This window comes from Mytilus californianus, unplaced genomic scaffold (assembly GCF_021869535.1).
Source record: "Mytilus californianus isolate M0D057914Y unplaced genomic scaffold, xbMytCali1.0.p SCAF_5, whole genome shotgun sequence".
NCBI classification, from domain to species: Eukaryota; Metazoa; Mollusca; class Bivalvia; order Mytilida; family Mytilidae; genus Mytilus; species Mytilus californianus.
Window position 1 is genome coordinate 85,339,674 of NW_026262701.1, and position 144,179 is coordinate 85,483,852.

Sequence of the window (144,179 nt, forward strand, 5' to 3'; positions counted from 1 at the left end):
TTTTATTACCATTGTCTGGCATACTTTTTTGATTTTATTAGGACCAAATCATTCAAAAAATCTATAAATTTATTTTTTAATCATTTCTCTAAGTAAAAAAAATCTGCCAGGACAGTACTATATTACATTGGAACTAGTGAAGAAATTTGTTTCAAATTTAAAATAATTTTCAAAGAATGATTTTTTTATTTTATTCAAAGTTTGCAGTTTAAGCTTTATCATTGTTAGAATCATTAAAGTGAATATATTTAGAAAACATAATTATTGGTGTGTTCATTAAAACATTATTTACTTATTTTGTTATGTTGATTAATATGATCTCTTTTCAGTTTATTAAAGGCAGCAGACAAGGGCATGGGCTTATATTTTATTAATCAAAAACATTTCTTACACATACACATATATAAATCATCATACAATACATAAAAAAAAACAAGTGTTAAAAACTGCAAAATGTTTTTTTTTTATATCGGAATACAAGTAAAATCTTTACAAATTAAGTCAGGTAAATTATGTTTTGACAGTAATAAAAACTTCAAAGTCAATGATTGGTGTCAAATCCTTCAAAAGGTGTTTATTTTCACTAATTAGTAATGTGACTGTCACTAGAGCACAGGAATGTGTCGCCTTCTTTCATCCCCGTACACGAAACGTGTTTCCAAATGTTGCATTTCTTAACTCCTTTCTGCCATTCACACCCTAACATGTCTTCTACTGAATCACATTTGCCACACTCACAATTACATTCCAACAGACTAGTTTTATATTTCGGTTTACCTTTCATGCTAATTTTTTTCTTTGGAAATGGAATGAATTCCCCTTTTTCCAAACAAATCACAAGATGTTCTCTAAAAAGTTCAGTGTCAAATTCTACATGTATCCCACCTGAAAAACTTGTAAAACAAAATTCTACAGCATTTGCAATTGTGAACAACCCACAATCTATGGAATTAGTTTGGTTCTGAACTTCTGGTAACTTGACCAACAGATGTTTTTTATCATGTGAAAGTTGTATTTCTGAAGATGTTGTTAGTGTGCTCTGAGACTACTATAACACAGTCTCAGATTCCAAGTACTCTTTGATACTTGCGGTAAAATTGAGATCTAATCACATTTAAATTTTAAATATACAATCAAATAGTGTTTCGAATTGTTTTTTTTTCAACTATATTCTTAATAAATAATTACAGATACATATAATACATATTATATGTCTCTGATAATTATAACTTAAAACAATAAATATCTTCTCATAGGTATTCATTACCACACTTAATATATTAATAAACTTATAACTTGTAAACACACGCTCATTTACGGTTGACATAACAGAATACACAAATACACAGATTCACAGATTCAATGACTGGTCGTTAAGTTTGGCACGTGCCAACCAAATATTTAGCTATAGCACGACTGTTGGTCAGATTTTTGAGATATTAATCTATTATCAAATGAATATTTTTATCTTTTCCTAAAATTTATTGTTTAAACTTTACAACGAATAACAAAAAAATAATAATCTATTCAACTTTCTATTTCGATTTGAAACAAATTTCTCCACAAGTTAATTAAGACATAATAAGTTACTGTCCTGGCAGATTTTTGTTGACTTTAAAAAATGAAAATTGTTCAATTTCTTTATTTTCATTTGATATATTGGGTCTGTTACTTTATAACAGTAACAAAATAGTATGCCAGACAATCGCAATACAGAAACTATTTCATTTATAGTTAGAAATTGCGTTGTTAATTTCCGCCATTTAAACAGAAATTTAACGGAGTAGGCTACTGTCCTGGCAGATTGTTTTTGTGTTAATAAAATAAAAGTTCATATAATTTTATATTTTCATAAAGCTTATATTCCAAACTTTCCAATGAACCAAAATTTGATTACCAGACATACATTTTGAAGAAGATATTTAACTTTATATTTTGATTTTGAGCTGATTTCAACAAAATTTCTAACGTAATAGGCTACTGTCCTGGCAGATTTTTTTACCTTTAAAAATCGAAAAAAATATTAAATTCTAGATTTTTAGAATGAGTATTCCCAAAACTTTATAATCGAACCAAAACATTATGCCAGACAGTTGTTTTGGAGAAATTATTTCAATTATAAGTAAATTTTTCACGGCAATTTCAGCCATTTTTTTTCTTAAAATTTAACTGTCCTGGCAGATTTTTTTTAACTTACTAATTTTTTATTTTAAATATTTTTACAAATAATGTAAGTATATACCCTGTTCTTTATTCTACAATTTAAATTTTAACAATATGTTGGTTAAAACAAAAGTTACAGATGAAAACGTATCGAAAATAACTGTCCTGGTTTTATCTGTCCTGTTTTTAGACCTTCCCATCAGAACTTGAGCTTTCGAGTTATTTCAGATTTCAGATTTATGAATGAAACGAACTATTAGAGGGTTTTCCACCAAATTCACTTTCTAAGATTTACTATAAATTATCTTAATTTGGCACCAGTTGGTCACATGGATGTTTTTAAAACAGTCTCTTTCAGTCTGTTAAGTTCCTAAAACTGTTTTATCATTCTTGAGGTTTTTTTATTCAAGGCAGTGTCTGCATGCGCGTACCCGCATATGCGGGTATGCGTAGCCAAATTGGCCGTCGTAGGCTGCGCGTACCCGCAACCGATTTTATAATAAACTGTCACATGATCGGGAATGAAACGTCAAAGACACACGAAAATTATAAATGCACGTTAAAAGAATAAAATCATACTGAATTTGAATATATATGTGTTAAAAAAAACTTGAGCGTATCTTTCACGTTTCATTCCCGATCGTATGACAATTTATTATAAAATCGGTTGCGGGTACGCGTAGCCAGATTGGCCTTTGAAGGCTACGCGTACCCGCAACCGATTTTATAATGAAAGATACACGAAACTTATCGGTTATTTCCTGATTTTGTGAATTCAGTGAAGAGAATGGCAAATAGTATTTTTTAATTTGTATTTTGTTTTAATGTATTAGTTAGAAAAATATATATTTTAAAAATGTAAATGCACGTTAGTTTGTGTATACATTCAACCTTTATTTTTAGATATTTTAATGTTTCTGTTTCGAATTTGATTAGAAAATAACTTTCACACTCAAGTTTTTTAACATATATTTATTAAAATTCAGTCATGATAATTTTATTCTTTTAACGTGCATTTATAATTTTCGAGTGTCTTTGACGTTTCATTCCCGATCATGTGACAGTTTATTATAAAATCGGTTGCGGGTACGCGCAGCCTACGACGGCCTATTTGGCTACGCATACCCGCATATGCGGGTACGCGCATGCAGACACTGCCTTGAATAAAAAAACCTCAAGAATGATAAAACAGTTTCAAATGGTGAACGGCAATTACATTATAATCTAGATGACTGAATAGAACAAGACTGATATTAAAACCTATAAGATCATAGGCATCGCAGAGGTTAAACCAAAGATTATCAACGAACTGTCGTTACTCAACTAGAAACGCAGATAAAAGAATAAGATTTCCAGCTGTCTGTAAAACTAGACAGAAGACTAAACAGTGGAAAGTATACACACAAAATTGTCTAAAGGAAACAACCAAGAAATCAAGTAGAACGGATACAACAGGATTATCAGGAACCAAGTAAGTTAAACAGCAGTTAACAAATTAATAAGACTCTTTAAAAAGGGATAGCACAAACTAATAAAAAACGTAAAGCATATATGCAGTTATATTAAATTGAAACTAGGGAAGGTATTGTAGATTTACATATAGATCCAAAAGAATACCAATTCGGAAGACGGAAAAACACAACCTACAAATTCCTATCAGAATGTCCACTAATGTCTTACTTTTTGGCTCCGATAGACTAATAGTAGATCAAAATACACTTATATTCAAAGCTGTGCAAAACTTTATAATGAGTAGCAATCGATTTACATTCACAATCTAATAATTCTATTTATTCCGTGACTCCTCCCCTATATAAAGAAATATTATCCCTTTCTTTGATAACACCTTCGTTTTTCTAAACACCTTTCACCTCCTTCCTTTGCTAATTTTTTTTTATGTATATAACAACTTATATATGAACTTTCTTTATATTATTGTATTCGTTGACTGTATTTTGTTACGTACATATTCGTTTGCTATTCAGCATGTAAACATAGTTTCGTAATTTTATTTTTGAATTTAGGGAGACGGATTTATATAAGAACACTGCTCTTGTTTCCTAATCCCAATTATTGAATCACTTGTATATTTCGTATTTATGTCTTTACTCTTGTAGCTATACATAACGATTTCTTTAATAAAATATGTTTACACTAATAACGGGAAAATAAAGGTTAGTTGTTTGGCAAACTACTTTTAAAAATTTTTTTTTTTAAATTCAGAATTTGAAAGACCAATACCAAAACTATAAAAATAATGAATTACTTGTGAAATTAAAGGATTTTCATTATTAAAGAAGAGATATTGTTTAACTCAATCTCAAAAATGACAAATCACCTTGTGTTTTGGGGGACTATTTGTGCTAAGGTTGCTGTCTTATTGATGCGTAATCCTCATCTTTTTTTTTTATTCAAACAATAATGAATAATTAAACAATGTTTCACCATTTGAAGATTTAATTTACTATTGCTAGTTTACGTCTAGCAGCCGTTGCAATATTACACACACCAAAAACAAACCAAATATCATTAGTAAATGGACCCCCGACCCTAAATAAAAAACCAAAAAAAAACCGGCCAACACAATTAAGAATCGATTACAACATATTTTAATTTATCTTCTGGTATAATTGTTTCAATTGATATCAGTATTAAATTTAGGAGATGTGGTTATTGCCAATGATACAACTATTCACTAAAGACCAAATGGTGTAGTACTGTAAGCACTTATATGTCACCGTACGGCTTTCAACAATTAGCAAACATCATACCGTATAGTAAGCTACAAACGTGAAACAATTCAAACGAGAAAAACAAAGCTAAAGTGCGATGGTATGACACGCTAAAGTGTGATGGTATAGCACGCTAAAGTGCGATGGTGTAACAGGAATGGGGTTCAGGCAATGGTTTTCGTTTGTTTCTGTGTTCCTATTATTGTTGTTTTTCATTTATTATTATGTTTATTAATCAAGCCGTTGTCTTTCTCTTCTTATTTGTTTTACACTGGACATTGTGTGGCCCTATGTATATATAATATAATCAGATTGCTTTGCGCCGTAGGCTAAGGCTCCACGTTAAAGGCCGTAGTTATTAGTTGCATATATCAACGACATTTGGTCTTGGGTATATATGTGTCTCATTTTTTTATTCAAAGTACGATAGTTGTCAAAAAAGTGTAATGGGTACATTGCAGTTGCTAGTATATATGTAGGACTCTAAAGTGCGATGGTACTCTAAAGTGCGATGGTCACGCTAAAGTGCGATGGTCTACGCTAAAGTACGATGGTGAATCACGCTAAAGTGCGATGGTTGTTTGTTTGCTAAAGTACGATGGTATGTCACGCTAAAGTGCGATGGATCAATAGGATAAGGTTCGAGGACTTAAAACGTTAAACACATGGATGTTAAAAAATAGTCTTTTTTCAAAAGCTAGTAGGCTCAGGTATAACATATGTGATAGATTGTATTATAATTTACCGGTAGGCTTAAGTGGTTGTTTCTAACTCTAGAAGACCGACCACGTAATAATTGCTAAAACGGTAATATATAGGTGTCACAAAATACTTTATTTCCTGTAAATGTAACAATTGGGGCGTATTTAATATTTGGATAATTGGCGTAGGTTGCCGTTAGTGTAAACATATTTTATTAATTAAATTCAGGTTAAGTAATGTACACAAATTGGCATTTACATATTAATACAAGTGAATAATTAATAGGATCCAGAAACAAGCTGTTAGCTTATATTAATCCGTTTCCTAATTCAAATAAGAACATTTCATATTGTAATACTCAAGGAGTAGAGTGTAAAAAAATTAACAATGTTACACTAGATGGAACACAAACAAAACATATGCATGTAATAAGGTTGTGAACACAAAAGAGAAATTTTTTTTTTTTTTTTTTACATCAGATATACAATAATAAAGTGTATGTTTCTGAACGGACACAATTATTTAAGATATAAGTATTACTTGTTGAACAAGATGATTGTAATCATATGACAAATCTTTTGCTACTGAGTATGAATGTTTGAACTGCCAAGAATATTTCAATGTTTTGTTCGTAGCTGAAATCCGTTGAACCGTGTAGCAAAATTTCTTCCGACAAGAAATGTATGATATTGATGTTATAAAAATGCTGTTCACGCATGATGTGAAATCGGGGGCAGTGCAACAAGTAATGCGCTGTTGTTTCTATAGCACCACATAAACAAAGTGGTGAGGCCACTATATTTTTTACAAAAAGATGTTGATTTAGAGAACTGCATTGCATTCGAAGTCTTGAGTGATAAATTTGACCTAATCGCTTACCAATGTAATAATAATTTGGAGGCTTAGTCATCCGAGACTGGACACAATTCCTGAATGCCCCCACCGAAGTACTGGTCTTATCATTCTCAGGGAGTAGATTCCATGAACGTACAGGTTGCCGTTCACACAGTCTATCAGTAATGTGAACATCTCCCCTTACAGTCGTCATTGTAAATTACAAATACAAAATTCGTTCACTGTCGGAATAAGTAACATTTATTAGTGCAAGCTTTATTATCAATGCGAGAGAAAGGCGATGTTCGCCGAGCTTTTTGTTCTCCTTTTCCGTAGCGAGTACAAATACATATTATATTTTCCTACAATGTACAAACTAATGTTTTAGCCGAAAATTTATAATTTACTTTTGAAAACATGTACACAATTTTATTTGGGGGCCAGCTGAGGACCACCTCCGGGTGCGGGATTTTCTCGCTGCATTGAAGACCCATTGGTGGCCTTCGGCTGTTGTCTGCTCTTTGGTCGGGTTGTTGTCTCTTTGACATATTCCTCATTTCCATTCTTAATTTAACCTTTATTTTACCGACGTTACTTTTCAATAAAATCGAAAATATTTTAACGGGGACCGCAAAGTAAGCTTCAACGTAAACAATGATTTAAATGTATCCGTTCGCTTCCAATGGAAGCAGGGTACTTTTGCGTATACTAGAGGGGCGAAAGATACCAGAGGGACAGTCAAACTCATAGATCGAAAATAAACTGACAACGCCATGGCTAAAAAATAAAAAGACAAACAGACAAAATATAGTACACAAGACACAACATAGAAAACTAAAGACTAAGCAACACGAACCCCACAAAAAACTGGGGTGATCTCAGGTGCTCCGGAAGGGTAAACAGATCCTGTTTCACATGTGGCAGCCTATTTTGTATCTATATAGTAAAATGGTTGACTGTAGGAGACAATTCCTTCTTTCAGCACCCGAAAAAAACACATTTGCTTAAGCCGAAAAACATACAAGTGAGCCATCTCCAGAATCTCCTTTCCTCTTAAGTTAAATTATATTTTGTAACCTTAACATGAATAGTAGAAATACTCAAATTATTTCAGAATAAATGATCGAATGATCATGCGTATGATCGTCCTGTATATGCATGTGATATTTGCCACTGTACGTTCAACAAGCAACGATAAGTTTATATTACTTTATCAATTTATTTTACCGAACAACTGAAAAATATGGTTTTCAAAGTGTTTCATACACATCGTCACTATTAAGGTAATCTGTTTTTACATTTTTGTTGATTTCCATTGTTGTCGGGAAAACGCACTTTAGCGTATTGAGCAATCGGACTTTAGCGTGTTCCATTTAATAACACAGACCATCGTACTTTAGCGTATCAAACCATCGCACTGTAGCGTAGACCATCGCACTTTAGCGTGACCATAGCGTTTTAGCGTCCCCATCGCACTTTAGATTCCTACGTATATAAATAATGTTCCTAGATTAAAATGTCAGTGACTACTCATCCAACGGATTTAGAAGTAGACTGTGACAGCATGACATTGTGCAATGCCGAAATATAAGTACATTTTACGGACATGGTGTATGACTACAATTTTTTATAATTGTATAGCAATACATGTATTTTGGGGCCCTTTATAGCTTACTGTTCGGTGTGAGCCAAGGCTCCGTGTTGAAGACCGTACTGTGACCTATAATGGTTTACTTTTATAAATTTTGACTTGGATGGAGAGTTGTCTCATTGGCACTCATACCACATCTTCTTATATCTATGTAGTTATGTTTTAATACATTAAAAACAAAATCAATGTTGATACCGATAAAGGCAATATTTAAATTAATTAAGTTTAAGATTGAACCTTAAGCGATATTTTTTTTTTCGGAAGAATACTAAGTTTACATAAATCGTATCTAAATTGGTAGGCTGTATACACAACATCACCGTAAAATTAGGATGGGATATGCCGTTTTAATAAGGTTTCTAAAGGTACATCGAAACTTCCAAACCAGACATCTTTTTATCTATAAAATAATTCTGTAAAAGTTTCAAGTAATTTGTGGTAACGATACCCCGACTTAATCATATCGTTTAGCAGTTAAACATATATTACGTTCATTGAAATATAAAACGACACTACAGACACAGGCCATAGCGGACGAGTTGGAAAATATACACATCATTCTACTTTTCTTTGTGAAATTAGAATATCTATATCTAGAAAAGGGCAATTATTGTTGTCTTATAAGAATTATTTAAAGTCAGTTACCTTATATGTAGATAAATTTCCGCAGTTTGGATAATTCTTGATTATTTAAACCGTATTTATCATCAAGGTACCGGTATGTGTTATCAGATTTTTTTATCAAGTAGGATCATTGCTAAATATATCCTCAGATAGAATTTTCTTATACTTTGCCAAAATGTAGCTTTTACCATGCCTTTTTTCAAAAATATAATGAAAAGGTATAGGTCACTGTGCTATTTTTCAAGCTATAAGTTATTAAAAATTGCCAAATGTTGCAAATTTTGAAATAAAATATGAGAAGATAAGTTTTATAATATGCTTTTAGAAAAAAAAAGAAAAATGCTGTCACCGAACTTAAGAAATGAAAATTTCATTAATATTCCTTTATAAAGAAAATTCCTATAACAGTTATCTCCACTTATATGGCTAAGTTAAAAAATTGAATCGCACAAAAAACAAATATATTTCGTATTTGTAAAAAAAGTCTTAATAATACAATAAATCACGCATGTTTCTAGCCGCGTTTTCACTAAGTTGGTAAAGAAAAAAAAAACACAAACAAACAAACTAAGTTTGGCTATTTAATGATAAAAAACTAACTTTTATCATAAATGCATAAATAGTGATACAGGAACAATTCTGCTATTAAAAAAGTGAATTTGGTGCACTTAGGAATACTAACAACCTGGCAAGGTTGTCTAGAAACTTTATAGCAGTAATATCACCTCGTCATGGTGAACCACAGATTCAGAAAGCAGATTTCTCTTTTTTCAGAAGAAGACTTGATATGAGTCACAGCAATTGAAACATATTAGACGGTTTTGTCAGTTTAGTTTAGGTAGCCAATACATAGTAAGGTCCTTCAATTGTTCAGTTGAGGTCTAAAGCTGAGATGCAATAATACTATGACTTGTTAACTGTGTACTGTTTGAATTTCAGTGTAGCACACAACACATCGAATGTAGAAGTGTAGAAGTATTTATAATTTCATTCATCCATGTCCAGTACATAATGTAAAAACAATAGTGTCGACATCGCGATATTTACAATGTTAACACGATAGCGTGTAACATCATTAATATTGTAAGAACTCTTATATACTGTTTACATTGTTGACATTGTTAACGATACCGTGTCAACACACATTGATATCATTATAGGAACTCTTATATACTGTTTACATCGTTGACATCGTTAACTTCGAAATGTATACAATGTAGTAACGATATCGTGTTAACATCGTTTACATCGCGATATTAACTATATCTACACGATATCGTGTTAACTTTGTTTACATTGTAAGAACTCCTATATACTGCTTACATTGTTGACATTGTTAACATCACGATGTTTACAATGTTAATTTGTAACGATATCTTGTTTACATCGCGATTTTAACAATGTTTTCACGATATCGTGTCAATATCATTTACATTGTAACAACTCTTATATACTGTTCACATCGTTGAAGAACATAACTATTTTTTATTTTTTTAGTTTCTTATGCAAAAAACTTTTATACATAAATAGCAAATGAACACAGCCAAATTCATAAGTATTACATAATAAAAGAAATTATTAATAATTTAAATCATTGAATTAATCATTATTGAAGGTATTTTCATTAACATAAACTAAGCTAGGGGACTCACACTTGGATTTTGTGCTATTTTTTACAAGTCGATACCTATTAAACATGTCTGAATTCTTCAGCATAAACAAATTGTATTTTTCTGTGTGACATATGTTTTATGGCATATTTATATTTCGCAATAAATTGGAATGTCTGTTCACTTGCTTCGTTTAAAATATACACTATAAACACGATGTTGACACGATATTGTGTTTTCGATGTTAACGATGTAAACAGAAAGGTATAGACTCTGTATACAATATAAACACGATGCTAATTAGCTATTGTCAACATCGCGATGTTAACGATGTGAACGATGTAAACACAAAGATATAGGTTGGGATCCCGCTAACATGTTTAATCCCGCCACATTCTGTATGTATGTGCCTGTCCCAAGTCAGGAGCCTGTAATTTAGTGGTTGTCGTTTGTTGCTGTGTTACATATTTGGTTTTCGTTCATTTTTTTTGTACATTAATTAGGCCGTTAGTTTTCTCATTTGAATTGTTTTACATTTGTGATTTCGGGGCCTTTTGTAGCTGACTATGCGGTATGGGCTTTTCTCATAGTTGAAGGCCGTGCGGTGACCTATAAATGTTAATTTCTGTGTCATTTGGTCTCTTGTGGAGAGTTGTCTCATTGGCAATCATACCACATCTTCTTTTTTATAAGCATACAATATGAACACAATGTTGACTCGCTATTGTCAACATTGCGATGTCTACGATGTGAACGATGTGAACACAAAGGTATGGAGTTGTTATACAATTTAAACACGATGTTGACTCGATATGGTCAACATTTGTAAACAGTGTAAACACAAGGTTATAAATACGATACAATGTAATGACACGATACAGTAGACAGCGCGATGTTGACAATATCGATAAAAAATCGTGCACTGAACATACTTCATTTCATTCCCAGAGATCTTTCTCCAATTAACGGTTAAATTAAATTTAAATTTTAAGTTTTGATTAAAGATGTAGTATTAAATTTTGTATTTGTGTATTCTAGGCATTGAAAACAAATAACATTAATTTCAAGAACGCACTTTCAGAAAAAAATAAATTTTCAGTTGTAATGCTTTATTCATTCAAGATCTTGAAGAAATTTCAGAGAAATAATTTGCAAATTATGATTTATTTTACATGATTCATAATTAGTAGTCATATATTTGTGTAGATATATTTATCAGTGTTCATCTTTTGTTTATGTTTTACTAATTTCTGCACATTTTATTTGTACAATGCTATTGTCTTATAGTTGACAATACACTGTTATTACTGCTATTGTAATGATTTTTACAAATATATATATCAATAACAAATTAAGAATACCGAAAATGTGTGTTAATGCATGCGGAAGAATATCTCAAGAACGTTTTGCGGAAAAATATGAATGCCTACTCAAATCCAATCTATAAGAAAAATCGAATGATTACAGAAGAGTGTCCACCATGCACTTGCACTGCACTATTATTATAATAGTAGAATAGAATGATATACAAATGGATGAAAATCTTATATACATGTAACTGTTATATACAAATATTAATATAATATATAACAACAAACCAGAGTATACTGACTTGTATCACTACAATATAATAGTTATTACGGTAAGGTTGAATTCCCTATCATTTATTTATCATCCACGCACGAACTTGTCTCAGAAAAAAATATATCTAACGTCACAGTACCCAAATTGCACCGAGTACCCAAATTGTACCTATTTAGCAAAAATAGCAGCGGAAATCTTACAAGTTTTCCTAGAGACTAAACAATTTTATTTCTATGATTTGACACTAAGCACGTCTTTCAACATAGGTAAATATATTTAGAAATACACAAAACGTTCACAGTATATATCAACATATGAAGTGTTTCCTGGAAGAAGTAAAAATGTATGGAAACGTCGCCATGCAACGTCCACAAAAAGTCATCTTTTAAAAATTGGCAAATAAAATATGTTACAAGCATTCATTTCTTAAAAAATGAACAATAAGCATGGACTAATGTCAAATTGTTCAAAATATTTGAAGAAATAAAACAAATGATCTGTTATTCGACTTTTAAGGAAGTGAATTTAAGCATGAATGCAATTTGGGTACTCCTCATTACAGAACCATGGATCGTTTGCAGATTAGACGGATTCGAAAAATGGCTCTAGAAACTTTTAAGATTATAAATAATATAGCTCCTGTGTGCTTACAAAATTTGGTGAGTGTCAAAAAATCTAAGTATTCTTTCAGGTATGTAAATATTCTGGATGTTCCACAGGTAAAGTCAACCCGTTACGGTAAAAAATCTTTCAAATTTGCTGCCGCTACTTTATAGAACAGCCTTCCAAACCATTTCAGGACTGAAAATAGTTTTTCACATTTTAAAAGTCTTGTTCAGTCCTGGAACGGTTTGGAATGTCGCTGTTCTGCTTGCAGATAATTCTTGAGATGTTTATTATTTATGTTGCTTTTGGTTGCTCTGGTCTAGCATGTTTTATTTCATTTTAAATGTGTTGCTAAATTTTTATTGCATGCTATGTAAGTGAGATTTAACTTCGTATAACAGGTTGTTTTATATGTCAAATTAGACTGTTTTTATGTTATGTATATCTTTTTATATTCGGTCAAAAGCTCCTTAGAGCTTGTGTTGTGTCTTTTAACTTATGCCGAATCAAAATAAAGTTTTCTTATCTTATCTTATCTTATCGTTTGGAGGTCTGTTCAAACCCATTTTTCTATGATTCAATATGGATTCAAAATTAAATTGGTGGAACCATATAGTAAATAACAATACATCTACAAAATAAAAACATAATGGAAACTTTTGTCTAGATCATAAAAAAACGTAGGTGAAAAAATGTCAAAATAGGTGCAATTTGGGTACCCTCACGTTATGTACCTCAAGTTAGCCTCACTTTCAGGTATAGAGATGTGATTTTTTTTCTGAGACAAGTGTTTGTGACCATCCACAAGAACTTGCGGTCAGCCGATGTTCATTACTTCAGTACTTTGATATCATTAAAAAAGGGGGGATTTAATTAACGTTAACAATGAAGTTTTACTTTAACTAATTGACGTTTGTGCAACCCAGTCTAGGTAATAACTGGCAAATCGTACTTAAAGTACTGTGCGGGCTTTTATTTTCTAAGTGTTTTTAAATATTTTAGAGTTATCTCCCATGAAGTAAATAGTAAATATCGATATTAACCAAGATGAGTGCGATCAAAGCGTGACATGTTTTCGAAACGACCGGATAGATAAAATGGGATTATGGCGAATACGAGCCAAAATGAGAACAGTGAAATATCAATAGATTCTTTATCATTAGAGGATATATTAGTAGCTTTTAACAATGCTGTCAATGAGGAACAGGCTTGGTCAGTGTGTTACCAATGTGCACAATTTTTTCAAAACTTCGAAAGTCAATCTCTGGATGATTGTCGTTTCAAGTATCACGAATTGTATAAATATGGAAAACGTGCGTTAAAATTTAATAAGGATGGTGCTGTGTTCATAGAATATTCAGAGATTAGTCGAGGTACTGGAAAGGGTCCTCCTGGAAAGTGTAAGTTTCTTTTAATGTGTTTCTAACATGTACATGTATGTCATGTATAATTATGAAACTATAAACACCAAGCAACCTCCAGGCGGCAGCAGATGCTGACCAACAAGCCTGAGAGATCTTTTGTGGTTTTTAAACATCCGATATTATGAGGTTGGTACATGCGAAATAAACCGAAAAATTCAATTGTCAATTTTAACTTCATAATTTTAGATATCACAATAAAATAATCCTATGTACATCGCTTCTTGACCTGACATGGTAACGATTCAGTACCATTATTCTAAATGAAGCATCACTGAGTAACTACTGGCAAACTTATAATATTCATGTTATTGCATTAAATCGTTTATATGTTGATATATTTAACATGTTTAAGTTAACAAGAACTAAATCAAAGCTACTAATCTACTTTTGTATGAAATATCGTGAAATAAAACATCAGAACTGAAGAAAATACAAGATTCTAGTGTAAATCTACTATTCATGTATTATAATTGTTAATAGCTCAAGGTTCATTTCCTACAAGAGGAGTGTATAATTGAAATTAAAATTTCAAATACAATTCTCTTAACATGAAGGTGGGCGATATTCATTCCTTATTGCATTTAGTTTGTTACCTGTATGAGAACAGATAACTTTATTCTTAAATGTACATATATTGAAAATGACAAATTAATATTTGCAACATTGTGAGTATTATTAAATGAACTTAATCGTAACCCTGTCAGGGAGAATACTGGACACAGGGTTACGTTATAGTATCTAAATGATTTTGAGCTAACATTAGCATCAAAGGGAGAAAGGAAAAAATTGTTTATCGTTGACAAATACTGTTAATCATGTAAATGATGATCTTCATTTTGGGTACTTCATTCCCACCGTCATGTACATGTATTGTACATATATCTAGAACAAATTTGATGAGAATTATGTTGTGGCAGTACCAAAATCAAATTGTATGAAACTCTGACACTTAAATATTTAAAAGTTGACACACAAAATACAAACTAGGTATCACTCTTGCTGGTGTTGTGTTAATCACTCGGAATTGAGGTGATTGCTGTTAATTGATGTTGATAGCACTTGAACATGATATTATTTACCACTGAGCTATATATTATACATTTTATAGTACTGTAGTATATTAAGTATTGTCTGATATTCTATAATGATACGTTCTGAGTAGTGCTGTAGGATTCTGATTGTAAACGATGCTGAATAAACATGTCTTCTCTAATGTATTTCGTTAAATCGGCCTGATACATATAAAGCATGAGCCATCAACACTACAATTGGCGACGAGGATAAAGAAGAAACATTGAACTTTAATGTGGTAAGCTGATTTTTGTGAAATGGCAGCTAAAATCGATTTAAATCCAGTTGGAAATTTCGATGTCAGTGGAGATAGACTCGGACAATCATGGACTCGGTGGCTGAGAAGTTTTGAACTTTATGCAACAGGAAAAGGTGTATCCGACAAGAAACAAAAGAAAGCATTATTATTACACTGTGCAGGACTCGATGTACAAGATATATACTTCACATTAACGGAGGAAGATGGTGACGACGATTTTGATAAAACGATCAAAACATTGAAGAAACATTTTGATGCCAAGGTAAATTTTTCAGTAGAACGTTATAATTTTAGAAGTATCAAACAAAATGAAACAGAAACAATAGATCAATACATCACAAGGTTGAAACAACAAGTAGTATTGTGTGATCATGCAGACCCCGACGCACAAGTAAGGGACCAGGTCATAGAAAAATGTCGTTCTAATAAATTACGTACTCGACTTCTTGAAAAGGGACCAGGTTTGACTTTAGATGATGTAAGAACAATTGCAAGAACTTTAGAAATGGCTGAAAAGCATTCTCGCGAAATGGAGGGTGCAAATGGTTATGGCAACAACCCATCAAGTAGTCACGGAAGTGTCAATAGAGTCAATCAAAGAAAACCAACACAATATGGACAGAACAAAACGAAAACAAAATCAGGATTAAAATGTTATCGGTGTGGGAGAGAGGGACACTTCGGTAAAGATCTATCTTGCCCAGCACAAGGTAAAACATGCAATAAATGTGGGAAAAGTGGTCATTTTGGAATCGTGTGTAAAACGAAACAAGGAGGGCAACAAAATCAAAGAAGATATGGTAAATATGGTCATAAAAGTGCAAAAGGTATTGTCAACTATGTGGAATCAGATGATGATGAATATGCATTTATTGTGAAAAATCAAAGTGATAAAAATGATGAAATTGAAATTAATGCTGGTGGCATAAATATGAAATGTGTAATTGATAGCGGTGCATCAGTAAATATAATTTCAAGTGCATTGTGGGAAAAATTGAAAATTCAGAAAATTGTGTGTAAATCTGAAAAATCAGAAAAGAAATTATATGCTTAGGGTAGTGAAACACCACTAGAGGTGTTAGGAAAATTCACATGTAAATTAAATGTCAAAGGTCAATCTGAAAGTGTAGAAGCTGAATTTTATGTTGTTAAAGGAAAAAGTGTATCATTGCTAGGTAAAGCAACAGCTATACAATTAGGTGTTTTGAAATTAGGAATATATTCAATAAACGAAGATATTAGAGGAAAATATAGTGATTGCTTTAAAGGAGTAGGCAAATTGGAAAATTTCAAATTAAAGTTGCACATAAATTCAAAAGTTGAGCCAGTTGCGCAAAGAATGTACAGGATACCGTTCACATTGAGGGAAAAAGTGGATAAAAAACTTGATGAATTAGAATCACAAGACATCATTGAGAGAGTAAATGACCAGACACCGTGGGTCAGTCCAGTTATTGTAGTTCCTAAACCTAATGGCGATATAAGGTTATGTGTTGACATGAGGGCAGCAAACAAGGCGATAGTACGCGAACGGCACCCGATACCAACTGTGGACGAAATATTGTACAAAATGAATGGCGGAGAATGGTTTAGTAAAATGGATTTGCGATATGGATTTCATCAATTGGAGCTTGAAGAAGGTTCACGTGAGATAACGACTTTTGTCACACACAGGGGACTTTACCGTTATAAACGTTTAATGTTCGGGATAAATGCCGCACCTGAGAAATACCAACAAGTTATATCTCAAGTATTTCATGATATTGAAGGTGTCCAGAACATATCAGATGACATTGTTGTATTTGGTCGCACAAAAGAAGAACATGACGAAAGACTTAATCTAGTTTTAGACAGAATCCGTCAGAAAAAGTTGACTCTAAATGGTGACAAATGTGAATTTGCTATGGACAAAATAACATTTATGGGTCATATCTTATCTAAAAATGGAATAGGACCGACACAAGAAAGGGTAAAGGATATGCTAAACGCAACAGAGCCGACAAATGGATCGGAAGTTAAGAGCTTTTTAGGTTTAGTTAACTATAGTGCAAGGTACATACCTAATCTTGCAACCATATCCGAACCACTTAGAAAATTGACAAAGAAGAATGAGGCCTTCCGATGGGGCAAAGAGCAACAAGAAAGTTTTGAAAAACTAAAATATTCACTCAGTGAAGGAGAAACTCTAGGATACTATAGACTAGATGCAGATAAAACTCAACTAATAACAGACGCAAGTAATGTAGGACTTGGTGCTGTGTTAGTGCAAGAGAATAAAGGAATGTCTCGAGTTATAAGTTATGCTAGTAGGGCGCTGTCTGAAACAGAAAAGAGATATTCAACAACAGAAAAAGAAGGATTAGCCGTTGTTTGGGCTTTTGAAAAGTATCACTTGTATTTGTACGGAATAGATTTAGAAATTATTACAGACCACAAAGCGTTAGAAAGTTTATATAACACAAAATGTATGAAAACTACTCAAAATGCAAGAATCCAACGATGGATGCTGAAACTTATGTCGTATAATTATCAAATAAAATATTTACCCGGAAAACAAAATATTGCAGATGCGCTGTCACGGCTGGTGGCAATTAACAAAACTGAATTCAAAGAAAGGAATGTCGCTGAAGAATTTGTAAGATTTTGCGCACAGGAAGGGACACCTAAAGCGTTAACAACCCAAGAGATCGAAAAGGAAGCAAAAGTGGACACAGAATTATCAGAAGTTAGAAATTGTCTTCAACAAGCTAAATGGAACCAGTCTGTTATGAGTGCTTATTACCCCGTAAAGAACGAACTGAGTGTAATAGGATATTTAGTAATGCGTGGAAGAAGAATTGTAATTCCAAAAACACTACAAGCTAAATGCTTGCAATTAGCTCATGAAGGACACTTAGGAATTGTAGGAACTAAACAGATGCTAAGAAGTAAGGTCTGGTGGCCGAACATGGATAAGGATGTAGAGAAATATGTTAAATCATGTCATGGATGTCAGATAACATCTCAATTTTCACATCCAGAACCGCTGGAACCGACAAAATTGCCTACAGGACCGTGGCAATACTTGGCTATTGATTTGCTAGGGCCGCTACCATCTGGACATTTTGTGTTTGTTGTAATAGACTATTACAGTCGCTATTATGAGAAGACATAATTAAAATTAAAATTATGAGATTGACATTACAAAAGACACTTCAAGCGAGAAAATGATAGATTCGCTTGAAAACATGTTTTTGCGTCATGGTTTACCACTGTCTATCCGTTCTGACAATGGACCGCAATTTACGTCAAAACTATTTAAGCAATACTTGGAGGATATTGATGTGAAACATGTTAGAAACACACCATTATACCCAGCCGCGAATGGTGAAGTGGAACGTCAGAATAGATCTTTAATGAAAAGGATCAGGATCGCTCAGGCAGATGCAATGGACTGGAAACGAGAACTAAGAAAGTATATAATGGCGTACAGGACAAAACCGCATAGTGTGACTGGAGTTTCACCGTCTGAACTCTTATTCAAACGTAAGATAAGGACAAAGTTACCCGAAATATATTGCGAAGAAGATGTCACGACACTTGACGAAGAAATGAGAGACAGAGACATGTACGCGAAACACAAGAACAAAATGTACATTGACGAGAAAAGAAACGCACATGAAAGTGACTTGAAAACTGGAGACAGTGTTTTAGTTAAACAACAATATACGAACAAAATGACAACTCCGTTTATTTCAACACCTTACAAACTTGTTGAGAAAATTGGTAATCAATGTGTTGTACAATCACCCGAAGGTGTACAATACCGTCGAAACACGACTCATGTAAAGAAATACAATGATCGAACTGTGTCAAATGAAAAGGACAATGACTGTGTTATGTTAGATGATCCGATCGAAACACCCAAACCGATTTCAGACGAAGCTGGTGATGTAACAAGACGTCCAGTGAGAGAGAGAAAAATGCCATCAAAATTTAATGACTATATTGTTTCATAATTTAGTTACATGTAGGATAGTATGATTTGATATAGACAGTTAAAGTTTTAGATTAGTAGGATTTGATATAGACAGTAAAAGTTTTAGATTAGTGATTGTAAGTTTTGAAAAGATAATAATTCTAATAAGAATTTTCATTTTTGTTTTTTGATATTTTTGAAAGTAGTTATTCTAGTCAAAGATAAAGAATATTCAGTCAGTTTTATTTTCTAGTCAGTTAATAGTTATTTTCATTCTAAAGAAAGAGAAGAGTGTAGTATATTAAGTATTGTCTGATATTCTATAATGATACGTTCTGAGTAGTGCTGTGGCTGTTCTGTACGATCTGTGACTGTATGAAAAGTACCCGTTGGGTACCAGGGATTCTGATTGTAAACGATGCTGAATAAACATGTCTTCTCTAATGTATTTCGTTAAATCGGCCTGATACATATAAAGCATGAGCCATCAACACTACAAGTACCAATGTCATGAATGGAATAATTAATGTTATTATATAGATATCAATAGAGATAGAGATCACCTGAAATCTCCAGCATTCTTTGTCAAAAATCACCACCAAGCTTAATTAAGAGTGATTTTATCTGAATTATTCTATTTGTACAATGTACCATGTACATGCATGTACTACAGTAATCTAAATGGAATTCTTAAACAAGTTGGGCACAATGTGCCAAATCGCCAATTGGGCTATACATGTACATATGTTCATTCCAAAAATATGTAACAATCCCTTAACTGAGTAACAAATGTCATGAATGTGTAAGTTGTTAGTGCTAAAATGAAAAATATTGAGTTGAATCTTTTTACTTAAACTGGTGGAAATTTATATAAATTTTAACAATCCCACAAAACTGGATTTAGTACATGTAGTTGCTTATTATAACATCATGTACATGTACAGAGTAAATACAACAATGTGTATTGTGCAGTGTTTCTTAAAGAAAAGTAAAAAGACTTTGATTAATCAAAATCAATATATTATATAGCTTAACTTTGTTATCCTGTATTATGTATATCAGGATATATCCAGGTTTATTAGTAAACACAAGGTACAATATTTAATTATAATGTACAAGAAAGTATTCACCAAATTTAAACATCTTGCAATAAGTTCCTTTTCAGTAAAAAAAAAGACATTGGAGAAAATGAAGGCAAAGAAAAGATAAAGAAGTACAGAACAGTATTTTGAGTTTAACATGTTTAATAATGAAACTGTCAGACAATGAAGATTTTTATGCAGAAAAAAATCTTCTGTTAAAACACAATATACATTTTTATGTATGGCCTACGATAGTAAGGGGCATTATGTTTTCTGGTCTGTGTGTCCATCCATTGGTTCCGCCATACATTTAGTAATACACAAGTAAGGTAAAAGTTAAGTTTAAAGGAGATATATATAGTTTACCATAATAAAAAGGTTGTGGTTTCATCAACTTGAAACTTAGTACACTTGTTCATTTTTATATGATATTTAAAAATATATGCTAAATTTAAGGGTTTCAATCCAGATTTTGCAGTTCACTGAATATGGAAATGTAATAGTGTAAGCTGGGTATGGTGTCCTATGGACAAATATTCTTGTTTGTACAGATCTGTCTATTACCTTCACTTACAGATCCTGCATTAATAGATGTGCATGTTCAGTGTGATTTTACAAACTCTCTCTACGCGAATGGCAAAAAATCTGTCTTGCATTTGATCAGTGTTTTTTTGCTATTTGTGCAAAAGGTTTAGGTTTGAAAATCAGTCATATAAAAAGTTTTAACTTTCTCTGTATTGTTGATTTTCAGTGATTTCCATTCATGTAAGAAATCTCATATGTCATTAAAGAAATAGAAAGTCACCATTAGACAACAGCTCTATTGAAGTATGAAATGTAAATCATTTTCTCAATGAAATCTGACAATACCTGTTAACCTGACAATACTATGCCTGACCTCACAATTATACTATACACCTATCATGTTGATTTGATTAATATTGTATTGTCTATAGTACATGGATCATGATTATACATGTAGCACACAGGGTTTTCACTAAGGCATGTCCACGAGTCCTGTCTAGACTCATCATTTTCAAAACTGGTGAGTCCAAATGTTGTATCAACTTAGTCTGAGCCCAAATGTTGTATCAACTTAGTCTGAGCCCAAATACCATCATTTTATGAAAAAAAAAATTAAAATTAATCAAAACTTGATGTCATTTCCTTGCTCTATTTTGTCATGGTACTGAAATAATAAATGATATAACAATATAATTTCATCTTTTCACTGTTGGAATTACCTGGACTCATCTTCAAAAATCCTTCGTTAGAACCCTGTAATACATATGCATGTATCATGATTTAATATAGCACATGATACAGTACAACTTACAATTCTAAATAAAACAGGGTATTCTATGTACACTTTGGGTACCTTGATGACATTTTTTCAGATTGTATTAATATCTGACAGTATTGTTATAGTAAATTATTGTTGGTAGCGTTAGGATTGATTAAAGGCATTCTTTTTCAACATGACTGGTGTCACATGTGGAGCAGGATATGCTGTATCCTTAATACTGAGCACCTGAGATCAACCCTGGTCATTGGTGGGGATTGTGTTTCTCAATCTTTGTAGTGTCAATGTCTTGTAGACTTCTGTTTGTCTTCTTCTTGTTTTTTTTCCATGGTGTTTGTGCTCAGCGTTTGGATACATGTTGACTGTAAATTATAATCTATTGTCATCAATCAACCTTTTTCAAAATCCTGGATCCGCACATGGATATAACTTACAATGAATTTACAAAAGCATAGCCTCTTCAAATATATTGTTCACTCATTGATCAGGTTCTTCAGAAAAATTATGGATCTTTAGACTGACCTAACTTACAACCACTAAGATTGTTTTAAAAGTGTCTAGTCAATACAAGGTGCAAAAATGTGTAGGTGGCAAGTCTGGATTTTTCTCTTGGTAATTGGTGCCTGGATAATAGACAGTCACCAGTATTTTGAACATTAGTTTATAATATAACTGTTTATGTCTAAATCTTAAAGATAATTTAACTTCAATTTCCAAATCTTTCAAGTATAGGTCTATTAAGTTTTTTACAGTCAATTTGAATTTGTTTATTTAAATAATCGTGTAAAAAGTTAGCATTTGAAGATTTTATGACTTTTTTTTTTATTGGCAATGAATAAAAAACTATTAAAAATATTTTCGACTGATCAAAGATTCTGAAATGTGTATATTTTAACTTAATGGGGGGAAATTATAAGTTTTACAGTGAATGATTTGTGCAATGGGCTGACTAAACTTTAATTTAATTTTGAACGCTAAGGTCAATGTTTATTTTACGTATTATAATTTAAGTTAGAGAATAAAGGAGTCATAGATAAAAATAGTTTGGAATTTTAAGACCTGCCATTCCTTCATTGGTGTTATTTATTATTTAAATATATATGTTTGAACATTATTATATTTCCTGTTCAGTATATGAATATGAACTATAAATACATTTGTTTTACATATTGGGCAGTTTTTGGTTATTTATTTTAACATGGTTTACATGTAAAATTATTCAGGAATAGTTTGGTGATGTAAATTTGTATATATGCATACATTTTATTTTACTACATTGTAATTATATGCACATACCGTGCTTACAAATTTTTACATATCCACTTTTACTTATACATGTATCTCCTTTTAATTTAACCATATCAAGTCAATTAATACATGTAATATTGTTTAACTTTTTGAATTGCACACTATCAATAATTAATAAATATTTGTTGTGCCAAACAACACCTTTATTTTATCCTTTTCTATAATTTGTGAACTATTGAAGGTTTCAATTCTGAAGTTTAGAACTTTAAATGAAAAATACAAATACATGTAATATTAATTCTGGTTATTTCTTTAAAGGAGACGGTTTTATGAAATCTTTCTAGGATTTGGTTAGGTTTTAACTATGTGGTGATAATTGAACTATGGGGTTCAAAGAGTTCCCTATTGTTTGAAAGTGAAATAAACTGTAAATATTTGTGTTTATTTTTATCCTATAAATACACTTGACACATTCTTTATATAGTAATTTGTAAACTCTTGTCTTTGATTGATTTAAGACCATGATACTAATCCTGGGGCAATTGTTTCCCCATAAGGTTTTAGACTTTTATGTTTATATTTGATTGGGAATTATGTTATTTGAGACCCCTTTCTATTGTATTTGGTGATATACTTGTGAAAACATTATGCTATGTTATCTTATAATTTGTCTGATTGTGATATTTTAAATCTTTTTGTGTTTTCACCTTTTTTTTTTACTTTTCATGTAAATATCTAAAGGTATATAAAAATTAACCAAGATTCATTATGCTTTGTTTAGGGATAGGCATAATTACTGTGCATTTATCATATTTTAAAAAATGGTCAATGATAAATATTCTGTTGTTTTAAAACATGATGTCACAATATCTATTTATGGAATGTTCATTGATACTTTGAAAGACATATATCTTGTTAGAAATTCCAGATTGAACAATTATATTAAATTTCCTCATAGTTTGTACATTTTTAGCCTTTTTGTTTGTGTTATTCAATTTGTATGATTATTCTAAAAAAAAGGAGTGACATTTGTATTATTTTGTAACAATGCAATGTACTTTAATGTTTGAGAAATTTTATATTTATTTTAAAGAAATGCTTGTACATTTTCCATATATCATATATATACACGATGAACACGATTTAAGGAAAACCAAAAGTTTTAGTCGAACTTTTTAAAAGCAATAATGATCTATGTATTTAAATTGTACCATTTATGAAATTAATCAATTAGTGTTACTGGTATATAAAATAGATATTAACCTCCATGCCAAGGTCACCAATCTTTAGAGCATATTCAGGATGACGGATGAGTGTAAGCAGCCAATTCAAATAGATATGAAATGAATATGAACCCTGATTAAAAATGGACTAATACCGTTTATGTAAGCCTCATTTTTTGTCGAGCCTGCGACTTTTGTCTTAAAAGCTTTATATTTTCCTAGGTAGAAGACCTGGATGCTTCATACTTTGTATATAGATGCCTTATATTATGAAGTTTCGTCTGTCATATGTTCATTGTCCTTGACCTCATTTATCATGGTTCAGTGACTACTTGAAAAAAAAGTTAAGGTTTTTTGTTATGTTAATTTCTCTCTTATTATGAGTAATGGGATAACTATATTTAATATGTGCGTACCTTGCAAGGTCCTCATGCCCGTCAGACAGTTTTCATCTGACCTCGACCTCATTTCATGGATCAGTGAACAAGGTTAAGTTTTCGTGGTCAAGTCCATATATCAGATACTATAAGCAATAGGTCTTCTATATTTGGTGTATGGAATGATTGTAAGGTGTACATGTCCAACTGTCAGGTGTCATCTGACCTTGACCTCATTTTCATGGTTCAATGGTTAAAGTTAAGTTTTTATACGACCGCAAAAAATTTTTGCGGTCGTATATTGGTATGACGTTGGCGTCGTCGTTGTCGTCCGGCGTCGTCCGACGTCGTCCGAAGACACATTGGTTTTCGCACTCTAACTTTAGTTTAAGTGAATGGATGTCTATGAAATTTTACCATAAGGTTCAATACCACAAAAGGAAGGTTGGGATTGATTTTGGGGGTTATGGTACCAACAGTTAAGGAATTAGGGGCCAAAAAGGGGCCAAAAATAAGCATTTTTGTAACTTCCAGACATAACTTGTGTGTTAGTGTATGGATCTCTCTGACATTGTACCACAAGGTTCCATATCACAAAGGAAAAGCTGGAATTGAGTTTGGGGGTAATTGCCTCAAAACGTTTAGGAATAAGGGGCCAAAAAGGGGCCAAAAAACACATTTTTCTAGTTTCCAGACAATAACTTGTGTTCAAGTGTATGGATCTCTCTGAAATTGTACTGCAAGGTACCATACCACTAAGGGAAGGCTGGGATTGAGTTTGGGGGTGATGAATCATAAGGGGGTTCAAAAAATTTGGGGGGGGGGGATTTTTTTTTTTTTTCCTTTTTTTTTTTCTTTTAAAATTTTCCATTTTAAGTTGGTTATTTCTGTTTTATATTTAAAAGCAAATAATAATGATATGGTAGGAGATACACACCAAACAGGATGTGTAAATTATTATATAATAAGTATTGTGCAATAGCAAGAAATTTTCAATTGCACAGTATTGCACAATAGCAAGAAATCTTCAATTAAACAGTATTGCGCAATAGCAAGAAATCTTCAATTGCACAGTATTGTGCAATAGCAAGAAATATCCAATAGCACAATATTGCGCAATAGCAAGAAATTGTCAATTGTACAGTATTGCGCAATAGCAAGAAATATTCAATTGCACAGTATTGTGCAAAAGAAGATACTTCGTATAAATTGCTTATTTCTTGACCAATTTCAAGGGGGTTTTATTCTTGAATTCTTGGGGTTCTTTAATATGCTGATTCTAACCGTGTATTAAGTTTTTGGATTTTGGGCCCCGTTTTTAAATTGGTCCACATTGAGGTCCAAAGGGTCCAAAATTAAACTTTGTTTGATTTCATCAAAAATTGAATTATTGGGGTTCTTTGATATGCAGAATCTAACCGTGTATTTAGATTCTTAATTTTTGGTTCCGTTTTCAAATTGGTCTACATTAAGGTCCAAAGGGTCCAAAATTAAACTAAGTTTGATTTTAACAAAAATTGAATTCTTATAATTAGGGTTCTTTGATATGCTGAATCTAAACATGTATTTAGATTTTTATACGACCGCAAAAAAATTTTGAGGTCGTATATTGGTATAACGTTGGCGTCGTCGTCGTCGTCGTCGTCCGGCGTCGTCGTCCGAATACACAATGGTTTTCGCACTCTAACTTTAGTTTAAGTGAATGGATCTCTATGAAATTTTACCATAAGGTTCAATACCACAATAGGAAGGTGGGGATTGATTTTGGGGGTTATGGTACCAACAGTTAAGGAATTAGGGGCCAAAAAGGGGCCGAAAATAAGCATTTTTGTAACTTCCAGACATAACTTGTGTGTTAGCATATGGATCTCTTTGACATTGTACCACAAGATTCCATATCACAAAGGGTCAATGCTGGGATTGATTTTGGGGTTAATTGCCTCAAAATTTTAGGAATAAGGGGCCAAAAGGGGGCAAAAAACAAGCATTTTTCTAGTTTCATGACAATAACTTGTGTGTAAGTGTATGGATCTTTCTGAAATTTTACTACAAGGTTCCATTTCACAAAGGGAAAGCTGGAATTGAGTGTTGTGGTAATTGCCCAAAACGTTTAGTAATAAGGGGCCTAAAAAGGGGTTTAAAATAAGCATTTTTTAGTTTCTAGACAATAACTTGTGTTCAAGTGTATGGATCTCTCTAAAATTGTATTACAAGGTACCATACCACAAAGGCAAGGCTGTTATTGAGCTTGGTTTGGGGGGAAAGGGGGGTGGGGGTGATGAATCATAAGGGGGGCGGGGGTCAAAAAAGGGGTAATTTTTTTTTTTCCTTTTTTTTTTGTTTAAAATTTACATTTTAAGTTAGTTATTTTTTATCACGAAGAGAAAGTAGGAATTGAGTTTTGGGGTTAATTGCTCAAACATTTATGAATAAGGGGCCAAATATTGGTCGAAAATAAGGGGTGGTTATGACTCTAATGTTTAAGGAATAAGGGGAAAAAAGGTTAAAAAACAAGGGTTTCCATTTTAATAGACAAATAATTGAGTAAAGAACATTATTTAAAAGCAGTGTAAGGTTGGTAATTCAAACTCATTTAAATATCTCATCTACACTGCTTTTAAATTATGTAAATTGGAAATTTGCCAATAACTTTATTGTTAATAAATGCATTGGAAATTTGCCAACAATTTTAGTGTAATAAACTTCATTGGAAATGTGCCAATATAAAATTTTGCTGATGAAGGTTTTTTGTTTACCTTTAGCCTTGACTATGAAGTCATTTTCTATTTTTATAGCCTTATGATGTAGTTGAATTATTTAATACTTTTATGATGTGTTTAAATGGGGTTTTATCATGTTTATGGTTGCAAATTTATTGTTTTAGTATAATAAACTCCATTTAAAATTTGCCAATAAAAAAAATTTTTGTTTATTTTTAGCTATGATTATGATGTCATTTTCTATTTTACTTTTATGGTTGCAAAGAAATTTTTATTTTTAGATATTACTGTTAAATGATGCTGATTAAGGTTTTTGCTATGTTTAGCCATGACTATGATGTCATTTTCTATTTTAATATCTGTTATGATGTATTTAAATGGGCTTTTATGGTTACAAAGGAATTTTATTTTTAGATATTACTATAAAATGTTGCTGATGCTGATTAAGGATTTTGTTTATTTTTAGCCATGACTATGATGTCATTTTCTATTTTAATACCTTTATGATGTAATTTCCATTTTTAGATATTACTGTTAAATGATGCTGATTAAGGGTTTTTTGCTATGTTTAGCCATGACTATGATGTCATTTTCTATTTTAATATCTTTATGATGTATTTAAATGGGCTTTTATGGTTACAAAGGAATTTTATTTTTAGATATTACTTTAAATGTTGCTGATTAAGGATTTTTGTTTATTTTTAGCCATGACTATGATGTCACTTTCTATTTTAATACCTTTATGATGTATTTAAATGGGCTCCCATGTATTTAGATTTTTGATTATTTATCCATGTTACCAAATTGGTCCACATTGAACAAAAACGGTCCAAATTTCAACTTTATTACATTACATCAAACATTGAATTCTACATATTCTTTGATATATTGAAATTAACAAACAATTTAGTTTATGGATATTCCACCATAATAGGTAAATTAAATTTTTTCCAGTTCTTACACCACATTCATCCTGTGTCAGAAACCTATGCTGTGTCAAATATTTAATGACAATCCAAAGTCATAGCTGTATCAAGCTTGAATTTTGTGTCCATACTTGCCCCAACTGTTCAGGGTTCGACCTCTGCGGTCGTATCAAGCTGCGCCCCAGCGAAGCATTTTATTGATTATGGGCCCAGTTTTCAAGTTGGTCCAAATCGGGGTCCAAAATTAAACTTTGTTTGATTTCAACAAAAATTGAATATATGGGGTTCTTTGATATGCTGAATCTAACCATGTATTTAGATTTTTGATTTTTGGGCCCCATTATCAACTTTGTCCACATTGAGGTCAAAAGGGTCCAAAATTAAACTTTGTTTGATTTCATCAAAAATTGAATTCTTGGGGTTCTTTGATATGCTGAATCTAACCATGTATTTAGATTTTGGATATTGGACCATAATAGGTGAATGTCCAATTTAAAATTTTTAAGTTCTAAGACCACATTCATTCTGTGTCAGAAACCTATGCTGTGTCAAATATTTAATCACAATCCAAATTCAGAGCTGTATCAAGCTTGAATGTTGTGTCCATACTTGCCCCAACTGTTCAGGGTTGACCTCTGCGGTCGTATCAAGCTGCGCCCTGCGGAGCATTTTATTGTGTTTTGTCTTTGCCGTAGCGGAGGGGGCATTAAGTTTTACCCTTGTCTGTCTGTATGTACGTCCGTACATGTACATCCCAAAATTGGTGTCCATTCTCTAACTTTAGTTTGCCTCAACCAAATGTTTTGAAACTTATACACAATGCTTATTACCACAAAACACAGATCAAGTTTGAATTTTGGTGGCGTCACTGTAACCGTTTTAGAGTTATGCCCCTTTACAAATGGAAAAATTGCTGATTTTTTCGTTTCCGTTCTCTTACTTTAGTTTGCCTCAACCAAATGTTATGAAACTTACACACAATGCTTATTACCACAAAACACAGATCAAGTTTGAATTTTGGTGGCGTCATTTTTACCGTTCTAGAGTTATGTCCCTTTACAAATGGAAAAATTGCTAAATTTTTCGTTTCTGTTCTCTCACTTAAGTTTGCCTCAACTAAATGTTATGAAACTTATACACAATGCTTATTACCACAAAACATAGATCAAGTACAAATTTGGGTAGCATCACTTTTACATTTCTTGAGTTATGTCTCTTTATAACGTAAAATGCAAGCGGGGGCATCATCTGTGTCCCATGGACATATTCCCCATTTATTTCCAATAGAGGACCCATTATGGGCATAATCAGTACAGTGATTTTTTTTTTATATTAAACAATATGTAAATGCAGTGTTGCCAGAATTTATTTTGTCTCTGTTTTGCATTATTGTGAAAGGATGATGATCATTGTAAAAAAATAAAATTTGAACAAATTATGTTAGATGTGTATAAAGGTACAGTTTTCACCCTGTTCACTTTCATATTTTATATTTGTGCAACTATTTAAGGTATGGATGTGTCTGTATAATATTTAAACTTCATGAAGACTACTACAACATGCTTGAAATAAAACATTTGTACCATTTTGTCATTAATGTGTTTTAAACTTGTAATGGAGGCTTTGAAGTATATTTTTATGTTAAGAAGATCGGAGTAATACATAATTTTGGTTATAAGTGGACGATAATAGACAGAATTGTCAACACGATCTGTGTGACATTTGTAAAACATGCATTGATACATCTTTTTGTTTCAATAATACAATGTATGCACTTAAAGGACAGCGATTGAAGCTTCTTCACCTTTTGTATTTAGAACATTTCATTGACCATGTATGAAAAGTTTTGTTAATGTTGATATATTTTGATTATTCATTTTTGTTTAAGTAGTTTAGAAGATATAAGCAAGGATTTATATAGTATACTACTGTAAATTCAGAAATTATTGCGATGTTTATATTATTGCAAAAATGCGACAGGGTTATAATTGCAATAATTTAAACTCGCATTTTGAAATTTTTTATATGAATTAAACAGGATTTTCTCAATATCGCTAAAATTAAAATCGTATTTTAGTCTAAAATGACAAAATCGCAATAATAAATGCACGCAATAATTTCTGAATTTACAGTATACAAATCCTTACAACAAACAAGTCTAAATTGAAAACAACGTTCAAACCTATGATTGCGTTGGATAAAAACCGCAATTTTTATACATGTGCATGCAAAACAAATTTCTTGGCAGAGGGGTCTCAATACAGCACAAACAACATTTTCCAAAAGACCAAAAAAGTGAAAAAGTATATTTTAACATAACGCATTTGTCTAGCAGGTCGAACAACGGATGTTCTTAAACCCTGCTGACTGCCAAGGCGATTGCCAATTAAAGGGATCACCAGATGTAACAAAATGGATCTTAATTATTAATTTAATACCAAACAGAAAACAAAAAACATGCGGAAAAGATGGTATACCGCAAACATGAGGTGCAAAAATTGGTACACCATATCCGGATTTCGACAATTAATGTCTCTTCAGTGATGTTAGAAATCGAAACGTATATCCTTGATATAAGACAATTAAGCATATTTTGTACTGGTCTTGCCTCAGTCTCCCTATTTAAGAGGTCACAATAGATATTATCTACACAGTTAGTAGTCCATATTTCAGACCATTTAATAATGACATGGATGAAATTGACAGTTATTGACCAGCACCTTATTGTCCTTAGGATGTTAACATAAGTGACCATTACATGATTACACATATACTACCTCAATTATCTGATTGTAATCAAATTCTTTGATGTGATAATTGTGTATTCATACATGTCACATCTGAATTCACATGAGACCTTGAATTTTCAGGTAGCATGAATATATTACAACTCCTGCTGTGATGAATATGTAATTCATAAGGACAAGACTATAATAATATTCAGATTTATTGAACCTGTTGAACATGTTTATTTTGTGTAATTGTATGTAAGCATTCTCACAATCAGCTCACAGGTGACCTAAGCTGTCAAATCTGTAATTTTTATGTTTAATTGAATTTTAACTTTTTCCTTATGCTTTTATAAGATATTTATTGATTCTGTAATTCTGTAGACTTAAGGATGGTTTTAACTTCAGGTTAATACACATTTTTAAACTTAAAAAGAGCTAAATGTATGAAAGTGAATTGTTCGATTATTGCTTTTAAATTACATGAAATGAAACTGTCTATCTATCTAAACTGGAGATAAATTATGATCATTTATTTTTACACAGGCTTCATTATTTTCATACCACTTTCTTTTTAGACCTGGAAAGGTCACTGATGACATCTGACACTAATTAGGCTTACTTTGTAAAAGGACCTGAACTGTTAGACCTTTGTGACATACAGAAATACAGTTTGACAATTTGTCACTGAAAATCTATCATCTTTGTTTATTATTTTGTTTGTAAATGTAAAAATCTAAACAATGTCCACTCCGAGTCCAGTATGAAGTACAAAACATTTCTCAGATACTTTTTTTATTCACTTTGGTTTTATTTATTTCATATCCATGAAATTTTCAATCAGTTGATCACTTTGAAGAAAATAATTTAACTGCATCTTGAAGTTTTATTTTGGTCCATTGGTGTTTTGCTAATGATGCTGTATTGCCTTGAAGTTTTATTTTGGTCCATTAGTATTTTGATAATGATGCTGTATAGCTGTTTAACATCTACTTGCAAATTTTAAATGCATATTCAGGAAGGTAACATATGAACCCTGCTTTGTATAAGAATTTTGAAAAGGATAATTTTCATATGCAATTGTGATCAAGATATGATTTTTCATTTGCATGTTTAATTTTTATCAAGCGGCACATATTTCAAACCTATACCATGTGTACATGATGATCAAATATTTAAGTTTATTTATTTCATCAAACTTTGATTTCAAGAAAAAAATATCCAATTTCAAGAACCATTGTGGTTTGTTTTCTTTTTCCTCTAAATTTGTGGTTTGTTTTATTTTTGCTTGTCCTGTGACCTTAGGTCAGGTGAAATCAGAGTTTTACATTGACAAGTTGACAAACAGTGGTTGTTTGACTTTTAATTGTAACATAAAGTAATTACTGGCCTCACTGCCCAGGTATTCATGCCTCAGGATTAAAAGGTTTTAATGTTTTTATCCTTATTTTATTGTCCAAGGCAAGCCGACTGTAAAAAGCCTAATCTTTGCCGAACCATTGTACATTGTGTAGGATCATGCTCAGTCTGTCAATATTGTGTATTGGTGTATGATGATGTTGATACAGGTGTCTGTCCCAATGTCCCCCTTCGAGGATGTCTTAAGTACTTGAAGCTTTATATTTAAAACACAGTAGTGGTATCTGTCTCTGTGTATATTTTGATGTCCCTTAAATGGCCCAAAATAAGTTGCCGACTCATTGCTCATGGTAAAATTGTCTTCATTGTTTTACATCTGTCATGTCAGGGCCTTTTATAGCTGACTATATACCTTATGGGTTTTGCTCATTGTTGAAGGACTTACGTTGACATATAGTTGCTAACTTCTACTTCATTTGGTAGTTGGAAATAGTTGTTGCATTTGCATTCATACCACATCTTCTTATTTTTATATTGAAGTTGCTACCTTTCAATGAGATCAAATTTAGCTCTTTGGTCAGGTTGTTGTCTCTTTGACACATTCCCCATTTCCATTCTCAATTTTATTTTAAAGGTTTTTCTGCGTTCAACCATTTTATGTAATTGGATTCCTTAAATTTAGTTCTGGTTCATACTGGATGATGGTTTTTCCAGAAACCATTGTTGCTCTTATTGAGATTGTCTTATTTAGTTGACTGACAGTGTCAAGATGCAGTTACACACAGGCATTATTTCTGTCATCTAACATGTGTGTTGTGTTGTAGTAGTTTATTTCATTATTTTATTTGATTAATCTGTGAGCTCCTTTAATAAACATCACAGAATAGGACATGAAGTTGTGCACTTCCTATTCAAAATTTTGATTTGAGTGATTTTGTGGATTCTTAGACCAAAACATGGACTTTTGTCATCATTGTTTTTATTATTTGGATACTGCAGGTGACACATTTCTTCCTTGGAAGACTGACACATTTAATAAATTAGCTTGTCTTTAATATCTTTAGTTTCTACTGTACTTCAAAACTTCCATGGGTAAAATACTTTAATTTATACCCATTTTTAAGCAAAAATTCAACTCTTCATCTAAAATTAATCTTATGGAATGTTTGCAAGGTGTCAAAAACATTTTGTTTTAGATTTTGCTTGCAAATATAAATTCAGTAGGAATTTTAAGTAGTTTTATAATATGTTTTTGTACATGTACCTTGAAAAAGTATGTTTTAAATAGTTTATTTGGCCTGGTTCCTTAAACTGTTTAAACAAAAAAAGTAAATTGAAACAACACTAAAATCTTTTGGCTTAAATATCTGTGCAAATATCTGAATTTAAAGAAATGTATAATATCAAAAGAATAGAAGAGCTGGGTCTTCCGTAATAAGTTCTTCACTAGCAACTAAGTAATGTAAATACAAGTTTGACAACACACACACTATAGAAAATGTCAACGTTTCATGTCGGATGGGGTTGACAGTTTTATGTAAAGAGATTGTTGTTTAATCTACTTAAATGTAATTAGTTAGGTAATCGAAGATTCAATGTATTGTAGAAATCTTCAAATCTTGGGGCATTTTCTGTATGATGATGTGAAAAATAATAACCCAGTTTAACGATTTGGAAGATTTTCAATTTTCTTATATCTTGTAAGAAGATTTTAAATCCGAACTTTTACATATTTTTTTGTTATTTAAAATAGTGACTTGTGTATATGTCAGCATTTATGTTGTGAGGCATTATAACTTAAAGTATCTGTAATGTTAAACTCAGAAATAAAAATATTCATGTCAGCTGTGGACTATAAATGTACATGAAGATGTTAGTGACTGTGACTGGTGTATTTTTATGCAAGGCAGATGATCAAAGATGAAACATATCCCACTGATATTGAATTATTTCTTACTCTTCAACCAAAAACTATGAGATAAGCAACTTTTCTATGGAGACACATTTCTTCTGTAGTAACAACATGTAGTCAAAGGCTAAAACTGCCTTGGTAGTTTTGTAGTGGATTGCCTCAAGTGCAGGAGAATATTCGTTCAATCACCAGCCTGGTCAATTATAAGACTTTAAAATTGGTATTTGCTACTTCACAGTTTGCACCCAGCATTTAGGAGAAAGGCAAAGACTTGTCGACTGGAAGTTAGTCCTGTAAGTGTGACATGTCTTCCTGCAGACTATCACCTTCTAAAGACTGAACTAGCAATATTGAAAATCCAGCTTGGCATGTAGGCCTAGTACAAAGCAGAGTTCATATTGATATACATCACATTAACATGTATTGTCCTAATATGCATGTGATATTTTCCATTGGACTTTAAATCACAAATCCATCAATCAGTTGGAGGCTGAGAAAGCCAGTGTTCCTATATCAAAAAATTGCTAGACTCTTGTATAGCCTCAAGTAATGAAATTCAATGTTATTATTGCTACAGGATGTTTGGAGAGGGCTTATTTTTAACTTCCTATTTGTATTTAAATGACATCCCTTACCCTAACGTTCTTTAAGGAGAAGGAGCTATCTTATCTTTACACCCAAAACATACCTGTAAAACTTATCCAATGCAAAAAAAAATAATAATTTTTTGAGAACAGAAACTTCCTGGATGATTATCAAATGTAAATACATGTAGACACTAAGAAGATTTGTACTTCACATCAGACATGCAAAAGATAAATTATTTAAATAACGGTATTGTCATAACATCTCTGGTATTTCGTGATTTCAGTCCAATATAACCTTGTTATACCACGACAGACTGATTAAATAGAATGGTTAAACATGTCTAAAATTTTTATGTGGGTTGCATGAATAATGTTGGAATGTTTGACTAAAATATAACTTATATAAATTAATGACAATTAAAGAATTTTTTAAAACACCAATTTGGCAGTATATCAACTTATCCTAACTAAAGATTAAAAGTTCGGAAACTTTGCCTGTAAAATAAATATGAGATGTATTATATTTGTAAACGTAATTGAAATTCTTTGTGAATAGAAATTAAAATGTTTGTATATTTTACCTATTGCTTATTAGAAGTTACAAGTTTTATTTGATATATTTTCAATTCACTTTTTTAATATTTTCTGTATACATTTATGTAGATACTACAAAAGGTTTGAACTTGAAAATGTCATATTCATAATTTATTATACTTTGTTATTTACATAGAAATAACATTATTATCTGTATACAGTCATGACTATTAGTATACAACATATTTTTGTTTTTGTTGATTATTATTAATCATATGATTTTTACCATTTTTTTTGTTCATTTAGAATAGACTTGTACAACCCTATGATGATGTAAATGGAGCTCAGCTACTTTTGGGTGATTGCTTGCTTAATTAGATAATAGAAGATGTGGTATGAGTGCCAATGAGACAACTCTCCATCCAAGTCAAAATTTATAAAAGTAAACCATTATCATGATTATAGGTCAAAGTACGGTCTTCAACACGGAGCCTTGGCTCACACCTAACAGCAAGCTATAAAGGGCCCCAAAAATTACTAGTGGAGAACCAACAGTCTAATCTATATAAAAAACGAGAAACAAGAAACACTTATGAACCACATCAACAAACGACACATACTGAACTTCAGAATCCTGACTTAGGACAGGTGCAAACAATTGCAGGGGGTTTAAAAGTTTTGATGGTACCAAACCTTCACCCTTATCTGAAACAATAGTGTAACATCACAACATAGAAAGACACACTATAAAATATCAATTGAAATGGCTTAACTCAATCAAAAGACATATTAACACCAGTGAACATACACTGAACAAATAAATTTGTTAATACAAAATGAATAAACTAAGGGAAGAATATTTAAAGTAACATGTTACCTGTATCCAGTAGCAAATATTTCTTGAATCACATAATCGCATAGAACAATAAACAAACCCGAAGGTTATGTATACTGTATAAATCAAACTGATTTGAGAGATTTATTTTTTCATGACTTTTGAAAGTAGAAAATAACACAAATCTAAAAATCTCTCGAAACAATTACCATTGGATAATATAGATATTCCTGAATAAGTCCAGGCACTTTTCAAATGAAGGTGTGGGTTCAACCAGGTTTTATGGTGCTCCAAAGTTTTAAACCTATTTAGACACATATCTTTCATGAATATTTCTTTAAGTAATAAAGCTTTATTGCAATTAACTGAAGAAAAAAATCCTGAATTGATTTGCACTTTGCATACACATGCAGTGGTTTAATCCATCATTGTTTTGTGATATCAAGTCTTTCAATTCTTCAATGTTTTGGGGTATGAAGTGGTAAACAGATTTGCACATAAAAATACATTATTGTAGTAAATAAACAATTTTTTAAGACTGTTTCAGCCACTGGCCTTCTTCAGTTTCTTTATTATCCTTCTTCACTACATTGTGTACATTTTACTAAGAAGGATAATAAAGAAACTTAAGAAGGCCAGTGGCTGAAACGTCTTAAAAAATTGTTTATTTACTACAATAATGTAATATATATTCCCTAATAGAATTTTGAAACAAGAACATATAACTTTGACCTATAATGGTTTACTTTTATAAATTTTGACTTGGATGGAGAGTTGTCTCATTGGCACTCATACCACGTCTTCTTATATCTTTATAAATATAACCAAGAACCATGAAAGTTCAGCAGTTACATGGTAACATACTGAATGTACAAAAATGGTACAACCATGGATTAGTATTATACATGTTAAATTGACAATATAATACTTCCATGGTATAACATAGTTGCAAGTACCCATTGTCATTCATCAAGTATATAATATGAAATAATACACCAAATAAGCTATCTGTATGTATGTATTAAAAGTTAATTTGATATGCATTTTCGACTCCTTATAGACAAAATGCAATAAATGTAGCAATTTGTCAATCATTTTGTTACGTTGGTGTGTAATTTCATTCATTCATAAGAATATGATTGTAATAGAGCAGATGTGTCATCTTCGTGTGATTGTTGTAAAACTTGGTATTGTTCCAATTTCTGATTGGTCTCTAAGGTTTAGCTTCATCACCTCATGCATAAAATATGTTGTTGCAACTACTTAGTGCAGTTGTCTAATCTGGAGAGGAAATTTCAGCATACTTCTTTGCATTAATTTCTTCTTTCACTCATACCCACATCTGAACATTTTTAGGGAGACCCTCTTTTCTAAAATTTTGTGCATTTGTTTGTAGACACATTTTGTAGTTATTTCTATTTCAAAATTTGGAACATTAAATATTCATAATACTTCTGGATACCACTAGGAGGCCTTGTTGATTTTAGGTCAAAAGGTCAAGGCTTAAAATACAGCACCTAGATTTAAAAATGTTTGTGAACACTTCCTTGAGATAATTTTTGACACACAATCTCAAAACTTACAAGATACATGGTGAAAAACTGTTTTATAAGATACTCAAAGATACCTATATATTCAAAATGTGGATTTAGACCAGCCTTTTAAGTATAGACTACAAATCTTCCAATCAGGCATTTGAACTAAGCAAGTTGACTACAAATAAACCTTTATGTTTTATTATCTTAATTTTCACATGAGGGATATAAGTTGATGGGCCATAAAATGTTACTGTATAGTCCTATAGAAATAATTTTGGCAAACTGAAGAGTAGTCTCAGCTGTACTATTTAGACAGCTAGCAGCCGTTATGGGAAACAGTTGCTCCCGCACTTTTTAGTGTTACACCCCTACGCCTGTGAGTCTACATACTTTTGATAGACATTGAATTTTAAGTGTAACATGCAATATAGTTGATCTCCATTACTAATTCTTGATTTCATAAATAGTCTTTTTTACACCCCCAGGACTTGTGTTTAGGTTTAATATGATAGTTTGTATATTTATATTTACATTTCAGTTCAGTAGTTCATTGCCACCATCTTACATCATGTAAAGAATTTTAAATATTAAAACTAATAAGTTATTATATTGAATTTTGTCAGCATGTCAATATTGAAAAATAAATATATTAATAATATCAGCAGGAATACAGTTTATGTGAAGATTTTGATGGGGATTATATCAAAAGAAGTGTCAGAAACGATGTAGTTAATTTGTCTGTAGTCTTCATTAAAGTAGTCTACCAATGTTCTAGATTGAACACAGCTGATTTCACTGACAAATTTGATAATCAAAAAGGAGTGATGGGAATTATTTTTCCCTTAAACTCAGTCTTACACAGAATCACTAAAATTCTGGGCTTTCTAAGTTTGGTTGGGAAATTAGATATGTTGAAGTATCTTGAAAAAGCTTACCTAGAGTTCAAGCAAAAAAAATGAAATGCAAGCAATGATAAAATTAAAAGGACAGAAAAAAAAATGAAAATTAAGTAGAAATAGGATCATAAATATCATAAATTTTATATATATAAAAAAAGAAAGCCAAAAATTAGTAAGGCAACAAAATATTAAAGAGGTGCCACATGTGGAGCAGGATCTGCTTACCTCTCAGGAGCACCTGAGATCACCCCTGGTTTTTGGTGGTGTTCGTCCATGTGTTCCTCAGTCTTTAATTTTCTATGTTGTGTTATGTATACTGTTGTTTGTCTTTTGGTCATCTTTTGGATTTTTTGCCATGGTGTCATTGACTAATGAGTTTGAATGTCCCTGTGGTATTTTCCACCCTTCTTTTTAAACTTTACTGACTGTTTATATTTATGGATTAATTTTAATTAGCATCTACATAAAAAAAAGAAGGTACCAAGAGGGCAATAAAAAATCATGATTAAGTAAAACAGATAACACCATGGCCAAAAGATATTAGACACACAGCCAAACAACAGTCTACAAAATACTACACAGAAAACTAAAGATTGAGTCACACTCACTTAAAATTATGATATATGCTGTCTTTAGACAATCTGATGTAGGACAATGTAATAACATTATTTCTAATTTTATTTTCAGTAAAAAGGAAGAATTCAGTAACAGGAAAAGATATACAAATAGTCACAGAAAATGATGTAAGTAACTGATGAGTACAGTGATCAGTTTAGGCATAAATATAAAAATCAATTTCAACTGAAAAATGGAGATGATAGGCTATTGTAATTTGTTTTCCAAGTCTTGCATTGTTGCCAATAGAACAGTGAATGGAAACGGGGAATGTTTCAAAGAGACAACAACCCAACCAAAGAGCAGAAAACAGCCCAAGGCCACCAATGTGTCTTCAAAGCAGCGAGAAAACTTGCACCAGGAAGCCCTAAACAATAATGTATACCTGATCAGCGAAAATGGACGCCACGCTAAACTTCGAAACATACAAATGAACCAAAATAAAAAAAACACACCAGACTAACAAAGGCTAGAGGTTCCTGACTTGGGACAGGCACAAAAATGCAGCAGGGTTAAACATGTTTTGTAAGCCCTATGCCTCTAGCCAATGTGGAATAAACAAACACACAGCAATAATCACAGTAAAATTGTTTGATTACTATTCATAACCATTAATGTTCAAATTAAAGCTGTTAAATCTCCCAATGAGTTAAGAAAGCAGTGGTGAATAAATTTTAGCTGATTCTTAAATTAAGATCTTAATATATTTTAAATGTTTGTTCAATCTAAAATTAATGAGAAAATATAAGTTTTAAAAATCTCACCCTGCAAGACACAGTGAAAACCAGTTAAGTATGCTGACTACAATACTGAATTGTTGGCAGTAAGTAAACATGTAGAAGATAACCCTTCCAGAATACTTGACTTCACACTTGATTTTTCAGGATTCAAGTACTCATTCTTTAGTATTTAAACATGTAATGTTTTGTGGACTCTCTGTCTTTTCATCTTTTTATGCCTTTGCGACAAAATGTCAAGGGGCATAATAATTTACCCCTGTCCGTCCGTCTGTCCATTCGTCTGTTCGTCCATCCGTCCGGATTAGGATACATTGTTTGTCCAGTTATCTATCTCCTACAGTTTTGGAGGTACAACTTTAATATTTTGTAGGATGTTCATACACATAATGAAGGTGTGCATGGCCACAGGATTTTGATTTTTTTCAAATATTCTGAAAATGACAGGTAGTTGGACTTAGTCATTTTTATGCCCCACCTACGATAGTAGAGGGGCCTTATGTTTTTCAGTCTGTGTGTCCGTCCATTTGTCCGTCTGTCCCGCTTCAGGTTAAAAATTTTGGTCAAGGTAGCTTAAAGTTTTTGGTCAAGGTAGTTTTTGATGAAGTTGAAGTCCAATCAACTTGAAACTTAATACACATGTTCCCTATGATGTGATCTTTCTATTTTTAATGCCAAATTAGAGTTTTGACCCCAATTTTACGGTCCACTGAACATAGAAAATGATAGTGCGAGCGGGGCATCCGTGTACTATAGACACATTCTTGTTTTGGTACAAGCTGCATGAAGAGATCATGGTTTGTCAAGCTATCTCCTCCTACAGTTTTGGAGATACAGCTTTAATATTTTGTAGGATGTTCATACATATAATGGAGGTGTGCATGGCCATAGGATTTTGATTTCTTTTAAATATTCTGAAAATGACAGGTAGCTGGACTTAGTCATTTTTTTGGTACTAGCTGCATAAAGAGATCATGGTTTGTCCGGCAATCTCCTCCTACAGTTACATCATCATACATAGTGTTAAATTTATAATTTCCTATGGTCAGGCGGGGGCATCATTTATTTCTTACAGACAGCGTAACAATTTCAAGTTGTATGACAACATCACTGTTTGTCAAATCTAAAATATGTGGAACTATACTCATGCATATGGCAGAGCAGAAAAGGGGGTGGGGGGGGGGGGGGCATTCTCCATATCTAGTTTACTTTTGACTTGGGTGTTGCCTCCTTCAACTTAAGATTTTGATAGCACACTCTGTATTTTCTTTAATTTTCGTTTTTTTTTTATGATAATAAACAAATAATATTGTATATGGGAATGGTTCAATATGTATGAAAAAATAAACGTAGGGCTTATTGTCGATTTTAGTTATTCATAGTTTAGACTGTGTAGCGAGGATTAGGATTATCTCTTTGCTATATGACTAAGTAACGTTCTTGGACCTTAATAAGATTATCCTGATCCAGTTATAACTAATTATAACTTATTGTGCTCTGTTGACGAATTCTAAAGACTCGTTACAGCTGCTACAAGCGGATTATTTCTTGTTGATCTCTACATGTCTATCGTTTTTCCTGTGTGACTTTCAAATGCATTGTGTATTATTGAGGGTTTTAGTTGGCAGTTAGTGAAGTACATTGTATTTCAGATGAACTCTCTGATAAAATTTTGGCATGTGTGTGACGGGAGAGATTTCGATTAGATTTAAAGGAGTATTGAGCTATAACACTCATGTATTAAAAGTTTAGATGAATATTTCATCAAAAATGAAAAACGAATCAGATATATATACTAAAGGATATTTTTGGTTCTACAATTTTGAATGCATATTCCGCAAGAATGTTAAAGTTGTTTTCAAAAAGAAAAAAAATTAACTGAGACTATTCCCATGATTATACAAGATTCTTATAACTTTTCATTATAGTCAGAATACTGTATTACATGTACAAATTACAGGTACAGCAAAATTGTAAAAAGCAATCCAGATTCAATAATCAGCGTAGAAAGGCAATAGGTCAAATTGTTAACACTTGTGTAGTTGTTTGAAGCTTCATAGTTATGAGGTCTTGTCTGAGTCTTTTTAAGCATGGTGAGAAGACTACTATTTTCCTTTTAGGATCCAACCTGCCACAATATGAAAGAATTATATAATCTTTGGACATTTTCAGCTAAAATTTAGGGGCCCAGTCCCAAAATTTAGTATCATTGACTACTGGCCCTCTGCTAAGCCCTGATGTAATGGTCATCAATTTGTAGGTAGATACTGTCCCCTTGCATCTCGATGACTGACCATTTGAAGTGGTAATCTAGTTAGATACTGTTTCCTGTGTGCTTTTAGTATAATTTGTTTTGATGCTGAACTTTAGGTCAATATATGCTCTCAATTCTGGATACATGTACCAGTACTAACTTTTCTGTGGATCAGCATATTGTTTTTTACTCAACAACGGAAGAAAAAATTTTTTTTTTTTGGTATTTGATATGCTCAGGGTCAAGGAAAGAAAAGAAATGTTGCTAGACAAATTTTGTTTATTTGTAATCCATATTTATACAATTAATCAGAAACTGCAATGTTTCGTGACTGTGTAAGACCCACGCCAAAAAGATGGAAGGATTTGATAGTATTCTACCATAACAGCCTTGATAGATTGAAATTTCATATAGGGAAATTAATGATGAACCATTCAAAATGAATTTGACCTGAACCTTCAAATTCCTTCAGTTCACTGATGTAATGAAAATTAGATTGAAATGCTGATTTAAAAGTTAAAATGTTTGTATTCACTTACAGTTAAAAAAATTACCTCTTTATACACAGAATGAAATTCAAAGATTTAATAAAGAGATTTGGACTATTGATGGTAGACCATTTCCTGTTTAAAGATAATGTAGAATATCATTAGTAAAGTCCATTTTTGTGGGTTACAAAGATTTCTTTGAAGCTTTTGTCATCATATGTTCTGTATGTGCATCCTAAATGTGGTATTCAAAGTGTAGAATAATCATATAAATGTACCGGAAGACAGATATTTGATATGAAGCTGCATTAAACAATATGTAGTTGAAGTATAAAAAAATAATATTATGTAGAATATAAATTAAAAAAAATATTTATGCGGCTTTAGACAGTGTAAGGATTAAAAATAAATGTAAAAATTGTTACATGGAGTCTTTGACCCATTGTTTGGTAAAGTCAAACTGAAACATTTTTACAATAGGCCAACAGGCTTGTGGTTAATCTTGAAAGACTATTTCTATGTGCTTTATGAAATGTGGCCTATTGCACTGTTTATATTAAAAAAATTGTAGTTGTAGAATCTGTAATGCTATAGTAAGCCCATAGCTAGAGTTGTTCATTGTATAACACTATTAACAAACTTATTTTTGAGGATACTCTGTTTACCCCTCTCTAGCCGACTTCATGGCCATTTAGTTTAAAGTCACATAATAAATTGCTCCTGAAAATTAGTTGGTTTACAGTATGATGGAAGCTTTCTGATGCAGATGGCCTAATGTTTATTGTTGTATTATTGCCTTAAGGGACATCAGAAAAATGATAACTCTGTAATCAACGGTACCCAAAGCTACCCTTGACTTTTTTATTTTCTTCACCTTGGAAAACCAACACCTTTATTACTTCTCAGAAGCATTGAATAAGAATTAAAAACATTTAATGACTGAAATATAAAGAGCTTTTAAACCCACTTTCAACATGATTTACAGCTAAAACATAGCTTTATTTAGAAAATTCATGTTTGTTTTTCAGATTGAGCTTGAATGATTTAGCTTGAAAATTGCTCAACAAGACATTTTGACTTATTTGAAGTATTACTTTTGTATTTTTCTTTGTTTATAAGTAGGTATAAAGGTGTTGACAAAAGTACCGTGGCACAGTAAAGCACACATAAATGGGCCATAAACTATTATCGCAATTCATAAAGTCAAATATGGTTGTGTTTGTAATATGTGTTTAAGTATTAATGACAAAAGTCCATTATTTTATTGTGACCTACTTTGTATATGAATATTCATGTTACGTAATACATGTTATATAGATTTTAGATATATCTATATTTTCCTGTGCTCTGGAACTAAAAGTTTGGATATAATGCAACATGTATTTAATGCCAAACAAGTAATGTTTACTCTGAATTGTTTCCAGCAGTTTAGTTCAACCCTGGCGCTCGTCCTAAAGGCAAGGATCAAACCTCAGTATATTGAACAGATGTTCAACAGTTATTACTTTGATAGATGGTTGCTTTTCCTCATCATTAGACTGTCAGGTTTAAATATATTCATGCCCCTGCCATAGAGGAGGGGTCATTAAGTTTTACCTTTGTCTGTCTGTATGTCCGTCCGAACATCTGTACATCACGAAATTTGTTTCTGTTCTCTAACTTTAGTTTGCCTCAACCAAATGTTATGAAACTTATACACAATGCTTATTACCACAAAACACAGACCAAGTATGAATTTGGGTGGCGTCACTTTTACCTGTCTAGAGTTATGCCCCTTTACAAATGGAAAAATTGCTGGATATTTTCGTTTCCATTCTCTAACTAAAGTTTTCCTCAACCAAATGTTATGAAACTTATACACAATGCTTATTACCACAAAACTCAGATCAAGAATGAATTTGGGTAGCGTCACTATTACTGTTCTTGAGTTATGTCTCTTTATATCTTTCATTTGTGCCGTAAACTTCACTTGAATACCTATGGAAATTTCTTGTATGAGCCTTAATTTATTGTATTTAGATACAACTTACAATGAAAAAAATATTCAATCGTCATTAATGTAACCTGTTAAATGTAAAAATTAATTATTTATTTTTTTGTCACAAAAGAAATAAACCTTGTGGCATAAATGAAATAATGCATTTTTCCAAAATTGGCACAAATGCAGCGTGCCCTTTTTTGCATATGGGAAATGTATCTTTAAAGCTTTTCATTGGACTGACATATACATCTCTCAACTGACTTATCAGTATGATTTCCCTAGTCCATTACAGTATGGACTGTAAAATTTACCATTATTGAAGTAGTGACAAATTTCCTGCTATTAGATGACTATGCTTAAAAGGGTTGGCCTCAGGGATGTTTTAGTGTTAAACACAGCCAGATATATTTAATAGAAAACATTTATATCTCTCAAGTTTCAAAGAAACTTTCAAATTGAAATAGAGATTTTTTTGTAAGATACATTTTTATTCTGAGTTTCAGTAACTAACATTTTATTATAATTACATGAAAGACGATCAATCATAATTTAAAGTATGAGATTATACTCTGACCTTTGAAATTTATTTCTATTTGATGAATGTTAATTATTTGTTTGGGTTTTTTTTTCTTTAAATACCAGTTGGTAATATACATATATTATGTATAATTTTAATTCCTTTTGGAATTTTTTGTAAGAGATAATTTATTTTCATAAAATAAAATAAGTGTCTAATTCTGTAAAAGAATATATGTAATCATATTAAAACTTGGTTATGAATGGATAATAATTTAACTGAATTACTGAATTGAGGATATAATTACTTAAATGAATGAGATAAACTTTGCCTTACATATTTTTATCAAAATTTAATCAGACATCTGTATTTTTAAATAAGTCATCTTGTGCAAAAAATTGAATGACATGTGTCAAAAATCAGCAAAAAACAAATAATCAATACCTTAAGCAGAGTTCCTTAATGTCCATGATGTTCCTTTTGACATTCAGTAAAGAAAATTATCATTCCAAAATTCCAATGGACATTTAGTAATAATAGAAGCAATTTTCCTTGTTTTTTCGAACTTTTGGTCAAAAAAATACTTCTGCAATTTATTTTTACATGACTGAAAGAGTTTAACTGGTTTTGACTGTGTGTTGGAAAACAAGTGTTTTTTTGCAAACGACTTGTGTCAAACATACCTGAGTATCTATTTATTTTTCGTGAAAGGGGATTCCTAGATACTGTAAATTCAGATTATTACGTGCATTTATTATTGGGATTTTTGAAGAAAGGACAAAATATGTTATTATAATAATAATAATAATAATAAATTCTTTATTTAAAGAGGGTAAACACAGTTAGTTACAATAAAATAATCTTCCCTGAGGCCCTCAAAAATTCACCCAGTGGCATTATTTGCATTAAAAAGAACCTTGCTATAGTTCTGAATTTTCAGTATTTTAGTATACTAGGAAATACTCATTATATCAAAGGAACAGCTCTTTAAATGCTGTTCTGCATATTGATAGTTTCTAAATGCTTTGATTTCAATTTTCCAGCCAATTTCTAAAACTACTCATTACACTAGTACAATGTACTCAGATATTTTTTAATCTATATGCATACACCATGTAATTTGTAAGGATGGGCAAATTTATTTTCGAGAAAAATTATTTACCATCTTCATTAGTGAGCTAAATATCTTGTCCTTTACAGCAAGATCATCATATCATCAAGTGTCAACTTTAGTGCTACTAGCGGAGCAGGATCTGCTAACCTTTCTGGAGCACCTGAGATCCCCCATAGTTTGTATTGGGGTTAATGCTGCTCAGTCTGTTTTTGGACTTGTTTATCTTTTTGTTGTCTTTTGTTTTTTTGCCATGGCTTTGTCAGTTTCTCTTCAACTTATGAGTTTTAAATCTCCCCTTGGTATCTCCATCTCCTCTTTAGGGATACTCTGTGATTAACCTCAAGTACTACTGCGAATATTCTTGGATGTTCGCTTAAAATATCTAATTTATTTATAAAGTTTGGTGATAATTGCAAGATATATAAAACAATACCAAGTGCTTTGATACATGTATCACAAAACCCAAAGGGTTATTAAGAAATACAAAGGAAATTATACAAAAATGATAAACTCTCAAAAAATGTCAGTAGATTATAGCTATTTGAATTATAAAAATTTCAGTAGACAACTATTTGATTTATTTTTCAGGCAATACAAGCCCTTGGTCTAGTTATATACCAAGCATTAGATTATGGACTTGGGGACAATGAGGAGCGCCATCTGGGAAGAGATTTGGAACATCTTTTGGAGTTAATGATAAATCCTGATGAAGAAGATGAAACATTTAATGCAGATGACGAAGGAATAGAGAAAGATGCTAAAGAAGGGTGTACGTTTCAGGAAATCACAGTGGTAAGTTAATTGTATAGAGTTGAGGATTGATGCTCTGAAAAGTTCAACATTGTGTTGAATGAATGGTGAATAACTTTTGATAAAAAGAAAAAGTGAATGCATCTGTCAGATGTATAAAATTCTTTCATTACAACATGAAGGGGACATCAGGTAGAATAGATTTTTAGAAAACAGCGTTTGTATATCGAAAAGGTACATATCAGGAATTTTAGGGACAATCTATCTTAGGAGTTAGCTAATAGACTGTAAGTTTTTTCAGGCCCCTTTCCTATTTAATTTGAAGAAATATGACCATAATTTGGAACTCATTTCATAGTAACACTTATTTAGTTTTGTAGTCAACATAGAAATATTCAATATAGAATAATATGCAAATTTGTTTAAAAGAATCTTTTAAACAGTTTTCAGAAACTGAATATCATATAACAATACAGAATTAATACACTTTAAATTGAGATTGGACAAGTTTCAACTTCAAAGTTTTTCCCCTGGTTAAATTTCCTGACCCAAAACTGAAATTCTATCTTAATTTCATTCAATTTTGAATGAGGCTAAATTGAAAACTAGCCACACTGTTTGTTTATTTGAGAATTTACTATTCAAAAGCATATTGCATTACACCCTGGTTTTTAAAGGCAGTGCTTTAATGCCTTTCTAGTTGCCGGGTTAATCCTTCCTTCCGCGATATCCAACTTATCTACGTGGGGGGTCATTAGACTCCAAGTAGATCCGGAAATGTTGAATTCTCTCCTCTTCTTATTGCGATATAAAATGTTTTTTGTTTCATTTCATTTACATTGGGAAATAGAGAAACGATCATTGTGTTTTGTTAGTTTTAAAAACTTTTGATATATTAGTATTTTGCATTATAAGCAGTCAACCGATTGACAAACAAGAATTATTTGAATTCTGTGAAGAAAGAGCTCGGGTTAATTTCGAGTGTTATCTGCAATCTAGATGTTTATAAATCATTTCAGTCGTTGATATAATAATTAAAGGTCGACTGAACATGAATTATATTATACAATTTAAAGCGCATTTCTGTTTATGCACGTGAACCCGTCTAACGTTATTTTCGCAGTTATATAAAGTAGCAAATTATCGTTCCTGAATAGGTGGCGCCGTGGTAGCGGATCCTGTTCCTCTACTTCCGGTTTCTGCACTGTGCAACTATTTCAGTTATATTTTTAATTAACGATGCCAAGTACTTGTTGTTGTGTACCTGGATGTCATTTAAGAGGAGGACATGCATTTCCAAATGACTTAAAAAGAAGGAAAAGTTGGATCAACGCCATGGCCCATACGCAGATTGGACGAGAACACGATGATATCGTGGAGTCCATCTCAATCAGCTGTTGTTTGCAAGGCACGTTTTACTGAAAAAGACTACGTGCAGGAAACTATTCATGGTAAAACTCTATTTTCCTTGTGAAATATATAGTTATATATGTAATCGCCATGCGAATAAACCAAAGTCTGTTTACAACCGCAATTATCGTTTTAGAATAAAAGGGGGTGGGTAATTCAAGACGTCATAATTTTTTGGATTACGATTCAATGTGATCTGTTTGAGATTTTTTGGTGATTGCTACAATTATAATGATTTCTTACAAGAGGTATATCATACTGAGAATTATTTTAGCAGTAATTATGCTAATGTAGTAATGACAGGAATGCATAAGCTATGCCTCATAGACTTTCTTGAAAAATATCAATGACAATGTTAACAGGAACAAAATAATGACATGCTCTCATCTATATTATAGTTATTTAGGTACAAACAATGTACGTTTGTTGCATAAGTCTCTCATTGTTTGTCCTTTGGATTGACATAACATACATTGAATCAGGCAAACATAGTTTTATCCAGATTGTAATGAATAAATCTAGTTAATATTTCGCCAGGTAGTACAAAGTATACATTGCTAATGGAATTTCATTTAATTATAAAAAAACTAATGTTTTATAACCTTTTTCAGGGCGCAAACCCACCATACAGAGACTTAAGTCTACTGCAATTCCCAGCCTATTTTCCTGGACCAAGCAAGAGACTGAATCGTCCACAAAAAGAAAAATCAGGGCAGTTTCCTGTGAAAACAAAAGAACTAAACTTGATGAATATTGTAGTAGAAATCTAGAGGAAAGTTTTGATTGTAAAGTTGGTTTTCCTGAAGAAGTCATTCATACTGCAGAAAGGATTTATGACTGTCCACCACCAACTGCCGAGCTAATGTTGAGCTTCACAGATGGAATTACGCAAACACCATCAATGCCTATGTTTTCAGCAGAGAATTTTGAAATGAAGACACGTGACACAGCCATGCATTTTTATACCGGTTTAGAGTTGTATACTAAATTTTTATTTGTTTTGACCACACTTGGTCCAGCAGCACATTGTTTGAGATACATATATTTTCAAATTGATAGGGTGTCAGTTGAAAATCAGTTTTTTTATGACTTTGATGAAATTGAGGCATCATACAACCAACTTTGAACTGTCTAGATTCTAGATTGAATCTAGTGTTAAGAATATTGTGTATACATGGATTGTTTTTATGTCTAAACAGTGGTGTGAGGCTAACACTTGGCCATCTAGTGGTTTAGTCAGGTATTTTTCACCATCCAACTTCAAATTAAAGTTTCCTACGACTTGGATTATTATTGACAGCACAGAATATCCCGTGATAAAACCTAAAGCTCCTAGAGCTCAGGCAACCTTTTCATCAAATAAAAACAGAAACACTGAAAATTCTTGAATGTTCGACACCTGGTGGTTTAGTCAACTATGTCTCTATGTCACATAGAGCGAATTATTGGACTTGGCAAAACATACAAAATTCTAATAAATCCTATGAATGGAACTGAAACAAAACTTTCATCTGAAATAACATTTAGTTGTTTTATGTTGTGTAATTTTAGAACTTGTATTGTGCCAAAGGATGCATAAATAAAAGTGACGCAATGAATTTTGTTCTGATATATATATATTTACAATTACATGCACATGTAAATTGTAATGCATATAAAAATAAGGAGATGTGGTATGATATTCAGTGAGTTTATCAAACTAAAGTGCATAAGAAATGGGTTTAAGCAGTTACAGGTGTTACTGTCACCGTACAATCTCCAACAATGAGAAAAACTCGTACCCTGTAAAAAATTTCAGAGATCTTACAACTAAGTTTTGTTGTCTCACCTTGACTTTGGTGAATTTTTTATATCTGTTGATGTAAATATAAAAAAGAAGATGTGGTATGATTGCCAATGAGACAACTCTCCACACATGCACAAGAGACCAAATGACACAGAAATTAACAGCTATAGGTCACAGTACGGCCTTCAACAATGAGCAAAGCCCATACCGCACAGTCAGCTATAAAAGGCCCAGAAATGACAATGTAAAACAATTCAAACAAGAAAACTAACGGCCTATTTTATGTAAAAAAATGAACAAATATAACAAATATGCAACACATAAACAAACGACAACCTCTGAATTACACTTTTATAGGCTCCTGACTTGGGACAGGCACATACATGTACAAACAGAATGTGGCGGGCTTAAACATGTTAGCGGGATCCCAACCCTCCCCTAACCTGGGACAGTGATGTAACAGTACAATATAAGAAAGAACTATAAAAATCAGTTGAAAGAGGCTAAACTCATCAGATGGATAAATACAAATACAAGTGGACGTGGTCGGGTAGTTGTACATCCAAACAACAAAAAGACACTAAGTACAAATCTGAGAGTACTCGCAGTTACTGACAGCTAGTTCAAAGCCACTAACAACTGATAAAAAAATCTTGCATCTAAGACTAAATAATCAATCCGTAAGCTCCCTTTAGAATTTTATAAATTTTAGATTTTACATTTCTGAGTTATGGGGTTTTATTCATTAAAAAAGGGGGATTTTCCAGTCTTTGGACAACAACTCAAAAATGCTTTAAGCAGTTCACATGAAACCGTGGTGAATTATTTATAGCTATTGATGTAATCTCCCTATTGATTTTCATCAATTTCAAATATGACATTGAGAAGAAATTGAACTTTATTTGTTTATAGTCTGGCAACAGATTTATTAAGTATTGCACAACAGCACAGTGTATTGCACAACAGCAAGAAATCTTTAATTGAATATAAATTCAATTCATATAACCGATTTCAAGTTCATTGACTACATTTATTCAGAAACTATAATATGTCAAATATTTAATTACAATCCAAATTCAGACCTGTATCAAGCTTGAATATTGTGTCCATTTTTGCCCCAGCTGTTCAGGGTAGTACCTCTGCGGGTGTATCCAGCTCTGCTCAGCGAATCAGTTTATTTCTTAATTAAGAACTCCTTTTTATACGACCGCAAAAACATTTTTGTGGTCGTATATTGGTATGACGTTGTCGTCCGAAGACACATTAGTTTTCGCACTCTAACTTTAGTCATTTGTTAGTCGATTTTCAATGTAGTTGGAATTTCGCATCAAACTCTAACTTTAGTTTAAGTGAATGGATCTCAATGAAATTTTAAAATAAGGTTCAATACCACAAAAGGAAAGTGGGGATTGATTTTGGGGGTTATGGTACCAACAGTTAAGGAATTAGGGGCCAAAAATAAGCATTTTTGTAACTTCCAGACATAACTTGTGTGTAAGTGTATGGATCTCTCTGACATTGTACCACAAGGTTCCATATCACAAAGGGAATGCTGGGATTGATTTTTGGGGGTAATTGCCTCCAAATTTTAGGAATTAGGGGCCAAAAAGGGGCAAAAAACAAGCATTTTTCTAGTTTCATGACAATAACTTGTGTGCAAGTCTATGGATCTCTCTGACATTGTATCACAAGGTTCCATATCACAAAGGGAATGCTGGGATTGAATTTGGGGGTAATTGCCTCCAAATTTTAGGAATTAGGGGCCAAAAAGGGGCACAAAACAAGGATTTTTCTAGTTTCATGGCAATAACTTGTGTGTAAGTGTATGGATCTTTATGAAATTGTACTACAAGGTTCCATATCACAAAGGGAAAGCTGGAATTGAGTTTGTGGGTAAATGCCCAAAAAGTTTAGGAATAAGGGGCCAAAAATAAGCATTTTTCTAGTTTCCAGACAATAACTTGTGTTCAAGTGTATGGATCTCTCTGAAATTGTACTGCAAGGTACCATACCACAAAGGGAATGCTGAGATTGATTTTGGGGGTAATTGCCTCCAAATTTTAGGAATTAGGGGCCAAAAAGGGGCAAAAAACAAGCATTTTTCTAGTTTCATGACAATAACTTGTGTGTAAGTCTATGGATCTCTCTGACATTGTATCACATGGTTCCATATCACAAAGGGAATGCTGGGATTGATTTTGGGGGTAATTGCCTCCAAATTTTAGGAATTAGGGGCCAAAAAGGGGCAAAAAACAAGCATTTTTCTAGTTTCATGGCAATAACTTGTGTGTAAGTGTATGGATCTTTATCAAATTGTACTACAAGGTTCCATATCACAAAGGGAAAGCTGGGTTTGAGTTTGGGGGTAATTGCCCTAAACGTTTAGGAATTTGGGACCAAAAAGGGGCCAAAAAACAAGCATTTTTCTAGTTTCCAGACAATAACTTGTGTTCAAGTGTATGGATCTCTCTGAAATTGTACTGCAAGGTACCATACCACAAAGGGAAGGCTGGGATTGAGTTTTGGGGTGATGAATCATAAGGGGGTTCAAAAAATTTGGGGGGGGGGATTCTTTTTCCTTTTTTTTCTTTAAAATTTTCCATTTTAAATTGGTTATTTCTGATTTATATATAAAAGCAAATAATAATGATATGGTTTGAATAGGTAAATTAAATTTTTTTAAGTATCTTAGACCACTTTCATTCTGTGTCAGAAACCTATGCTGTGTCAAATATTTAATTACAATCCAAATTCAGTGCTGAATCAAGCTTGAATGTTGTGTTCATACTTGCCCCAACTGTTCAGGGTTCGACCTCTGCGGTCGTATCAAGCTGCGCCCCAGCGGAGCATTTTATTTCATTCATAAATTACTTTATGCTTGGAAATATAATTTTGCTTGGAGTTGAAAGAGTTGACACGTTGCAATGTACATTTACTCTACATAGTTCTATGGTACCAAATCAAAAGATTATATAAAGAAAGAAGTCAAAGGTTTCCCATCATAGTTTAGTTACATACATTTTTTTTGTACCTGAGGTCGTTGAATATAGATCATTATATAAATAAGGAGATGTGTTATGATTGCCAATGAAAAAACTAAGGATTTTCTTATCCAAGGAATAGATTACCTTAGCCGTATTTGGCACAACTTTTTGTAATTTTGGGTCCTCAATGCTCTTCAACTTTGTACTTTTTTGGCTTTGTTACTATTTTGATCTGAACGTCACTGATGAGTCTTATGTAGACGAAACACACGTCTGGCGTATTAAATTATAATCCTGGTACCTTTGATAACTAATTTGACTATAAACATAGATAAAAAAGGTACAAACTGGACATAATGCACTAGTTCATAAACAAGTGAGAACAATCGCCTTCATATAGTGCTCAGAATATGACATTCATAAAACTTATTCAATATCATTAGAGAACTCTAAATCTTAAATACTGAAAGCTACCTGTACTATGCAAGATAATGATATAACTGGACTTAAAATACACACAACCTGTAATTAACTGCCTTTACAGCGCTTTCGTGCTTTGATTAAGTGGGTGCAGCTCTGGGAAAACCCATTTTTGTCACAAATGTAATTTATATGGAAGGACAGGATATGGAAATTTTATACTTTATGCATTTTGAATTAGCCTGAAATATAAAATTTGTATAAAGCCCATAAAAATGATTTATACTTTGATAGTCGTTTTGCAAGCTAGCATACCTGTAGACCTAAACGATGATTCAAAGATTTGTCATACTATAAACATATGAGTAATCTGTGTATTGTAGTAAACTACCCCCATGACTTTAAAAACTGTCTGATTACATTAAATCTACCCTGCAATTGTTACACCTACCCTTCATAGTAAAGATTTTATCAAGATAGTTTGGTCAATCATCAAACATTAGGATTCTTATATCTATATAAAGACAGACAATGCCTGTCCGTCTGTTTGTTTTTAGATTCCATATGCAGATAGGAGTTTATTAAGTTGTTAAATTTCTCAATGTAGGGGGGTTTATTATGTGCTATTCAGCTTTATATCTGCATGGTATATGATGTTTTGAAAAATAATATTATATAATTTGAAAATTGGCATGCAGCACCAAAATTGGGTTGTTATTGTTATGAATCTAAATATCATTTTTACAAATATAAGTTTTTCAATGGGTCTCCAGCATATGAAGCATTTGTTTGTCAATATTTTTTGGCAACAGAAGAGCTTAGTTTTAAAATATTGTATAGTGCATTTTATTAACCATTTATGCATAATTACAAGTAAATCCAAGACCTACAATATCTGAAAAGATTAGAAAAAACAAATCTATCTTTTATCTCTTCTACTCAAAAGATTTATTCAAGTTATTTCAAAAACTTCAAAATCTTTTCATCAGAATGTTTAAATTTGGACGAAAATATTTTGAAGATATTTTCTACCAAATATAAGTGCCTCCTGAAGAGGGAGTGCATTTTTGATCTTTACCTTAGATCTCTTAACCTGAAAGGTGATCCACCTGTAAGTCAAAATAAGACAAATAATTTAGGTCACTTACACTTTCTTTACATGGTGTAAGGTGTACCTCTTTTAAAAGTACATAAAACAGTAAATAAAATTCATATTGTGGGAAAAATATTTCACTATGAAAAATTTATATTAATTTACAACATTGCATGCTTTCACTTCAATCAAAACACATTTATTTCTGTGTTATGTGATAAAATAAGTAATTTTTTTTCTCAATTTATTTACTTTTACATTTAGGTGATAATTGTGATATTGGTAAAATGATTTATTTTTTATGCCTGGATGGGTGATTTTCTCACATCAAATTATTTTTAGAGACTTAATTAAAAAATACAATATGTGCAGTATCATACCTGTTTACTAAAGTCTCAAGTTGACAGGTATGCAAAATATTTCTAATAAAAACTGTCAAAGAAACTTGAGAAGGAATAATGCAATCGCTTTATTAAGTTATGTTTCCAACTTTAATCATGCATTATAATCATCTGAAAAAGGATATTTTAAGTTAGATGTATAATGATGATTTAACTTTCCTTTCATTTCATTTATATATAAACAAAATATGTTAGATTTTCTAACAAAACAGTTAGTTCTTGCTAGTAGTGGGAGTAGATATAATGGGTTTTGTTTTTATAAGCATGATAAGATGACTGTCATTATAAGCACATTTTTACCTGTCTGTGTCTACTCTGTGATGGAGTTTGGTAAGATGTGTACCTGTTATAAAAACCATTACAGCTACCAGTTATGCTTCATTTCATTTCGTCCTGAACATGCATGAAATATTTGCCACTGGATGTTAAGCAACCAACAATCATCAATCATTTCAAATAAGGCTCAATAATGTTGAGGCTAAGTTGCAGAAGAACTTAAATACATACATGTATTCTAATTAGTTGGTGTTTCTAGAAATGTTCCAGAACCATAAAGTACTGGTCAGCACACCTGTCAATTTTAATGTTTGTCCTTCATCATTTGTTGATAGCAGTGGACAATGGACATATATTCAGTATGATTTATACAGTAGTTGAGAACTATCAAATTTATCATCATGGCTACAAATTTATTAAATGGGTTGTTAGGAAGGTTGACATTTGTTAAGTTCTTCAATTTTAATTCTTTGAACATTTTGAAAGAGAAAGTTCATGACCACTTTTATGTATAGGGAAGGCAATTTATGTTTGCAAGTGTCAGAATTAAATTAACTGTGCTTATGTTGATTGACATACATAAAATTTGATGTTCTTGATGCATTGAAGTCACCACATAACTTCAATTTACAATAAAGTGTCATCTATAGTACATCTATATTCACCAAAACCAGGTGTGATACTTTAAACTTTGTTATAAATCACCATTTTATATTGAGATGTCATTATTATTTTGTTTATGGCCAAAAAAATAGCATATATATCATCACATTGATTTCTTTATAATCCTGAATTTGGAGATGTTTACAGCTTTACAAACAAAATAAAAAAAAAGGAAATAGAAATAAAATATTAGTATTGCTATACATGTAACTATCAGATGAATAGTGGATATAATTTAGTTCATTTTATGAACCCTTGAATACTTACCTGAAACTGCTTGAACATAATAATTTCTCAAATATCTGTTTCCTTTGTGAAAAAAAGGTATATTTCCTTGTGGAAATTCCCTTTGTCCTACTTACAATGTACCAAGACTAACCAGAATTTAAAAGGCTTGTTGATATAGATGTATAAGGACAATAGTTAGGTGCCTAATGTATCATAATAAATTAAAGATGAATTTTCATTTCATTTGATGCTAAATGTATTAATATGTTTGACAGTTCACAAGAAGAAATTTCAGGTTCACGTGATATTATCAGTAGCAAAAATGGTTGTTAGATGGTTCCCAGTAAAGAAAAGGCCTCCCTCCTATTAATCATTCATAATTTGCTAAGATTTGGTAACTGCAAATCCAAAACATAGACCATTTACTTTTTAAAGTCAGAGCTTGGACCATTTAGAGCCAAAACATAGACCATATACTGTTATAAACCATTAGCATAGACAATTGACATTTAGAAGCCAGAGTAAAACAATTTACTTATAATTATTATATAAACCAGAGCATATAAACTTTTTTAAGCCACTCTGAGCATAATGTTTGTCATAAAATGTTAAATATCATTTTTATCTCTCTATGTCATCTTGTTAAGTGAGAGAATTAATAAAGTCATATGATTCATCCTGCAGTTTTAACTCAATTTGATGCCACTTTTAGTTACAAAACAAGGTCATGAGGGGTAAACATTTCCATAGAGAGAATGGTCTATTTAAGTGAAATTTAAGATGAAGGGGTGTGTTATTTCAATCCATTTATTATAGTATACATATTTATACAGAAGTATGAATCTGTGTCTAGACTATAGTTTAGACAGTTTTATGGGTACTTATTTGTATATTATATTATATTTTATATTTATTTTTTTATGTTAATTTGTGTCATTATTCAAGACTGTAAAATAAAGTAGTCGGTTGACATGGTTTAGTATTGTTTGAAGTCTAAAATATGGACTGACATTGTCCAAGGGGTAACATAAGAAATATAGCCATGTTGGGTTTCGATGTTTCAATGCCTTAGTGTAGACTGTGAAGAAAAGAATATTTGAAGAGCAATTTAATGCTGTAATATGAATATTACCTTTGCCCCTAAGTAACAGTGTGAAGTAATAACCATACTTAAGATCCATCGGAGAGTCTTACATGTCTGATTAAAATTGGGTCTGACTCTGACGGATAAAAACTTTGTTTTTTATACATTAATATTTACAGTTTTTCCGACCAATATGACAAATGTTCTATAAAAGTCATCAGTCCTTCTTAATCACTGGCAATATAATGAGGCAACTTTCGAAAAGTCTGTTTTCTTTTTAGAACAGTCTTATGTCATTGAGTTGACACAAGGTACAAATCATTTCCAATATCTTGCAATCAATGTTTCCAATCATCAACATTTCCCTTAAATGGTCTAGAACAAATTACATTCTCTTAGCTGATTGAAAGGATTGACAGTTTGATAAAATATATTCCATAATATAGATTGGTCGATTTATCAGTAAACAATTTAAATTTTCCAAAATAAAATTGAAGGATTGATACAATTTAATTTGATGTGATTGCCAGGGTTTCTATAAAGAATCAAAAGGAATGTATTGATTTGGTCTGATATCGGTGATTGAGTTAGGTATTGGAATGCTATTAAAGGAACGTAGGTATAGAGATCACAAAGTGGAAACCCTTTCAATATCTCCAATGATATAGAAGGTGTATTGATCAATAGAATATATATTGGAATGTCATGACACTGCATAATCAAAGTCAATGTATATTGATTCAATGTTTTTAATGACTTTCATTTATTTAATTTTTGATTTTTACATCGCGATGACCTTGGGGTCATTCAGATGTATTGCTATCGCCTAGATTTCCATTATGTAAATTAGTTTTGGGTTTGTAACCGATCTATAAACATGATAAATATGCACACATAAACGAATGCAAAATAACATTCCTTATCGTTTGATATAAATACATCTCTTCAATGAATACTGATAAAAATATTTTTGTTTACAACATAAATTAATAATATGAAAATGTTTTGTAGTTAGATATATATATATAAGTAAAAAATCATTGATGATATCAATGCAGACGTACCGAAAAATTGTGTTAAAGCATGCGGAAGAATATCTCAGAGAACTTTTTGCGAGGACCGGTAACTCTGTAATTGTTTTTGCGGGAAAATATGAATGCCTACTCGTATCCAATCTTAGAAAAATCGAATTTTTACAGAAAAGTGTCCACCATGTATACTGATTTGTATAACTACAATATAATAGTTATTACGGTGAAGTTGAATTTCCTGTCATTTATTCATCATCCACGCACGAACTTGTCTCAGAAAAAAATATATCTCTGTACATTAACCTCAGTTTCAGGTAAAGAGATATGTTGTTTTTTTCTGAGACAAGTGTTTTTGACCATCCTCAAGAACTTGTGGTCATCCGATGTTCAGTACTTCAGTACTTTGATTTTTTCAAGTGTTTAATATGTTTTTTATGGAATTCATAATATGGGAGACCTGTATTCCTATCTTTTTTTATAAGCTAACAAAACAGTAAAAAACAAACGAAAAGCTGTTCAGACCATTAAAAAATTATATTTTAGTGGACACAATCAGATAAAAATGTATTTTTACTTATTTAGATATTGATATGGTTTTGTTAGGACCATTGAATAATAACTGACCATTGTGCATCTTTGTAAAACCTAAAGAGATTTATTTGTATACCTAAATTCATTGTCTTTGGCCTGTTTGAATTTAATAGATATATTCCCTAAACATATATAATTGAACTGTGCCTTGTAATTTATTAATTTAAATCAAAGGTAATCAATTATGTTAGCTATAGGTAGATCAAATTATCCATAATATTCAGGTTTTATTTATGAGCCGGCTGTCTTTTGATGTTATGACCTGTCAAAGACCACACACCTGAAAAGGTTAATTATATTTCTACATCTATCCTGTACAGGTAGGATACATGATATACTCAAATTAGAGACCTAAGTTTTGGAACTAATTAAAACAAGGGAAATGTCAAAGATATAAGGAATATTTGTAATGGCCCACACATGAAAAAAGTTAATTACTTTTCATTATCTGTCTACAGTAGAAGGGAAGTTGACCAAAAGTCAATAGAATCAATAATGTGCTGCTTATCAGAGACAGACATGGACAGGTTAATTACAGGTTGTGATTTGATTATATTGCATCTAACTTATTGTATTTTCTAAAACAAAAAGAAAGGCTGCTATTTGGCACAACTTTGTGTTTCAAACTATTCATTATTATTTGTAAAATACCATTTTAAAATAGATTTTGTAGGTAAAGAAGTACAGTACAAATTTTTCTATATATAAATAAGAAGATGTGGTATGAGTGCCCATGAGACAACTCATTCATCCAAGTCACAATGTATAAAAAGTTAAAAATTATAGGTCAAAGTTAGGCCTTCAACACGGAGCCTTGGCTCACACCGAACAGCAAGCTATAAAGGGCCCCAAAATGACTAGTGTAAAACAATTCATACAGGAAAACCAACGATGTAATCTATATAAAAATACGAGAAATGAGAAACGCCTATGAACCACACCAACAAACGACAACCACTGAACAATACTATTATATGCTTGTAAGCAGACTATGATATTGACTCAAAACCCAGAATATCAAATATTCACGAAAATATGATTTATCTTCCATGGCATACGTAAAAATTGGTATCCAAGAAAATGAATGTATTCACAGTTACATGGTTATATCAATACTTGTTTTATTTTTCAGTCAGCACTCTGGTGAGACTGAGTGCTACTGGTTGTCAACATTTTGGGCAGTTGAAGTTGATTATAAGCTTAAAGAAACTTCTAGGGTGAAGATTTCAATCTGCCTTATATGTAAACTTTATTATTTTCAAGTTTTATGAAAATATGTTAACACTAACATATTATATTTCACATATAACATATATGTGCAATTTAATTTTGATAAATGAAACTTATTTATATTATATCATCATTTATCATTCAAGGCAGGAAATATGTGGTCTTTTTTGTTAAAACATCTCAAATTTGTTAAAGTCACCTTCAGGCAAATTAAATTATTGGAACATATATTATAATTTATAATTTGTTTAGAATTCTTCAAAAGGAAATAAGGAAAAAGAAAACTATTTCATAAGGATGTTATATTTTTATTTGTAGAACATTTATTAAAATTAAATGTTTACTTATGAAATTGAATGATTTATATATAGGTTTTATAGTTTAACAAGCCAATTACTTTATAGCCATGATATAGCTCAACTGAAAAGAAGAAAAAAAAACCCTTAAAGTTTTGGGTTAAACATTGCTAAGGCAGTCTATTTTTTTTATGATCAGTAGACAGTATTCTCTATCAGGGGGGGGGGGGGGGGGGGGGGGGTTTAAGTAAAAAGCTTTTGTACATTATAAACAGTATAAAGTTAAGTACATGTAGCATCTATATGGTAACAGATTTTTACATTGATTTGAGGATACCAGTTAGTTGTTATTTATGGTGTTTTAATTCAAAAATTTTTACATTTTAACCAATTTGAAAAAAAAATTTAATGTACAAATATGTAAAAGAAATGACTAAATCTAACTGGTTTTGACATAAAGAGATGTATATTAATGTGAAATAAAACACCTAGAAGCCATTAACCCGCAATTAACCCTCTATTGGTTATACATATATGCAACAGGTAACATAGGTAAAAAAAATGCTGTAAGTAATTGCAAAATCTGTTGTATTGCAATGGCAATCTGAACAGCAAATTATCTGTTGTACAAGACAGCAGAAAACAATATTTTGAAAGTAATTTGAAACACAGATGACTATTGTATGTGCAGGAAAGAATAGCCAGTAAGAGGGTGTGAATGTCCCCTCTTACAGCATTATGCCTTTACAACATATATAGGATGTTTAATAAAAAAAAACATATGCAGGGCCATCATAAAATGGGTGTCTTGTTAAAAAAAACCAATAACAGGTAGATCATTTACATCTAAACCAAATCTTCAGGGGCCAGCTGAAGTCCGCCTCCGGTTGCGAGATTTTCTCGCTGTATTGAAGACCCATTGGTGGCCTTGGGCTGTTTTCTGCTCTTTGGAGGGGTTGTTGTCTTTTTGACACATTCCCTGTTTCCATTCTCAATTTTACTAAATGAGAATGCTTATCTTGTTTATTCCGTTGTTCAATTTTTGTGGGTGACACTGGTGCCTTTAATTCATAAACGGAATTATTTTTGTTTAGCGATGTACGTTTTTGTGATAAACAAGTGAAACCTGGTTTTAATATTCTGCGCATTTATTTACTGATGACAAGAGGAAATGAAATATTTGATATAAGTTTAAGGTCATGGTCCTTACAGTATATTGTGCAGATAGTTTTTGTTCTTCTCACTCCTTACATAGTAAAATTTATATGAACTTTAGGTAGGAATTAGATGTTTGTTAAAGCTGAGTTTTAATAGGAGGTTAAAGGTCATGTTTTAATAGGATTAAGAATCATGCACAAAGGAAGATTTAATTTTGGGCTGATTGTATAGTGCAATGTTATATATGCCAAAATAATGCCTCAATTTGTTCAATGCCTAGTCACCACTTGGTGGCAGGGGTATTTAGTGTCACCCTTGTTCTTATTCCATTCAAAATCAAACATTGTTCAGACTTTTTCTGTCATGCCTCGGTAGACATTTAGCTTATTTTTGGTTTATAGGTGTATACTGATGAATTTGTACAAGTAAAGTTTGCGTTTTTGTTTTGGATGACCTGAATTATGTCCCTTGGAACTTGTCAGCAGGCAGAAGCAATCTGATTGTCTAGTTTTCCCTCTAAGTTAAACATCGCCTTTTCAGTATACATGTATGACCTGTATCTGTTATATGATAAAAGAGAGATGAAAGATACCAAAGGGACATTTAAACTCATAAGTTGAAAATAAACTAACTTGATTGTAATTTATATTTGTAAATGTATTGATAAAAACTTATGGAACAAAAATTGACAATCTTTAACATATATGCTTCTATGAGAAAGGCAGTTACTAATATGTTTGATTAAATAGCAAATTGTATCATGCGTTAAGTAAATTGATCTACATATTTACTTTAAAATTCCATTTAGGATAAAGTATCAAAATTTTATTGACTTTTTTTAGGAAATTTTGTAACTAATCAATAAATATTTAAATACAGTAATAAAGATCAATAAAAATGTTAGTAATAAAACAGCGTTAATCAATATTCATAAAATTATTAGGAATATGGATGCAGCAAGTTAATGTTCGTAATTATTAGTATCAGTGTAAAAAATCTTAAATTTCAGGTCTTAAATCAAAACGAATTGAATTCAAGGCTTGATATCCAATCTATTTATGAAGATGCAGTGTCAGTTGCTTAGTAAATTCAGAAAAAAAAAATTTACAATTAGCTGGGATATGGAATTTTGGTGAAGGCATTCATTTCATGATTTAAAAACTGGAGTTAGTTGACAATTCATAATGTAGTACGAAAGCAGTGTTTAGATTGGACCAAATTGATGTGAGCTTTTTAAATGGCCTGAAGTGCAAGAAGTTTGTAAAAACAAAAAGAAGATATGAAGAAAAAACTTAAGCCATAAGAAAATATGAATTAAGAAAAATTACTAAACATTTCAATAATACAAAATCATCTACATATTATAAATTTTAACTTTTAACTTTGCATTTGCAAAATGCACCTTCCAAAGCTTTGACCATCGAAGTTTACAAATAATATCTAAGTCAAGAGCTAATTTACTGTCTATAAATGTATGTGTTCTTATACAAAAATTCATTAATACCTTGCAATAAGTACAATCATAGTTTTAACTTAAAGGTTAAATGCGTGGGAGGTTTGTCCAGACTAGTGTATTGTTTTAAGTTTGTAATGACAAGAAGGACACTGAGGTTAATGTAGAGATGCACATTAAAGTTGACATTTACATGAAATAAATTGTGTTCAAAGTTGATGAATTAACAAAACTTCTAGTAAAGGGAATCAAATTATATAGTTTGGTATTTTGATAGGAGACTAATCATTATAATTTCTCAAAGTATCACTTCCCTGAAAAATGACTTTGTTCATACAACTGAAACTGGACTTCAGATTCTTAGAAGATTAAATTCCTGATAATTATCTTGTCAATAACAGAAGTTATTGCCTAACGGTCTGCTAGTCCTATCAAATTCCAGTAATTGCTGTGTTTATAATCCTGTCAGTTTCCTGTTGTCTATAACAAGGCTTAAACAGACATAAATAAAGAATAGAACATTGATCTGGGTATAGAAATCCTGAGTTATTACAAATACATGGACAGGAAAAAATATATCTATATCGAGCTTTAAAATTGATCCTGTACTTCATCAGCCAGTTAATTTCGGAACAAATTACGACAGACAATATTAATTGGCAAGCTCTGTAGAATAATCATGATGTAACAAGTGCAGCAGACAGATAATATAATCAGGACGGATGGACTGCCAGGTGATAATGAAAGTATTGACTTGAATACTGTCAATGACTTTCAATGACACTATCTGATTGGAATACAGTCATTATACTGTTACATATAGATATTTGATAATGTCAAAAATCTTGAATAAAATAGTCATAGTACTATAACATATACACAGGCATTTTATAATGACACATTTTGACTGAAAGACAGTTATTATTCTGTAACAGTAAGACAGGCAATTATGACTCAAACTGACTGAAATATTGTCATAGTACTGTATTACATAGATACAGGCAATAATGACCAAATCTGACTGAAATACAGTCATTATACTTAACTCATAGGCAGAGAATAATGAAACAGTCTGACTGAAATATTGTCATAGTATTGTATCACATAGACTGAAGGTGGGCAGTAATAGCCAAATCTGACTGAATATAGCAATCCAATAGCTACTAGTCACCATACTGTCATCTGTATAAAAAGGAGATATATTGTACAAGACAATATTGCAAGGTCTAAATTGCCTGGAGTCTAGGAAACCTACTACTTGACTAAGTGTATTGGTTTACCTTGGATTGTAGAGTTTTCCTTTTCTGTATCTGTATCAAAAACTAACAAACAAAAAAAATCATTTTTATCAGTTTTTGATTTGCCTTTGTGAATATTCACTAGTTAAAAAAAACATGCATATTGATAGTATTAAAAATGAACTTCCATGCACGTACATGATGTAATTTGCAGTATTTTATGTCCTAAAAATTGAATGTTTATTTTCCCACCATTTATCATAAAGGGATACAGTTTATTTTAGAATGTGAAAGAATTTCATCAAAATAAGCATCTTTGTAATAAATTGAATATGATCTCAACAGATGATATCTACCTTTTTACTCATTCATCACATTTATTTCTATACTTTTACATAATGGAAGATGCATTAAAATTAAGTTGTCTTTTTAATGGGGTATTTTCAGACACTAAAGCTAAATTATATGCCATATTGAATATATTAGTATAAAAAGGTTCAAGTTACATGTGGTATTCTTAAGTGAAAGACTTTGTTTCGTAGCTTGTTATTTTAGGTATAATATAGCTTACGGTAAAATGGAAAAGATATAGAAGAACTAATCGTAGAATTCAAATATAGAAAAATATTCAATGAGTGACCGAATAACGCATTAATTAACGAATGCGTGTATCGCATGAGTTAATTATCAGTGCTGTTTGGTCACAAGTTGAATATTTTTCGACATTTGAATTCTTTGATTAGTTATTCTTTTTATTTCATTGACAATAGGCTTTTAAATGGAAATAAAGTAGAAACTATATTTTTTCTACGCAGTCACAATTTGCTTTGATGCAACATTATGATGTCAGATGAGTGAAATTATCGAGTTTATTTCACATGTGAAATTATTGGTTTTTATTTCACTGAGAAATCATGGTAATTCATTGCAACCAATGTCATAAATAAACTTATACTTTGTGTGCTGTCTCATTGAAGTTTTTCCGACCTGTGATCTCTTTGATATGATATATTTGTATTTTTTTGAATTGAAAATACATTTTTTGCCACTCTTTACCATTCACATTTAACATTTAGTTGTATAAAGTTTGAAAAAAACGGTGGATTAAACTTAGGCAAAAAGTGCAAAAATATATATTCCCTTTACAAGCAAAATCAAAATAGTTTTAAGAGAGTTTGGTTAACTTTCAAGTTAAATTTAAGATTGATATTTTAGTAATAGTGATTGTTCTGAGGTGTATCCTGGCAACTTTTCATTGATGACCAAACAAGACAAAAATTCAACATCATTATCAAAATTCTTGATATTGAAGTGGGCGTCTGACCCAAACATGACACATATGGGATGGGTTTACAATTCACCCTAATGGGTTTAAAATAACCGAGAACTTATCATCACCCCTAAAAAGACGTGTGTTGAAGCAGATATGTCCACAGATAGGACCCATACTTTTATCTGTTGATGGTCACTTGACAATTCTTTGATCCCTTGTTTATTTACCTACAATGTCCGTTAATAAGCAATTGTTAACTTTACCAATAGAGATAAAACAAGGTCAATTTTCATAAATATGTCAAACAATAAGCGTGAGTTTAGATAGATTTTAGTAAGTTTATAACAATTTTTGTCAACAACACTTGAAAGTGCTGGGTAATTGTGAATTGTTTTTCTTTAATTGTGTTTGCTATAGGAAGATTGATATAAATCCCAAACATACACCAGGACAATTGTTTATTGTGGGGTAGGACCAAGGTATTATCTTTATCCTGGTGTTATGCTGGTCTGATTGATAAGGCAAACTTGTGTTGTTGTCCACTTATTTTCTGCAACCAAGGCTTAAAACGTCTTTCCTCTGAACTTAGCTGGTTATTGATTTACAATAATGTACTGTCAAATGCATCAGCCTTTCATTTTAACATCCCTTCATTTTGTCAACAGAGGGTGGGGTTCAGGTGATATGTTAAGCGTAAGTCTTTCATTCTGATCTTCCTAAAGGATCAAATTTACACAAAGGCATGTTTTTGTTATTTTATCTTAATTACAAAAATTATCGAAATTAATCCCTTCCAAAAATGATTCACTTTACAGAACCGATGTATCTCCTTCATCATACAAATTACAAGATTTCTGCCCAGATTTTGTTTGACTTGCCTGCATTTGCTCAGATAGATGATTTAATGCTTTAAAAACAATGTGTGTAAGGTATTTTTACTCTTATTTGTCAGTTAGTAAATAAATTACAAAATGCAAGTTAAAAATAAATTTTAACCCTGCCTGATGGTCATTGGTGTTAGTTCATAACCTCAACAGTTATAAAAAGACCTCTCCAGTTAGGTTGACTGTCATCACCATTTTATACCTAGGATGTTAAAATGTCAGGATGTCTACATTTATTTAATCTCTCTCATTATTTATTTGTCAAGTCAATGTTGAATTTTAAATCTTGAATAATAAGAATATCGTCTTCACTCGGTCAGCCTTTTGTTATCAAATATATGATATATGGTTTGGTTATGTGAATCATAGAAACTGTATTCAGATCATAAAAGATATTTTCTTTACTTGGACCAAGTGATTGTTTGTATAATCCATTAGATTTATCCCAGCAGTATAAAATAAATATTGAATTTTACTTTCAAGAGTTTAACTTGTTTTTCTTGTAACAAATAGTACACAGGTATTAATAAAACCTGAAGGCATTGTGCTTATATATTGTATGAAAACAATAAAAAACTGGGCAGGCATTGAAGATAAAGAAGTTAAGATACGATGGCCAAAGTTTTCTGGACTCAACTGTTGTATTGTTTCTTACATAAATAAGTTTTTACCCTTCTGTTTAAACATTGACCACATGGTGAGGCATGCATTGTATCTTGACCACATGGCAAGGCATGTATTGTTATGACTGGGACTTTATTTTTATACTACAGAACAAGATTAGTCAAATATAGTTTTATTACATACCTCCATTCAGTTATACTTCAAACTCTGTAATGATAGGATCAGACATAGACTTCACTCTTATTGAATAGAGGATTAGACAGACCTTAAGTTGCAAGCTCACTGACCATTTCATAACAAAAATCGAATTATTCTAATAGAAAAAAAAAAAATCAGGACAAAGAAAATCAAATGTTGCCAGCAGTTAACATTTATTTTTGTTTGAATTCAGTCTTGATATAGTATTATTTTGTGTATGCCAGCATCCATCAGCAATCAGCCCATAACTGCCACTTCAGAATTTTAGCTTAGTCCTGTTACTGGAGTTTACAGTACTGCTTATGTTTTATTTGTATCATACTTTATATTTATAGTAGTATTATTTCTATTTCCAGTTGTGTGTAAGACATCTAACAAGTCAACAAGATGCAGGTTATCATTATAAAGCTGTGTGTAGAGCCCTGGCAGCTGAGGCGGCTGAACTTCTACTGTTTCTAGATAAAGTTACCAGGGAAAATAAAGTAAGTTCTGAATGCAAAGGTTTCCGTCAGTATTTGTTTCTACCTGACAAAAACATCTCCCTTATTGTTTCAAACAATAATTAAAGGAGCTCACCAGTGTATAGACCACATTTCATTGACTTGACCATGAGTAAAATTTTAATAATTGTCCCATCAACTATAAAGGTTATTCCAGAAAACAGTATTTAACCTGAAATATATGATTTCCACGAATGCGCCTTTTCGGAATTATTTAGGATCTTTGGTGCTTAACATCAAATGCATATTTTACTACTCATGTGGAGTCATTGGTGTGTATGCAAACAAATCCCATACCTGCTAACAGTGAAAACTTGTGGAGATAATGACAAATTTCTTTGTACTACACTCCCATCTAAAGCTGAAATTCTGGATCCCCCTTCTGGAGTTTTTTAACTTGAGAGATATCAGAAGGTAAACTGGAATTTCCGTTTGTCAACTAGTTATGAAAAAGATAAAGTTTATGTTACATAAAAATTTTGAAAATTGTACTCATAATCGTAATTTTCTGTCAATTTGTAATCAAATTGACAGGCAGATGGATTTCAAACTTTGCTTTATTGATCCTAATACAAATTCATAAAACACTTGTCCAAATATAAACATCTTAAAAGTTTAAGGACTTTCCTTAACCTTAAATTATTACACAATCTGCATTTCATCCACGACCCCTTATCTGACACATAACCACTATCTATAATTGATTTTGCATTTTTTATGGACAAATTATTACGTGATTGACAGGCAAAGATATAAATTATCTACATCCTTTAAAAAAATTTGTGCTATTTCATACCTTTCCTGTTTGGGTAATTGATTATCCTTCAGGGTGGTTTTATTTTACAATATAATCAATTAGGTATTTTATCCTCAATGTAAATACAGGTTTTATTGCTCACTGAATATTTAGGTAGAGGTCGTTAAATTTTATTCTGTATTACAGTTAACGAATAATCAATGAAAAATGCCAAGGTTTTTTTTAAATTTATTCATTATTGCCGCAAAACTGTATGTTTTAAAAACAGTACTATGTTGCAGAACGAACTTATACCGAAACGAAACTGACCAGCCTTACGTTTTATCTTCCAAAAATCAACAATTTTATATTTTATTGTCGGAAAGCATTTTATATGGAAATTATAGCATAATTTGTCATCAGAAGATTTACTACATAGATATGAATATATGAAGTTCTCTATATAGCGATTTGATGAATTTTAGATGAGTACATAAAAGTATGCTATTAGTAAAGGAGGTAACAAGAGGGGAAAAAATGTTGACCTTAAAAGAGAAAATGATATGTAATATATGTAATAGTACTGTATATTATGGTGGATTGACAAATGTATAAGAACTTTATATTTAATTCTTGACTGTACTTTTCAATCATTTATGGTAGCTCTTGTGATTTCTTATCTATAAAAGGGTCAAAGTCTGAAAATTTGCTGTCTGGAATTTTTTTTTAAGTTAGTTTCCAATTCTATGATAGGTTTTAAAAGATTTTGCAGTACAGTTTACATAAGCTTAATTGGATAGAAATGGCAATTTCACATTGTATATCTTATCAAATTACTGTCTCTAAAGTACATAACAAAGTCATTCACTGTCTGTCAGAATGAAGTTCAAATTCATTAGTTGGGCAGGTATTATTATATATCTTATAGAATAAATCTATTAATTTATTTAGAATACCAATAGTAAAATCCATAGCCAAATTCAGACAGACAAATTGCTGTTTTAAAATAGCTGACCAAACAAAGGTTTTATATCTGACAAATATAGCTGTAAAGTAGCCAAATTATGGTAATGATGATGGTGATATACATAAAAAATGTATGGTTCCTTGCCCGTAAAATTTGCCAAGCTTAAAACTTATCTATTCTATCAGCATGATCAGATTGAATATGTAGACTTTGTATGAAATTATAAAAATAGTCAGCATCAGTGTATTTATCCATTTATATTTTCATCAGTACTTTAAATATTGATTTTTTTTCAGAGGTTTATAGAGACACAGCTTGATCAGGATCTCCAGAAGCTTGACAATTTACAGAGAGCAGATTGGGTAAGTTATCCAAGAAAGATAACTCTGATTCATAAAAGATGCCACCAGTTTAATTGGCATTTACTCAAGGGATTGAGCATATTCTACTGTAAGGACCAACTTGATAAACTCCTATTTCTTCATTACATGAAACTAAATTTGTTTATTGGTATGTGAACATCTTCAACCTCAAGTCTGAACCTAAAACATATTTTCACAATAATGTTTCATCCTGAATATGAATCAAATATTTGCCACTGGACATTAAGCAAATGATCAATCATCAAAGCATTGACATTCTAAGCCAACTTGACATAGCAACTGTAAGGAATGATTCTCTTGAAGCCTTGTACATTTGATGGAAAATTTCACATTTTTTGTTTAGCTCAATGGGGTCTTGCTAAAAGTTGTCCAGATGAAAAAATAGCAAGAATTTTGTCTAACAGACTTGACAAATTTAGTATTTTATTATATTTACAGGGTACAGTTTGATTCAGGAATATATCATACCAAAGTTGTTGAATTTATTTGATCTCCCTATATTTCAGGCCAGATTATGGGTACAGATGATGAGGGAGTTAAGACAGGGTGTCAGGTTAAAGAAAGTAGAACATATCCACCTGCCACCAGTTGAGTTTGAACTGACTCCATTTGAGATACTATTGGAGGACATCAGAACAAGGAGATATACACTCAATAAAGTTCAGGTAACAATTTTATTTCAATTTTATGATGTAATTTTTTTTCTTATTTGAAGATATTCTTTGACCGGTCAGATTTTTTTTTCATACTGAAGTTTGATTTTAAAGCCAGCTAATGGTGAATGATGAGTTTTTAGAAATTCCTGTTATGTGCCCATTTAAACGTTGACTTGTAGTGTGTTTTGAGACATTTTAAGACATTGGAAATTTGTTTATGATGAAGAATTTTTAAAGTTTTTTTTGTCCATATATATGTCAGATCTGACCCTTATAATATGTACTGTTCCATTGTAAAAAGAGGACAGTTTTTCACTGAAATAACAATTTTAATGTTGTCATTAAAGATAATCTTATAAAAATTTGTTTAAATTGTTTGTGATTATCATATGCGAAGGGATTACAAATCCTGTCCTACAAATTTGATCTTTAAAAATTGATGTAACACTTGAAAGGAAACATGTTGGTTATAATGCATATGTATATCAAAACATGACAAATAGGGGAACATCTTTATATGAGAGTTTACTGTTAATATAAAATTTTTGCATTTATCTAAAAAAAAAAATCAGTTGAAAAATCTGACTTATTTTTGTGCATGTAAGAAAAATCTCCTAATTATTATAGGAAGTTTTGTTTTCATAGGTAAAGTATTATTATGTGTTTATAAATAGTCACTCTATACAGTTCTAGTCAAACAAAAAGTTACAAATATAACGGATAGTTTATAATGAAAGTAAATGCATGAACTGCCTTGAAATGAGTCCAGCACCATTTTAATTTCCAAGAAGAGAAAAAGCTTGAGTGTTGTGTTTGTATACTTACATATTGTTTGGAAGTAAAATACTGTTAATTTTTGTACATTTAAGTATCGCTTTTTTTGCTTACACATCAGTCTGTCTGAAAACCTAAGTTTGCTTAGTTGCATGGTCTGCAGGTATACCTTCCTTCGTATGGATTGTTTTGTATGCTACTAATACTGTTACCTGTGCATGTTGTATTTCAATAGGTAAATGGTGACATACCAAATACAGTCAAGAGTGATGCCCATGCTGTCATGTTAGATTTCATCAGATCACGGCCACCATTACAACCAGTGAGTATATTCATGCTTGGTAGGATTATATAGTTTGGTAACCGTTAATTGGGCTAATGCTTCCATTTATTTATAGTTTATCAGTGGTTCTTCAAATGAGGTGGAGTTTCTCAGCTATAATCTCATTAAAGGGAAATAGGCCTGAGATGAAATGTATCCTAAAATTCATCCGCAAGTTTGAAAGATTATTAATATTTTGTTTATCCCTATTTTCTTAACCATAGTCAGTGATGTAGTCCTTCAACTTTGTGAATTCTCTTTCTACTCAACATAGAAAAACTCATATCACTTGATTAGCCTGAGATGAAAATTGATCATTGAGAAATTTCAAAGGAAAATTTGAGAAAATGTTGGTAACGGGTGATTATTCAGGATAGATTATTTGGATAAGACTCAATAAAACTTTGCACATCAGAAAAAAAATTCCGAATCTAAAGGAAAAACTTGTTCACCTTTATAAGTTATCCTCCTCTGACATAATCTTCAATTTATTTGGTCACTATAAGCTAGAAATAGAAGTAGAAGATCTATTGAAAAAGAAAGGGTATGAAGTGGGTGTTAAAGAAATAAACCAAGAAATAGCCAATATATCATAGAAAAAGTGTCTTTACTGCTGTTATTCATCTTCACTGTTGCTGAATTGTATATTTTAAATCGCACACCTTACAGCACTTACAGCAAGGTCAAAATGTTGATATCATAAAATAGGATAGTTTATAGTCATGTCTACAGACCAAAATTACAAAAAAGAATGTATTCTGTTTATATTATAAGTTTATGAGCAAGTACTTATTCTGAAGTGTTATTTTTCTCAACTCATACATAATTCTTTGTATCATTTAAACCCAAGGTTAAATATGAATGATTTTGTAATTAAAGTTATCAATCTTGTTAAGAGTTTTAATTTTGTGGGTCATCATACCAAATTTAACATTCATGGAGAGAATTATACTAACAAATATCCCTAATACTAATATTGTAATAACTTCTAAATCTACTTGATCTACTGAATATACCAGATAAAAGTTCTATAATTTATCTATAATTTTCCAATAAAGAGAATTGAACACTCATCCTGCTAATTATGCAGCCTCTGAAAATCATCTGTGCATTTTTTTAGCATGTGCTTGTGTTGTATGTAGATAATTGTCTATATCCATCAATTAACTTTGCCATAAATCTTAGTAATCACCAAGCTTGTGTATTTACTGACTGTTTGGAGCTGTATGTTCATAACAATGGATGTAATAGACACATGTAAAAATTCTGAAAACTGTGAATTTAATCAAATTCAAAATGAATTTGCTATGGAAATAATTGAAAAATTACAAAATTGGAAAATGTCTGAAAATTTGGAAATAGAGGATTTGGAAAACAATGATATTGAGGTCAGTAGTTTTAATTCTGTGACATTATTCACCTAGTTTCATAGATTAACCGATTTTTTTATTGAGGAAAGTAAATGTCAGATTGAAATTATAAATTTAATTAAAAATTTAGAGACTTTAATTTCACGTTTTTGACATGTGCTATCACCTTACAATTAAATTCCTGACATATTGGCAAATAGACCTTAAATTGTGTGACATATTCTAAATTAAACAGTATAATTTACATAAGACAGAAATTGATAGTAAGGGTCTATGATACCTTGATATTCAGGGTTGTAACTAGTACGGAAATCTTGCATGTACATTCTGATCTGTATTTAGTCCTAATTGTTTTCAAATGTCAGGAACATTTGTAGGGACGTTGATTATGGAAGTTAGTTTGTAGCAGTATTAATATATGTGAATTTTCAATTTAAGTGGAAAAAGTCTTCCATTAATGAGAAGGTCCTCCTTATTGTCTTTCTTTGTTAGACTGGATTAATATCACTTGAAAATATAAATTGATATAAGAGCTGTCTTGACCAGATTTGCAACTTTTGATTCCATTTTACAAGCCTTTTGTATATAACATTATGATTAAACATATTGAAAGCATGCGCACATTTTGTTATTGTTCTGACCCTTTCCTACTTTTGATATGTTAGCCCCCCCCCCCCCCCTCTAAAAGTTGGGCTTTATTGCAAGCTCCTTGTCCGTATGTCCGCTTGTCCTTGTCCAATAAATAATTTTGTAACACTTTTCTTAGAAATAACTAAGAAAATGACTACCGGTACATATTTGGTTGGAACCCCCAAAAAAGCTTGTATACTTTTTGGAAGCATGCAATAAGGTACATGTATAAGTAAAATTTAGTTTACATGAACCCGTCATACAGAAATAGATTTTGGCAATTTACCCATGTAGTAGCCTTAAAATTAAATAAAGATGATTAGAAGCAGTCAAAAGTTGGTTTACACAGAAAACATTAGATGAAAGTAGAATTGTCTATGTAATGAATAGGGGCATTTACTGTTTATCTGATAGCATCTGTTCTCCTGTCTGAAACCTTTCAATCTTAAAGTGTTCTGATTAGCTGGTGATTTTAGTAGGAACTGAAAGTAGAAAGCATATTCTGTTTGATAATACATGTACTTGTTTGATGCAGAAGATAACTGGAAATTGAAATTAGAATCTAGTTTTTGTAAAACTACAAATAGATTTCTATAAAAGACTTCAATGTCTTGTATAAGATATTAACTGCATGTTTTGAAATATTTCATTCCTTTGAAATGGTCTGATGCAGAAACAGTGTTTTATTATGAAAACATCACTGTTTTATACCTTCTGATTGGACTAGACATCATTTATGTAGATGGTGACTGGGCAATGTAATTCACAAGGACAAAATCTGAATAAATACAATGACTTTTCCTGAATTTCTGAATTAATCCAAGGACTTTTCCTGAATTTCTGAATACATCCAATGACTTTTCCTGGCATCTGAATCTCAATAACTTATTGTATGCTGTGTAGGAGGCTACATTCTTTTCTGTGTGCTGATTCAGAAAGAGTTACTTATAAAATTATTCTAGTAATTAGACAGATTTTCAAAGTCTTATGTCATTCTGTAATTGAACAATACACCATAAATCTTATTGAGAGATAAATTTATACAGTATATAGTTCTCAAAAAGGAAATTACTACATTTGTTATTTTGGTTGTCAACATTGCATGTGTGTGTTTATTAATTAAAGAAAGCTTTTGGTTCTGTTACATGAAAACTAAGTTTTTTGGTTATTTTAGGCAAAAGATAGAGTACTGAAATCACCGCCAAAGAGAGAGCTTTCAGTTAGGGAACAATTGTTACTACATATAAGATCTCAACCACCTAAATTGAAATCCATTAGTGAGGGCCAGCATGTTGGTAAGTCTAGAATTATCTGTCATGAACAGTGTTAGATTCAGAGAGGCCTTTAAGAATTAAGGTCAATGACCTTGGTCAATATGAAGCATGGCTGCCAATAGGAATTCCTTTAATGAATTATCCTCAGCTGTTACCAGAAATAGCACTTATTTTCAACTAGAAATAGAAAAGATAGGTCAAAGACTCAAATGGCAATGTTGTGATACTTATGGTTTATATAATATCACATGATGAATGGTAATATTTTGATATTATTATGGATTGAAGGATTGTAATATTTTAAGTAATAAGAAAACAAGTGATGCAATTCCTTTTTAGGCACGCAAATGTGGTCTGTCACTACCATTAATATTGCTGTGAACATAAGAAGATGGATGTACATTAATAAGACAGCAAACCAACAACACTTATATTTAAGGAATTTACTCAAAAGATTTAAATGTGTTATTATCTAAATAATGTTACAAGATTTAGATAAGTTGTCTATGTATAGTATTTTTATGTTTTAGCATTTGCGTTTAGATTTAGGTTTTGTCTTACACAACTGTTTTAGCTTATGGACTTCAGTTTACTGATTTGGTAAAAAATCTGATTAATCATTAGTAAGGGGCTCTTGTCCATATAGCCTTTTGGCGCTTACACAACATTCAGCAATTATCAATCACTCAATCAACCAATAAGTGAAAGACATTTGTGCTTTATTATACCCCACGCAACGAGTTGCGGAGGGTATAATGTTTTTGACCCGTCCTTCCGTCTGTCCGTCCGTCCGTCAGTCCGTCCGTCAGTCCGTCAGTACTGTTTCTTGTCATCGCAACTCCTCTCAAACCTCACAACGGAATTTCACGAAACCTTTTTAGATAATAAGGACATACTATGTAGTTGTGCATATCATCAGGAAATTACGATTCAATTTTTTTTCCAGGAGTTACGCCCCTTTGAACTTATTTGCCCAATATACTACTGCAACTTTTTGTCATCGCAACTCCTCTCAAACCACACAACAGAATTTCATGAAACCTTTTCAAATAATAAGGACATACTACGTAGATGTGCATATCGACAGGAAATTAAGATTCAATTTTTTTTTCCAGGAGTTACGCCCCTTTGAACTTATTTGCCCAATATACTACTGCAACCTTTTGTCATCGCAACTCCTCTCAAACCACACAACAGAATTTCATGAAACCTTTTCAGAAAATAAGGACATACTACGTAGATGTGCATATCGACAGGAAATTACGATTCAATTTTTTTTCCAGGAGTTACACCCCTTTGAACTTTTTTGCCCAATATACTACTGCAACCTTTTGTTATCGCAACTCCTCTCAAACCACACAGCAGAATTTCATGAAACCTTTTCAGATAATAAGGACATACTACGTAGATGTGCATATCAACAGGAAATTACGATTCAATTTTTTTTCCAGGAGTTACTCCCCTTTGAACTTATTTGCCCAATATACTACTGCAACCTTTTGTCATCGCAACTCCTCTCAAACCACACAACAGAGTTTCATGAAACCTTTTCAGATAATAAGGACATACTATGTAGATATGCATATTGACAGGAAATTATGATTCAATTTTTTTTTCTGATACAATTTTTTTTCTTACATTTATTTTATTTCTCCAATGACAATGTGGGGACGTGGGGTATGTGAGCGCGCTCACTAATGTTCTTTCATTCTTAAAGAAACCCTTCCAAAAGATTTTGAAAAAATATTAATAATTAAAATAAAGAGTCTGAAAGACATACCAAAGAGGTGTAAAAAATAAGTAATAATAAAAAAAATATAGCTACTTAGCAAAAATTGATTGTGAGATTATTGACTTAATTGCATCAATAGTTTCTGCTCTTTTAATCTGCTGATACTTCACATCAGTACATAAAGACTTTTGCACTACCCTTACGTACTGCAGTAGAAAATAAATTACTTTTGACTTTTACAATTCCTGTTTTATTGTAGTTGAGACATCCAGAACCAAGTTAGATAATAACAATGAGAATGAGAATCCTCAACCAGTTCGAAAAGTCATCAAACCTGATTTCAATCTGCTGCTCGATAGCTTTGAGGTTTGTGTTAGTTCTACTCTAATTGTATTTTTACTTTGCAATAAGTTGTGTAATTACTGAATAAAGGTTGCAATAGAAAGTTATAGTTTATATTCGGTTATGACTCTCTAAATCCTTGTACAGTTTCTCAGACAACAGTGCAATGATTTGGATTTGAATGATCAAGGGTCAGCCAGTTTGATTATTTTTATACGACCGCAAAAAAATTTTGTGGTCGTATATTGGTATGAGGTTGGCATCGTCGTCGTCGTCCGGCGTCCATAGACACATTGGTTTTCGCACTCTAACTTTAGTTTAAGTGAATGGATCTCTATGAAATTTTACCATAAGGTTCAATACCACAAAAGGAAGATTGGGATTGATTTTGGGGGTTATGGTACCAACAGTTAAGGAATGAGGGGCCAAAAAAGGGCCAAAAATAAGCATTTTTGTAACTTCCGGACATAACTTGTGTGTTAGTGTATGGATCTCTCTGACATTGTACCACAAGGTTCCATATCACAAAGGAAATGCTGGGATTGATTTTGGGGGTAATTGCCTCAAAATTTTAGGAATTAGGGGCCAAAAAAGGGGCAAAAACAAGCATTTTTCTAGTTTCATGACGATAACTTGTGTGTAAGTGTATGGATCTTTATGAAATTGTACTACAAGGTTCCATATCACAAAGGGAAAGCTGGAATTGAGTTTGGGGGTAATTGCCCAAAACGTTTAGGAATAAGGGGCCAAAAATAAGCATTTTTCTAGTTTCCAGACCATAACTTGTGTTCAAGTTGATATGGTTTGAATAGGTAAATTCAAATTTTTTAAGTTCTTAGACCACATTCATTCTGTGTCAGAAACCTATGCTGTGTCAAATATTTAATCACAATCCAAATTTAGTGCTGTATCAAGCTTGAATGTTGTGTCCATACTTGCCCCAACTGTTCAGGGTTCGACCTTTGCGGTCGTATCAAGCTGCGCCCAGCGGAGCATTTTATTGTATATTATAAAAGTTTGAGTACAAAGTCAACATAAAATAAATCCAAATGTTCTGACAACTTTTTCTTTTTTCAGATCTAATGAAATTTTTGAATTGCATGATCTAAAATCATCTAAAATATCATAAAGTGTGCAGAAATGTCAGTTATGATGAAACGTTTAAATCATATCTTAATTGACACATCTCATTGAGGGGAATGACAATCTTTTGGGATGTGGAATATAGGGGTAAAAAAAAAGGATGTGTGATATAGGGGGTTAAAAAGTGAGGATGTGGGATAAAGGGGGTAAAATAAGCAGGATTTGGAAAAAAGAGCACCCTGTGTTACCCCTCTTCATTTGAATGGTAATTTGTATTCAAAATGTTCTTTTGGGTAAGGCTTTGTTCATATCTACATATTCTAGAGAAATTCTGAAAACAAGGAAATTTTAGGACAAATTGCTGTTTTTTGTAATGCATTGAGTAAAAATAGATAGCCAAAAGCCAAAATTAAAGAGGAAAGATTAATAAGATTTTAAATATTTGTTGACCTGGAAGGCTGAAGTATCGGGGTAATCAAAGGGTCATAAGTGACAGGTTTAAAATACTTTAGAATTTTTTATTTCTAAAAGTCAGGAAAACAAATTTCGGTGTTCTTATTATATTTTCTATTTTGTTCATATATGTTCTTTTCAGACCAAACTTAAAATCAAAAGTGATTGCAATTATTAGGGAAGGAATGCCATTTATTGTCAAACGTCTATTTTTCACTACTGTTACCATCAAATGAGCCTTAATTTTTAATCGCCATTTGTCAAATCTCATTTTGTAGCTATCATTAGCATCAAATGGAGTAAAATGTTTATCGGTAAAGTTATTTTAACAAATTTATTACCATTATGCGTCATGTTGGGTACCCCATTATTACCCTCAATTATAGTAACATTTGAGATTTTCAGATGTACAATGACTCAATATAAATTTACAATGTTTCTCCAACAGGATGATGAGGATGATGATAGTGGCACATTGAGTCCTAGATCTAGAAGATCAAGTGTTGCCACACCTTCTCCTGAACAAGAAGTTCCTCAGTGGAGGAGAACTGGTAATCTATTTCTGTAAAATTGCATCATAGATTAATGTGAAAATGTCAATTACACATAATATGTTGTGTTATTTTAAGGCCTGGTTTTAACTTCTGATATTTTTTTTATATTTTGGGTAAAGTTTACTGAAACACCAACCTTTTAAAATTCAAAATTTGATATTAAGCTATTAAATCAAAAATGCTTCAAAAGCAGGAATATTAAAGGGGCAATTAAAAATGATAAGTTAAAGAAAAAAAGACTGACAGCAATAGAAAAAATCAAAAAGACAAAACAACAGTCCACAACACACTGCACAGAAAACTTAAGATTCATTTACACAAACCCACCAACGTGTTGCTCCGGAAAGTTAATCAGTTTCAGCTCCTCTTGTGGCTTGGTTGCCATGGTGCTGCTCATGCCAAGTACAAATTTTGTGATAATTTGCAATTGGCAATGTCACAATCAAGGAAATATAGAACTGTGGTTATTATAAGTGGAACTCAACTGGGGTCGTCTTTGACTAAAAAATTTCATAACTTTGAATTATAGGTCAAGATGGAGTCAGAAATACTATCAAAAGGATTCAAATTTATCACGAGGAACCCTTGGTTCATTAGCATCCTTATAATGCTTGTTTTAGATATTCTTCCAAATGTACAATTATGGCTTTCATATCACTGTAGCATGATGTCATTGTACTGTTTTATTTAGCATTATGTGTAAGATATACTGAATTTTTAATTCACATTAGAGCTTACGTAAATACAGTGATTTTGATAGAGCTTACGTAAATACAGTGATTTTGATAGCGCTTACGTAAATACAGTGATTTTGATTGTTATTTACTTTCAGTTGTAAGAGATGTAGTAACACAGGAAAGACACAACATACTGAAAAGACGAAATACAATAACAGTATGTGAATCTCCCCAGGTATCTCCTACTTCTCCTGTCGAGAATGAGGCTTCTTTAAAGCATCGTGAGCATGAATCAAAAATTAAACGGAGTGGCCCTGTGTCTAAATCTAATGCATGTCCAAGTGATTTACGCAAACGTTTGAATGACAAATTGCATGGGTGTTCTAGTGTTTCTCGGTTACATACTCGTCGCATGCATGGTTCAATATCTGAAGTTCCGTCCGAATCTGATAACAGTGAATCTATTATTGATGAACAAAAGACAGTGAAAAGTGAATCTCAAACAATGGTTAGAAGAGCATCATCATCTCTTAGTAGGATGTCCTCTTCTACACTGAACAAAGTTAATTCTGTTGACAATTCTAGAGTCAGACGATCAAGTAATAGAACAATGAACACAAATGATTCTGATGCTGCAACACAAAATGGTAGAAGCTTAATCAGAGTTCAAAGAAAACTTTCAAACAGTGATGAAAATTCATCCGTACAAACTAATGAGAGTAAAGTAAGAGTGCGGAGAAAAATATCAGACTCTGGTCAAGATTCAGTTCAGGTCGTGAAAAACGTGAGCGTTCATAGAAAACTGTCAAGCAGTTCTGAAATTTCTCCTTTGCAAGCTGCTGAACAAAATAAAAGAGCACAAAAACTTTTGGACAGTGATGAAAATTCAAAGCAAAGGACTGAAAATATTGTTGCAAAGAAAACCCAATTACCAGACAGTAGTGAGAAAAACAAAATTATACAAAGAGCAACTTCTTACAGAATCAGACAACCAGTTTCTCATGAGCTGTCTGAAGATCACGATAACAATAAATCGTTGGAAAATAAGTCTCAACGACCTCATTCACCAAAAATAATTATTCCGAAACGATCTTCATCACCCATATCTCACTCATCACCATTATCACCAACTTCACCGACAAAAACGCATGTTTCAACGTGTTTTGCTGGGCTAACTGAAATATCGTCTTCCCCTATTAAAATGCATGTTTCTCCAAGTTCTAAAAAGGAGCATGAAAACGCATGTATGAATGACTCTGAAGAAACTGAAATTTCATTAGGAAGATCACTTCCCAGTCGTAGAATTCTAGTATCAAGAAGGAGTTCTATGCCTGTCAGTAAATCTTGTAATGATCTTGATGCAGAATCTCCGCAGCCTGAAAATTTACACAGAACACAAAGTGTGCTGGAAATTGAACCTGAAAAACCAAGACCAAAACCTAGACCAAGACTTTCTATTAAGAGGAATAGTCTTTCTCCAGGAGATACACAAACTGACATTTCTCCTTCAGTGCCAAAAACTGAATCTCCAGCAGAAATAACACCAAAGGAGGAATCTGCTGTTAATCCACCAAAACCAGTGCCAAGACCCAGAACAAAACTAGTGCAAAGATCACAGAGTCAGAGAACTTCTGTCAGACATTCTTTAGACTTGACACAATTACGTGCAATAAATTCGCCTGACAACTCCATTTTAGAAAATGGAACAGACCAGGAAGAAATTGTAAATAAACCATCTTCTCCACGGAGAAGTTACAGGTCAGAAACACCAGATCCATCAATGTTGGGAGGTGAATCCTCTCCAAGGTTATCTGAATTAAATGTAAATGAACTGTTAAATGTAAGTGCTCCGAGTGTTCAGGAGAGAGATACTAACAACAGTAGTTGTGCACCTCCTTGCCAAGACTCTAGCTCTGAATCTGTGAGTACCTAACCTATCTGTAACCTTCTAACAAAGACATAACCAGTATCCTTCCACTTTGTCTACTTTACACAGACTTTCTCTGTCTGCAGGTCACATTTTTATTTTTTTTAAAACAGAAATTCTTCTTTAACAAATAAAATCTCAGCTGGATTATTCATCATTCATTCTTTACACTTCAGATTTAACAATATTCATCTGCTTCACATTTTAATATCTGTATTTTTAGAAAAATATATTTTGCTTGAGTAGTATTTCAGGATAATCAAATAGTATTTGCTGTTTTATTTTAATTCAAAATATTTATTTGAAAAATTAATTGAAATAATAATAACAAAAATTCTAATAGCCTAATTAAGATATTGGTTATGTCTTTGAAACTGGTTGTCTCAAATCAAGTTTAAATAATTGGCGGCAATGTGTATTTATAAAGCTGTATGAGACAATTGGTTAGAGTAAGATGAACTTTAGCAGCTAAGGTTACTAAGTTGTTGTTTTCTTTTGTAAAATGATTTTCGGAAATTAATACATCTTGGTTATTGACAATATACCAAAGGGTTCTGATAAATATTTGGTAATTTTAGCTGCAGGCTTATTTAGTTTAGATTTTTTCTGTGTGAAATAATTTCAATGCATAGATGGAATTGTTTTATGAAATTGATGATATTAACACTTTTGTTTTTTTCTGAAAATTTGATGATCAATTCCATCAGCATGCTATTAGTTTTGATTTACAGACTCTGAAACAACAGCCATGTACACAATACTACACAAAACAAATGTTTATTGTGTTTGTTTATATAATAGTCAAAAACTGTTGTGAATATATAAACACATTTTTTTCATTTCTTTTTCCTTTTTTTCACATTAGTAGTATAGTTTCACAAATTTTTTAGTCCTACGATTTAAGAATGCATAAACATAAGTACAGAATTTTTTTGTGATTCCAATAACATTTTGTATGTTACTTCCCTTTATTAGAGAGATCATATGGGTTATTGTTACATTTTGGTGTGAGAAATCTGTTTTAAACATTGAAATAAGATAATTTATTTAAAATCATTTGAAAGTATTTTAAAAGATGAAATGATAAGCTGAAATAATCAGCTGATTGGAAAAATTGTTTGAACAAAGGGAAGTAATCTAACAAATGTGACTAGGATCAGCAGATCCTTCTTTAAATTCTGGAATATCTTATCCAAAACCACATATACCTTAGAATCTTTAATATTAGCTAGTTCATAACGAAATACAGTTTACAGCTGTCATAGAATTTACCTGCATATATTTCAGTATTACTGTTTGAATGCTACAGGATACCAAATATTTTGCATGGTTTATTTGCTTGTTGAATGTCAGTAAATTATATATTTACTTTTTTTTCATATTTCTTTTTGTTTTTCTGGAGCAAATTGAAATCAGTTTGTATAACTGCATGATAAATACCGGTAGTCAAATATTGATAGCCCTGCTAGTGATATACGAGATACATAATGTTCAATATGTCAGTCATTTATGAAAAGAGATCTATTGGGCAGAAAGGTTTCAGGGCACCTTTTTCCGCCTACAATGCTTAGTTTCATTTTATAGTATTGGTACTATACAGTCATATTGATTTTCAGATAATCAGATGAGGTTTTAATTGAAGTTACAAGAGAAAATTGGTGTGGTTTTATGGTATCATGGTTTCAACATCATTTCTTTAAAACATTAAGAAAACGGTTAAGGAAAAAAATTTGAATATTAACATATTTTAAATAAAATTGTAATTTTCCTTTTGAAGAAGTGGCAGCATCCTATAGAATGCCTGTCATTAACTTTGGAAGAAGTGATGCATATCAGAACAGTGCTAACAAAGGCAGAGCTGGAATCATTGATTAACCAACCAGAGTTCTATAGTATGGTGTCTAAAGGAAAGGTACGTTAACTGTAATTAGTCCTTATGTTTTATTATACTTCATGTCAAAATGCCAGCTTTGATTGGTTTATACGAGGGATACAATATTTACTTTATCCTATGGCAAATACTCTATTACCCTTCAGGGAGACGCTTGCTCAAGTGTGCGCTTTAATAAATACGGATGATTATTTATAAGACGACATAGTTTATAACTTTGCATTTGAAAGTTAAAGACAGAACATTCAGTATAATAAATGTTGTCAAAAGGTATTTAATATATATATATACAGTACTTTATAACAATAACACTAGAACTAATGTGGGACAACAAGGTCTTATAACAATAAAACTGTAGCATTATGGGACAAAATGTTCTGAACAGTTTGTCTACATAATCTCAAGTATGGTAGGAAATTTGAAACATATTCCCATCATTGCAAAATGTGTTCTAATAGTAAAAAATCTACTCGGACTGTTACTTGCCAAGTTAGTGCTATGGTTTGCACAAGCAGTAAAATTTAATGCCTTGAAGTTGTGTGAATGTAAAGAAAGGGACCAAACATGCCAACCACACAAAAATAATAACTTGAATGTAAACATCCAATATTTATAACTATGGAATTCACTAAGGACTAGCATGAAAGTAAAAATAGAAACACAAAAACTCTTTAATAAAACAATAAAAATTCTTAAATCATGGGGACACTATTTACACTAATGTTGCAGTTATTACAACAATGGAAATCTGTTCACACTATATTGATCTACTTAGCGGGTTGCTGATGTCAGAAAAAGTTTCCAAAAAGAAGAAAAATAATGAATGAAAAAAAGATACAGTACATAAAAAAGCATATGATTTTGTTTATAAGAAAATTAGTATTTTTACTTTCAGAAGACATCAAATGTTACTTCTCGCATTTTTGAAGAAAAAAAAAATGTTGCAAAATATGTAAATTTTAATATTTTCACTGCCTAAACAAATGAGATGTATTCAGCTTTCACTAGTTCACTTTGGCGGAAATGATAAAATATGTTTTGTTCCAAATTCATGAAAATATGGCATGCATATCTGAAAATGTATCAGCAATTTTGTAAACAACATTGAGGACATTCTGATCTTACTCTATAAATATTGTGTATTTTTCAGGTGTGTTTTACCTGTAAGGAAGTGAAGTTCTCCATTTTAGGTCAGTGGGGAAACAGGTGTAAAATCTGCAAAAGAAACGTTTGTAACACCTGTCTCCGCAAGGTAAGGGAACATCAATCAGTTGGATTTCTTTTATTAGTTATTATGTAAGGATTAAAATGCTTTTTGGTATTTATATATATGTTAGTGCAAAGTTTTCATGAAAAAAACGTCATAACATAAAACCTGAGATGCAATCTAACATATGAATGCACCTCAGGAAACTGTCATTTTTGCCATTTGATAAGGGACTTTCCGATTTGAATTTTCCTTGGAGTTTGGTATTTTTGTTATTTTATTTTTTGACACAGCTATTTTGAATATTCAGTTTTTAATGCTCTCCAACTTTGTATTTGATTTTGGTCTTCAACATTTTTGATTCAAGCGTCACTGATGAGTCTTATGTAGACGAAACGCGCTTCTGGCGTAGGCAATTAATGCCTGGTATTTTTGATGAGATTTAATGCACAAGTTTTACCAAATATTTAACCTTTTTATGGTCTTTTTATTTGATATACTAAATTCATTAATTGAATAATTGTAAACTACCACAATATTGTTCATTAGTAATTATTATATTCATACATTTAAAAAAGTGAAAATAAAAATAGACAGAAAACTAGTAATATAAAAAAAGGTGCAAGTGGAAAGGCATAGTCTTGATGCCATATCAGATAGTATGGCATGCAATACGTTCTGAATTCTGAACATAAACTTATTTAAAAAAAAAATTGCTATAAATCATGTTCTGAAAGTGATCTTGTTATAGATGTTCCATTCACTATTTGTTTTTTTTTTCTTTTTCAGATGAACATTCCCACAGAACATTTCCAAAATATACCTGTACATACACTTAGTCCTATACCCCTTGGTCAAGAAGCTTTAGATATACTCAAAGTCTATGAGAGGTAAGACTATTTTCAAATGAGGCTCTTCTTTCTCTTTGTAAACAAAGCCATGTTCTAAAATGGAAAGTTTTGTAGGAGTTGCTTGCTATGAAATTCAATGAAATCTTTTAAAAAGTAGGTATTTAAGTCTTTATGTATCTGAACACTTGGACTTTTAACAATTTTGCTTAATCAAATAGAAATGGCTGCCTTTTGAACACGTCTTATAGATCAGCTACACAGAGAAAAATAATCAGAATTTTCCTAAATATTCTACAATACTACATACATATATTGTTCATGACACAGACTAGATAAACAAACTGAAAGTAACTTATTGTTCAAATATAATAATACAGGCAATACCATGTTTAACAAACAGATCAATTTGGATAAAGCAAAACTTATTACATCTAATCCACCATCCATGTTTGCACTTTTTTTATTAGGTGAATAAACAATCATTTTCTGTGTAAAGTTTGATTTCACCTTAGAAACTTGTTCAATCTTACGATTTGAATGATTGGCTAAAAATCAGGAAACAAACTATCAACAGGCCATAATCTTGCTGGTGAAATGACGTTTTAAGTGGCCAAAGAATTTTGGAAATCACTAGAACTCGCCAGCTGACTGACTTCTTAGCGAAGTCAAGTCGATATCAAAATCAGTATAAGGGAGACAACTTATGATTTACAAGTCGCACAGGTAAACAAAAATGGTGCCCAAGGAAAATTGAGATTTTCAAAACGACAAAAGACTAATACTGCTGACGATTAAATGAAATGAATACAACGGTGACTTAAAACATCCTCAGAATTAACATTCAAAACTATTAAAACAGGAAACTGGGCGACTGTTGGAGTTATCATTTACTATGATTTTCGTTATGAGGATGTTGCGTAATCACTCAGTTGATTTGTTTTCAATATTTCTATTTTAATACCAGTTGAACTACTCGGTAGGTTAATGGGTGGGAATTAACAGGTGATTTTTTGCTATTCATTGATACAAATTGAAATGTATAAATAAAAAAAAAAAAACAGCTGATGGATAATTTGATTGGAAACCTACGACGTGTGGTCAGCTTGTGATAAGTGGGGTGTTTTTTTTTTTCACGACCAACTCGTTAATACATGATGTCCTGGACATTCAATAATGATATACTGGCAACACAGTTTATTGAAATTTAATTCAAGTTGACATTACAAATGATATGACTAAATAAATAACAACTATATTGTCTAATCTTTTCTACTGGTATTAAGAATTTTCAATATATAAACAATATCAAATTAAAAACGTTGCAAGTATATATTTGAATGCATATATAAAACAATTTCCTTAATGATAAGCAAGAAAACACTACGCAACCATAAAGGTGATGGAATTTCACTTCTCAAAGAAGTTAACAACTTCTCCCTACTCTGTCATGTCTTTCTCTCCAAAATCCTAGATTAGGGCCTAGGTATTTTTAAGAATGGTGTAGAATATTGTATTATTTAACTACTTTTTTATCTTTGCAGTACTGGATCAGTTCCTCATTCTCCACTAACACAGAAAAAACTTTTACGTGAGATAGAAAACAAATCCCCAAAGAAATCTTTACAGAGGTCTCAGACGTTTAATTCTTCTCCTAACTTAGCAAGTCCATTACCGAACAAAAATTTACTTAAAGGACCTCAAATGAATGTGTGTTGTGAATGTAAAAAGATGATTATGGATATTATACGAACAAGTCGGACTTCTATAGCTCTGATAAATAAAAGAAAAACACTTCAATCAACTACAACTAGCAACGAAGAAAAGAGACCATCTTCTTTATCAGCATCCTCACTGTCTCTTAGTGTCAAAAATTTCTTCACACAGAAATAAAATTTATACAAAGTACATGTGTACAAGTGTGTTATATATTTGTTATATAAATTTCAAAATTACTACTTAAAAGGTTTCAATCAAATGCTTCTGTTCAAGATCAAAGCATTCATATTATATGCTTAAAATATTTTCGTTTTAATTTAAAAATAAGTTACATTTATGAATCTTGTTAAAAGTTATTTACTTAGAATCTCAGTATTTGAAGTTATCTGTTTTGTGGCAGAATTATAAATCTCGGATTATCTATAAAACCTTTTTTTTAAAGAATTCCTTTCACTAAAGATCTTGCATTCAAACTTTATATTAATTTCTTTACAAATAATTTAGAACTTGTACCTGTCTTTCATTGGCCATTTGATGAGTATCTATTTTGTTACATCTAGCAAACAAATAATGTACAACAAATTAATATTTATAGCATTTGACCATGCTGTCAAATCCTACAATGTGAAAAAATCAAAGTAATGTGTCTCATAGATATCAACCAAATTAGTTTAATCAGTATTATACACTTGTTGTATCTTTATACTATAATTTATATCTTACTATTAAATATTCAGGATTAATGCCACCAGTTTGTGTCCAGTATTGATCTGTTATGATGAATATTGAACCATTTCAATACCTCATTCTGAAATCTTTTTTTTTTCTTTGTTCGACATTTATTGCAAATGTTATCAACTAACCAGATCTAACTCAAAATTGTTTGTACGAGCAATAGTTTTTACATTTATATTGTCATGGGATATTAATTTTGTAAGAAAATCACGTCATTGTCCTGAAACCACATACTTCATATAAAAGTCCATGTACTTATATGGTGACACATTAAAGTACTTTTTTAAAACTTCTCCTTTATTGCAATTGTTATTCATTATCCCTTTAAAAAATCATAAATCCACGGAGGAGTAACATACTTCTTATGCTATTTGAGTATTGGAGCTGACCGTGAGTTTCAAAATGCAATTTCATAGGCACTACTGACAAATTGTTCAGTATATTTAGTACAGTGTTGTATATATATATATATATGTATGTTAAAAAGGCCATAATGTATATTAGTTCATTGCACTGTAAAATTATCATTCAAATCATGGTCATAAATTTTATTTGCAAAGACTATTTATTTATATATGGTTGATCATTGCATATAGTTGTGTTTTAACAATGTAAAAAGTGATGCTCCATTACAATATTTTTAGAAGTAAATATTTAGGATCTTTTAATTTATTATTTGAATATAAAATAGAATAATTTTGTGACAATATTGAAAGAATTTGAACTAAAAGATCATATATATTCTAAATCTGAATTTAAACATTTTTGTAAAGAGATTGACATTTTTTTATTCTAATAATGTCAAAATGTCTGACATTGAATCCTTATTTTATTTTGCCATTATATGGATCCCCTGTTTCATTTAATATCAATTACTAAATCCTACTATGAGGGAATGTTTTTGATTGGTTCATTTTACAATCACATGACATTGACAATTGAAAGATTTCCTTTGACATCCTCACAAAATACCTGCAGAGGGTTACAATAGTATTATTACCCTAATGACAACCCAAATTTCCTCCACAGGGTGATAATCAGAAGTAATAGTTTAGTTTAAACCTTACCAGTAAACTCATTTTACAGTTAGACACATACATGTACTCCTCACCAATTAGGATGCTGAAATAAGTTAAACCTTAAAGACGCTCATGCATAGTGGTAGTCTAGGAACCATGTCTTCATCAATGTCCTGCTTGGTTACTATCTCATTCAAGTCAATTTAATACAGAGATATAATTATTATGGAGGCAGGCAATTCAATACAAAGAGGGTGGTAAAGGGTTATTTTCGTGCAACGGGATCGCCGTTTTTTACTTCACGTTCAACGTGTTTTTACTTTTTTATTTGACGTTCAGTCATGCAAGACAGGTGCCTCGTTCAACGTGTTCTGCTTATTTAATTTTACGTGCATCGTGATTTTCAAATGCTTATTTTGCGTGCTCGGTATTTTTCAAATAAAATTTAAACACTTGGCAGGGATCGTCAAGAAAAAAATGGATTCAATTTTGTTTTTTGATAAAGCGGAATGGCCTTTGATGTTGTTCCTTATCGATTTTGGAGCTTCCAAGATATATGTACTGGTTTGGCCTAACACATTGCTCATTAAGTATTAAGTAACTACATCACACTGACATTTTATTGTCTCAACAAATTTGTAATGGGCCATACATATTTATTTTTGTCGTATTCTTTCGATTTGATTCAGTTTGCGATAAGTTCAAAATCGTTGTACCATATGCTACTATAGTAATCTGGTATGAATATGTTGATTGATTGCTGTATTGCCATATATGTCTCTAGTTCATGATTGTAATGTTAGAAAACATTAAAAAAAATAAAAGGACTAATGAGACCTGCATGGTATGAATTACTAGGGAAAGCTGTAGGATTAGGGATATATTACAATCAACTTGTGCTTCTGTTCGTCAATCCAACAAATATTTCCGTTACATTTTTCTAAGAAACAACTTTACATAATGACTTCATATTAAGTTCAAATCTCAGTGATATGATTTTAACTTGTGAACACTTTTCGGATCTCCTAGATACATGCTTCCTCATTGCCGATTCTTTGAATTTTTTTATTAAAATGAAAAGAATGACTTAAAATAGGATCGACATCTGAACAGTGATGAGCTTCAACGTGTTTCCATTTTCCATCATCTGTCAGTTCAAACTTCCTATTTCTGATACTTTTAACCACGAGTCGTGGTAGCTGGTGGCATGGGTAACATGACAACGTGTTTATTCTTGTTAATAAAGACAATGAAATAGATCAAGAATACACTTTCATGTCTGTGGGAAATTTGCATTTTAAAAGTTAAGAAGATCGTTATATACTTTTTTAAAAGCCGTAAACCATTTATATTATAAATGTGTATACTCAATCGGGAATATCAAGTAAAACAGAGAGTTTATATATACAAGAAGACAGTGACTCAGTCACAAAAGGATCACATCAAAGTCTTTATTTTTCGTGCAACGTTCATGACAGAAATTATTTCACGTTCAACGTGAAATTATGTCTTATTTCACGTTTTTTCCGTGCAAGCACTCCCCCTTTACCACCCTCTACAAACTAATAGGCAATTTTGCAGATTTTACCAACTTGAATGTATTATTTCTTTCCAATTGAAAATATTTCAAATTTTAATACAAACAGAAATTTATTCCTCTCCAAATAAAGTTATCCAATAGACTATATCCTTATTTGGAAATCTGTGACACTACAACTGTGATTTTGTGACACTTGAAATATTGATGTCATAAAACAATCACTTTACTTTTGTGGCATCAGACATTTTCTATTGTGTGGTCAAAATTTTACAAACCTTTGTAATCTCCAGTAATGGCAGACAAATAGGGATAAGGTGTATTTATAGAAATAACCAGGATCATATTCAATGACTTTAAATATTGTCACAAGATAACTTTTAACATTACATTTTGTCCAGCAATAAACTTAGTTTTAACATTAGAAGCATAATGTGATATTGTAACCATCCATCTGGTTGTGAACTTTGTTCTTTTATAAACACAGTAAACGTAGAATTAGTTATAAAAAACTTTAAGGTGGAAAAACCAAAATAAGCGGTGCAAGTCAATTTAATTTTCAGAAATTTAAAGATATTTTGGATTTTTTATATTATATTAAAAATTACTATTCTTATTGGTGCTTTTAATTTGAAAATTGCATGCAGTGCTAAGTCTGCAATGACATACTTGAAAAAAAAGCCCTGTGTAATTGTTCGGGAAAATTATTGATTTGTATCATGTGATGTTAATATACTATCTGTTAGATACTGCTGTCATTGTATGGTGCATTGTTACACACTTCAGGATACATTTACCAGAGGTTTGTGTATTGTTACACACTTTATGGTACATTTACCTGGAGTAGGCGTAAAAAAAATTAATGCTAAGTGCATTGTTAGTTCTTAATATTAGTTCCAGAACAAGAGGGATAAAAAAAATGGCTTTATAACCAGTTTTCAACAATTTCGTTTATCAATTTCAATTATTTTTCTTATTTTCTTTTGTTTTAAATATCCATATAAATGAGTTACTGCTTAATACTGAAAATCTGTATTCTTTTTTTTTAATGCTGCTTTATTTACATAAAAAAATTCAAAAATAGTTTGTAAAATAAAATTCTTTTTTTTATAAAAATAAAATTTTTGTTTACCATATAAATTTCAAACAAATCATTTATATTTACTAAATGAATCAAGTAGACTTAAAAAGTAATGACAGCTTTTAAATTTGAATTACACTTCTGGATAGATACTGCCTAAAATCAGACAGATATATTGAGATATGTGTTATAAAGTTTATGCTGAATTTCAGTAAAATTGATAAATTTATTCCATTTTTTAAATGGAAAAATTGTGTTATTACTGTGATAATCAGAATTGTTATATAAGGCAAGCTTTGATATATTATGTGGTTTACTTCATCAAGTTGACCTTTATCCAATTTAACTGGAATGAAATAATAAAATAATAAGTATGAACCTGTATTGTTGTTGATTTACCATATCATGCCCCTAATCTTTGGTAAATCATTGAACTTAGGTTTATTTTGATCAACATCGTCTTGTAGATGAAGACTTTACATAAATGTGCTAAAAACGTCCTCTGTCTTAAGGTTAATTTAAAGTCATGATCAAGGTCGCATAATTTTAGGTCTTCTGTCTTGAAAAAGATTTGCTACTAGATTTTAAGCAAACTGTCATTGAATTGCAGTTTTGGGCCATCTATTGTCTTTTTGCTTTTTTTAGCGAGTAATCAATTTCGACATCTGCCGTGCAGCAACTTCCTGCTTGCCTATTGTTTGAAATTTTACAGCACTCATTGTCCGAATAAAATTTTCGTCAACCTTTTCTTGGCTTGTACTGAAGAGAATAACTTTATTTTTTGTCTGCAGCTGGATTATGTTCAGTTGTAATGAGTAAGCAATATTTACATCCTTCATGCAGCTCCTGTTTCCTGATATTTTGAAATTTTACACACTCATTGTGCATAGAGAATTTTCGTCATATTTTTTGTCTATAATGAAAGGGAATGATCAGTTATGTTTCAGTAAACATGTTACCTCAATCAATTGCATGCAGCAATGTAGGTCCTGACTATGTATTGGTCTTTTTATTTCACTATTTTTTATGATCTTCTATTTGTATTCAAAACGGTTTTACTGCATTTTAAGGGCTACAGTGTTGCAGTTGACATTTAAATTTCATAAAGCATGTATGATTTTCAGCAGTATTAAGGTTAATGCCCCCAGACCAGGTTCAGAAAACCAGTATGTATGATTTTCAAATTAATATAAAAATAAGAAGATGCAGTATAATTGCCAATGACAACTCTCCACCAGAGACCAAATAACATAGAGGTTAGCAACTATAGGTCACCGTACAGCCGTCATCAATGAAAGTCTGATTATCCAGCCAAAAACCCAAGATGACCACTGTAACTATAAATAGAACATAGTTGTAGTGTGTTTGATGACTAAATAGCAACAAGGCTGCCATCATTACTATGATATGGAAGTTAACAAAAATTTCAGTTGAAAATTCTGAAACTTTTTGTTTGTCAACAAGCAAATGCCACAAAAGATTGAATAAATGAATTATTTATGATTCCCCTGAAGAATGATAGTTAGTGACTTTAATTTTAATAAAACTTGCTACCAATTAAACTAAAATGAATTTTTGTCAAAGAACATCCATAACTAGATTATTTAGTTGAAAAATGGATACTTTTTACCAGGTGAAGGATGTAGACTTGTTTGTGTCTTAAGTTCAAAATATTCTGAGACGAAACCACTAGGTAAGTGAGAACCAACATAAGGTTATCTGTTTTGTTGTGTTTATCTCCAAATTATGTCTCAGATTGACACCATAGCTAAAATGATTGAATTCCTCAAATAACTGGAGAATCCGGTAAAAATAACTGCTGAACATTTGGAGAGACAACACTAATTATACCCTGAAGAATTATGGTTAATACTTACTTTCATTAAACATACCAGAAACGTTTTAAAAATTAACAAGAAAATTCAGATGTATGTAAAAGACCATCAGCTATAAAGATTTGGTTAAATGATACATTACTCTCCAAGAACTATGACTCACGACCCTATCAGTAATCAATCGTGGAACTCGGACATATTTCCTTGTACACATTATTTGAATGATTTTAACCCATACTGCATTTCAAGAGTTACTAGCTCTGAACACAAGGTTGGTGTGACGAGCATCCCATTTGAAGCAGGATATTCCATCACGTTCTCAACATCCCATGCCAAGAGAGGAAGTTGCATTGCCAAAATTTAAGTTGGCTGTTTGCATACATTTGTTTTTATACGACCGCAAAAATTAAAAATTTTTTGGTCGTATATTGGTATCACGTTGTCGTCGTCGTCAGCGTTATACTAAGACAGATGGTTTCTAGATTATAACTTTAGTATAAGTAAACAGAAATCAATAAAATTTTAACACAAGGTTTATAACCACTAAAGGAAGGTTATGATTGATTTTGGGGGTTATGGTCCCAACTGTTTAGGAATTAGGGGCCAAAAAGGGGCCCAAATAAGCAGTTTTGTAGTTTCCAGACAATAACTTGTGTTAAAGTGTATGAATCTCTCTGAAATTATACCACAAGTTTCCATACTACAATGATTAGGATTGACTTTGGGGGTTATGGCTCAAACCAATTAGTAATTAGGGGCAAAAAAAGGGGAAAAACAAGGGTTTTTCTGGTTAAAGGACAATTGAGACAATTTAAAAGCAGTGTAAGGGAGGTAATCCAAATCAATTAAAAGAACACTGTTTGATTACCTCCCTAACACTGCTTGTAAATTATGTATTAAGAAATGATGATTGTCTTGGGGTGATTAGCTGTCAATTTATTTTTAGCAGTTACTATTAATCAATATTAATTTTGGCCATGACTATGTATGTCATTTTATATTTTAAAACTTTTATGATGTATTTAAATTGGGTAATTATGGTTGCAAACTCCATTAGAAATTTGAATTGAGATACTGACCATATCTTGAGGGAAAGATTTTTTTTTGGGAACAAGGGAAAGGGGGAGGTGAAAAAAATTGGAAGGGGGGGACAATTTTTCTCATTTCAGATTTCAGAAATTAAAAGAAAATTTCTTCAAATATTTTTTTTTGGTGGTTGATATTCAACAGCATAGTGTATTGCACAAAAGCAAAAAACCAGGGTAAAAAATTTTTTTTTGGGGGGGGGGGGGGGGGGGGGTCAATTCGCAACATCATAGTGTATTGCACAAAAGCAAAAAATTGAATATAAATTCAAATCATATAACCAATTCTAAGTTCTTTGACTACAGTTATTCTGTGTCAAATATTTAATAACAATCCAAATTCAGACCTGTATCAAGCGCGAACATTGCGTCCATTTTTGCCCCAACTGTTCAGGGTTGGACCTCTGCGGTCGTATCCAGCTGCGCTCGGCGAAGCAATTTATTATAGTTTGTTCTTGTGTTGTAACACCACTGTCCCATGTTATCGGAGATCATTCAATTTGATTTTGACATTTTATCTTTTGCCCCTCGGAAGTTATGGTCCTTGATTGATCGAAAAATGACACCCTATATCACATCAGTATGATAACTTGAGAATTTTTCAAGAACTTCATTTTTATACGACCGCAAAAAATTTTTGCGGTCATATATTGGTATGACGTTGGTGTCATCGTCGTCAGAAGACACATTGGTTTTCGCACTCTAACTTTAGTTTAAGTGAATGGATTTCTTATTTTACCATAAGGTTAAATACCACAAAAGGAAGGTTGGGATTGATTTTGGGGGTTATGGTACCATCAGTTAAGGAATTAGGGGCCTAAAAGGGGCCAAAAATAAGCATTTTCTAGTTTCCAGACAATAACTGTGGAACTGTGTATGGATCTCTCTGAAATTATACTACAAGTTTCCATACCACAAAGGGATGGTTAGGATTTGCTTTGGGGGGTTATGGCTCAAACCGTTTAGGAATTAGGGGCAAAAAAGGGGGAAAAACAAGGTTGTCCTGGTTAATGGACAAATACTTTAGTACAAAACATAATTTAAAGCAGTGTAAGGGAGATAAATCAAATACATCATTGAAATTACCTCCCTTACACTGCTTTTAAAATATGTATAAAGTAATGGTTAATGAACAATTAAGATAATTTAAAACAGTGTAAGGGAGGTAATCCACATACAACGTTTTGGTTACTTCCCTTACACTGCTTTTAAATTATGTATAAAGAAATGCATATTTATAAAGGAAGACCAGTAAAAATATCTGCAAATGTTGCATCTTTTTTTTTTACAAAAAAATCCATATAAAAGATTTGACACTATATTTTAAATTCTATTATAAAATAGATTTAGTTAGCACTATGGTAAATTTAAATGGGTAGTTATGGTTGCAAACTCCATTGGAAATTTGAATTGAGATTATGACCATATCTTGAGGGAAAGAATTTTTTTGGGGAAAAAAAAGGGGGGGGGGGGGGTAAAAAGAAATTGTGGGGGTCAATTTTTTCTCATTTCAGATTTCAGAAATTAAAAAGAATTATTCTTCAAATATTATTTTTTTCAAATTTCAAATATTGAAAAATTTCAAGAAGTAATCTTTAATTGCACAGTATGGCACATTAGATTTGTAAAATCTTTGACCACATTTATTTATTTGTTATGCCGAATCTAACAGTGTAATTAGATTTTTAATTTTGGGTCCAGTTTTCAAATTGGTCTACATTAAGGTCCAAAGGGTCCAAAATTAAACTTTATTTGATTTTAACAAAAATTGAATATTTGGGTTCTTTGATATGCTGAATCTAAACATGTATTTAGATTTTTGATTTTTGGCACAGTTTTCAAGTTGGTCCAAAGTGGGGTCCAAAATTAAACTTTGTTTGATTTCAACAAAAATTGAATATATGGGGTTCTTTGATATGCTGAATCTAAACATGTTTTTAGATTTTAGATTTTTGGCCCAGTTTTCAAGTTGGTCCAAATTGGGGTCCAAAATTAAACTTTGTTTGATTTCAACAAAAATTTAATATATGGGGTTCTTTGATATGCTGAATCTAACCATGTATTTAGATTTTTTATTTGTGGGCCCCGCTATCAAAATGGTTCATATTGAGGTCAAAAGGGTCCAAAATTAAACTTTGTTTGATTTCATCAAAAATTGAATTATTGGGGTTCTTTGATATGCCAAATCTAACCGTGTTTTTTAGATTTTTAATTTTGGGTCCCGTTTTTTAAATTGGTCAACATTAAGGTCCAAGGGTCCAAAATTAAACTTAGTTTGATTTTAACAAAAATTGAATTCTTGTGGTTCTTTGATATGCTGAATCTAAACATGTGTTTAGATTTTTGATTATGGGCCCAGTTTTCAAGTTGGTCCAAGTTGGGGTCCAAAATTAAATTTTTTTTGATTTCAACAAAAATTGAATATGTGGGGTTCTTTGATATGCTGAATCTAACCATGTATTTAGATTTTTTATTTGTGGGCCCCGCTATCAAATTGGTTCATATTGAGGTCAAAAGGGTCCAAAATTAAACTTTGTTTGATTTCATCAAAAATTGAATTATTGGGGTTCTTTGATATTCCAAATCTAACCGTGTATTTAGATTTTTAATTTTGGGTCCCGTTTTTTAAATTGGCCTACATTAAGGTCCAAAGGGTCCAAAATTAAACTTAGTTTGATTTTAACAAAAATTGAATTCTTGTGGTTCTTTGATATGCTGAATCTAAACATGTGTTTAGATTTTTGATTATGGGCCCAGTTTTCAAGTTTGTCCAAGTTGGGGTCCAAAATTAAACTTTGTTTGATTTCAACAAAAAAATTGAATATATGGGGTTCTTTGATATGCTGAATCTAACCATGTATTTTGATTTTGGACATTGGACCATAATAGGTAAATTAAAAAAGTTCTTAGACCACATTCTTTCTGTGTCAGAAACCTATGCTGTGTTAAATATTTAATCACAATCCAAATTCAGAGCTGTATCAAGCTTGAATGTTGTGTCCATACTTGCCCCAACTGTTCAGGGTTCGACCTCTGCGGTCGTATCAAGCTGCGCCCAGCGAAGCATTTTATTTAATATGATGTTTTGAAGTTGAAACATTTTGCATGACAAAGGATAGACAAAACTGTTACCGATAAAAGCAACACAGACATTGAAAAATTAAAAAGCACAAAGAACAGCACTTAAAATTAAACAAGAGCAACATAGACTCCTTTAAAACCAAACTAGGGGTGATCTCAGAGGCTACGGAAGGGTAAGCAGAATTTGTTCAAAATATAGCATATATATATAAAAGAAGATGTGGTATGATTGCCAATGAGAAAACTGTCCACAAGAGACCAAATGACACAGAAATTAACAACTATAGGTTACCGTACGGCCTTCAACAATGAGCAAAGCCCATACTGCACAGTCAGCTATAAAAGGCCCCGAAATGACAATGTAAAACAATTCAAACGAGAAAACTAACGGCCTAATTTATGTACAAAAAATGAAAGAAAAACAAATATGTAACACATAAACAAACGACACCCACTGAATTACAGGCTCCTGACTTGGGACAGGCACATGCATACAGAATGTGGCGGGGTTAAACATGTTAGCGGGATCCCAACCCTCCCCCTAACCTGGGACAGTGGTTTAACAGTACAACATAAGAACGAACTATAAAAATCAGTTGAAAGAGGCTTAACTCATCAGATGGATAAAAATACAAATACTACAAATTTAAGTGGACGTGGCCGGGTACTTGTACATCCAAACAACAAAAAGACACTAAGTACAGATCTGAGAGTACTCGCAGTTACTGACAGCTAGTTCAAAGCAACTAATAAAAAAAATCATGCATCTATGACTAAATATCTGTTCCAGACATATGAGTATTTGGACAGTACGCGTACGGTCTGGACCGTATGCGTACTTTTTCAAAATACGCATACGGTCGGACTGTACGCGTAAGGTCTGTCTAATTTTATGAAGTTGGTCAAGTTTATTTGATACAAATGTATATTACAGATCAACATTTATATTTACTATGCTGTTAAAAGTAACCGGTTTCCGTTTTAATAATACAAGTTTTATTTTTTGCCAAAATGCATCAGTGGAATCCTTTATAAAAATGATAATGGTCCTAAACTTCTCTGATAAGTGAAATCTTCACTTTTATGTTTGTCCTTCGTTGCCCCAAAATTTTTAAAATTTATTTTTAATGGCTATTATATAATTGTTAAAAAAAATCGTTCAATAATATTGAATAGACTATTCTGATTCTTTGAGTGATACAAATTCAGAGGAAATACTTTTTTCGCGGTTTCAACTATCTACAGAAGCTTGTTACCTTTTATACAACTGTTAGTCCCCGAGGGTATCATCAACTCAGTAGTCAGTGCTTCGGTATTGAAATGGTTTTTATTACCATTTTATTAAATTTCTCCGTTGATAAATAAAGAAATTATTTCAGACAAAGTTGACCATAGATGAATTTGGCTATTTTCTTTTGGTCACATAGCTCTCCGCGTGTTTACTGGGTCGTCTACATCATGACTTTCAAAATTTTTGGGTTTTAGCGTTTCTGATTAAGCTCAATCCAGCAAAGCGATTTGGACTCACGAATCTAATAGAGTGTTATTTCAATCATTATACAAGAAAAGGTATAAATCAGTCACACATCTTTCTCACAGTCCCTTTGCGTAGCAATATATGAAAGATATTTTGTTTGTAAGAAATTGATTTCATGTTTATCAATATCAGTGGACATATATATCTTGCACAAGGCATTATTCAACTCATTCATTTTTATTAGCAAACCTGTTTTAAAGAGCCATGGACAACTGCGTATGTATGAACAACACATCTATCACCAACACTCTTCAGAATGCATTAAGGATAATAAAGATATATTTCCGTAAAACTTGTTTGATATGTAAACGGTATTACCATAATGTAAAGTTGTGTAGAGAATATCGACTCAAGTCAGTCTCTTCGAGTGTTAATATCAAGCAAGGTCAATGTAAAGAAAATGTACTAAAAAAGGCAAAACCTGCCTCAAATATTCATTTTAACAAAAGTATTATACCCAGCAACTGCATCAATATCTCTAACATTAAAAGACTGATATAAACAACAGTACTGTTTATAGAATGAAAATGATGTGCACTTTAAATTTCTGAAACACAACACAGCACAATCTACCACATTTGTAGCACTTCCCGTATGGAGCGGGGATACACGAGACTTTAGTTTGGTGTTAGGCCAAGCCAAGATATACATCGATCCCTTTGAGTTCTGAACTATTGTTGGCGATGTTAGAGTGTTTGAAACGGTTGTATCCAATGCAAGGATGTTGGACGTAGCTGCACTTTCTGTAACTGCCTTAGATACGTCTTGTGTTTCTGCCTTGACCGTTTGTGCTAGAGTTGGGTCTTGAGCTGGAAGTGAGTCTGGATCACTTGGTAAACCAGAATCCGGCAAGCCAGAATTAATGCCTGGTGCCATGCAGACTACAAGATTCAGCTTTGAAGCCACTAAAATTTTAATCAGACATTATTTGATTAGCTGATGAACTTTTTATTTTTGCAAATAAACTACAAATGTATAAAAATGCATTGATTTGAATAGCGTGTATAATTTATTCTGCAGGTATATGAATATTTTGATTTTTGCATTAAATAACATAAAAGTTATATTATGAGTGAATTCGCTATGATAGTTATTCATTAAAAAAAATAAGGGTTTGGTTACGCTACAATTAAATTGAATTTGTCTATTTTTAGGTTCCTTTGTCACATAGCTCTGCACTGGCTCTTTAGGTCTTATATACCTTAGGTTTTCAAATGTTTTGGTTTGAGCGCTCCGAACGCACAAAATTAATAAAGTGTTATTTTCATTTAAAAAAAAATCATTGCACGAGCTGACGTTGATACAATCATATGGACCTGGTCTGTTCGTGTTTACTACCATCGAAATTTATCATTGGGAAAGAAAAGGTACTTTTATTTCAATATATACTTGAATTTTAAGAACTGAGGACGCGGGTTCAATGAAAATGGGACAGCAACCCAACAACTTATGTAAAAAGACATATAGTGGTAACCATCATAAGACTGTGTACCCAGCTGTAGAAAATATGGGCCCAATAAGTGTATGCAGAGAATGAAGATAAACTAGTCAAACTTTAAATAAAAGTTCATCCAAATATAGACTTACCGTATAGAATAACAGCCGTTGTCATTAAAACATTCATGTTAACTCCTGGGCTGCCGAAAAATTAAAGTACTTTGAGATTTTGTCCTGTAAATCTGTATTTATATTTAGTATGTCGTGATTTTTTAAAAACTAAACTTTAGATTTAAAATATTCTTGGTTAAATCTGGTTGTAACAGACCTCTTAGGTGTTTTTAAGTGCGTCCAATCATCGATAAAAAAGGTCTTCCCTAAACACAACTATAACATTAGCTTTTGCTTTCAACAAATATAAAAAAACTACTTAATTACTTATAGCAGCTGAACTATAGAAGTAAATGCAAATGATGACACTTATCATAGGCTTCCTGTAAAGTGCGAAACGGAATAGAAACGGAACGGAACAAACAAAACAAAACGAAACGAAACAGAACAGAACAAGATTTGACAAAACGAAACGAAACGAAATGGACATATACAAAAAGTTGATATAAACAATAAAACAAGAGGCAGATGGATCTAAGCGGGGAAAAGATAAAAAAAAATATATAGTCCTCAAAAGCAGAGAATTACTCAATAAGAAACACTTTGATTATTTACATACAATAGTAGAAATAGAAAAGAACGAAATGAATTATAACTACTCTGATTACAAAAAATTAAAAATTAAATTAGAAAGAGTCTGATGATTTGGAGACATGCTGTAGTAATTTCTGATTCTATATCAACTATGGTGTCCCAAAATTTTACTGCGATGTAACTTTTTCTACTGTAATAACACAGATCTTCCTGAAATATATTCAATTGACCAAAGGGAAATCTATATGCCTCATGGTAAACTCCCTTTGCATTATTGATTTTGTCCTAGATGAAGCACCCGGCATTATTGAGTAACAGTTAAAATTGACCGATTCGCATTACTAGTAAGCCAAATAATGTGATAGGATGGAGTGACATGTGTTTCCAAACACTCTAACCTTGTGAGCTTCCATGTGAAAACTTTGACTCAAAATGTCATTCTAGTACAAAGCAGTACATTCATAAAAACTTTATTGTGTTTTCTATATCAGTATGCACATATTTGCTACTGGATGTTAAGCAATAATTAATCATTCAACCAAATGGCTCAACACACGTGTATTCCCTCAAATTTGGTTTCATGTCGGCAGATATAACCATTGAACGTATATTTTAAACAAGCATTGTTAGTTTTTTTTATAGATTGGTTTTTATTATTGATTTCAAATTTAAGTATAGATACAGTAGGTGAAATACCGAATCAGAGGTGTCGCAAGGTTGTACTCGGCTCGAAAGTGGGAGGTTGTGGATTCAATCCTAGTCGGATAATATTAATTCTTTCAAATTGGTATCTGCTATACACTGCTTCACCGTAGCATTTTTAACAGAGTAAAATAAAGATTAGTTTCTTGTAGTCAGAATAACGCCGATCGAGTGCGTCATGTGCCCTTTCTATAGAATACAGTGGCAAGCCGACCCGTCAAAACTACGTTTAAACCATTTTTTTCGAAAAAATTACACACTGAGAATAAAAAAATCACACTGAGATTTAAGAACCTAAAATAACACACTGAGAAATCGAAATTACACAACGAGATTTTAAAATTACACACCGAGATTTAAAAAAATGAAAAACACACACTGAGAATTTAAAATTCCACACTGAGATTTTAAAAAGACACACTGGGATGAAATAAATTGAAAAAACACACACTGATAATTGTTAATTACACAATGAGATTTCAAAAATACACACTGAGATTAATATGCAGATTACTAATGAATATTCATGAGATGAATAATTCAACAGATTAATTTCATGGTCTCCCGGACTCTGTCATTATAATGAAATGCGGTTCCTACAACCAACATTCGTAATAAATTTCAAGACTTAACAACTTTTTTTGCTAACTCATATTCATAAGTTTGTTGTCTATAATTCAGATTATTACTAATAGTATATCGGGATTTTTTGCCTAAAACTGTTTAAGCATGGTCCCTTTTCAAAAGTCTTTCAACCGTTGCCCTGATTTCGCAACTGGTAATCTTTTATATTTTTGTTACGTTTATATGCTATAATAGGCACTTGGGAAAAAAATCACTGTAGGGGTTGTTTGTATTTTTGCTGATTGTTCCAATATTTTCTTATAATTTTAATAAAGTTTTTCACCATTTGGTTATATTTTGTAATGAGAGTAAGTGGTTATTTTTCTTGTTCTATTGGTCTTTAATAACGTAGTTTTTCTATACGTTGTATTTCTAATGTTTTTCATAAAACATTTAGCGCCAAATTGAAGGACTAACGAATTCTGTCCCCTAGTTGTTTTAAGCTTGTAATAGATTCAGATTAAAAAGATAAAAAGTGCGCACAAATCTCAGTGTGTAATTTTAAATTCTCAGTGTGTAACTTCAAATTCTCAGTGTGTGTTTTTCAGTTTATTTCATCTCAGTGTGTCTTTTTGAAATCTCATTGTGTAATTTTCAATTCTCAGTGTATGTTTTTCATTTTTTTTTGTAATCTCAGTGCGTTTTTATGAAATCTCAGTGTGTAATTTTTAATTCTCAGTGTGTGTTTTTATGTTTTTTAATCTCAAGTGTGTTTTTTTTTATTCTCAGTGTGTAAATTTTTCGAAAAATGGTTTAAACATAGTTTTGACGAGAACGACATGCCATAGAATACTATATACCTTATGAGGTAGTACGTCAACATCCGACTCCACGTGTTGGTCTTGTAAAAAGCTGAATACATTCATGTCACATAAACATAAACATGTGTTCGCCCTGAATATGCATGTAATAGTTGCCACTGGACGTAAATCGCCCATCTATCTATATGTAGCTGTGGGCATTTTAATTAATGAGTGCCCCTCACCATGTATCCCTTTATTCGCTATTATACTTGCTATTATATTTTTGAAGCACCTCAATGAGGTATCCAATACATATACTATTAATAATTAGTTTTATTTATATGAATAACATTGATTTATGCTCATTATTCTAACGATACTTCCAGTCAGCTGTGAGGAAGTTATGATAATGATAATTAATATCTTTGTGTATGCGTTGTCTTGTCTCTCTGGGAGAGGGCTGGCATATCGGTTAGACTGTTGACCATTCCAATTTAATCTATTTTGAAAAAAAATATGGTTTAAACTAAACTAAATCTTGGTAAACCGTAATTTGATATATAAGTTCACATCATCAATTAACATGTGTACCAAGTTAATGCTACCAAACTTTGGTTGATTTTTGTCATATCTGCTTTCGTTTATTGTTTTAGCATGAATTAGGCCTGAATAATAGAAGGCCGTTGTGTTAATCATTTTATCATGTCGTGCTAGTCTTTTATAATATGGGTTTTGCTCAGAGTTGATTGTCATACGATGAGTCAAATAAGTGCAAATGACAAATACTGAACAACCCTTAATACAAAAAGCGAATATCCTGTATCCTTTTATTCGTTATTATACCTGCTATCATATTTTTGAAGCCCCTCAATGAGGTATCTATATGTCAAATCGACATATATATATACAATTAATAACAACATTTAGAGCAGTAATCACAAAGTCGGTTGCATATATAGTACATTTATACAGTTAATCAAAGTGTGTCAAAATCTGGTCTTAGTAATTCATTTTCTGATTTAAAGAAACATATTCCTCATTTTTCTACTAGTAGATTTTATAAGTTAGCCTCTTGTGTTATATCTAAATGTTTTTAAAATGTTCAGTTCGTTTCATTTCATCATATTTCATTATGTTTGTTTAGTTCCATTCCATTTTTATTCTGTTTCGCACTTTACAGGTACTCCTTATCATACCAAATATTCATATATGCATACATACATACTTTCTAAAAAATTATCCATGGGAAATTAAAACACTTCCTTACTTGGAACCTATATAAGGAAGTTGAAAATAAAAATATTGCAGAATTTATGCATGTTTCTGTTCTTTTCACTCTGAAAGATACTTGCATAACATTCTGTGAGATAAGTTAAAAAAAATAGCAGCATGTTAGTGATTATAGAAGATGTACTTTACACAAGAAAAAGATAAATATCAATAGGATCATAACCAGTTATTGATCAGTAATATAAAAATAAGGAGATGAGATATGATTTCCAATGAGACAACTATCCCCCAAACTTCAAATAAAGTGGATGTAAGCAATTATAGGCAACCGTACGGCCTTCAACAATGAGAAAAACCCATACCGTATATAGTCGGCTATAAAAGGCCCCGACATGAAAAAATATGAAACAATTCAATTGAGAAATCTAACGGCCTTCAACAATGAGAATAACCCATACCGTATAGTCGGCTATAAAAGGCCCCGACATGAATGATATGGAACAATTCAATTGAGAAAACTAACGGCCTTATTTATAACAAAACAATTTACGAAAAACAAATATGACACTGGAGCCTGGTTTTCGAAAGTATCATAAGATATGCCATAAGATATATCTTAGAATAAATATTATGACCATCTCATGACTATCATATGATATGTCATAGAATGTAAATCAAAGCTGTACTAAGATAGTCATACCTATAATGCCCTTATGACTGTCATAAGTGAAATATTTTCTTTCATTTTAAATAATGATTAAGAAATGATAGAAATAACTATAGAAATATTAAATATGAAAACAATTATTATAATCATTCTTATCATTTACGCACATTCATTTTTTATCTCATTATAATGAACATGAAATATATATAAAAGGAATTAAATCTGAGTTGATAAAATTGAGAATGGAAACGGGAAATGTGTCAAAGAGACAACAACCCGACTAAAGAGCAGATAATTTGTTTAAATTTAGTTTATATATATGCAGTACAATTCTAGAACTTCGTGTTCATGTATTATCTTACGTGAAGTGTTATTTAAGTGCGAATACTTTTAAGATTTGGTACATCGAGTACCCGCTAAACGAAATACCCGTGCAAATACGTTAATAAACAACTATATATATATGGACAGAAATAATATATATATGTTTTTATTATACATAATCATGAGTAAGAAAAGGAGTCCAAACGTTGGAGGAGATTCAGATTTTAATTGACGAAGCGGAGAAGAATGAATCTGAACTTTTTGGCAGACTGAGCAACACAGCAACGAACAGTGCCAAAAAGAAAGCACGAGAGGCTGCAAAAGATGTCCTACTTTTTATGATAATCATAAGACCATCATCAAGGTGTGTTTATACTTCGGTAGCGGCAGCGATGCGACAAGCAACGCGATGCTATCGAAGGCGTACACAGCGATGCGACAAAATGATGCAGCGATGCGATACTGAAATATCGTGTCGCCACGATCATTTTTAGTTCGCGTTGCTTAGCGATTTTTGTAAACAAAAAAGCTATTCAAAATGGAGAATCAATTGAAGACGATTCAAAAGGATACCAACTCTTTAGTTCATGTGTATTTGATGCACATGACTGGTATATGGTTGCTGTACAACAGACTTAGAAGTAGAAGAAAGAGAACCAAATACACAAGATCAATATTGGCCCAAAGAAGACGACAAGGAGACTATGCAAATCTTGTACAGGAAATGAGACATGATCCAGAATATCACATTCTATACTTTCGTATGTCTCGGGAGCATTTTGAAAAGTTGGCAAGAAAAGTATTTCCCCTGCTTGAAAGACCCAGGACACATTTGTATCCAATTAGTGCTACTAAAATATTGGCAATGACGTTACGGTAATCAAATTACTTCTTTCAAACAAATGTTTTCCTAGAAATAAAAAAAGACTGTCCTCATGAAAGGCTCTTGAAAAACGATGATAAAAGATTTAATGAAAGACTTGCATGCAGGGCGTCAAACACAAAAAAAAACAATATGTGTGTTATAAGCCTATAACCATCGTATCAACTACCGTCTTGTTTTCAATAACATTTTAGTAATTGTTATATAGCGCTTACAGTGCTTTGATTTCCCAAGTGAAACCGAATTACTTACTTTGAACATGTGTTTCATTCCTATTTATTTGACTATTCGATTGAATAGAACTCAATAACAACTTTTGACTTCTTTTGTAAAGATACTAAAGATACTTTTGTCCAACATGTTTACCACCTAAAGTAATTGAAGTTAGTACACGTTTGCGATCACAGACAAACTATCATATACACGTATGTCCTTCATCAAAAGTAATTATCCAAACATATTATGTTATTCTGCCTACGCGCAGTTACCCGCGGGAGAGAGGGGTTATTTGTGATGGTTATTTTATTAGTTTTATTTTCAATTTAATACTTAACAGGTTGTTTTATCTCTTTTTTTAAGTAAAGTATCACTCTTATCCATAGTTGTTTATAAAAGGTGTGCAAATGTATAAATCTTTTATATTACTACTTGTATCTTCCATGTTACATGTATATACATGTAGGCACCTGCGTTTTCATCTTATAACTATATTATTTCATTATTGGTGTAATTCATGGTTGTTTTTTATTTCTCGTTTTGTATAAAGATTTGACCGTTAGTTTTCCCATTTCAGTTGTTTACACTGGTAATTTTTGGTCATTTTAATGCTTGTCATTCGGTATGAACCAAGACTCCGTGTTGAAGTCCGTACTGTAACCTACAATTGCTTTAACTCCTTTGTGTCTTGGAACGAGAGTTGTCTCATTGGCACTCATACAACATCTTATTTATATTAGTCACGTGGCACGGTGCTGTTTCAGAAGTCCGATAAACAAACATTTTAAAATGGTCTCGCAAATAAACTAGAGTCTCATGACAGCCTGAAATCGCTCATCTGTATTTTTTTGTATAATTATATATTTCATTAATAATTATATAATTATGATGTTAAAAGTACATTAATACATGTTAACAAATGCCATTTTACGTTCCTACGGAATCCATAAAGGGACTCATAAAAAATATAATTAATCCGAGATATCGGATTGTTAATGATTTATAATCCGTTATCTCGGATGTATAATCCGTGATCTCTGTTTAATATATAATTCGGTATCTCGGTTAAATAATCCGCGATCTCGGTTTAATAATTCGTTATCTCGGTTTAATAATCCATGATCTAGGTTAAATAATCCATGATCTCGGTTTAATGATCCGTGATCTTGATTTGATTATACGTGATCTTAGTTTAATAATCCGAGACAGCGGATTATTAAACCAAGATCACCGATAACCAATCCGAGATCACGGATTATCAAACTGAGATAACGAATTATTAAAACAAGATCACGGATTACTAAACCGAGATCACGGATTAATTTTTTTTAAGTGTCCCTTTATGGCTTCCGTACGTTCCCATTCATCACAATTTTTGCAAAAAAAAATAACTTAGGGAGTAATTGGACCAGTAATTCCGGAGGCGAAGATGGTTGAAATAGTTTACGATGACAGACGACGACGGACTCCGAGTAATGACAAGCTCGCAAGGCCCTGTGGGCTCTTTGGGCCATATGTGCTAACAAGTAGAAAGTCGCGCAAATGTTTTTCTTCCATTTAAAGTATTAAGTATAATTTTGCCTGGGGTAATGTCGTTTTTAAATAACGTGGATTTTTTTTACATGATTTTGCGTTTTCAATTCTTGTAAAAGTAGTAAAGAAAATAAACTTTTCTTAGATTTTGAAATATAACATCTTTTTATGATTTTCTTTCCTGCTCAGTTGCAGATATCTAGCTTCTGGAGATTCTCAAACTTCGATATCTCTTGCTTACCGGGTATCCAAATCAACTGTTTGTAACGCTATTTCTGAAGTATGCGATGCGATATGGCGAAGACTCAACACAGAATATCTGAAAGCACCAACTACAAAACAAGAAAATCTGAATGGTTAAAGATCGAGGAAGGATTTAGTGTTACTTGGAATTTCCCACATTGCATTGGGGCAATAGATGGTAAACATGTAACGATTCAATCACCTGCTAACTCTGGATCTAATTTCTTTAATTAAAAGAAATCGTTTAGTATTGTTCTTCTGGCAGTTTGCAATGCAAATTACAACTTTACAATGATAGATGTCGGATTTCCCGATCGATTTAGTGATGGCGGTGTATTCTCGAACTCCAAGATAGGTCAACGGTCAGAAAATGAAGAACTTAATATTCCAGCCCCGTGTTGTCTTCCTGGTACAGATATCACTTGCCCGTACGTTTTTGTAGGTGACGAAGCTTTTCCTCTTAAACAATACATGATGCGTCCTTATCCGAGGACACAGCTAGATTATTCGAAAAGGATCTTTAACTATAGATTGTCAAGGGCAAGACGTGTTATTGAAAATGCTTTTGGAATACTTGCAAGCCGCTGGAGGATATTTCGGTGTCCTGCATATTGAAAAGTAAGATCTACCACTTGCAGAAGAAAAATAAGAAACAGGACCGTAGATTTCTGAAAATAACGTTCAAAGCTCTATAAGGGAGCTACTATTTGATTTTTATGGGGGGGGGGGGGGGGGGGGGGGTGGGGGGGGTTTGGGGGGCTAGGATGAAGTTTTTAAAAAAGGCAGGACAGGAATTTCGAGCAAAAAGGCAGGATGAGCAATTGGGCCAAAAAAACAGGATAAACTTGTAAAAATAAAGGCAGGAACAAATATAGTGAAAAATAAAAAGGCAAGACCGAGATTACAGCTAAAAAAAATTCAGGATTAAAGTTTTCATTCTAGCCACCCCCCTCCCCCCCCCCCCACCCCCCCCCCCCCCCCCCCCCCCCATGAAAATCAAAAGGTAGCTCCCTGAAATGACCAACAACTAAATATTGCTAGATTATTAAATGACCAAACCGGAACGAAAAAAAGCTAGACAATCGAGATAATTAAACGGTGACCATAATTTGAAGAAAATTTACACTTAAGGGGTCGACCATTTGATTTTCGGGGCGTGGGGGGGGGGGGGGGGGGGGGGGGGGGGGCGGTGTGGTGTGAGGAGGATATTGAAAATAAATAACTCGTCATGGCAAAAACTAAAAATAAATAGCTGACACCATGTAATAATGAAATTCTTTCATAGCACAGTCGCCTGAAGATTTCTTAATTATAGCGAAAAATGGGGGGAATAATATATTTTTAGTAGTATTTATATATAATATTTTATTTCCCCCATTTTTCGCTATAATTCTTCAGGCGACTGTGGAATCACTTTGGTCATAGCAAATAGAGAAAATAAATAACTCATCCGAACCCCCAACCCCACCCACAGAATATCAAATGGTCGTCCCCTAACAAGTTTCCATTTTATTTATTTATTTATGATAAACAAACCTCACTTATCGCACATTGCATATATTTTAAGAGATGATTTGTTGTGACACGTTGTTTTTTTAACTATTATAGTATTATTAGCAGGTCGAACAACTTATGTCCTCAAACCCTGCTGACTGCCATTGGAGATTGTCAAATAAACGGATCACAAGATGTAACAAAATAGATACCGCAAACAAAAGGTGCAAAAATTTGTACACCATATCCGGATTTCGACAATTAATGTCTCTTCAGTGATGTTAGGAATCGAAACGGTATTTGGAAGGCCATATAATTTACCTCAATTTAGGATACACTCTTGAATTTTGAAAGAGTCAAAATAAGATAAACGGATCATATAAACCCGAAGGCAAATATAATACAAGCCCAAACGAAAAAATATAAACAAGTCTAAATTGAAAACAACGTTCAAACCTATGATTGCGTTGGATAAAAACCGCAATTTTAATACGTGTGCATGCAAAACAAATTTCTTGTTAGAGGGGTCTAAATACAGCACAAACAACATTTTCCAAAAGACCAAAAAAGTGAAAAAGTATATTTTAACAAAACGCATTTGACTAGCAGGTCGAACAACGGATGTTCTTAAACCCTGTTGACTGCCATTGGCGATTGCCAAATAAACGGATCACAAGATGTAACAAAATAGATCTTATCGTTAATTTATTACCAAACAGAAAACAATGAACTCGCGGAAAAGATGGTAAACCGCAAACAAAAGGAGCAAAACTTAGTACACCATATCCGGATTTCGACAATTAATGTCTCTTCAGTGATGTTAGGAATCGAAACGGTATTTGGAAGGCCATATAATTTACCTCAATTTAGGATAGACTCTTGAATTTTGAAAGAGTCAAAATAGGATGAACGGATCATATAAACCCGAAGGCAAATATAATACAAGCCCAAACGAAAAAATATAAACAAGTCTAAATTGAAAACAACGTTCAAACCTATGATTGCGTTGGACAAAAACCGCAATTTTAATACGTGTGCATGCAAATCAAATTTCTTGTTAGAGGGGTCTAAATACAGCACAAACAACATTTTCTAAAAGACCAAAAAAGTGAAAAAGTATATTTTAACAAAACGCATTTGACTAGCAGGTTGAACAACTGATGTTCTTAAACCCTGCTGACTGCCATTGGCGATTGCCAAATAAACGGATCACCAGATGTAATAAAATGGATCTTATTTATTAATTTAATACCAAACAGAAAACAATAAACTTGCGGAAAAGATGGTATACCGCAAACAAAAGGTGCAAAATTAGTATAACATATCCGGATTTCGACAATTAATGTCTATTCAGTGATGCTAGGAATCGAAACGGTATTTGGAAGGCCATATTATTTACCTCAATTTAGGATAGACTCTTGAATTTTGAAGGGTCGAAATAGGATGAACGGATCATATAAACCCGAAGGCAAATATAATGAATGCCCAAACAAAGTGAAAAAGTATATTTTAACAAAACGCATTTGACTAGCAGGTCGAACAACTGATGTTCTTAAACCCTGCTGACTGCCATTGGCGATTGACAAATAAACGGATCACCAGATGTAAAAAATGGATCTTATTATTAATTTATTACCAAACAGAAAACAATAAACTTGCGGAAAAGATGGTATATCGCAAACATGAGGTGCAAAAATTTGTACACCATATCCGGATATCGACAATTAATGTCTCTTCAGTGATGTTAGGAATCGAAACGGTATTTGGAAGGCCATATAATTTACCTCAATTTAGACTCTTGAATTTTGAAAGAGTCGAAATAGGATGAACGGATCATATAAACCCGAAGGCAAATATAATACATATATATATATATATATATATATATATAAATAGGATGAACGGATCATATAAACCCGAAGGCAAATATAATACATACATATATATATATATATATATATATATATATAGAAGTCTATAAAAAGGACCAACCAGCAAATTTACTATGTACCGGATCGTCTAGAATAGACGATACTGTGCAGATAAGGAAAAAATTATATAAGTCTAGAGATTTGCACAACGATACTAATATAAGATGGTATTATACGAAGATGTTGTTAAAATAATTGACACCGAAGAAGGCTATTTGTTAAGCCGAAATATTTGTCAACACGATTTATTAACAACATCTTCGTATAATACCATCTTATATTAGTATCGTTGTGCAAATCTCTAGACTTATATATATATATATATATATATAAGTCTATAAAAAGGACCAACCAGCAAATTTACTATGTACCGGATCGTCTAGAATAGACGATACTGTGCAGATAAGGAAAAAAATATATAAGTCTAGAGATTTGCACAACGATACTAATATAAGATGGTATCATACGAAGATGTTATTAAATCAGTGTTAAAATTATTGACACTGAAGAACGCTATTTGTTAAGCCGAAATATTTGTCAACACGATTAAATAACATCTTCGTATAATACCATTATACGAAGATGTTATTTAATCTTCAGTGTCAATATATATATATATATATATATATTCATTTGACCTTATTGTACTCATTAATCATGAGATCAGTGACAACTGTGTACAACTCTGTTCAGAATAAATAAATTGACAAAAAGCAACTCTATATCTTGTTTAATATGTAAACGGAATTACGATTATGTAAAGTTAGGTAGACAATATCGACTCAAGTCAGTCTCTTCGAGTGTTAATATCAAGCAAAGTCAATATAATAAAAATGTACTAATAAAGGCAAAAACTGCATCAACTATCTATTTTGATAAAGGTATTATACCCAGCTACTGCATCAACATCACCAACATTAAAAGACTGATATAAACAACAGTACTGTTTATTGTATGTAAATGATGTGCACTTTGAATTTCTGAAACACAAAACAGCACAATCTACCTCAGTTGTAGCACTTTCTGTATAGAGCGGGGATACACGATAATTTAGTTTAATGTTAGGCCAAGCCAAGTCATAAATCGACCACTGTAAGTTTTGAACTATTGTTGGCGATATCAAATTGGATTCAACTGTTGTATCCAACGTAGAGATGTTTGATGTAACTGCACTTCCTGTAACTGCTGCTGATACGTCTTGTGCTTTTGTTTTCTCAGTGACCGATTGTGTTTGTGATTTCTCAGTGACAGGTTGTGTTTGTGATTTCTCAGTAACCGATTGTATTAATGATTTCTCAGTGACCGGTTGTGTTTGTGTTTTGTTAGTGATCGTTTGTGTTTGTGTTTTATTAGTGACCGGTTGTGTTTGTGATTTCTCAGTGACCGGTTGTGTTTGTGTTTTGTCAGTGATCGGTTGTGTTTGTGTTTTCTTAGTGACCGGTTGTGTTTGTGTTTTGTCAGTGATCTTTTGTGCTTGTATTTTGTCAGTGACCGGTTGTGTATGTGTCTTGTCAGTGACTGGATGCGTTTGTGTTTTGTAAGTGACCGGTTGTGTTTGTGTTTTGTCAGTGACCGGTTGTGTTTGTGTTTTGTCAGTGACCGGTTGTGTTTGTGTTTTGTCAGTGACTAGTTGCGTTTGTGTTTTATCAGTGACTGTTTGTGTTTGTGTTTTCTCAGTGGCCGGTTGTGCCTGAACGGGGTCTTGATCAGATGGTAAACCAGGGCCAATGCCATTCTCGCCAAAAGTGCAGATTACAGTATCCAACTTTGATGCAACTAAAATTTAAAAAAAAACCAAATCAGGTAAATGTTGTGTCTTCATTAAATTTTGCAAATTATCTGATTTAACTATTTATATGCAATGATTTGACTAGATTGTATAACTTATTCTGCCAGTAAATAAACATTTTGGTTTTATGTAAGAAATTACATACGGATAGTTTGGGTTTCTCTCTGAATTTTAACAAATCAAATCAAATCAAATATTTTATTGTCGTATAAACTTTACAGTTTGTGACCAACATATATTAACACAATAAACATATATACATACATATCAAACAAACACAATAAAAACAGCATCAAAATTTATAAAAACAAACAAGCTGTTAAGAGTCCCCTGCCCTCAGTTCTAATGACCTTTTCAAGAAGGATCCTAACTTATTTGTTTGTAAAGGCGTTGATGGATTTAGTAAATAATGAATTTTTCTTCTTCAATTAAATTATTAAAGTTATTATTTTCAGTACATATGTGTTCAAAAAAGGCATTTCTTAGTGTTTTATTATAATCACAATAGAGTAAAAAATGTTTCTCATCCTCTAGTATTTTACATTTATGACAAAGTCGTTCCTCTCTTGGGATTTTTAAAATATCTCCCCTTTTCAATTAAGAGGGAGTGATCACTTAGTCTAAATTTAGTGATCAATCTCCTTATCTGAAAATTAGATATATTTAGATAAGATTCTAGTTTGCAATCCTTTTTAAGTTGTTTATATAGATAAAATTTACTTTTATCATCAATGTTTTCAAATTTAGTTTCAATTAAATCTTCATATCTATTTTTCATTTTTAACTTTATATCGTTTTTTATTTTATTTACATCTTTTATGTCCTTACAATTAGAAAAAAATATTAAGGTCAATATTAGTCTCTTCAACAATATTTTTTGCATATGTATACCATGAATAAGTTCCAGTCAAATCTAGAGACTGTGCTAGAGAAAAAGCTTCCTTTATCAATTGATTAATATTATTATTATATAGTCTAGCTAAATATAAAAAGGTTTGTGTTTTAATAAAACATTCTATAGGCAATCTCCCTAATTCAAATCCTGCTCCTAAATTGGATGCATTTTTTCTTATTCTTAGAGTAGATTTACAAAATTTAAGATGCATATTTTCAATAGGGGTTTTGTCTGTAAAATCAAGTTGATTAATTTGTTTTCCTGAAGATAAGGCTCTGTTTTTGGCTCTATGAAAAGAAATATATGTATCCAAATATGTTACTTCTGAATTATAGGTCATAATTGGTTTTACTAAAGAATCAAAAAGGTTATTTGCTACTTTTATAGGTAGATTATTCAATGATTTAGTATAGGATTTTATTGCAAAAAATACTTTTTTTGCCTGCTTTGTCAGCTCTAAGGTACTTTGTGATAAATTTCCATTACATTTTATCAACATTCCCAAAAATGAATATTCTGATACGCTCTCTATGGCTTCATTCTCATAGTAAATATGTGATGTTTCACCATTTTGTTTGGACTGACTGAAAATCATGGATTTTGTTTTGTTTGTATTTAAAAAGAGTTGCCATTTGTTGCAATATAATTTAACATTATTTAAACTGTTTTGAAGACCCTCTTTCGATTCTGACAGGATCAAAAGATCATCTGCCAAAAGGAGGCATCCCACCTTACTATTTATAAGCTTAAGGGGACTTGAATCATTTCCCTCAAAAATTTTTACAATATCATTTATGAAGACATTAAATAAAGTGGGGCTCAGGGTGTCTCCTTGTTTAACCCCTCTAGCAATATTAAAAAATTCTGATACACATAATCTTTGTATTTCAAAGATGATTTAGTATTTAAGTATTGTTGTTTTATAACTTTGTAAAAAGACCTGCCAACTCCCATTTTGCATAATTTATAAAGTAAAGCAGTTCTCCATACTGAATCAAAAGCCTTTTTCAGATCTATAAAGCAGGCATAAATCTTTTTTTTTCTCTTTATGTAGATATTTATTAATCAAGGACTTCAATAAAAAGATGCTATCAGCTGTTCTGTGATTTTCTCTGAAACCAAACTGACAATCACTTAATTGTTTGTCAACAATCTTGATTAGCCTATATGGCATTAAAATTTTTTGGTAGATTACTTATAAGAGAAATTCCTCTATAATTATTAGGGCCTAACTTGTCACCTTTTTTATGTAAAGGGATCATGAAAGATAATTTCCATGAATCTGGATAATTACCTGTCTTTAAAATCAAATTAAAAACTTTTACAATAGAATTAATTATCACAGGTTGTGAATGTTTGAGTATTTCATTCACAATTCTATCTGGACCTACTGATTTGTTTACTTTAAGGTTTGAAATGACCAGTTTTACCTCAGCAAATGTAATTGGTGCATCAGTTTCCATATTCAATTCAATATTATCCTCTAGAATGTTTAATTCACGTTCCAGTTTATTTACAAAGGGTTTATCATATGATGCTGGTGTACCCTGATCCTGAAAATGTTTTATGATTTTATTTTCATTCATTAAAATTTCAGGAATATCTTCTTCAATATTTGGTTTCTTTTTTATTGCCTTTAGAACATTCCAATATTCTTTTGGATTATTTCTTAAATTATCTGAAAGTGATTTATAAAGTTTTTAGTGATATTCAAATTTTTTCTGTTTAATAATTTTTTTTAGTTTTTTACATAATTTAAAATATTTAGGTTTTAAACTTTTGTCTTTTAAGTTATTCTTGATTTTATTTCCTATATAGTTTATTTGTCTTTTTGTTTCATGTACTGTATTATCTGACCATACTTGTTTAATTTTTTTCGTTTTCTTTTTAGTTGGTTTAGATATGCCTTTACATGTATTTTCTGCAATAGTTTGTAAAATTTTTGTAAGTTTTTCAGTTGCACCATCAACGCCTAGTTTATTGCTATCAAAATGTTGCATCTCTAAATCTAAAATTTCCTTTCTAACATTTTCTGTTAATAGAACATCAATTAATTTTGAAAATGACAATGATTTAATCAAATGCCATCTCTTTTCATCTAGACATTTCTTCATACATGTATCTGATATAATAGAACAATTCATATATAAGTTTATTTGAACATGATCTGATAAATATGTAAAGTATTTGTTTTAAAGTATTTTACCTCAGGCAGGAGACTCTCACTTGCAATGGCATAATCAACTGTACTGAACCCAGTATTGCACATATAAGTAAAATATCCTAGGGAATCTCCCAAAAAACGGCCATTGAGTATACGTAGCCTTGAGGACGAACATAATTCAAGTAATTTATTCCCCAATGTATTCAAAGTGTTATCTTGATTTACTCTTCTGATTTCAATATCAGTTATATAGCTCTCTGGAAGAAGGTCAATACCATCAAAATTATTTATTTCATCTGAGTCATTTTCTATGTAATCTGCTTTCATTGCAGTTCTAGAATCAAAATCCCCAATTAAAATAATTTGTCCTTCAATAGAAAATGAACTAATTTCATTTTCAAGATTTTCTAAGTCACTATCATAATGTGCTGATGAAAAAGAGGGAATATAAACAGCACAAAGATATATATCTTGATTAAGTTCAAAGAAATACTTATCAAGCTTTAACCATAATCTATTCTGGGATGACGTAGCATCTTTAAGATAAGAAATCCCCTCATAAAATTGTTTTTTAATTGTGACTATAATGCCTCCACTATGTCTTTTGGCTTTATTTGTTTTCTTTCGTATTTTAGAGATAATGTTATAGCCTTCAATTTTAAAATCTTCTGATCCCCCCTTCCAGGTTTCTAAAAGTATATTTATATCTTTATTTAAAAAATCCAGAAACATTGGGTCTTTCATCTTATCCCCAAGGCCATGTACATTCCATGAGGAAATTGACAATTTTTTATGAACCCTGTTCATTTTTAATTTTGACTAGTGCCAGTTTTATATTAAACCTTCTTGTTAGCCTGAAAACCTTCAATTATATTTAGACAGTTTGGTTAATGTTTCTATAAACATAATAGATTTAAACTATAATAATAGTTCCAAATATTTTTTTTATTCATGACTGCTAACAATACAACAGTTTAAGGGAAATAACTCTTTTCATTGTTAAAATGAATATTACAAGTGTTCTGTAGAACTAACTGAATACTACAAGTGTTCTGTAGAACTAACTTTAACATAATAAATCACCCAAAAAAATATATATACAGATATTTTTACATTTCTTCATGAAACTAATATATTTTTCTAAACACCCATCACGAACATGTACAATGTATATTGAAAAATAAGCAATTTTATCTCATTACATGTACTTTTTTTTTAATCATCTTATTGTTGTAATAATACTAGTTAATCCTTTTATTATTTAGACTAAAATTTTCTTATCAAAACTTGCATATTTACATTCTAAAATGCAAGTCTACCTACATGTACATTTGATATTGCATGACTTAATACCTGATATTTCTCATTTCTTGGAGCATAAATTCCATCATTTCGAGCATTCTATCGCTGTTTTCATTACCCTCAACTTGATCTTTCCTATAGTTATTAGAATGATTACTTTGTGAAAACATGTTTTGGTTTTGATCATGACCATAGTAACTATTAAATTGATCTTTTTTCATATAATTACCAGTGTGTGCCTGATAATTTTTATGCATATATTGCACACCTTTCTGACCATAATTTGGTACTTTTCTATAATCAAATCCATGTATATTCTGATCTCTTCTATCCCCTGATTTTACACCAATTAAAGGATTAATGACCCTTTTCATACATCTAACAAGTATTGCAATACCATAACATTTTAGATGTATGCCATCTCTAAAATGATCTGGACTAATATAATCATATTACGAATATTGCCGTACAGGACAATTCTAGCACATCATTGTATTTAATCTACATTTATTGGAAGTTGGTTCATGAGATTATTTATTCTATGTGCATATGTACTAATAAGCAGATAAAAGGTTGAATAAACTGTGTATGTAATTAGTGTTTGTTTTTGTTCTGTCTACATTTTTTAACAAATCTGTCTATTTGTGACATATATACGCATAAATTCAAAGTCACAATTAAAGCAGTTTCATTTGATATATTTGTTACGCATTGGATAAAGTATTTTAAAGGCATGGGATACAGCAAAACAAATTTCAAATCTGTGATCTTATCTTCGCTAAAATAAATGTGGGACAAAATGCACAAAAGCCTTCATAAACATAGAGTTAAAACGACTACATCGAATCATAGGAATATTTTAGATCGACCAATCTGACTAAAGCTACCAATATCTTTTGGATGACTTCCGACTAGAATGGTCTTATGACAGTCAAAAACAAATGAAATGTGGATGGAAAATTTTTGTGCTGCAGTTTAAAAAATCCGAATTATGTCATAGCACCAACTGAATTTGATACAACCGTATCAGGGAGTCGACCTAGCCTAATACGTTAATTAACGCCTTTTCAAACGGATAAACATAATATAAAATAAGAAGATGTGGTTTGGTTGGCAATGAGACAACTCTTCACCAGAGACCAAATGATGTGGATTAAACAATTATACGCAACAGTACGGCATTCAACAATGAACAATCCCATTTTGTATAGTCAGCTATAAAAGGCCCCGTCATGAAAAAATGTCCAAAATTTCAAACGAAAGAACTAACGGCCTGATTCATAACAAAACGAAAAACGAAAAACACATATGACAGACAACAACCAACGACAACCACGGAATTATAGGCTCCTGATACATAAGCAGATAAAGGTTAATATATGGTAAATCATGAATATTAAAAGAAAAGGGGATACGGAGAAAAAGACAAAAGGACAGCCACCCAACAACCAATTTAAAAACATCCATGACGTTAAAATACTAAATCCCTGGGATGTGTTTTAGTTGATTTTAGTCTCTGATGCATGATTTTTTATTATTAATTGTTTTTGGCTTTTAAGTAGCTGTTAGCAACTGCGAGTACTCTCAAATCGTACTTTCTTGTTTATTTGACCTGTTGATACTAATTGTAATGATTTTTTGTTATTTAATGTTATCCAGGGTTATATCTGGTCTATATACCAGCTTTGATAAGTGTTTGGTATTACTATAAATTTTCACTTCTTCGTACTATGAACATCAAAATTATTTATTTTGTAAAAATATTTCCTTTCTCTATTTGAACTGTACACGTATACCTAACAACAAAATTATTTTCAACATTATGTTACCTGTGTTTAAAGTAATTGCAAATGGCTGATATTTTTGTTCAAGCATATTGTTTTTCTTAAATTGTTTAACATTTCACAGCGGTATAACATGTTACTATAATTATTCGTCCCTAAGTTTATTTATTTTGTATTTACATTGTATCATAGATCAAATTTATTTGTTCAGTGTATGTTCACTGGTGTTAATATGTCTTTTGATTGAGTTAAGCCATTTCAATTGATATGTTATAGTGTGTCTTTCTATGTTGTGATATTACACTATTATTTCAGATAAGGGTGAAGGTTTGGTACCATTAAAACGTTTAAAACCGCTGCAATTGTTTGCACCTGTCCTAAGTCAGGAATCTGATGTTCAGTAGTTGTCGTTTGTTGATTTGGTTCATAAGTGTTTCTCGTTTCTCGTTTTTTATATAGATTAGACCGTTGGTTTTCCCGTTTGAATGGTTTTACACTAGTAATTTTGGGGGCCCTTCATAGCTTGCTGTTCGGTGTGAGCCATGGCTCCGTGTTGAAGACCGTACCTATAATGGTTTACTTTTATAAATTTTGACTTGGATGGAGAGTTGTCTCATTGGCACTCATACCACATCTTCTTATATCTATAACATGGATCCAGGCTTAAAAATACATAGGACCAATAAGAGTATGTAGAGAAATTCAGATAAACGAGTAAAACTTTAATAAAACTGTATGAAAATACAACCAAAATATTAACTTACCATATAGAATAGTAGCCGTCATCATGCAGAAATTCATAGTAGATCCCGAACTCTCAGATATTAAAGGTTACTTTAAAGCTTTTACCTATAAATCTGTGATTATATTAATTATATGGTTTGGCTCTTTCGGAACCAAACTTCAGATTTAATATATTCTTGTTTTAACAGACTTCTTGAGTGATTTTAGGTACATTTTATTATTGATGGAAAGTGGTTTTAATTCCCTAAACAGTTACATAATCATTAGAATTTTCTTTCAACAAGAAAAAGAAAACATAGCTCATTCCTTTACTACGGAATTCACAATAGCAGCTGAACTGTAGAAGTAAATGCAAATGAAGACACGTATCATAGAAGATATACATGCATACATACTCGATACATACATACTTGGTGGGAAATCTCTGCTATGAAAATTAAAACACTTCCTTATTTGAAACATATATAAAGAGGTTGAAAACAAATGAAATGAAGAATTTATGCATGTTTATGTTGTTTTACCTGAAAGATACTTGCATAACTCTCAGTGAGATCAGTTAAAAAAGCGAAGCATGTCAGTGATTAAAGAAAATGTACTTTACACAAGAAAAAGATAAATATCAATGGACTATAACCAGTTATTGATTAGTAAGTCTTTTTGTCACACAAAAAAGGATTCAAAAAGCAGGTATTTAGACATTTATACGACAAATATTATAAATTTCTATCTTAAAGAAATCCATGTTGTTTAACAGCTCATAATATATAACTTTAAGTTTAACAGTTGGAATACAGTGGCAAGCATCAAACTGGCACAAGAATATAATTTTAAAACTTTGGTTTTCCCGTTTGAATGGTTTTACACTTTTTGGGGCCCTTTATAGCTTGCTGTTCGGTGTGAGCCAATGCTCCGTGTTGAAGGCCGTACCTTGACCTATAATGGTTTACTTTTATAGATTGTAACTTGGATAGAGAGTTGTCTCATTGGCACTCATACCCCATCTTCCTATATCTAAGTCAATAAGGTCTTGTTTACATCAAATCAATCAATAACAAACAAAAAATCATAATTATAAGTAAAAATTACCTCATTTGGGTTTTCGTGAATTTTGCGAATGAAACGTTCTGTATAAACAGAGTTTGTTTTAAATTTGAATGGCATAATTGCTGTTTAATGTCAAGCCGGTAGTAGTTAATGCACAGATATACAGGTCGAGGCTGAGAACATGCCAGTATTATATGAATAGATGAACCATGATTTGTACTAGACCAACACGATGACAAAATGATTTAATAAAATGTATTTAAAGGATCAGCTGCTACAATACTTTGGTTAAATCCTATCATGAAACTATTGCACTTGTTTAAACTCGGCCGATTCCGTTCATCCGTCTAACAAGAAGGAGAGTAACGTTACAGATTCATCCGAGGACTGCTAATTGGTAACTATTGATTCCCGACATATTACTTTGTACATCATTATTTTACTAATTTTAATCCTCCATGTCTGAATTACAAAGTCGCTAGCCCTGAACACAGGTAGTGAGTGTCGCAGGCATCACATATGAAGCAGGGTATTTCATCCCTGTCTCAACATCCGATGCCAACAGGGGATGTTGTATTGCCAAAATTTATTTCGGTTGTTTGCAAACATTTGTTTTTGTTAGTCTGATTTGGTATCGTCCTCGAGATTTTTTTTTGTTCCCCCTTTATCAAACTGGTTCTGTTTATTTCACATTGTATTGCACCCTACGAATCCATCAAAGAGTTTTTGCAAGGGTTCTTAAAGGGGCATTATAATTAGCTGTCAAATTCATGTACATCGATTTAACCCAAATTCGTATATTTTATTTATTATATACTTAAACGTAGACATAAATTACAAAGAGTCCAAAAGAAACAATTAACAATGCATGGAATCGTAATAAAATAAATCATAAATGTATCAGCAAATCGTATATTAGACTAGACGCCACCAAGCAAGTGCAACTGTATTCTGACTGTTTTTTTCTTAGTTCGTTTGATTTCATGTTATAGATTAAAAATATATGTAAATCCTGGTTTTACCTGTATCAGAATGATTTATTGTAGGCCAGGTCAGTCAGCGAAATAGTTTTTGCTCGTGGCTTCCTAATTTCACTTTGCAATGTTGACATTCTTTTCTTTTTAATGAATGAAAACGATTACTACATCCTGAACACATGAACAGCCCGTCTCCTCTAAAGTTCATAGTAAAGGTTGAATGAATACGGATTAAAATGAGGTTGAATTATTGACTTGCAAGCCAATAATACATCAGCTATGTTTGTTAGCTTATTTTGACAAAATTTAACTACTAGTAAATTGACTGCAAATATCTGAATATATTATGTTTACATTCCGCTTTAATAATTATTTGAAACAAACGAATTCGTAGCTAACTTTCGTTTAATGTGCAGAGTGTGGCACTCTTTATACATCGGATTTAAAAAACGTCCCCATTCTGACCGGACGTGACTGCGTATTTGTACATCCAACACAGCCAAACAGACGCCCAACTTTGGCATTTTTTTTAACTGATGATCGGAAGAAGACCAAAAGTGACCTGTTTGCCATTCCCCCGGCATCCTTGTTGAACTATTCTACAGAAGCTTGTTGACTTTTATACAAGAAAATGTATAAATCAGTCACATATATATAGATTCAAGTCAGTCTCTTATGTTGTTTATATCAGGCAAAGTTTATGTACTGATAATGTACTAATAAAGGCAAAAACTGCATCAACTATTTATTTTGATAAAGGTATTATACCCAGCTACCGCATCAATATCACCAACATTAAAAGACTGATACAAACAACAGTACTGTTTATTGTATGTAAATGATGTGCACTTTGAATTTCTGAAACACAACACAGCACAATCTACCTCAGTTGTAGCACTTTCTGTATAGAGCGGGGAAACACGAGATTTTAGTTTAATGTTAGGCCAAGCCAAGTCATAAATCGACCACTGTAAGTTATGAATTATTGTTGGCGATATCAAATTGGATTCAACTGTTGTATCCAACGTAGAGATGTTTGATGTAACTGCACTTCCTGTAACTGCTGTTGATAAGTCTTGTGCTTTTGTTTTCTCAGTGACCGATTGTGTTTGTGATTTCTCAGTGACCGGTTGTGTTTGTGATTTATCAGTAACCGGTTGTGCTTGAGTTTTCTCAGTGACCGGTTGTGTTTGTGTTATCTCAGTGACCGTTTGTGTTTGTGCTTTCTCAGTGACCGGTTGTATTTGTGCTTTCTTAGTGACCGGTTGTGTTTGTGCTTTGTCAGTGACTGATTGTGGTTCTGTTTTCTCAATGACCGGTTGTGTTTCTCTTTTCTCAGTGACTGGTTGTGTTTGTGTTTTCTCAGTGACTGGTTGTGCTTCTGTTATGTCAGTGACCGGTTGTGCTTCTGTTTTCTCAGTGACCTGTTGTGCTTCTGTTTTCTCAGTGACCGGTTGTTCTCCTCTTTTCTCAGTGACCGGTTGTGCTTCTTTTTTTTCAGTGACTGGTTGTGCTTCTCTTTTCTCAGTGACTAGTTGTGCTTCTCTTTTCTCAGTGACTGATTGTGCTTCTCTTTTCTCAGTGACTGATTGTGCTTCTGTTTTCTCAATGATCGGTTGTGTTTGTCTTAACTCAGTGACCGGTTGTACTTCTGTTTTCTCAGTGACCGGTTGTATTTGTGCTTTTTCAGTAACCGATTGTGTTTGTGCTTTCTCAGTGACCGGTTGTGCTTCTGTTTTCTCCGTGACTGGCTGTGCTTCTCTTTTCTCAGTGATTGGTTGTGCTTCATTTTTCTCTGTGACTGGTTGTGCTTCTCTTTTCTCAGTGACCGGTTGTTCTCCTTTTTTCTCAGTGACCGGTAGTGCTTCTGTTTTCTCAGTGACTGATTGTGCTTCTTTTCTCTCAGTGACCAATTGTGTTTGTGCTTTGTCAGTAACTGGTTGTGGTTCTGTTTTCTCAATGACCGGTTGTGCTTCTCTTTTCTCAGTGACTGGTTGTACTTCTCTTTTCTCAGTGACTGGTTGTGCTTCTCTTTTCTCAGTGACCGGTTGTGCATCTCTTTTCTTAGTGACTGGTTGTACTTCTGTTTTCTCAGTGACCGGTTGTGCTTCTCTTTTCTCAGTGACTGATTGTGCTTCTGTTTTCTCAGTGACCGGTTGTGCTTCTGTTTTCTCAGTGACTGATTGTGCTTCTGTTTTCTCAGTGACTTGTTGTGCTTCTGTTTTCTCAGTGACCGGTTGTGCTTCTTTTTTCTCAGTGACCGGTTGTGCTTCTTTTTTCTCAGAAGCTGATTGTGCTTCTGTTTTCTCAGTGACCGATTGTGCTTCTGTTTTCTCAGTGACTGGTTGTGCTTCTGTTTTCTGAGTGACCGGTTGTGCTTCTTTTTTCTCAGTGACCGGTTGTGCTTCTTTTTTCTCGATGGCTAATTGTGCTTCTCTTTTCTGAGTGACCGGTTGTACTTCTGTTTTCTCAGTGACTGATTGTGCTTCTGTTTTCTCAGTGACCGGTTGTGCTTCTTTTTTCTCAGTGACCGGTTGTGCTTCTTTTTTCTCAGTGGCTAATTGTGCTTCTCTTTTCTCAGTGACCGGTTGTACTTCTGTTTTCTCAGTGACCGGTTGAACGGGGTCTTGATCAGGGGGGAAACCGTCAGCTCCTGGAATGCCAGCTTCGCATATTATTATATCCAACTTTGCTGCCACTAAAATTTAAAAAAAAAACCATTTGTTTAGATTAAATCAGGTAAATGTTGTGTCTTCATTTAAGTTTGCAAGTCATGTGATTTAACTATTTATATGCAATGATTTGACTTGATTGGGTAAATTATTCTGCAACTATATAAACATTCTGGTTTTATGTAAGAAATTACATAAGGATAGTTTATGTTTCTCTCTGAATTTTCACGAATATTGCCGTACAGGACAATTCTAGCACATCATTGTATTTAATCTACATTTATTATCAACAGATTAGAAATTGTTTCTTGAGATTATTTATTTCATGAACTAATACGGTTGATAAAAGGTTTAAAAAGCTAACTGTGTTTGTAATTATTGGTTTTTTTTTTTTTTACAAATCTGTCTATGTGTGACATGTATATGTTACAGCGATTTTTTTTTTATCAGGGATTGTGTTTTTATCCATTTATCCATTTTTCCATTATTCCAGGATTTTTCAAAATCAATAAAATCATTAGTGATTATATATAATCCCTGAAAATCGGCTTCTGATTTATACGGAAGCCGATACGGGTCATTCGAAAAAAATAATTTATGTCGTAATTACGACATAGCATGTCGTAATAACGACGTAATTATGTCGTAATAACGACATTGCTTTAAACAAAGAGTATGTATTATGATTGCCAAGAGACTAAATGACACAGAAATTAACAACTATAGGTCATCATAATGCCTTCAATAATGAGCAAAGCCCCCGCATAGTCAGCTATAAAAGGCCCCGAAATGACAAATGTTAAACAATTTAATTCAAACGAGAAAACTAACGGCTTTATTAATGTACAAAAAATGAACAAAAAACAAATATGTAACACAGCAACAAACGACAACCACTGAATTACAGGCTCCTGATCGCTATGTCATAATTACGACAACCTTAGCGTTGTCACTTTTTGAGGCGATAGAAAATTCAAAATTGTCATCAGTGAGGGCAAAGTTTGTAGCGTAAACAAATTCATCTTTTTTTGGAGAATAATGAACACTAAATGCAATCAAGCTTAATTGAAGTTATTTACTTGCACATACTAGAACTTTATTTTATAATCAAGTCAAATGAGACCCAGTTGAACAGGGGAGCGATTCAGGCTCCTTGGAGCCTCTAGTTATGTTTGGCATGTACAGATTCGTGTAAAATATGACTGCATTTCCATTGCAGATTCTAAAGAAGATGAATTTAAAGCTTTTCCAAATAAAGACTATGTTAAACTGTGGACTCCTAGTGCTCAGACCCATGGACCTATGTCCCTTCATTTGTACACAATTGCATCTTAATGGCCTACTGATGCTTGATGCAAATTATAACTGCATTGCTACTGTTAGTTCTTAATGAGATTCTTACAGCGTCCTCCCCATCGAAGCCTGTATTAAACTTTGGACCCAAAGTTCTTTAAACCAATGTTCCCCAGGACAACTATTCCTACAAACTTAGGGGGAGGGTTAGGATCCCGATAACATGTTTAACCCCGCCACATTCTGTATGTATGTGCCTGTCCCAAGTCAGGATCCTGTAATTCAGTGGTTGTTGCTTGTTGATGTGTTACATATTTGTTTTTCGTTTATTTTTTGTACATAAATTAGGCCGTTAGTTTTCTCGTTTGAACTGTTTTACATTTGTTATTTCGGATCCTTTTATAGCTGACTATGTGATATGGGCTTTGCTCACTGTTGAAGGCTGTACGGTGACCTATAGTTGTTAATTTCTGTGTCATTTGGTTTCTTGTGGCAATCATACCACATTTTCTTTTTTTTATTTTTAATCCTCATCATATAAGGATCATCCATTCTCTGAGATTGATCCAATATGGCCTGGTAGTTCTTAAGGAGAAGATTTTCAAAGCTTTTTCCATTGGGGCCTATGTTAAACTTTGGACCCCTAATAATCGAGCCTAATGGATCCCCTGACCTTCACCTATCACCTAAGGAAGTTGTGTCTCGTACTCGAAGTGGTATGCGAGCGATTGCCATCGTGTGTTGTCCGTCGTCGTCTGTCGTAAGCGTGTTTTAAAAACTCTTTGAAACTAATGTGCAAAATTCTTTAAAAGTTAGTTTGATTTTTCCTTGTTAAATGTTTTCTTCACAAAAGGCGTGATTTGATTTTCGACTCCTTAAAAACACAGCCGCTGTTATTAACTTGAAAAAATAGGACGTAATGGTCACACATTAGTTTTTTGATAATGTCTCGAATATCGTTACATTTATCTCAAATCTGTTGAGGGTTCATCATGACAAAATGGATCTATGCCGAAAATTTCAGAAAGATCAGTTCGACCCATACCTGAGTTGTGTCCTCTAAAACATTTTTTGGGACAGCTACATGTATTGTCATCACTTGAAGTCCGTCGATTTTGACCGGCAACCAACAGCATGGACACTGTTACTAAATAAAGGCAACAGTAGTATACCGGTGTTAAAAGGTCATAAATTGATTGAGAGAAAACAAATCCGGGTTACAAACTGAAACCGAGGGAAACATATCAACTGTAAGAGGAAAATAAACGAACAACAGGAACACTAAAGTGAACAAAAATAAACCCTTAACATACATAGAACGAACTATTTGATAACAACTGTCATATTCCTGAATTGGTACAGGACATTTTAAGAACAAATGGTGGGTTGAACTTGGTTTAATGGATAGCCAAACCTCCCGCTTTATGACAATGTTAAAAATGTCGCTGAAATGATAACACTACGTGACAGAAATACAGATCAAACACACGCAAGAACATTCATCACAGAGAAACGCACAAACAAATAATATACTACAGTGTAGTAATAGTCGCAAAACATGTAAACTGCAGAACAACAACGAACATATTTCATCAACGACAAACACCACAGGATATAAAAAACAGTTACGCGCTTACGTAACTCACATGCAATCTCGAACTTTATGCAATTATTTCCACAATACTATACAAATAGACCACATAGCGAAATAACAGATTTTTGCCTCGCCTGCGATGAACGTCAAAAATAACAAAACAAAGGAATTGATTTTTCGGCGACGGCGGCTAAACTTTTATCAACATTTTGTGATTTTTGTAATCTTTAATAAAAGTTTAACGGTAACTACAGACGACAACAGACGACAAGCGATTGCAACAGCACACATAGTCCTTCGGGTACTAAACACATCTTCTTGATGTGATCTACATACATGCCAAATATAAATAGAGGCTCCAAGGAGCCTGAATCGTTCACCATTTCAATGGGTCCCATTAGACTTGATCATGAAATAAAGTTCTATTATGTGCAGACATATGGAGTAACTAACTTTAATATTAATTAAGCTTGATTAAATTCAGTGGTTATCATTCTCAAAAATGAATATATTTACGATAGGATTGATACAAACTTTGCCCTCACTGGTGGCCATTTTTAACTACGGATCAGCTCAAAACGTAACAAAAATTTTTAAGGACCTGGATACTAGGTACACATTGTATATTTATACTAAGTTTAAACTTAGTCATTTCAGCGATCGTGAGAAGAAGATTTTGAACATTGATTTTTTTAAAGTCCCTTGGCTGTCATGTGTTTTAACCACTGGGTAACTAAGAAGCAACACTTGAATAGGACCTTATAGTGCACACGTATATCAAGTTTGATTCAACTCTGATAAGTGGTTCTTAAAATAAAGATGCAAATGTTGTTTCCCATAGTGTGTCGATGCTCACAAAGTAGCAATTCTAAGGTTGTCGTTATAGATGATATAGCGATGTCGTTATAACGACATCCTTATGTCTTTTTTACGACATAAGGATGTCGTTATTTCCACATAATATGTCGTTATTACGACATAGCGATGTCGTTATTTCCACATAGTATGTCGTTATTACGACATAAGGATTTCGTTATTTCCACATAATATGTCGTTTTACGACATAGCGATGTCGTTATTTCCACATAATATGTCGTTATTACGACATGGCGATGTCGTTATTACGACATACTATGTCGTAATTACGACATAAATTAATTTTTTGAATGACCCTTATCGGCTTCCGTAGATTTACATACTCACTGAAAATTCTAAAAATGATTTTACAAATTCCCTGATTTCATATAAATTCAAAGTCACAATTAAAGCAGTCCACTTGGTATATTGGTATATTTGTTACGCCTTAGATACATATATTATACACATGGGATACAACAAAGTAATTTGGAAATCTGTGATCTTATCTTCACCAAAATACACAAAAACCTTCATAAATATAGAGTTAACAGTACTATACCAAATCTTAGAAATACTTTAGACCGACCAATCTGACTAAAGCTACTAGTATCTTTTGAAAGAATTGCCCGCCAAAATGGTATTATGACAGTCGTAAAAACGAAAGAAATGTCGAATGTAAATTTTTATGCTACAGTTTAAAAAAAACCGATTCATTTCATTTCACGCGCTGAATTTAATGCAACCGTATTATGGAGTCGACCTAGCCTTATACGTTAACTACCGCCTTTTCGAACGGCTATAAATAATATATATAAGATTGATTGCAAATGAGACAACTCTCTATCAGAGTCAAAATAATGTAGATTAAACAACTATAAGTAACAATACGGCATTCAACAATGAGCAAATCCCAACCCGGATATAGTCAGCTATAAAAGGCCCGACATGACAAACAGTCAAAAATTTCAAACGAAAGAATTGGCGGCCTGATGTATAACAAAACAATAAACGAAAAACAGATATAACAGACAAACGACAACCACTGAATTACAGTCTCCTGACTTCGGACACGCACAAATAAGCATATCAAGGTTAATATATGGTAAATCATAAATATAAAGAAAAGGGGATACGGAGATAAAGATAATGAGTCAGCCAAACAATTTTAACAAACACATCCTATCATGGATCCAGCTTTAAAAGTACAAAGGACCAATAAGAGTACGTAGAGAAGTTAAACGAGTAAACCTTAAAATAAAACTATATAAAAATACAACCAAAATATCAACTTACCATTTAGAATAACAGCCGTCATCATGCAGACATTCATAGTATATCCCGAACTTTCAGATTTTGAAGGATACTTTACAGCATTTGCTTATACATCTGTGATTATATAAAGTATATGGTCTGGCTCTTTTGGAACCAAACTTCAGATTTAATATATTCTTGTTAACTCTGGTTGTAACAGACTTCTTGAGTTATTTTAAGTGCATTCTATTATTGGTGAAAAGAGGTCTTCCTTTAACACAACTGTTACATTAGATTTTTCTTTCAACAAATGAAAGAAAAAATAGCTGATTCTTTTGCTATTTAATGAACAAAAGCAGCTAAACTAATAGAAATAAATGCAAATGAAGACACTTGGCATAGCAGATTCATGCATACATACTCGGTACATACATACATACTTGGTGGGAAATCTCTGCGAGGGAAATTAAAACATTTCCTTATTTAAAACCTATATAAATAAACTGAAGAATCTGTGCATGTTTCTGCTGTTTTCAAAATGACAGGTACTTGCACATCTCTACGTGAGATTAGTCAAAACAGCGAAGCATATCAGTGGTTATAGAAAATGCATTTTACACAACAAAAAGGTAAATTCCTATAGGAATATCATCCGTTATTATTGATTAGTAAATATTTTTGTCACATGATTCAAAAGGCAAGTTTTTCAGTCAGTTAGACGACAAAAGTTATAAATTTCTATCTAAACGAATTCCATATTACATGTACTATATAGTATTTATTTTTTACAGTTTGAATACAGCGTCAATCATCAAACTGGCCAAATTAGTTTTAAAACTTTAAACAGTTAAACAGGGGTCCTGTTAACATCAAATTAAAATTAAAACGAGCATAATTATGAATGGATATATTGCGTCACAAATTAAGACCTCTCCCATATATACGAAGAAACATAATCAGACATTCCTTGTAAAAGTCTAATCCAGGAGGCACTTCTATCAGCAAAACCGGTATAAGAATGAGGTTCTGGGTGTGGTTTACAGAATAGTGAAATGTGGGTACCCATTTAATAATGGGTTAAAAAATGAAGAACAGAGAAAAATGGATATAAAAAAAGAAAGAAAAGAAATATAATTGGGTACTAAGATATAAAGAATAGAAAATAATGGGCTAAAATTAAGAAGAGATAATATGGAAAAAATATACTTTGCAAAAAAGTATTACCACGCAGCGGCACAAGGAGACAATTTTTTTTTCTATACACCATAATTCTACAGACCTTTATAACCATATCTATGATTGCAGCAATGAAGATACTTCTTCTATTTTTTTTTCTCTGAACAGATTTGAATTGATTACTAGATTAAAAAAAAAACTTTTGTCGTAAAGATATTTCCATACCCTAGGTAAGTAATCCCTAAACGCATTCTAAAGAGGTTAAACGATAAATCGAAATTTATATCTTTCTGTTCTGGGGAAAATCACGTGATGAATGTACTTTGAGCTTTCTTCCAAAAAACTGTGATTGTTCTTTAATACGGCATGATTGGGTTTTTTTTTTGTCATCTATTATACTATAATCTTAGATTTGGATGCTTTTCCAGTACTTATTGTTTTTATGTTGTTTTATGTATGTTTTGTAAGCCCAGTAGTCGAGATTTTCCCCCAGAAAGATATATAGGAAAGTTAAGATTTCAAAAACTAGTTTAATTCCGCCAAAATTGCATCCATGTTATTTCGTCAGTGTTGTTTTATTTGTTTTGTTTTGTTTTGTTTTTTGTTTTTTACATTAGGAGAATTTCAATTGATGATAGCTCTTTGGCTGTTTTCACAACTCTTATATACTCGGGACGATTTGGAATTTGGTTATTGTATAGACATATTTTACACAGTTTACTGTTGAATGCCGTATTTTCCCCTCTTTTGGTTACTCTTTGTCGTTAGGCTACTGTCTCATTGGCGTATATCTCACATCTCCTTTTAACCGTGTATAGTATTTAATAAGACGTATTTAATAAGACGTATACTTTTCTGTCGGTAGGTCCAGTTTTGAAAAAAAATCTTTAAATTGATTTAACAAGATACAATTAGACAAAGCAATGAAAAATGGAAAATAAGTTTAAGCGAATATAGATTTATGATATGATCCCTCGAGTACCACGATCCTTCGATACAAAAAGTGAATATTGGAAAAAAAGTATTTATAAAATATAAAAATAAATAAATGTGGTATTATCGCCAATGCTACAACTATCCACCAGAGTTCAAATGACGAAGATAAAAGCAATTATGGGTCACCGTAAGTCCTTCAACAATACGCAAAACCCATACCGTGTAGTCAGCTGTAAAAATCAGTTGCAAAAGGCTTAACTCAATGCAATGGAACGAGGCGCACAGAAAAGCTAACATAGAAAATTATCTATTACAGACAACACATATGTTTGCTTCATTTTGCAATCCTTTGTATAAAAAAAAAAGAAAATGAATTTCACCTTCTATTGAAGTGTCAAAGCACCTTTTACATGTGAATTTTTCATGGTTAAACAGAGTAAAGACTATTCTAAATGAATGTGGTATCTCAAATGTGTTGGAAACGCAATCAGTTATGAATTGCAAATGGTTAGTTTCATTCATCAAACTCAGACTTAAAGATCAGTTTGTACAAGTCTGCCATTCTTTGCTGGAAAACTCACCAAAAACACGTGATTACAAACTTTTTATAGAATTGTTTTGGAAAATAAGATTTTTTTGAAGTCTTGGGAACAAACCTTCTATTGATTTGTGTAGATTTAGGACCACAAATCACAACCTCCCTATTGAATAGGGTAGATGGAATAATATAGTTAGAAACAATAGACATTATCGTCTATGTAATAAAAATGATATTGGTGATAAATTCCATTACATATTAGAATGTAAATACTATGAAGAAAACAGAAAACATTGTATGTCACATTATTATTTAAAAAATGCAAATATTGTAAAATACAAGCAGATTATGTCTTCAAAAAACAAATCAGAATTGATTAAACTGTGTAAATTTATAAAGATTATCAACACAGGTATATGTGCTCCTGGCTAAAATGTACTTCATATATTGTCTTAGCAATTGTTTTGTTTGTTCTGTCTTTTTGTAAATATTGTACATAATTGTCTTCTCTATACCTATGTATATGGTTTATTGAGAAAAAAGATATGTATACATGTTACATTAGTAAATTGACAAAAAGTCATAGTTCAGTATAATTTACAACTATTTGAGTATGTATTAAAAATGTCTTGAAATAGTTTCTTTTTAAAGAAAAACTCATTTTACTTAAAGAAAATTGTTCATCTCGGCATTATTACATGAAAAATTATAAAATATTAGTCATTCAAATGATACATTTGTTGGTACAACGAAGCCAGTAAATTGAAAAACCTAGGCTGACAACTTGTTTTCTTTGACAATAAATCCGGTTTGCAAAGTAATTTAATATGTAACAGCTAAACAAAACTATAAATTAAAATGATTTAGAATAAAATTCTTTCTTCTTTTTCGAAAAAATGAAAACAACACGTTATAAATTTCATGCGTCCGAAGCGCTTTTCTTGAATTTACCTTCATCAGGAATGCTCAAAGCCGAATGCTCAAAGCCGAATAGTTTTTTTTGTACATAACTTTTTGTGTGTGACTTTTCAAGTTTTTCCGTGTTTTTATACAACCGCAAAATTTTTGGCGTTAGTTTTATGTTATGGCGATGTCTCCGTCGGCGTCCGAAGACATTTTGGTTCGCAGACAATAACTTGAGTATAAGTGTAGGGATCTGTATGAAATTAAAGCACAAGGTTTCATACCACAAAAGGAAGGTTGGGATTGAATTAGGGGGTTATTGTCGTAGCTACTTTGTAAAGAATGTAGGACAGAAAGTCACAGTACAATAAGTCACAGACAAAAAGTCACGGACAAAAAGGTCACAGGACAAAAAGTCACAATTCAGTTTTGAGATTATTTTGTTCTTTGAATAAGAAAATATTTTTTTGATTGAACTATTATATATAAGGCAACTTTGTAAACAAAATTTATTATAAAAAAATCAGTAATGATAAAACAATTGTTGAGAAAACAATTTGACAAAGTGGCTTGGTACTTAAATGGCTTCATGGTGCCAATAAATATATCCTTTGCATGCTTAAAATTTGATAAATCTTCATTAATCATGGCTTATGAACAATTTCATAAACTGTTAAATGAATATATGCAATTAAAAACATACGTTTTCTTATGTATTCAAACAATTATAAACAAATTATTTGTTACTTTTTGTCTTATCAAATTTGTGATTTTATGTCCTGTGACTTTTTGTCCCGTGACTTTCTGTCCGTTTACCTTTTGTAATTAGGGGTCAAAAACAATTATTTTTTCTGGTTTGCAACTAAGTGTTTGGATCGCTATTAGATGTTAGCACAAGGTTACATACCACACAAGGAAAGTTGGGTTTTATTATGGGGGTTATTGTCGTAGCTGTTTAGTTATCAGTGGCAAACAAAAACAATTATTCATCTGGTTCACAGACAATAACTTGAGTATAAGTGTATGGATCTCTATGAAATTTTACCACAAGGTTCCATACTTCAAATGGAAAGTTGGGATTGACTTTGGGGGTCATCGCCCAAACCGTTTAATGATTAGAGGCCGAAACGGGGCTAACAAAATAAGATTTTCTGGTTTCTGGACAATAACTCGAGTATCAAGTCTATGGATTGCTATTGTGCAGCAAGGTGTTATACCATAAAATAAAGATTGGGATTGATTTTAGGAGTTATGGCCCTAACGGTTTAGTTAAAAGGAGCCAAAAACAATATCTTTGTAATACTTTGTATACATTGCTTTTTTTCCAGTTCTATGACCACATTCACTCTGTGACAGAAACCTATGATGTGTGTCAAATATTCAATCACAATCCAAATTCAGAGCTGTATCAAGCTTGAATGTAGTGTTCATACTTGCCCCAACTGTTCGACCTGTGCGGTCGTATCCAGCTGCGCCCAGCATTTTATTATGTCCTACATTTAGTACATTCGCTACATTGTGTCAAAGAATTCCTTAAGATATTTTAAAAAGTTTAGCTAATTTGTGAGCAGAGATTCTAAATCCGATCAGCTCGCACACTGTTTAATATATATTTTATTTGCTTAACTACTTGCCAAAAATCAGACCAGAATTTGAAGTATTTAGAAAACAGTCATTTACCAAACATATAATATCTGCTCGTTTGTATTGATGTTCAGAGATTATGGCTTAGACAAGTTATAATTTTTGTCAATATCTAGAATGCGCGCTAAACCAGAGAAATGTTTTTTTTTTTATATCCAACGACTTCAGTTTTAACTAATTTTAGCCAAAAAATATGTAAATTATCGAACCACGTCAATCATGAGTACCAAGTTTTGCTATTTGATTTAAGGTAGACATACTCCTGGAAAGACTTATACTTTTTATAATTCACATTTAGTGAAATGCTACAAAGGGTCTGTTTTGCTTATAAATCAAAATATAAAATATGAACATAGGATAAAAACTCACGGAAAAAAGTAACGGATTAAAATTCACAGGAAAAGAACAACAACAACAAAAAAAAATAAATTAAGAAATGAAATATTGTTCAAACTTTGAACTTAAACCAAAAATCTGCAAGTGTCAATTCATCTATTTTCAAGTCAATTGGTTGTCTTTTTGGGGGAGTCTATTTTTCCTAAGAATTTTAATTAACGCTGGGACTTACAGTATAAAGGTTTTTTTTATATATTGGTCCCAGATTAACGTTAGTGTTTAAAAATATAATCCCAAATACTGATAATCATAAAGTCTTTAGTAGAAATGAATTTCTTAAGTCTACACCATCATAGATTATAAGGTTTTGTCTAAACTAAAATAACCAGAATGTAGGAAAAAAGTCATGGAAAAAATGTCACAGGAAAAAAGTCACAATATATATTTTGAATGAAAATTTTCATATGGTATATACATATATATATAGGGGAAAAAAGTAAATCTATATTTTGTACAAAAATTGTTACAAGGTCACAAATATGTAAATGCATAGAGGAAAACATTCCCAATATATATATTGCATGAAAATGGTAATAAGGCTACATATTATAGGATTAGTTAGTTGCGTTTTTCCTACGGATTTTGTGACTTTTTTTCCCTAGGTTGTTTTTTTTGCATTTCCAACATACTTCATTCGAATAATTTTACAATCGCATATTGTGACATTTTTCTTGTGAATTTTTCCTACGGATTCTGTGAATTTTTTCCTAGTGGTTTTGTGACTTTTTTTCCTGTGATTTTTTCCCCGTTTACCTGATGGTAACGTTGACATCATCAAGATCATAATCTACTTTAATTTAGTTATAAAAAAAAATATGTTTCCTTTTGTGACAAAAAAAAAAAACCAATTTCAGTGTATATGTGATTGTTTATATTCAAAATTTACTGTTCTAAGATAACATATGTTTTAAAAAGTGGTTAATTATGTGACATTTTTTTATATTTATTTTACGAATAAAATTTAAAAAAAATTCTTTCATTTAAAAATTATATATTGAAATGGCATTCGAGGTGACACTTCATTTATGGCTTCTTTGTAACCGTCACTGTTTCCTATATGGTCCAAGATTCAAATTTTCCGGTCACGAAGACAATACAGGGTCACACCTTAATCCTGAAATATACAGTGTATTCCAGACATACCGTCGGGAAAATCAGATTTGTATATTCAGGTGGGTGGATTCTTCTAAGGGATGACAGGGACCTTTGCTATGATAAATACAAACACTGCCAGGAAGGGTCATCATTCCAATTATAGAAGTCCAAGAGAAAACTACAAGATACATGTAAGTATTTTTTTTATTATTAATGTTATCTATAATTATAGTGATAGAAAGGGAATTGTACTAATCTAATTAAGTACTGTTTTTGTTTTGAAAATGTTATTTTAGTAATACTATTTTTGTGGTAAATCCTTATTGTTGTCAAAACTTGTAGTTTTTTTTTTAACTAAACAAACAATTTACAAATGATTATGTAATTTTGTAAACCATTTTTTTAATATTTATATGATTCTTTAGCAAATTTTAATTTTAAATCAAGGATATGTATCTTACCCTACAAATCCTGATTGTTTTTTTTTAAAGAAATACCTCAAGTACTTGATATCATCAGCTGGATTTCAAAAACATTTTTTTTTTTAAGAAATACTTTCAAAGAGTTATATAAATACGTATAATAAAATGTTATATATCTTGCTAACAAGAGAAAAGTAAATTAAAAATGATATAATTTGAAAAAAATCATTTTAAGGTAAAGCTATGAAAAATGTGGTATCTATATTATTATTGGAAAATTTGTTGTAGGGACGATTAAAAAGAATTAGTTAACTTAAAATATGTTGTTTTCTAGATGTCTTATGGTTATTTATGTCAGTGTGTGGCTATATCCGTATATTTCACATATCCCTTTATTTATATAGTTCATAGAAAATGAATATATGTTCTAGTTTCACGCTCGATCTGGCGATATTCGAGAGAAACTAATCGTAAGGTTAAATTCTAGTGTCTTTGACACTCTAGTGGCTATCAAAAATAAGATTAAGGACTTTTCATTAAGTCCATTTTCCCCCTCAATTTCTGCTAATATAATAATTTTATATGCACTAATAATAAGAATTTTTACAAAATATTCTTGAGATACACAATATATGAATATAAAGGTGTACATGAAATAAAATATGATACAATATACGAGCGGAGAATGCTGTACTTTAATTAACACAATATGTGAGAAAAAATATACTATACATGCAAATAAATTTTAAGGTTTTTTTGCTGATTTTAAAAATATACCTATGTTATTCAATTCTTTATATTCCTGACAGATAACAACTGGATAAGTTTGTATGCAGATGGATTTCTCCAACAATACTTTTTAATATACTTTTCTCTCGGATTTAACTATATTTTTGACATTCAAGTATAAAATGGTATTCATCTTCAAAAGAGCTAGTGTTACAATTTGTACATAGTCTATTTTCTTAATAACCATATAATATCTGCCTGTTTCTATGCTTAAATAATGAGCTGATGTACGATATTTACAAATGTATTGTTTGTATATATTGTTTACAGGTCTATCTAAATAAAATTGCAAAACACGTGTACTAAACATATATCTATAAAAATGTCCTTTACTTGAATTCTAAAAAAAACGCAGTTACTTCACTAATGAATGCACCAATCATTATTTCTTGTAACAGTAAAAATATCTGTACAAACTACACTTTGGCTTGACTTAATAAATTTAAATCCAAAACTAAACAAAATACCTCAAATCTTACAACACCAAATATATCTATTTGTTGCGTTTTTATAGAAGGGTGTACTATGAATTAGTATCGATTTGAATAAGTTGAAAAAAATTAGTAGCTGTTAAACTAAGCTATAGACCCCATTAACATAAAATTGACCGTATTTTGAGTTAGAGCTGGTAGACTTTTCTATGATTTTGATATAATTTGTCCCAAAAGTAGCAAACTACACTGTAAAAATCTTATTGAGACATAGCAGATGCGATTTTTTAAATATGCATTTATTTTCTTAAAGAAATGTATTTATGAAATAACTCTTCTCGGGCCATATTGTTGTGTCTTTATTAGTAGACTATTGCAAATAAAAAATATCTGAATTTGAAATAACAGACGATTGTAAAGGAACATTGAGTATTTAGTAAAGTTATCTGTACGAGTCTAGCTACTCCTGTGTTCATATTATGTCAAAAGATAAATGCAAGTTCAATTTTTATCGTTGTATAACAGATAAGGTAATTGTTACCATAAATTAAAAAATTAGAAAAGAAGGAAATGGAAGCAATGAGATTACAAACGAATCAAATGAAAAACACATTATAGTTCTATTGAAAATAAAAATAAGAATTTGAAATAAATAACAAATCTCCCAGAAAGATTATATTTTTATTAAGAAATGAAAATTTTTCTCATTCTTGTGTGCTTTATGAACCTTTTTATCACATTCTTTCTATGGAAGCTGAATATATCGCTTTGTCTATAAATAACCAAGTTTTACAAACGAGCTCGTGAAATGTTATTTGCAATGAATGAGAAGTCTAAGAAAACCTTAATAATTATCAATGACAACGACTATATTTGTAAGCAGCACACTCGTAAAATATACGTTTAATAATTAATCACAGCACAATAGCAACGGCGAAAGTTAAAGACATTCATGTTGAAATAATATCAATTCAATATACATTTAAGTGATTTCTTGGAAGATATAAATAGTTTTCCCCTAAGTATTTTTAACAGACATTATCTATCCAATAATACACATCATTTACATTGATATTTTTCACATGCGACAATCAAATGGTTTTCGTTTCCTATTTGATTTTTGTCATCCATATTGAGTAAACGCATGTTTTGTTGTCAATTTTATAACATATACCGGTTTCTATATCCAAGATACACGAAAAGAAAGATAATTGCAAATAAACAATTTGTTAAGATATTTCACTTTACGATATAAACATAAGCAAAACTATAAAAATAACATTTGAATGTTTTTGTCGAAAAGCATCCATTTCAGTCACAGAATTATTCTTTTATCATTTTTTGTAGAAATAATTGAATGTTTTAAGCACATTAATTATAACTTGCATTTTAATATCCATAGCCTAATTTCAACATTCCTATTTTTATTAAACATTATTTATAGTCAGAGTAATCTCAACAACAGACCTTTCAATCACTCCTTCATAATAAAAAGTATCTGTTCTTTGATTTTATATCAGCATTCTATATCATCGGAAGGAGTCTTTCTGATTCTCAATATACCATATGATTCAATTATAGTTAACAGTTGAATTATTTTCTTTGAGAATACGTTAAAAATAAATCTAATAAATGAAGCTTTAAAGTTTTCTTATATTCCCAACCTTAGTTTGAATATACTTGATATAAATGAGTCAAAATAGTTGAAGTGTTCCAGCATAAAGTATTGAAACAAGTCTTTTAAATGGTGTATATATTACAAGACGAACTCTTAATACACATTCCATGTAAAAATAAAATCGATATTGAACTTTTTGAATTAATCCAAGTATTCTTTTCTCTCACATCGGAAATTTATGGTACTAATGTAAATGGCTGTGCAATTCACTTTGCGCAAATCGGCATATACATTATTGAACATAAAAAAGTTTGCTATACATGAATCTAAAATTCATAATTACTTGTGGATAAAACTGTTACATATTTTAAATATAAATAATTGTTTATTGACTTGTGTTGATAACTTAAAAAAGATGAATAGAAAAGAAATAGTTCTACGTTTTTATTCAAATATACAATTTTTAAGGGACATTTTCTGAATATGCATGAAACAGTTGCCACTGGACTTAAACAAGAAAATATCAATCACACATTTTAAAATACTACTCGACATAGAGCTAACAATATTCAATCAATAATTTACAATTATATTGCTGCTTATTCTTTTATTTCCGTGAAATGTTTTTATATATGGTTGTTAATATTTTTTTCCTTGTACTTCTTTTTGGCCATGTAGTTAAAAAAAAATTATCAGACTTGATATTTAATTGCCTCTTGGTATTTCCCCATTCATTTTTTTTTAAAGATATATTACATTTGTTTAAATATGAATCTACACATATCAAATCAAAACATTTTTTTTGCTGTAAATTCAAATATTGGATTGTTACCAAGACAAACAAGAAAATATTTACAAACATTCAATATTCAAAGAAACCAACATTCATATTATATAGGTATATCGTATATTTAGATATCTTGGAGGAGGCGATACTCTTAAAAATTTGAAAGTAATATTACAACATTCTAAATGAAAATGTTATGAAATATAACAAAACAAATATATATGTTATAAAAAAAAAAAAAAATTGTACGACATAAATATAGTTTTTCTTGTCAGCTAGACTATTTCTTAGTACATATAAATCATTAACCCCCCTTTTTAATAATTTTAGTGATGTCATACTCATTAAATAAAAACATAAATGTAAATGTTTCCTCATCAGACATTTTGTTGAAAGATGGGAATATACTCTCTAACCCTCTCAATATTTAGATTACTATTACTTAACCTTATTTCAATAAAATTAGATATCATGTATCGGTTTTTAATCTTGATAAAAACAATTCTAATTTGTATCATTTTTATTTTTTTTGTACGTTCTTAGTTTGTTTCCATTAGGGTTATTTAGGTCATAAAGACTGTTTTTCCGGAAATCTATATTTATAGGCATTTAAAGCATAGCTTTCTTCTTTTGCATTAATCATATGGCACATAAATCCACATACGACTAGATTTCTGCTTTGCATAGCATTATTGATCATTATTTATTATTAATTATACTTGTTTTAATAAAATTATAATTATATACTCACTCATGAATAGTGCCTATGTTGTACGCACTTTCTGTCCGTTCGTCAAATCGAAATGATTAAAACTACCATTTTCAAATGGAAGAGTTTCATTGATCCTCTGAATACGACCAAATCATGTGCGAAATATTACTTGTTTTTAAATGTGTTTGTTTACTTTTTTACATTGTGATTTGGATGGAGAGTTAATTGTCTCATTGGCACTCATACCGAATCTTCTGATTTATATTGATAGCGTTTTCTCCACTGAGTTTATGTATTAGTTGTGCACTCACCAGGTTTTCTGTATGAATATCCTTTAGAATAAATAAATGGTCTTTTATATCCACTAAGTTAAGAGTCTGTATTCTACATCAATATTATTAGTTACATAGTGTGTTAGATGGGGTGAGAGCGAAGCTCGAACCCCATATGGAATTTACTGACCCCGTATATATCATATTAGGTCACTAGCACACTATGTAACGAATTTATCTTACCGACTATCTTTATTTGTTGAATTTAGACTAGAGTTGTCTCATTTGCAATCATACCACATCTTTTTATTTTTATATAAAAGTGTTCAAGTGTTCAATTTTAAGAACCTACTTCCATTGGTCTGCACAAAAAAACTAATGTCAACAATAATAGTTTAATATCAACAACCTTGATATAACAATATTAAACAGAACTTCCAATACATTTAGATAATCAAATAGTCCCAAAATCTTAACTCTATTACTAACCGTGTATTGAAATAAGCCCCGCCTCCCTACTAACCTAATATGGAATATACACGGTCTCCACGCGGACGCGTTTAACCAATCATATTCCTAGAAATGTATAGGAGGTAAGATAAATGACCAATTACTTTCAAATCTTAATCTGCAGGGAAAAAAATTAAACAGTATTTAGCTACAAATGAAAAAGTATAAAGGCTGTGATTTGGTTGAATGATCGAAATTACAACATAAATGTTTTGTTCCAGGTTGTGCTGTAGACTAATTTTAGAATGACATATTCTACTAAGAATTATCTTCAATCAATCAATCATCAAGGGATTTTGTTTAAACCTTCTGCCCTTGAATCTCGTAAAATAAAGTAGAGAAATGGTGTTTCAAATGGCGTTTTAATATCAGTTGGGAGCTAAACAGGACTCTCCGTTCATATCAAAATTACGCATTAAAAAGAGCATATTTTTGATCTTTTTATTTGAATGTATATTCCTTATATAGATAACAGGCTAATAAACTGAAAAAAGTGACTTTTGACGCCTTATGAAAATATATTTTGTTCGGATTTCCATAAAAATTGATAAATAGGTATGATTCCCACGTTCAAATTTGCAGTAAAAACTTATTCTTGTTGTCCCACATTTTGAGAAATCTTTTAGTCTAATGGATTTCAGCAAAATTGATTATTTAGGAACAATACGCCTTTTCTAAATAAATCCTGGTTAATCCTTGTGTCAAACTGGTGATTAACAGTTAAAAAACCTCAAATTTTGAGAAACGTCCTTTTGGGCGCTGGTTTTTTGACGAAAATTGATCTGTAAAATTTGATTCCTAGTGTCAAAAATTATTTGTCGGTCAATATTTTCGAATTGGCTTCCAAAAATCATAGTACTCGGATGAAGAACATATTTGAATTATAGTTCTCGTAGTGAAGTTAACATAAATCGGTACTCCTCGAACATGTATTGCTATGTTTGCATCAGTATTTTGTTTTCCTGCCTCACACAAAATTTGCACGCAGGACCCTTCCTCGACATGTCAGTTTTCTGAAAAAATCCTTGATAATTCCGAAAATAGTTACACCAAAATAGACTTTTGTTCAATAATGAAACGTTTATGCCCCACTGAAATAATTTGAAATTTTTACACAATGTTAGCATAGAAGAAAAAAGTGTCGAACTACAGAACTGATAATTTGAAATTTTTACACAATAATAGCATACAAGAAAAAAGTGTCGAATATTTTCACATTTAAATAAACAATTATGATATTTACAAGTCTGTAGGGTTGACTAAGGATTGTCCATTTCGCTTTAAATTGTATTCTTTTTGCACTAGAGGTTTTATTAATTCATTCTTATAACCAGGAGCAAATAAATTTATCACAGCTAAAGAATGTAACAAATGGTTTTGTCTTCTGACTGATAATTTTTAAACTAATAGGGTCTGGATGGGGTTTTTAAATCATTTTTTTTAAAGTAAATTATGCATATCGAAAACAAAGCTTGGAACTTTAGCGAAGTCATTTTCATATTTACTTATTCTGACAGCTTACGTTCTTGCCTCTGTGTAACTTTTTTTTTTTTAATTTGCTTTATTTCTCAAGGAATTATTGAGTGCAACAGTGTGTCAATCAATCATAATTTTGGCGTTAAAATCAAA

At 31.7% G+C, this 144,179-nt stretch overlaps 2 protein-coding genes across 4 annotated transcripts; both read left to right on the plus strand.

The window, feature by feature from the left end:
• Nucleotides 1–13,548: 13,548 nt before the first annotated feature.
• Nucleotides 13,549–92,062, plus strand: LOC127701657 (protein spire homolog 1-like). Of its 3 annotated transcripts, none has more exons than XM_052205647.1 (16): nucleotides 13,549–13,906; nucleotides 39,178–39,233; nucleotides 46,785–46,988; nucleotides 67,624–67,749; nucleotides 69,767–69,832; nucleotides 70,360–70,518; nucleotides 71,519–71,605; nucleotides 74,780–74,900; nucleotides 76,871–76,977; nucleotides 78,938–79,040; nucleotides 79,876–81,641; nucleotides 83,425–83,559; nucleotides 84,689–84,790; nucleotides 85,535–85,635; nucleotides 87,138–89,323; nucleotides 90,636–92,062. In XM_052205647.1, exons 1-15 carry the CDS (start codon nucleotides 13,612–13,614, stop codon nucleotides 87,484–87,486), a joined length of 3,777 nt encoding a protein of 1,258 aa, XP_052061607.1. In that variant the 5' UTR covers nucleotides 13,549–13,611; the 3' UTR covers nucleotides 87,487–89,323; nucleotides 90,636–92,062. The 3 variants fall into 3 exon arrangements, with proteins under 3 accessions (XP_052061607.1, XP_052061608.1, XP_052061609.1); XM_052205648.1 differs by having other exon boundaries at nucleotides 79,876–81,560; XM_052205649.1 differs by lacking the exon at nucleotides 71,519–71,605.
• On the plus strand, nucleotides 47,945–49,954 carry LOC127701695 (uncharacterized). Its single transcript, XM_052205695.1, has 2 exons — nucleotides 47,945–48,397; nucleotides 48,968–49,954. Exons 1-2 carry the CDS (start codon nucleotides 48,313–48,315, stop codon nucleotides 49,480–49,482), a joined length of 600 nt encoding a protein of 199 aa, XP_052061655.1. The 5' UTR covers nucleotides 47,945–48,312; the 3' UTR covers nucleotides 49,483–49,954.
• Nucleotides 92,063–144,179: the final 52,117 nt, after the last annotated feature.

What these genes read in the sequence shown, in the direction of transcription:
- LOC127701657 (XM_052205647.1), top strand. Translation starts at nt 13,612, where the DNA reads ATGGCGAATACGAGCCAAAATGAGAACAGTGAAATATCAATAGATTCT. An exon ending in CACGGCCACCATTACAACCA is followed by an intron (nt 71,606 to 74,779) that starts GTGAGTATATTC and finishes TGGTTATTTTAG; the next exon opens with GCAAAAGATAGAGTACTGAA. An exon ending in AAGACTCTAGCTCTGAATCT is followed by an intron (nt 81,642 to 83,424) that starts GTGAGTACCTAA and finishes TTCCTTTTGAAG; the next exon opens with AAGTGGCAGCATCCTATAGA.
- LOC127701695 (XM_052205695.1), top strand. Translation starts at nt 48,313, where the DNA reads ATGATATCGTGGAGTCCATCTCAATCAGCTGTTGTTTGCAAGGCACGT. An exon ending in CGTGCAGGAAACTATTCATG is followed by an intron (nt 48,398 to 48,967) that starts GTAAAACTCTAT and finishes AACCTTTTTCAG; the next exon opens with GGCGCAAACCCACCATACAG.